A 121,896-nucleotide genomic window follows, 5' to 3' on the forward strand; every position below is an offset into this window, starting at 1 on the left:
ATGAAGTCTGATTTGTCTGTTTTTTTCGTTAGTTGCTTATGCTTTTGGTGTCATACCTAAGAAGGCTTTGCCTCACAAAGGCTGATGAAGGTTTACTCCTATGTGTTCTTCTAAGAGTTTATTGTTTCAGCTGTTACATTTAGATCTGTGATCCTTTAGAGTTACTTTTTCTGTATGTATGAGGACAGGAATCATCTTTATTTATTTATTTTTTTTTTTTGAGAGTTTTGCTCTGGTTGCCCAGGCTGGAGTACAGTGGTGCACTCTCGGCTCACCACAACCTCCGCCCCCCGGGTTCAAGCCATTCTCCTGCCTCAGCCTCACGAGTAGCCGGAATTACAGGTATGTGTCACCATGCCCAGCTAATTTTGTATTTTTAGTAGAGACAGGGTTTCTCCATGTTGGTCAGGCAATCTTGAACTCCCGACCTCAGGTGATCCGCCTGCCTTAGCCTCCCAAAGTGCTGGGATTACAGGCATGAGCCACCGCACCCCGTGTCATCTTTATTCTTTTGTGTGTAGCTATCCAATTGTTTCAGCACTATTTGTTTAAAAGATTGTTCTTTCATAGCATTAGGAAAAATACCTAATGTAGATGATGGGTTGATGGGTGCAGCAAACCACCATGGCCCGTGTATGTCTATGTAACAAACCTGCACGTTCTGCACATGTATCCCAAAACTTAAAGTATAATTAAGAAAAAAAAAAGACATACAAAAAACAAAAACAAATGAATAAAAAATATTGTTCTTTCTACATTCCATTGTTTTGGCAAGCTTATGAATTTTTTTTTTTTTTTTTTTTTTTTGAGACAGAGTCTCACCCTGTCGCCTAGGCTGGAGTGCAGTGGCGCGATCTCAGCTCACTGCAAGCTCCGATTCCCGGGTTCACGCCATTGTCCTGCCTCAGCCTCCTGAGTGGCTGGGACTACAGGCGCCTGCCACCATGCCCGGCTAACTTTTTGTATTTTTTTTTTAGCAGAGACGGGGTTTCACCATGTGAGCCAGGATGGTCTTGATCTCCTGACCTCGTGATCTGCCCACTTCGGCCTCCCAAAGTGCTGGGATTACAGGCGTGAGCCACCCTACCTGGCCTGGTTTATGAAAATTAATTGGTCATAAATATAAGGGCTTATTTTTGGTCTCTTAATCATATTCCATTAATCTATGTGTCTATTCTTATGCCAGTACTACCTTGTCTTAATGGGGCATTAAGACAGTTTGAAAATCAAGTAATGTGAGTCCTGCAACTTTGTTTTGGCAGTTCTGAGTCCCTTGAATTTCCATATGTATTTTAGGATTAGCTTGTCAGTTTCTACAAGGAAGCCAGCTGGGAATTATGATATGGATTGTGCTAATACTATATATCAATTGGCAAGTATTGCCATTTTAGCAATATTAAGTTTTCTGATCCATAAAGATGGGATAGCTTTCTTTTTTGTGTGTGAGATGGATTCTTGCTCTGTTGCCCATGCTGGAGTGCAGTGGTGCAATCTTGGCTCAGTGTAACCTCTGCCTCCTGGGTTCAAGCAATTCTCCTGCCTCAGCCTCCTGAGTAGGTGGGATTACAGGCATGCACCACCACACTCAGCTAATTTCTTTTATTTTTAGACAGAGTCTCACTGTGTTGCCCAGACTGGAGTGTAGTGGCACAATCTCGGCTCACTGCAACCTCCACCTCTCAGCCTCTCAAGCAATACTCCTGCCTCAGCCTCCTGAGTAGCTGGGATTACAGGCATGCGCCACCACACCCAGCTAATTTTTGTATTTTTAGTACAGACGGGGTTTCACCATGTTGGTCAGGCGGGTCTTGAACTCCTAACCTCGTGATCCACCCACCTCAGTCAGCCTCCCAAAGTGCTGAGATTAAAGGCGTGAGCCACTGCGCCGGCCGGGTCTTCTTTTTTTTTTAGACCTAGTCTCATTCTGTCACCTGGCTGGAGTGCAGTGGGGGCAATCTCGGCTCACTGCAACATCCACCTCCTGGATTGAAGCAATTCTCCTGGATCAGCCTCCCAACTAGCTGGGATTACAGGCTCCCACCACCATACCCAGCTAATTTTTGTATTTTTAGTAGAGATGGGGTTTTGCCACGTTGGCCAGGCTGGTCTCAAACTCCTGACCTCAGGTGATCTGCTCACCTCAGCCTCCCAAAGTGCTGGGATTCCAGGCATGAGCCACTGCGCCCAGCCTTATTATTTATTTGTTTATTTTTTAACCTAACAGCAATTCATCCTTTTTTTTTTTTTTTTTTTTTTTGAGATGGAGTCTTGCTCTGTCGCCCAGGCTAGAGTGCAGTGGCACGATCTCAGCTCACTGCAAACTCCACCTCCCGAGTTCAAGCAATTCTCCTGCCTCAGCCTCCAGAGTAGCTGAGATTACAGGGGCCCGCCACCATACCTGGCTGATTTTTGTATTTTTAGTGGAGACGGGATTTCACCATGTTGGCCAGGCTGGTTTCGAACTCCTGACCTCAGGTTATCTGCCCGCCTTGGCCTCCCAAAGTGCTGGGATTACAGGCATGAGGCACCGCGCCGGGCCAACAGCAATTCATCCTTAATGAAACTTTTCTTTTTTTTTTTTTTTTTTTTTTGAGACGGAGTCTCGCTCTGTCGCCCAGGCTGGAGTGCAGTGGCCAGTTCTCAGCTCACTGCAAGCTCCGCCTCCGGGTTTACGCCATTCTCCTGCCTCAGCTCCCGAGTAGCTGGGACTACAGGCGCCCGCCACGTCGCCGGCTAGTTTTTGTATTTTTAGTAGAGACGGGGTTTCACCGTGTTAGCCAGGATGGTCTCGATCTCCTGACCTCGTGATCCGCCCGTCTGGGCCTCTCAAAGTGCTGGGATTACAGGCTTGAGCCACCGCGCCCGGCCGGAAACTTTTCAATACGTGTTGGAAATGATTCCCTCATCTTCTATTTGTTGGGAGAAATTTTAAAATAATTGGTATTGGCTCTTTTTTAAACATTTAATAAAATTCGCTAGTGGCTCTTTTTCCTGCTCCAGGCATGTAAGATGTGCTTGCTTCTCCTTGGCCTTCTACCACGATTATAAGTTCCCTCAGGCCTCCCCAGCCTTGCTTCCTATATAACCTGTGGAACCATGAGCCAATCAAACCTCTTTTCTTTATCAATTAAAAAAAAAGGCTCTCTGCTCCTCCTGTTCGAGAGTCAGCCGCATCTTCTTTTGCATCGCCAGCGCATCCCTGAGACACCATGGGGAAGGTGAAGGTCGGAGTCAACGGATTTGGTCGTATTGGGCGCCTGGTCACCAGGGCTGCTTTTAACTCTGGTAAAGTGGATATTGTTGCCATCAATGACCCCTTCATTGATCTCAACTACATGGTTTACATGTTCCAATATGATTCCACCCATGGCAAGTTCCATGACACCGTGAAGGCTGAGAACGGGAAGCTTGTCATCAATGGAAGCCCCATCACCATCTTCCAGGAGCGAGATCCCTCCAAAATCAAGTGGGGCGATGCTGGCGCTGAGTACGTCGTGGAGTCCACTGGCGTCTTCACCACCACGGAGAAGGCTGGGGCTCATTTGCAGGGGGGAGCCAAAAGAGTCATCATCTCTGCCCCCTCTGCTGACGCCCCCATGTTCGTCATGGGTGTGAACCATGAGAAGTACGACAACAGCCTCAAGATCGTCAGCAACGCCTCCTGCACCACCAACTGCTTAGCACCCCTGGCCAAGGTCATCCATGACAACTTTGGTATCGTGGAAGGACTCATGACCACAGTCCATGCCATCACTGCCACCCAGAAGACTGTGGATGGCCCCTCCGGGAAACTGTGGCATGATGGCCGCGGTGCTCTCCAGAACATCATACCTGCCTCTACTGGCGCTGCCAAGGCTGTGGGCAAGGTCATCCCTGAGCTGAACGGGAAGCTCACTGGCATGGCCTTCCGTGTCCCCACTGCCAACGTGTCAGTGGTGGACCTGACCTGCCGTCTAGAAAAACCTGCCAAATATGATGACATCAAGAAGGTGGTGAAGCAGGCGTCGGAGGGCCCCCTCAAGGGCATCCTGGGCTACACTGAGCACCAGGTGGTCTCCTCTGACTTCAACAGCGACACCCACTCCTCCACCTTCGACGCTGGGGCTGGCATTGCCCTCAACGACCACTTTGTCAAGCTCATTTCCTGGTATGACAACGAATTTGGCTACAGCAACAGGGTGGTGGACCTCATGGCCCACATGGCCTCCAAGGAGTAAGACCCCTGGACCACCAGCCCCAGCGAGAGCACAAGAGGAAGAGAGAGGCCCTCACTGCTGGGGAGTCCCTGCCACACTCAGTCCCCTGCCACACTGAATCTCCCCTCACAGTTTCCATGTAGACCCCTTGAAGAGGGGAGGGGCCTAGGGAGCCCCACCTTGTCATGTACTATCAATAAAATCCCCTGTGCTCAGCCAAAAAATAAATAAATAAATAAATTTAAAAAAAAAAATCGCCAGCTGTGGTGGCTCACACCTGTAATCCCAGCACTTTGGGAGGCCAAGACGGGCAGATCACCTGAGGTTGGGAGTTCAAGATCAGCCTGGCCAACATGGTAAAACCCCCATCTCTACTAAAAATACAAAAAATCAGCTGTGTGTGGTGGCGGGAGATTGTAATCCCAGCTACTCGGGAGTCTGAGGCAGGAGAATTGCTTGAACCCAGGAGGCAGAGGTTGCAGTGAGCCGAGATGGTGCCGTTGCACTCCAGCCTGGGCAAAAGAGTGAAACTCCATCTAAAATAATAATAATAATAATAAATTAATTAATTAATTTAAGAAAATCACTAGTGAAGCCATCTGTGCCTGGACTTTTCTGTGTAGGAAGTTTTAAAATTACGAATTTATCTTTTCTTATTATAGGTCTATTCATAATTTGTGTTTCTTCTTGAATCAGTTTCAGAAGTTTGTGAATTTCTAGGAATGTGTCCATTTAATATAAATTATCTAATTCGTTGGCATAGGGTTTATAGTTTTCCTTTATAATCCATTTGATTTCCGTAGTCAGTAGGCAAAGCCCCTCTCTTCTCTTTTTTGTTAATCTAGATTAAGGTTTGCCAATGTTGTTGATTTTTTAAAATCAAGTTGTTTTCTTATTATTTTGATAATTCTGTACATATTCTAGATACATACCTGGTATCAGATATTTATTTTGCATTTTCTCCAGTCTGTGGTTTGTGGTTTCATTTTCTTTCTCTTTTTGAAAATTTGTAGAGATTGAGTCTTGCTATGTTGCCCAGGCTGGCATGCAGTAGCTATTCGCAGGCACAGTCATACCTCACTATAACCTTCAACTCCTGGGCTCAAGTGATCCTCCTACCTCAGCCTCCCTAGTAGCTGGGAGTAGTTGGGACTAGGGTGAGCACCACTGCCCTGGATCTTTGTGCTTTCATTTTCTTTTTTTTGAGACGGAGTCTCGCTCTGTCGCCTGGGCTGGAGTGCAGTGGCTGGATCTCAGCTCACTGCAAGCTCTGCCTCCCAGGTTCACGCCATTCTCCTGCCTCAGCCTCCCGAGTAGCTGGAACTACAGGCGCCCACCACCACGCCCGGCTGTTTTTTTTTTTTGTATTTTTTAGTAGAGACGGTGTTTCACCATGTTAGCCGGGTTGATCTCGATCTCCTGACCTCGTGATCCGCCCGTCTCGGCCTCCCAAAGTGCTAGGATTACAGGCTTGAGCCACCGCGCCCGACCATGCTTTCATTTTCTTAACGTTGTCTTTTGAAGAGAGGAAGAGTTATGAATTTTGCTGAAGTCCTATGTATCAATCCCTTTATGATTTGTGCTTTTTATGTCCTATCAGAAAAATCTTTGCCTAATCCAAGGCACTAAAATTTTTCACTTGTTTAAAGATTATTATTTCCCCCATTGATTTGCCTTTGGACTTCCATCAAAAATTGCCACAGGGCTCAGTGGCTGTCACCAGTAACCCTAACACTTTGGGAAGCTGAAGCAGGAGGATTGATTGAGCCCAGGAGTTCCCGACCAGGCTGGACAATGTGGTGAAACCTCGTCTCTACACAAAATTCAAAAATTAGCCAGGTGTACTGGTGAGTGCCTGTAGTTCTAGCTACTTGGAGGTTGAGGTGGGAGGATCACCTGAGCCTGGAGAGATTGAGGCTGCAGTGAGCAAACAGCATGCCATGGCATTCCAGCATGGGTGACAGAGCAAGACCCTGTCTCAAAATAAAAAAAAAAAGGCCCATCAACTACTCTCAGGTTTGTGGAGGAAAAAAAAAAAAAAACTTTAAAAAGAAGACATTAGAAAAAAAATATGCCCATATATGTGGATTTCTTTGTTTCTTTTTTCTTTCTTTTTTTTTAGACAGGATCTGTCTCTGTTGCCCAGGCTGGAGTGCAGTGGTGCAATCTCAGCTCACTGCAGCCTTGAGTTCCTGGGTGTAAGCGCTTCTCCCGCTTCAGTCTCATGAGTAGCTGGGATTACAGGCATATGTCACCACACTCAGCTAATTTTTGTTGGGTTTTCTTTTTTTTTTTTTCTTTGAGATGGAGTCTCTCTCTGTTGCCCACATTGTAGTGCAGTGGCATGAATCACTGGCCTAATTTTTGTATCTTTTGTACAGACAAGGTTTCACTAACTACTTGGGAGGCTGAGGTCGGAGGATCCCTTGAGCCCAGGAGGTCAAGGCTGCAGTGAGCTATGATGGCGCCACTGCACTCCAGCCTGGGTGACATAGCAAGAGCCTGTCTCAAAAAAAAAAAAAAAAAAAAAAAAGAATCTACTAAATGGTAAGTTTGCGTACAATTTGTCTTTGAGAATTTGCTCAATCAACAGATAAACTTGCTCATATGCGTGACTGCATATGCATTAGGGAACACAACTTAGTAGGTGAAAGCCAGCCTAAGATAGAACCCTGAAGCTAATACTTTTTAGCTATTATCTTGGATAAGCCACTTAACTCATCTGTGCCTTGGTTCCTGTAATGGAAATAATAATGCCTACCTCAGAGAGTGGTCACGTGGATAAAGAATTCACTTTCAAAATGTGTTTAGAAGTTTGTGGCATAGTAATATATTTACTCTTTATTATTCTTGCATCATTGTAATAGTAAAAACCTGGAAACAACCTAAATGTCCATCAGGAGAGGACTGATGAAATCAAACTTGGCATGTCTTTTTTTTTGAGACAAGTTCTCACTCTGTTCACCCAGGATGGAGTGCAGTGGTTCAATCACGGCTCACTGCAGCCTCAACCTCCTCAGGCTCAGGTGATCCTCCTGCCTCAGCCTCCTGAGTAGCTGGGACAACAGGCGCATGCCACCACGCCTGGCTATTATTTTATTTTTATTTATTTATTTATTTGGAGACAGTGTCTCACTTTGTTGCCTGGGCTGAAGTACAGTGGCATGATCTGAGCTCACTGCAACCTCCGCTGCCTGGGTTCAAGCAATTCTCCTGCCTCAGCTTCCTGAGTAGCTGGGATTACAGGTATGCTCCACCATGCCTGGCTAGTTTTTGTATTTTTAGTAGAGATGGGATTTCACCATGTTGGTCAGGCTGGTCTCGAACTCCTAACCTCAAGTGATCCACTTGCCTTAGCCTCCCAAAGTGCAGGGATTACAGGCATGAGCAACTGTGCCCAGCCTCTTTTTTTTTTTTTAAATAGAGACAAGGTCTCACTGTTGCCCAGGCTGGTCTCAAACTTCTGAGCTCAAGTGATCCTCCCACCTCAGCCTCCCAAAGTGCTGAGATTACAGGAGTGAGCCACCGCGCCTGGCCTATGTTTTTTTTTTTTTTTTTTTTTTTTTTTGCGACGGAATGTCACCAGGCTGAAGTGCAGAGGCACGATCTCGGCTCATTGCAAGCTCCGCCTCCTGGGTTGACGCCATTCTCCTGACTTAGTCTCCCGAGTAGCTGGGACAACAGGTGCCCGCCACCACGCCTGGCTAATTTTTTGTATTTTTAGTAGAGATGGGGTTTCACTGTGTTAGCCAGGATGTTCTTGATCTCCTGAGTTCATGATTCGCCCACCTCGGCCTCCCAAAGTGTTGGGATTACAGGCATGAGCCACCGTGCCCGGCCTGGCCTATCTATTATTATTATTATTTTTAGGAACAGAGTTTCACCATGTTGGCCAGGTTGGTCTCAAACTCCTGGGCTCAAGCCATCCGCCTGCCTTGGCCTCCCAAAGTGCTAGGATTCCAAGTGTGAGCCACAGTGCCTGGGTACTTGGCATATCGTTAATGGCATGGCATTGTTTTTTTGTTTTGTTTTGTTTTGAGATGGGAGTTTCACTTATTGCTCAGGCTGGAGTGCAATGGTGCAATCTCAGCTTATTACAACCTCCACCTCCTCGGTTCAAGCGATTCTCCTGCCTCAGCCTCCCAAGTAGCTGAGATTACAGGCACCTGCCACCACTCCCGGCTAATTTTTGTATTTTAGTAGAGACCAGGTTTCACCATGTTAGTTAGGCTGGTCTCAAACTCCTGACCTCAGGTAATCCACCCGCCTTGGCCTCCCAAAGTGTTGAGATTACAGGTGTGAACCACTGGGCCCAGCCTCATTAATGGCATTTTATGCAAACATTAAAAAGATGAGGGATCCAAAGAAGATAAACCAATAGGCACATGAAAAGATGCTCATCATAAATCAATAGAGAAATGTAAATCAAAACCAAAATGTGATATACTACTCACCCACTAGTATGGTTATAATAAAAAAGATGGGAGTTGCTGGGCGAGGTGGCTCACGCCTGTAATCCCAGCACTTTGGGAGGCCGAGGCGGGCAGATTACCTGATGTTGCAAGTCAAGACCAGTCTGACCAACACAGAGAAACCCTATCTTTACTAAAAATACAAAATTAGCCAGGTATGGTGGCGCACGCCTGTAACCCCAGCTACTTGGGAGGTTGAGGCAGGAGAATTGCTTGAACCTGGGAGGTGGAGGTTGAACCCTTGAACTTGCAGTGAGCTGACATCGCACCATTGCACTCCAGCCTGGGCAACAAGAGCAAGACTCTGTCTCCAAAAAAAAAAAAAAAAAGGCCAGGCATGGTGGCTCACACATGTAATCCCAGCACTTTGGGAGGCTGAGGCAGGCGGATCACGAGGTCAGGAGATCAAGACCATCCTGCCTAACATGGTGAAACCCTGTCTCTACTAAAAATACAAAAACTAGCCAGGCATGGTGGTGGGCACCTGTAGTCCCAGCTACTTGGGAGGTTGAGGCAGGAGAATGGCGTGAGCCTGGGAGCTTGCAGTCAGCCGAGATTGTGCCACTGCACTCCAGACTGGGCAACAGAGCAAGACTCCGTCTCAAAAAAAAAAAATATGGGAGCAGGCAGTCATGGTGTTCTCGATGCTGGAGGGCCTACTTGACCCATCACCAGAAGGTGTTGCTGCTTTGTAACCAGGTGCTGCACCACCTCAAGCCATGGTCATCCAGAGATAAATAATGGTATATTTTGCCTGTTTGGTGAGAGCCTGGTTTGAAGAGCATAGGAAAAAAAAGGATATGATGGAGGCTACCCTGCTGCTGAGGGAGGCAGAGGAATTCCGGTATTGTCAGCATTCACAGCCATTCTCTTCCCTGACTGTCTGGGGGTACTTCCTATGAGAGATACCAGTGATATGCTACAAGTCTCTGGAGTGGTGCTTAGATGACTGGAATCCTTCTGAGAAGGCAACGTACCCTGATTACTTAGCCAAGAGAGAGCAGTGGAAGAAACTGCAGAGGGAAAGCCGGGAGTGAGAGGTTAAGCAGCTGCAGGAGGAAATCCCACCTGGTGGTCTACGACTGAAGCTTGCCCCCTGTGGTGGTATATTGTGACCAGACCCCAGGAGTGGCCCCTGTAGAGAGAGAGACCTCACCCCGTCATGCCTGCAAGTGAAGTAAGTGACAGAACATACACACACTTACCCTAATAAAAATCGTTAAAATGGTAAAAAACAACAAAGATAGACCATAACAAGTGTTGGCAAGAATGTGAAGAAACTGAGTCCCTAATACATTGATGGTGGCAATATAAAATGCTGCAACCACTTTGGAAACCAGCTTGGCATTTCCTCAAAAAGTTAAACATGGTTGCCCTATGACCCAGCAATTCCCCTCCCAGGTATATGCCTAAGAAAACTGAAAACATACATCCACACGGATTCTTGTACATGAATGCTTACAGTATGCTACTGTTATGTATTCAACTTCACAATACCCAAAGTGGATACAACCCAATTGTGCAAGTGATGGAAAACATAAGCAAAATGTGGTATATGCAAATAATGGAATATTATTCAACCATAAAAAGGAATGAGATATTGGTACATGCTACAACTTAAATGAACCCTGAAAACATTATGCTAAGCGAAAGAAATTGGACACAAAAGGCCACATATTGTATAATCCCATTTATATGAAACATCCAGAATACGCAAATCCATAGAGACAAAGTAGACTAGTGACTGCAAGGGGATGAGGAGGAAAGAATAGCAAGTGACTGCTAAAGGGTATAGGATTTCCCTTTATCATCACTGCTTCCCCCACAGTGGTGACAGTTACATAACCTTGTTAATAAGCTAAAAACCAATGGATTATAAATTTCATTTATGTTTATTTTTAGAGTCTAAGGTCTCACTATGTTGCCCAGGTTAGTCTTGAATTCCTGCCTCAAGCGATTCTCCACCTCAGCCTCCCCAGTTGCTTGGAGTACAGGCATAAGCCACCATACTCGGTTCTGATTATATACTTCAAAATAGTCAATTTTATTGTATGATAGGTATATCTCAACTAAAAAAAAGAACAAGGAGAGCTGTACTGAGATGATATAATCTCCAAATATATTAAGTGAAAAAAGAAAGGTACAGAATAGTGTGCACAATATACTATTATATTCTTTAAAAAATGTACACACATATATATACACTGTGCAGGCATAAAACCTCTAAAAAGACATGGGAAACCATTAACATTATTTCCTAAAAGGAAGGAACCTGGGGTGCCTGGGGATAGGGTGGTCTGGAAGGGAGACCTAACTTTTCAGCATGCTTTTTTGTACCTTTTGAACTTTGTATCGAGTACAACACTTAACTTTTTTTCTAATTTAAAGAAAGAGAAAAGGAATACTCTGTTGCTTTTTCTTTAGTTTTATTTGAAGAGATCATCTGCATTTTTTTCTGTAATAAACTTAAAAGATATCCACCCATTGTTAGATTTATTTATTCTTTAGCAATTTAAGTATTAAAATCACAGTTTTTGTCTCAATCCTTAATAATACTATATTCATTATATTTCAGATGTTTAGCTTTCTCATGGAGAAAAAGAAATACAGGCATAAACCTATATACTATCCACCTGCTGGTCCTGCAACATGATTTTAATCAAGTGTTACTGATACTTGAACAATTTCTATGATGTCAGCAAAGATATCAACAAGAGTGATTATAAAGTAGCTAGCCTTATAAGTCAAGAGTTATGATCTTTGATCCACTGCTCAATCCATTTCAAGATCTGATCTACATTATTTTCTAGCTCTTCTGGTTTATTACTGGGCAGCTGATGCACGATGTCTTCCTTGTAGGATGCTGTGGCTTCTTCATAAAGAACTTGAAAAATCTCACACTGAATATTGTCTGTTAGTTTCTTCTCATTATAACCCCTAGAAGGCAGGGAGGTTAAGCAAACAAAAAGCAAAATAAATGGCATTAACTGGAGTTTTAGAAACATACCAGAAACTGGACACTTTTCAATACGTGAAAAATTACAAAAATGGTCTCTTCACCTAGAGAGGAATGACTGGTACCTGTTTATATGACAGAGTTTCTTGACACTAGGGTTAAACTAAAGATCACGAGACCAGCATTTAGGTTTGTTTGAATTTTTCCGCCCACAATTTGTCAGCTACTCAGTAAATTCCCAATGAATTAGTAAATTAGCAAAACTCTCATAACTGAATATTCAATTCATATCAGCCAAAAAGTAGAAACAACCCAAATGTTCACAACCTGATAAATGTATTTAAAAATGATATATCCATACAACGGAATATTATTTGGCAATAAAAAGAAATGAAGTACTGGTATATGCTACAATACGAATGAACCTTGAAAACAAACTAATTGACAGGTGATAGGCATAAAAGTCCACATCCTGTATGATTTCATTTATATGAAATGCCTAGTATAAACAAATCCATAAAGATAGAAAGTAGACTATTGGTTGCCTAGGGCTGGGGAACTGAGGGTAAATGGGGAGTGACTACTACTGGGTATGGGGTTTCTTTTTGGGGTGACAAAAATTTTCTTTTTTTTTTGAGACGGAGTCTCGCTCTGTCACCCACGCTGGAGTGCACTGGAGTGATCTTGGCTCACTGCAACCTCTGCCTCCCGGGTTCAAGCAATTCTCCTGCTTCAGCCTCCTGAGTAGCTGGGATTACGGGCACACGCCACCATGCCCAGCTAATTTTTGTATTCTTAGTAGAGACGGGGTTTCACCATGTTGGTCAGTCTGGTCTCGAGCTCCTGACCTCATAATCCGCCCAACTCAGCCTCCCAAAGTGCTGGAATTACAGGCGTGAGCCACCGTGCCTGCCCCCAAGATTCTCTAAAATTGGTTGTGGTAATGATTGTACAACTTTTTGATATGCAAAAAAAAAAAAAACAAATGAGCAACTGATATATACACTTCCTATGTACCCACAAAACTGGAAAAAAAACCCTGAATTATGTACTTTAAATGGGTGAATGTAAATTACATTTCAATAAAGAGGGTATTTTTGTTTTTTGGTTGCTTTTGAGACAGGGTCTTGCTTCGGCACCAGGCTGGAGTGCAGTGGTGCAATCACAGCTCACAGCAGCCTCAACCTCCCAGGCTCAAGCATTCGTCCCACCTCAGCCTCCAAAGTAGCTGGGACCACAGGTGCATGGCACCACACTTGGCTAAATTTTTAATTTTTTTTGTAGAGACCAGGATCTTGCTATGTTGCCCAGGCTGGTCTCAAACTCCTAGGCTCAAGCAATCACCTTGCCTCAGCCTCCCAAACTGCTGGGATTACAGGTGTGAGGTGTGAGCCGTCCTGCCTCCCCCTCACCACCCAACCATGCCCAGCCTAAAGCTGTTACTTTTTTATAACCGTTTCAATAGTTGAAAATACTAACTAGCTCTCTCATAGTTTTTTTATACCTTAGTCATACCCTTGGCTATATATGTAAAACAGTAATTTTTAAATCAAAATTTTAAATTGTCTTGATTGAAAAAAAGCATATGTACCATATAGTCCCTATTACTTTTCTGCCCCAAAACTTTTAATGGCTTTTCACTGCCTAAAAAAAAGTTTTAGGTCTAGCCCCAATTTTACTTTTTCTATGTGTATATTTGCTGCCATACTAGTCTGTGCAAGGATTTACAAGTACCCCAAACAAGAGTGGTCAGAGTTGACTATAATCAGTGAAAACCACAAATTCTGACCGTGACCTTAAGCAAAATTCTGGAGCTTTCCTTTCTGAGATTGCCCTCTAATTTCTCTAGGATCCCCATATTCCCACAGCTTTGATAAAAAGACACTGGGGAAAAACTTCCCTCAAAGTTTCTCTTTACTGGTTTTTCCGCATTAAATCTGATGCTCTATTTGTGGGTTTAACTCAGGTATCTGTTAAAGACTGTGAGATACCTGGTTTATTTTGTTAGTTTTTCATAAGCTTTCCTATTCCTGATGCAGGGATAATTTGAGTGGGTAGTGTTCAGTCAGTAAGCAAAGAATATGTTAGGGGCTTGGCTGTTTTCCTAGCAAAGGTTTACATCAAAAAAAAAAAAAAAAGGCATGGCTAAACAGGGTCTCGCTCTGTCGCCCAGGCTGGAGTGCTGTGGCATGATCTCAGCTCACTGCAAGCTCTGCACACCCTCCCGCCACCCGCTGACTTAACACCATTCTCCTGCCTCAGCCTCCCGAGTAGCGCCCACCACCACGCCCAGCTAATTTTGTTTTGTATTTCTAGTAGAGATGGGATTTCACCATGTTAGCCAGGATGGTCTTGAACTCCTGACCTCGTGATCCACCCACCTTGGCCTCCCAAAGTGCTGGGATTACAGGCCTAAGCCACTGCGCCTGGCCGGCTAAATTGGATTTCTACACAGTACATTTTACTCAATCAGACTGTCAGTTGAGATATCAATTTACTCAAAAAGTACTGTCCATATTTTAAAGCAGTCATATTTTCAAACAAAACCCTTTATTAGCTGAGTGCTATGACTCACACCTGTAACCCCAGCACTTTGGGAGGCCAAGGTGGGCAGACTGCTTGAGCCCAGGAGTTCGAGACCAACGTGGGCAACATGGCGAGACTCCATCTCTACAAAAATTATAAAAATTAGCCAGGCATGGTGGCATGTGCCTGTGGTCTCAGGTAGGAGGCTGAGGCACGAGAATTGCTTGAACCAGGGAAGTGGAGGTTGCAGTGAGCCGAAATCACACCACTGCCCTCCAGCCTGGGTGACAGAGCAACACTCTGTCTCAAAACAACAAAAAAACCCAAAAAACAAAAATCCTTTATCATGGTACTACTGGCCAATTTCAGGAATCTGAATAAAAGTTAATATTATGCTTTAAGAATCTGATGTTTTTCCTTTCTTACCTTGTTTCAAGTCTTTCGTACAATACATTGGTATCTGTTCTCAGCACAAAAACTATATGAAACCAGCGTTCAGGGAAGAAATCACAACCATGGTAATCAACAATAACTCCACCTTCTCTCATTTGGTTATCTAACTCATCAACTACCTGCAAGAAAAGTTAAAAAAATAAAATGCTTCTTAAGAAAACTGAAGTCAACTTTCCTATGAAATTCAACAAATGCATACTTTATGAAAAAGTCATACTTACTCTGTCTTCATCTAAGATGGGACAATCATACTCTTCATCATAGCCATCATACAACTGCTCTAAAAGAGATTGAGAATTCTTGTTGAAATAATATTTTCTAAGTAACTTTAAGTAATTTTCAATTAATTCTAGACTTTAGAAAAGGAAATGTATCATCAATTATTCTTTCAGATACAAGAGTGTGTACTAACAAAATAAATGTCATATAGACACCAAATATAAAGGAGTCATACTAACTGATAAATTGGAATTTTGTCTAGAGGGAAACTTGGATAGCAATATCTCTGAAACTGCTTTAAATATCAAAACTGAAACCAACTAGAAAGAGTGAATAGCCAACTTCAGAATTTGTGGGGTTATTAGAAGAGGACTACACTATTTTTGTTGAACTACAGATTGGTGGAAAGAGGAAACATCTGAACAGATACAAACACACTCACATACATTTAAAAGCAGATTAATGTATCAAAAGCAGTAACAGGCCAGGTGTGGGGCTTCGTGCTTGTAATCCCAGCATTTTGGCAGTATGAGGTAGGAGGATCTCTTGAGTCCAGGAGTTCAAGACAGCCTGGACAACATGTTAAGACCCTGTCTCTACAGGAAAAAAAAAAAATTAGCCAGGCATGGTGGTGCACACCTGTAGTCCCAGTTACTTGAGAGGCTGAAGTGGGAGGATTGCTTGAGGCGGAGGTTACAATGAGCTGAGATCACACCACTGTACTCCAGGCTGGCTGACAGAGCGAGACCCCGTCTCGAAAAAAAAAAAAAAAAAAGCAAGAAAAAAGCAATAACAGATTCTTGATTTCAGAAATGAACCCTCTGTCACTGAGCTCACATCCTCAATGGGGACTGAGAAGGGTCAGGACTCAGATGCTTCTGAACAGTATCTTTACTTCTAGATTTCCAGCATCCCAAACTGTCATTCCTCATAAGAGTTAAATAGTCTTATTTCAGAAGGCAAAACAAAAATAACGTTCAAAGTTACAAGGGAGGCAAATTTAAATGTAACATAAGAACTTTCTGGCCGGGCGCGGTGGCTCAAGCCTGTAATCCCAGCACTTTGGGAGGCCGAGACGGGCGGATCACGAGGTCAGGAGATCAAGACCATCCTGGCTAACATGGTGAAACCCCGTCTCTACTAAAAAATACAAAAAACTAGCCAGGTGAGGTGGCGGGTGCCTGTAGTCCCAGCTACTCGGGAGGCTGAGGCAGGAGAATGGCGTCAACCTGGGAGGCGGAGCTTGCAGTGAGCTGAGATCCCGCCACTGCACTCCAGCCCAGGCGACAGAGCGAGACTCCATCTCAAAAAAAAAAAAAAAAAAAAAAAAAAAGAACTTTCCAATAAATCACAGCTGGCTTTCAAAGGAAGTTTTCTTTCAGGAGGTAAGACACACCATCTTACCCTTAGCCCCTGCCCCTAGGAGGTATTAATCTAAGGCAGGCTTAGATCATCCACTAACCATCTCTGAGAGCATGTTATATAGCAGTCTTCCCACCTCTTTCCCCTTAATATTTTGGTACAGGTTGAAATGAGGTTAAAGTGAACATAAATTCTGAAGGGACACACAAGTAGTCTGATGGTCACTGGGGGGCACAGAAGCAGCTGTAACTCCTTGTCTTGCCTGGAGGGTCTGTGGACTGATTCTGGGCACATAAACCACCTTTCTAGCACCCTAGTGTGGCCTCTGCCTCCTTGGGCTATTGCTCACCTACCAGAAACTCTATCAACCTAAACAATTAAACTGTCTTGGTGTGAAGAAAACTGGTTAACATTTAGAAAACAATCTAAATCCTTACTTTATACTACAAACTCCAGATGGAGCTACAAAGGAATGATTCATTTGAGTTTGTTGAGTGGCAGAAGAAATAAAGATTGATCCAGTCATTTAAAATGTTGACTCTCTGTTCCTTGAGAAATAATAAAATTCTAAGAAAAGTAACAGAATGGGAGAAATAACAAAGGACTGAAATGTAGATAATATGACGACCTTAAAACCAAAATAACAATAAATTGCTCAATAAACAAGAAAATAATTCACACAAGATGGAAAAGTGGAAAAAAATCAGTAAACACACATGAAAAGATATTGAACTTTCCTAGCTATTAAAGAGATGCAAATTAATATGAGTCTATATTTATGCCTGTTATATGTTCAATTCATTCAGAAATTTACACTACCATTTAATTTCTAATTGGACAAAATTAGAAAATAATAAAAAATGCCAAATAAGAAAATAGTTAAATCTTGATTTATCAACTTTATAAATTATGCAATTAATTTTGTAATAATTATGTAATTAAAATTAGGTAAATACATATTATAGTATTATAGTTAATATAGTTTAAAAATACTATGTAGTATAGACTAGACAGCAACATGAATGCTTACATACACAAGTGTAAAATATAAAAAGCAGAATTCAAAGTTGTCTTTACTAGGGACAAAGATTAGAAGAAAAAAGATTTGGAGTAGTTTTCCATATACTATTTTTACAATATTGTATATTTTTTTAACAGTACCACAAAATCTAAGAATACCTATAGCTGATTCTGTACTATGTGGTAATCTTGAATAGATAAACATGGAGGTTCCTTTATACTTTAAATCTTTGACTTTTAAAAGATGACTCTGGCCGGGCGCGGTGACTTATGCCTGTAATTCACTTTTGTGAGGCTGAGGCGGGTGGATCACCCGAGGTCAAGAGTTGAGACCAGCCCGGCCAACATGGTGAAACCCCATCTCTACTAAAAATACAAAAGTTAGCCAGGCGTGTTGGCGGGCGCCTGTAATCCCAGCTATTTGGGAGGCTGAGGCAGAATTGCTTGAACCCGGGAGGCGGAGGTTGCAGTGAGCCGAAATCATGCCACTGCACTCCAGCCTGGGTGTCAAAGCAAGATTCTGTCTCAGAAAAAAAAAAAAAAAAAGATGACTTGAACCAATATATGCTGTCTAAAATAGATGTGTTAACTTTCAGGATTAGTCATTATTTATTTATTTATTTATTTATTTATTTTTTTTGAGGCGGAGTCTCGCTCTGTCGCCCAGACTGGAGTGCAGTGGCCCAATCTCGGCTCACTGCAAGCTCCGCCTCCCGGGTTCATGCCATTCTCCTGCCTCAGCCTCCCAAGTAGCTGGGACTACAGGCGCCCGCCACCTCGCCCGGCTAGTTTTTTGTATTTTTAGTAGAGACGGGGTTTCACCATGTTAGCCAGGATGGTCTCGATCTCCTGACCTCGTGATCCGCTCGTCTCGGCCTCCCAAAGTGCTGGGATTACAGGCTTGAGCCACCGCGCCCGGCCTATTTATTTATTTTTTTAGACGGAGTCTCGCTCTGCGGCCCAGGCTAGAGTGCAGTGGCGCGATCTCCGCTCCCTGCAAGCTCCGCCTCCCGGGTTCACGCCCTTCTGCCTCAGCCTCCCGAGTAGCTGGGACTACAGGTGCCCGCCAGCGCACCCGGCTATTTTTTTATATTTTTAGTAGAGACGGGGTTCCACAGTGTTAGTCAGGATGGTCTCAATCTCCTGACCTTGTGATCTGCCTTCCTCGGCCTCCCAAAGTAAAGTCTTTATTTTTATACGGGCAGGGTCTCAGTCTGTGGCCCAGGCTGGAGTGCAGTGGCACAATCACAGCTCACTGCAGCCTCAACCTCCTGGGCTCAAGTGATCCTCCCATCTCAGCCTCCCGTGTAGCTGGGACTACAGGTGTGTGCCGCCACACCTGGCTAATTGTTCCGTTCTTTGTAGAGGTGAATTTTTATATTTTTTATAGAGATGAGGTCTCCTTATGTTGCCCAAGCTGGTCTCGAACTCCTGGGATCAAGTAATCCTTCTGCCTCGGCCTCCCAAAGTGCTGAGATTACAGGTGTGAGCCATCATGCCCAGCCAGGATTAAAGTCTTTATACTAACGCTGAAGTGCAGAATTTCTTAAATCATGTTAATATATCATTTATTTATTTATTTGAGACGGAGTCTTGCTCTGTCGCCTGGGCTAGAGTGCAGTGGCCGGATCTCAGCTCACTGCAAGCTCCGCCTCCCGGGTTGACGCCATTCTCCTGCCTCAGCCTCCGGAGTAGCTGGGACTACAGGCGCCCGCCACCTCGCCCGGCTAGTTTTTTTTTTGTATTTTTAGTAGAGACGGGGTTTCACCGTGTTAGCCAGAGATGGTCTCGATCTCCTGACCTCGTGATCCGCCCGTCTCGGCCTCCCAAAGTGCTGGGATTACAGGCTTGAGCCACCGCGCCCGGCCTCATTCATTTATTTTTGAGACAGTCTCGCTCTGTCGCCCAGGCTGGAGTATAGTGGTGCAATCTTGGCTCACTGCAACCTCCGCCTCCTGGTCTCAAGTGATTCTCCTGCCTCAGCCTCAGCCTCCCAAGTAGCTGGAATTATAGGTGCATGCCATTATGCTTGGCTAACTTTTTTTTTTGTTTTTTTGAGACCGAGTCTTGCTCTTTCACCCAGGCTGGAGTGCAGTGGTGCCATCTGGGCTCATTACAAACTCCGCCTCCCGGGTTCACGCTGTTCTCCTGCCTCAGTCTCCCTAGTAGTTGGGACCACAGGCGCCCGCCACCATGCCTGGCTAATTATTTGTATTTTTAGTAGAGACGGGGTTTCACCGTGTTAGCCAGGATGGTCTCTATCTCCTGACCTTGTGATCCGCCTGCCTCAGCCTCCCAAAGTGCTGGGATTACAGGCGAGAGCCACTACACCCAGCCAATTTTTAAAATAGAGACGGGGTTTCACCACTGTGACCAGGCTAGGTTCAAACTCCTGACCTCAAATGATCCACCCGCCTCAGCCTCCCAAAGTGTTGGGATTACAGGCGTGAGCTACTGCGCCCAGCCTTGTTAATGTATTTTAATAAAATAGTGTAATCTAAACTTTTACTTTTTATTTTTGAGACAAGGTTTCACTTTGTCACCCAGGCTGGAGTGCAGTGGCACGATTACAGCTCACTGCAGCCTCAGTCTCCTGGGTTCAAGTGATCCTCCTGCCTCAGTTCCCCCCAGTATTTGGGACTACAGGTGTGTCCCACCATGTCTGGCTAATTTTTGTACTTTTTGTAGAGACACGGTCTCACCATGTTGCTCAGGCTGAATCAAACTCCTGAGTTCAAGCAATCTGCCCGCCTTGGCCTTCTAAAGTGCTGGGACTGCAGGCATGAACCACCGCGCCCGGCTGTAATCCAAACTTGTAAACACTCATTCCAAAAAACATTTATCAAACACCATATACCAGTGACCTAAGGGATAATGAGCACATAATTTATAAAGTGAGCAAGTAGACAAACAATCCTTCCCTCAAAGAGTTTAAAATAAAATGGGAGAGGACAGACAAGGCACCTGGAAATATAATATTTTAATGTTACGGTTCATGGTGATATGGGAGCAATAAGGATGGGCACCTAACATAAACTTGGGATATTAAGGGAGGCTTCCTGGAGGAAGTGACCTCTAAGCATAGACTTGCAGTAGATACATAAAAAAAAACACTAGGGAAAACTCTTCTAAATAAAGAAAACAAGATATTCAAAGGTAGAGACTAGGAAAGAACAGGCCCTTTCAAGTGAGGGAAAGTCAGAACAATGAGAAAATAAGTGGTAAGGGGTCAGGTAAGCTGAGGCCAGATCAAAAAGGGCCTTGAAGGCTGCATGAAGGAGTTTAGACTTTATCCCAAGGCCAAGGAAAATCATTAAGGGATTTTCAGCATTAAATGACATGATGAATTCCAAATCCAAAAAAATCATTTTTTTTTTTAATGCAGAATGAGTTGGAAGGAACCAAATCCAGAAGCAGGGACTTCTTATCAAGTCTACCACAGATTTTTAGGTAAGTGATGATTGTAGTCTGTACCAGAGAAATGAACGGATCCTAAACTTCATTTCAAATTTCAAAAAAAGAATAAATTTTATGCTACTTTAGAAAGTTTCAATTGGAAGCCAAATTTATACTTGCGTATACATAGGATCTTAAGCAAAGATCAAAAAGGTTGATTTGTTTAAATGACTGAGAAATCAGAAAATTAAATCAATTTTCTAAACAAAGTTTTGTGGTTAAAATTCCAGGTACAGATATATTACTTTCTAAAAAAAATCAAGTGTGGGGCCAGAGTTAAAAGGCTTAGCATGGCGGTTTGCGCTTTCCCAGCACTTTCAGAGGTCAAGGTGGGAGGATCGCTTGAGCTTAGGAATTCGAGATCACCCTGGATAACACAGCAACACCTGACCTCTACCAAAAGAAAAAAAAATTAGCCCAGCATGGTGGTGCCAGCCTATAGTCCCAGCTACTCTGGAGGTTGAGGTGGGAGGACTGCTTGAGGTTGGAGTGAGCCGGGATTGCACCACTGTATTCCAGTTAGGGTGACATTGATTCCCTGTCTCAAAAAAAAAACCTTTTTTTTTTTTTTTTTTTTTTTAAATTTTGAGACAGAGTTTCACTCGTTGCCCAGGCTGGAGTGCAACGGCATGATCCTGGTTCACTGCAACCTCCATCTCCTGGGTTCAAGCGATTCTCCCGCCTCAGCCTCCCAAGTAGCTGAGATTACAGGCGCTCGCCACCAAGCCTGGCTAATTTTTGTATGTTTAGTGATGGGGTTTCACCATGTTGGCCAGGCTGGTCTTGAACTCCTGACCTCAGGTGATTCGCCTGCCTCAGCCTCCCAAAGTGCTGGGTTTACAGGCGTGAGCCACTGCACCAGGCCCCACAAAAAATTTTTTTAAAGTTCATTCTTACCTTAAAAAACCTTCCCAGCTGCTGCTGTTTGTGAAACTGTAAAATCATGACATGTTTAACTGCCATCCTAAAACTTATATCCACTCAAGTGAAAGCTGTTCTTTAATCATATTGGGATGCTAGTTATTTTGATACTGCTGCCAATACTTAAAATTTTTATTTTCGTATTTACTCTTTTGGAAACATATTCACCACATTTACCTCAACTCAACAAGAAGCTAGTAACTCTAAAGCAATTAGAACAAGACATTAACTGGTTTAAAGTGACTGGGCGCCTTTAAAATACCTGGTTTTTTATGCAAAAAGAAAAGGACAATTAATTCTGCATAGTGAAGTTAGAAAGCTAAAGATATGACATTGGAGTTGGGCTGCTAAGAAGTTGTAAGAAAGATAAGGGAACCTATAGATAAAGAGAACAGCATGCATAAATACTCGAGGTGGAAAATTCCTAGTGTTTGAGAACAACAGGGTATGATGGCTACACTGAAGGGGACACAGGGGAATGGCTGCAGGTGAACTGTGGCCATTTTATAAAGAATCTCCTGGGCTGGGCGCGGTGGCTCAAGCCTGTAATCCCAGCACTTTGGGAGGCCGAGACAGGTGGATCACGAGGTCAGGAGATCGAGACCATCCTGGCTAACATGGTGAAACCCCATCTCTACTAAAAAAATACAAAAAAAAAAACCTAGCCGGGTAAAGTGGCGGGCGCCTGTAGTCCCAGCTACTCGGGAGGCTGAGGCAGGAGAATGGTGTAAACCCAGGAGGCGGAGCTTGCAGTGAGCTGAGATCTGACCAGTGCACTCCAGCCTGGGCGACAGAGCGAGACCCCATCTCAAAAAAAAAAAAAAAAAGAGAATCTCCTATATTTCCTTAAGGAGGATGGACTATGTGAGTAAAAAATTCAAATCATGTCATTCTCCTTCCCTGCTTTTAAGAAAATGATAGTGTAGAAGAGGGAGGAAAGAGTTACTGAAGAGGTCAAGTAAGAGATTCTAGGTAGGATTCTAGGCATAGCACCAGTGGTCTTGATGAAATAGGGGTACTGTAGGGATGTGCTGGAGAAACCATCAAGATTTAAAGGCCAAGTGGATCTTTGTGAGAGAGTGAATGTGTATTTATATGCTTGGGAGGTAGAAATCAGAGGAGTGGGCAAGTACAGTCAAGGATGCCGTCAAAGCATGTGCTTTAAACATACTACTTTAGAGGTGTAAACATCTGGGAACTATCCACATGGTTATGTCTAACAGGTGTCTAGAAACTGGGCTGTTTTAATTGTAAATTTAAGTCATCAGCACAAGGGAGTGAATAGTCCTGAATGAGTGAGATTACTAGTGGCAGGGGCAGAATCACAATATGGCTGCAATGAAATCACGGGGGAAATGAGTGGAAGGGGAAGGATCAGAGGCAAAGATGGGGAGAGAGCAGTGTCAGAGAGGCCAATGGAGGAGTTAGTTTCCAAGGCTTCCAGCAGGAGTTGATAAGGGGAGAGAAAAATGGGATTCAGAAAAGGATAGAACAGGGATCAACATTTTTTTTTTCTGTAAAGGGCCAGATCATAAATACCTTACGCTTTGCAAGCTAGTCTTTAGCTCCGAAGTCATACAAAAACAACAGTAGCTTGCCAACCCCTAGGTTAGAGAGATATCAAGATTCTAAGTGTTCAAAGCCAAGCTATGCTTTACAGTTTCTACTGGAAATGGATCCAATGTCAATATACTTTGTCTAGACCTATGGGTATCCTGCAGTTAGGAAGAGGCTGAAGACTGAAAAACTGCTGCCAGGAAAATTAAGGATGCTAGTAAGAGTATAAAAACGATTGTATATAGAAAAGGATGTCAAATAAGGAGGAGTCTTGAGACTGGGAGAATAGGGATAAGAGAAGCATTCTTATAGTCATACCACAGTAAGACTCATGGTTTTGGTTTTTGTTTTTGAGATGGAGTCTCGCTCTATCATCCAGGCTGGAGTGCAGTGGTGTGATCTTAGCTCACTGCAAGCTCTGTCTCCCAAGTAGCTGGGACTACAGGCACCCGCCACAATGCCCAGCTAATTTTTTCTATTTTTAGTAGAGACCGGGTTTCACTGTTAGCCAGGATAGTCTCAATCTCCTGACCTCGTGATCTGCCTGCCTCGGCCTCTCAAAGTGCTGGGATTACAGGCTTGAGCCACCACCATGCCCTGCCCACAGTAAGACTCCTAATAGTTTTCTCTTTTTTTTTTTTTTTTTTGAGACGGAATCTGTCACCCAGGCTGGAGTACAGTGGCATGATCTCGGCTCACTGCAACCTCTGCCTCCCAGGTTCAAGTGATTCTCCTGCCTCAGCCTCCCGAATAGCTGGGATTACAGGCACCCTCAGCAACGCTGGATTTTTTTTTTTTTTTTTTTTTGAGACGGAGTCTCACTCTGTCTTGCTTAGGCTGGAGTGCAGTCGTGTGATCTCAGGTCACTGCAGCCTCTGCCTCACAGGTTCAAGTGATTCTCCTGTCTCAGCCTCCCGAGTAGCTGGGATTACAGGGGCCCACCACCGTACCTGGCTAATTTTTTGTATTTTTAGTTGAGATGGGGTTTTACCATGTTGGACAGGCTGGTCTTGAACTCCTGACCTTTAGGTGATCCACCCGCCTTGGCCTCCCAAAGTGCTGGGATTACAGGCATGAGCCACTGTGCTAGGCCAAAGTGCTGGAATTTACAGGCATGAGCCACCATGCCCGGCCAGTTTTCTTAAACTTACTTCCCCATCTAATTTTTTTTTTTGCCTTGGTTTTGGGAGTAAAGATGACCTCTCTCAATTACTACTGCAATTCCACATGATCACTGGGATGATACTAAACTTTCAGAAATGTTTAAAACTAGGGTTTTCTTAAAGCCTTGTTTCTTTTTTTCTGACTTTAGTGAGCATCAGAATAAGCTTCATTTCTTTACAGCAAGGTTTCTCAACCTTGTTACTAATGACATTTTGAGTCTGGTAATTGTTATTAGGGGAGACAGGGAACTGTCCTGTGAACTATAGGATCTGTAGTAGAATCCTTGGTCACTAATCACTAGATGCTAGTAGTAAACCTGGCCATCACCTCCCCCTCTATGTGACAACTCAAAACGTCTTCACACATTGCTATACCCCCAAAGGGCAAAAATTACCTAGTTGAGAATCACTGCATTATAGATGATTGCCTGGTTTCCCTTAAAATATATCACCACTTAAAACAAAAATGAGGTTAGCTGCCTCAGAATATTTCCAGATATATTCAAACAAGATTTGGGTTAAAAAATCTGGTATGTCAAACTTTACAAAGTACCTCATCAGGCCAGGCGCGACGGCTAACACGGGTAATCCCAGCACTTTTGGGAGGCCAAGGTGGGAGGATCACTTGAGCCTGGGAATTAGAGACCAGTCTGGGCAACACAGTGAGGCCTTGTGTCTGTAGTCTCAGCTACTGGGGAAGCTGAAATGGGAGGATCACTTGAGCCCCAGAGGCTGAGGTTGCAGTGAAGGGAAATTGTGCCATTGCACTCCAGCCTGGGCCACAGAGCAAGAGACCCTGTCTCAAACAAACAAACAAAAAAACCCCACAAAGTACCTCCAGCAAACTCCATGTCAAGTCAGACCAGAAATCTTTTATCTGGCATTATAGGCGGGAAAAAAAAAACACACATTTCCTTTTAAGACTTAGATCCCATTTCATGAAATAATCTCACTTATAACAAAGAGAATGGTTGGGACTATATGCAACTGACTAAAATGGTGTTTAGTACTCGAGGTACACAGAGGCTCTTGTCTGTAATCCCAGCACTTTGGGAGGCTAAGGCAGATGGATCACTTGAGCCAAGGAGTAAACCAGCCTGGGGAACAACGCCAGACCCTGTCTCTGTAAAAAAAATTTTAAATTAGCCAGGCAGGATGGTGTGTGCCTGTAGTACCAGCTACAAGGGAGGCTGAGGCAGGATGATCACTTGAGTCCAGGAGTTCAAGGATGCAATGAGCTATGATCAGGCCACCACACTCCAGCCTGGGCAACAGAGCAAGACTCTGTCTTAACCAAATGAAATGGTGTGAGTACTGGTAGGAGAGGACCTAAAGAAGAGGAAGACAAGTGCCTTATACTGGATTGTCCTTGGTCTGGTGTCACCATTGCTCTCAATGCTATTAATGCTCTAATTAGTTTAGAAATGTTAAGTGAAAGTAACATGAGAATGCATGAATGAAATTGACTATTATGTGACTCAGAAATCACTTGCCAAAAATGGTGGCGTTCAACAATGAGGAACAAAACCAGATTTCATAGATATAAAACGTAAAGGCTGGGCTGGGCACAGTGGCTCATACCTGTAATCCCAGCACTTTGGGAGGCCGAGGCGGGTGGATCACGAGTTCAGGAGATTGAGACCATCATGGCTAACATGGTGAAACCTCATCTCTATTAAAAATACAAAAAATTAGCTGGGTATGGTAGTAGGCACCTGTAGTCCCAGCTACTAGGGAGGCTGAGGCGGGAGAATGGCATGAACCCAGGAGGCGGAGCTTGCAGTGAGCTGAGATTGCGCCACTGCACTCCAGCCTGGGCAACAGGCGAGACTCTGTCTCAAAAAAAAAAAGAAAGAAAGGCCAGGTGCGGTAGCTCACACCTGTAATACCAGCACTTTGGGAGGCCGAGGTGGGCAGATCACTTGAGGCCAGGAGTTGAAGACCAGCCTGGACAACATGGCAAAAGCCCATCTCTACTAAAAACATAAAAATGAGCCAGATGTGGTGGTACACACCTGTAATTCCAGCTACCTGGGAGGCTGAGGTGTGAAGATCGCTGGAACCTCGGACATGGAGGTTGCAGTGAGCTGAGATTGTGCCACTGCACTCCAGCCTGGGCAACAGAATGAGATTCTGTCTCAGGAAATAAAATAAAATGAAATGGAAAATGAGTATTTGTATGATAGCAAATAAAGATCTAGGTTTCAGAAACTATAACCTTGATAAATTGATGTTCTTTTGGATAAAAAAATTTTTTTAATTAAAAAATATAGATAAACTATAACCTAATTATCAGCCCTGGATCAAAAATGAACATGATACTGGCTTATAGTATCAGGAATATGAAAAACAAAGATGCTCAAAATTAACCTGCAAAAAGAGACACTGATAATTTTTTTTTTTTACAGTGGAGACATACTGGGAGATACTAAGGGTCCTTAATATAACCAAAGGGACAGAAAAATGGGACCTAGGAAGTTGGACAATTGAGGAAGATAATCAAAGCAGGTGAAGAATTCACTACGAATAAAAATCCTGACCAACTGGTCTCTCCGAAGAGGAGTCATGGTTATACTTCAGCAACTGAGAGAACAGATCACAAGAGTGACGTACACCAGAGATCATACTATGATCTATATATCTGAAGACACTTGAGATGACATTCTAGTGGTCAATAGACTATAGTACTGCAAGTTGCTGCAACTGTCAACTGTTACTCCTCTTGGTGACAACAGGGAGAAAATTGCTTTTAAAAACAACTGCCAAAGCACCAACAATCAAAGTAATGAATGACAACTTTATTTTTCTTACACTTTTAAGGCTGATGAAAAACCTTCAATTGAAAAGTATAGTAACTGTATTTACTCATTAAATATTACTAAAGTTTTCTAAAACACAACTTGAAAACATCCAGCATGCATGTTTAATATCAGTACAATGAATTCAAGACCAAGTATACATGTTACAAGCAGCAAGGCTAGATTACAAATTATCATAGTCATCGTCATCATCATCGTCATCATCATCATCTTCACGTTTTCTTTTCAATGCATTTGATGATTCATTGGCAGTATTTTGTGATGACACCATATTAGTGGTAATAAGAATGTTTTTGGACCCAATTAATGATGGATTAATCAGAACATTCTGAACTGCTGAGGTTGCAGGAATTGAAGCTTTTACAGCTGGAGACTGCGAAGTAGGCATCTGTACTGTAAACCTTTGACCTGTGAGGGACATGGGAGTCCCTACTTTAGTTGAAACAGACATGGTCTGTGGGGTTGGTGTGCCTAGTGTGGGAGTACTTGGTCTGCTAGTAACTGAACCAACACTTAACCGCGGGACTGTTATTCTTCCCGCAGAAGTTGATGCCTTTTTCTGTAAAGATTTCAGCCTATAGTTTGGAGCTGTTAAGCAATATCTATCAGGTGGCAACCTAGGACCTGAATATGGCTTGATCAGTGGCAAAGGGGTTTGATTTCTTTGCCTTGCGATATCTAATAAAAAATCTCTTGGGGGAGGAGAGGTAAAAGACTGGTCAGCGCGGCACTGGATTGCCAATCGCACATCATCTGCATCAACGGTAGCTTTCTTAGCATGGCTTGAATAAATTTTTGCATCATCTAGAATTGTGGTCACATATCGGAAGGCAAACTCCAACATCTGATTTATAACTCTTGGCTCATATTCTGTAATCCCCATATCCTTCAGGATTTGTGCCATCATCTGTGCATCTTTCGGCATGCTCTTGGGAGAAGCCATCTTGCCAGACTCCATGATATCCGATGATCAGACTTTAGATCATTTGAAAAAAATATGTACATTAGATCAATCTGAAATAGTTACTTTAGTAGCAACTGTGAGGAACTTAAAAAAATTTTTAATCTATGTTAAACTGTAAAAAATTTTTAAAAATTTAAACCATATGTTTTCTTAATTTTAATGAGGCATACTTAAAGTCCCTTTAATTTATTGAGTTCCTACCATGTACAAATCATTGTCAACTATAAAAAGATGAAGACACAAATAAGGGAGTGATAAAAGATTAGGGGAAAACAGGGTAAAATAAATAAAAACATCTATCATCTTAGAATATATGCAGTTGCATGCAAACCTCACAGTAATCTAAGATACCATAGCATAGTCATGTCCTACACCTGAGCTCAAAACAATCTCTTTCCAGTGAGACCAATACACTCACTGTGCTCATATATATGTTCAGCAGTACCAAACCTTTGTTTGCTCAACTTGAAAACATTCTCCTTATTCACATTCTACCTCTCCGAAATCCAGTCTCTTCATAGGAGCCTTCCTAACTATTCACAAGAATTGCTAGCCATTTTTAAGGCAGAAGGGAAAATGCTCAAAATAACCAGGACATAGCATTAGACACTTAATATTTCTGTGGATTCCCTAAAAGAGTATATATTCTTTAATGGCAATCTCTGTTTTTTTTCGTACCTTCTGACAATACCCGGCACTAACACTCCACACTATCAGACTTAAAAAAAAAAACAAAACAAATCTAACACCAAAGTGTCCCTTACCTTCTCGAGCTAAATCACCAACATTAATGTATTTCAGTCCCGATTTTGACGCAAGTTCTTTGCCTAGTGTAGTTTTTCCAACCCCTGGTGTACCTGTAAGACAAGCCACAGAAAAACACTGTGAAATACTACTTATCACACTGCAGCCCACCTTGTGCCCTTCCTTTATTTTTGAGGCAGAGTCTCACCTGGCCTCTGCCCTTAAAGATCTTGACGACTGAAATGAAAAATTTCCTAATTAGCAATAATATGTTAAATTTTTTTTTTTTTGAGACAGAATTTCGCTCTTGTCGCTCAGGCTGGAGTGCAGTGGTGCGATCTTGGCTCACTGCAATCTCCACCTCTCAGGATCAAGCGAGTCTCCTGCCTCAGTCTCCTGAGTAGCTGAAATTACAGGTGCCCGCCACCAGGCCCAGCTAATTTTTGTTTTGTTTTTTTTTTTTTGAGACAGAGTCTCGCTCTGTCGCCCAGGCTGGAGTGCAGTGGCCAGATCTCAGCTCAATGCAAACTCCGCCTCCCAGGTTTATGCCATTCTCCTGCCTCAGCCTCCCGAGTAGCTGGGACTACGGGTGCCTGCCACCTTGCCCGGCTAGTTTTTTGTATTTTTTAGTAGAGACGGGGTTTCACCGTGTTAGCCAGGATGGTCTCAATCTCCTGACCTCATGATCCGCCCGTCTCGGCCTCCCAAAGTGCTGGGATTACATGCTTGAGCCACCGCGCCCGGCCAATTTTTGTATTTTTAATAGAGACAGGGTTTCACCATATTGGCCAGGCTGGTCTCAAACTCCTAACCTCACGTCATCTGCCCGCCTAGGCCTCCTAAAGTGCTGGGATTACAGGCGTGAGCCACCATGCCTGGCCATATGTAAATTAGCATGTACTACGATCTAATAAAAATTTCCAAAGCTAACTGAATGTCAGAATATTACCCAGTGTATTGATTCTCCAGGGGTGGGGCTCAGCAAATTCTGATGCCAATTCAAACTACCCGCTGCTACCATGGAACTGCTCAGAATAAAATTAACCACCTCGTGCTGGGCGCAGTGGCTCACGCCTGTAATCACTGCACTTTGGGAGGCCGAGGCAGGAAGATCATGAGGTCGGGAGATCAAGACCCATCCTGGCCGACATAGTGAAACTCCATCTCTATGAAAATACAAAAAGTAGCCGGGCGTGGTGGCGCATGCCTGTAATCCCAGCTACTCAGGAGGCTGAGGCAGGAGAATCCCTTGAACCAGGTGGTTGGAGGATGCAGTGAGCCGAGGTCACGCCACAGCACTCCAGCGTGGCGACAGAGACTCCGTCTCCAAAAAAAAAAAAATTAGCCACCTCGAAATCAATTACAATAATTTATTTACCTTTTTCTTTTTTTAAAGTCAAGATAACTCTTTGTTACCCAGGCTGGAGTGCAGTGGAACTTGGCTCACTGGAGCCTCCACCTCCTGAGCTCAAGCAATCCAATCTCAGCCTGTTCAGTAGCTAGGACCATAGGTATGCACCAGCATGCCCTGGTTAATTTTTGTAGAGACAGGGTTTGGCTATGTTGCCTAAGCTAAGCTCAAATTCCTGAGCTCAAGCCATCCCCCCACCTCTACCTCCCAAAGTGCTGGGATTTACAGGCATGAGCCTGTAAATGCTTTAATTTACAGGCTCATTTGCTTGGCCTATTTGCTTTAATTTAAAAAGATTTAAAAACCGTTCATGGCCAGGTGTGGTGGCTAACGCGTGTAATCCCAACAATTTAGGAGGACAAGGCGGGAGGATCACTTAAGCTCAGGAGTTCGACACCAGCCTGGCCAACATAATGAGACTCTGTCTCAAACAAAAACAAAAACTATTCATGTTAAAATTTAAGCAGTCTGAAAGACACCATATTACCTCTGACCCCCTGCACCCTTCCCTAGAGATAACCACTGTAAACCAGTTTCCTATACAGGTATATATTCCCAAAAAAACCCTATTTATGTTTGCATATAAATGTACATGTACGTACATACTCTTTGTAATAAATACAACATATATTCTCTTGTTCATAAATGACAATACTATATACATTGTTCTTTACCTTCCCCTTCTGATATCTATTATAATTACATCTCAAGATCATCAAATTCATAATTTTCAGCTATTCAGCTTTAACATCCCTGAAATTAAACTTGAGCATAAACATAACAGGGATAATATAGTTCCCATATCTAGGAGAATAACAGTCACCCCAAGTCCACTATAATACACCAAGTCTGAAGTCTGGACTCAACATGTTTTTAATAAAATGCTCACATTTCATTGTCAAAACATTTTCAATAAAATGTTTTGACAATGACTTAATAACCAGGGCACTATGTTTGATCCACGCAAAAAGATGTAAAATCTTCCGCTTAAGGAATCTAAAATGCTAAACATTATTTGTGGGGTGGTTAATCTGCATCTCTCAGAAACAGACATGTCTTGTGTGCTGCCAACAATCTTACGTTTGGGTGAATGATGTAACTGTACTGTTTCCACAGAGCCTTAATTTTTCTGTACGTTGCAATAAAATCTACATGCATTAGATTTTTCCACGAATGGCCTACAATTTAATAAACACTTTCAGGACTAAACGGCTAGCAAAAATATTCGTTAAAGTCGTTATGCAGCATTTTAGTTCCCTTTACTGATAACACGCACCCTGAGTATGGCTTCAAAGACCCACTCCTACGCGAGAAACGACCCGAAATGCTCACCAGATGCCCTCCTTTTAAGGGGCGGGGGGAGCCTCTGATGTAACTCAACAAAAGCATACAGTAATTTCGTCACGCCACAAACATCTGAACTCATTTACCGAAATCTAATCTGAGGCGTTTATCAGAAGCAAAGGAAAAAATAAAATACGGCCCACGGAGGCCTACGGAGTGAGGCACCCACCATTAATGGCACTACCGGGAAGCAAATATGGCCTTACGTTATTTCCCTGAAAATCTCAAAGTCTACCCTGCCAAAGAATTTACAACCCATTTTACAAACGAAATACCAGATTCAGAAAGACTAAGCAGGCTGCCAAGCAGGAGAGCTGGATCTGCCGACCTCTCTTCACCTCCCCCGGGAGCCTCGGGCCAACGGAATTAACGTTCCGCGTCCCCTCCCCCGCCTGCCGCAACGCCCGTGAGGGTCGGCTCCCGGGACGCTGACAACCGCCTCGTGGCCCTCTGCCGGCCTCCGAAGACGGCACTGAGAAGCTCCTACCTGGGCGCACGATGCCCAGAACACTCCGCGCCCCTCGCCTGCCCCCGCCCAGCCCCTCCCGGCCGCGCGCTCTGACCGGTGAGCAGGATGTTCGGAAGCAACATAGTCCTCGCGGCGACGGCTCCGGGCGCCTAACTCACGTGCCCTTTGCTCTACGGGGAGGAGCCGGAAGGGGCGGGCGGCAGCAAAAGCCCACGGCCCCAAGGGCCTCGAGGCCCACCGCGGCGCCCCTAGCCTGTCCCGGCGACCCAGCCGCGGCCCACTGGTTACCTGACTTTCGATGACACATTTCCATCGCAAAGTTGGAGGGTGGGCATAACTCGGGTCGGTACTTCGGGTCAGGCAGTGCGCTGGATGTCTAAGTAACACACTCCTTCGGAGGTCCCCGCCCTTCGCTTGCGTCGCTGATGCGCCGACCAGTCTGGAAGGTCCCCGGGAGGCCGTACCTCCGAGAGGCTCTGCGTAGAGCCCGGGTAGGGCCAGGTGGCTGCCTTTTCACCTAGGGTAGACCCTGGTCGCCTCATCTCTTTGCCCAAAAGGGGATGCAGCTCCGGAAAGTAAGGCCGCCGCGGCTGCGGCTATATTATGTGTATGTCTTAGAGACGCGAGTCTATCTGCCTTCGGGCTTTGCTGGGCTCTGGTCGCTCCTCCTCCCGACCCGCCCATCCCATCCGGGGATGAGAAGATTGAGGGTGCAAAGCCCTGTCCCGCAGCGGGGATTTGCGAGCTCAACCCGGCACCCCACTGATTATAGGATTACGTTGAACGAATATTTGAGTTTAGTATTCCCTGTTCACTGTGTGGGGTGGTGGTGGGTCGGCTAGGAATAGTCTTGAAGGTCTGCCTCTGACATCTCATTTCAGGAACCTGGCATCTTCAGGGACAGTTATTTGCTTTTTAGAGGAGGTAATTGTCAATCTTGTTTTCAAGGGTGAATAGAGCCCTGACCGTGACAATAGTCTTCTTTTCTTTTGGGGGGGACGGAGTCTCACTCTTGTCGCCCAGGCTGGAGTGCAACCTCCGCCTCCCGGGTTCAAGTGATTCTCCTGCCTTAGCCTCCCGAGTGGCAGGGATTACAGGCGCCCACCACCACGCCCGGCTAATTTTTGCATTTTTAGTAGAGTTGGGGTTTCACCATGTTTTGGCCAGGCTGGTCTCGAACTTCTGACCTCAGGTGATCTTCCCGCCTTGGCCTCCCACAATGCGGGTATTACAGGCGTGAGCCACCGCGCGCAGCCCCTGCTCTGCATCTTTTATTTTGAGCTACAAACTATATTTACTCAAATAGATGTTTTTTTTCCACTTGTGTACCTTTTGAAACGTCACAGTCTCTAATCGTGAACGATTTGGGGCGGAGGGCTGAACAGTGTGTTTTCTAGTGTGTTGGGGTGTTTATAGGCTATGTGTGCCTCCAAACTGTAAAATAGTCCAGTATACTTTCCGGTGTATAAGTTTGTAGGCCTTAAAATTTTCTTCTGGCTAACTTAAAATTGTTGAATTCACTAGTTTTGCATAAACGTTTAAGCATTTGAAAACACGGTTGAAAACCACAGTGTTACCAAGAAATGTTCTAATAACGTATTCAAAAGAAAACAAAAATTTTACAGTAAGACTTAAATTCTTCGTCCACAGCAAGTGAATTCATGGTATTTTACTTTTTTGGGAAATATTGGAAATGAAGAACTGCAACTGTAATTTGAAATAAGGAAAACTTTGATTTTCAGTATAAAAATTGCTCAAATAAAATTGCCAATTTTAATGACAAAAGGTAAGTACATAGTATGCGTGGTTTTTTCTGTTTTTCCTCTGATACATCATTGAGTTCGTGTGAAAAACTCCGATAGTAACACCACAAGTAGATTATTTGATACAGTTATAGTCATTAAAAGTAAAATTATTTTAGAATTTTGATTTCTTGTATCACTTAAATTTACTGTTCCTTTTCACTAGTTCTTGAGCCTTTATTGTGTTGTTGATTATATCAGTATACATTTATTACTATCATTCTGCAATTAGAGTTTTTCTTCATTTGAGGGCTTCTTTTTTTCCCCCCAGGTGAATTATAGTTTAATGTACTACAGGTCCTGAACTACGGATGGGAACTATTACAGTTTATAATGTCAAAAACTTTTCTTAGACCAAAAGTATCTTCCACAAAGGTATGATACACTAGAATGGCCATGTAATAATTGCCTTAAAATAAATTTTTATACATATTCTTAATAACTTATTACTGCTATCAAAGTAATAGAGCCCTTGTATTAATGTGAAAAAAGTAGTAGAGCTATTGTAATTAATGATTTAAGCAAGTCTGGTAATAAGTTGTGGAACAAGTGTTCTCTAAAAGTACAACCTTAATTTTGAAAAAGCGTTTTACAGTCCCAGTCACAAAGGCTGAAAACATTTGAATGAAAGAACATAGAAGAGAGAAATATGAGTGGTAGTTGGTGTTATAGCTTAACCAAAAGCCCTACTTCTTAGAAGTAATGTGATTCAGTGTGTCAGTTCTCAGCAAGATAGGGGTTAAAGTGGAATGGGGGTCAGACAGTTTCATGCATGCAGGGTAGCTATTTCCCTAAGTGGTGGCTCTAAATTTTCTTGGATGTTAAGTAAATTACTTAACTTTGCTGTTTATCTTTCTCTTTTTTCTAGTATATGGGAGTCCACATTTATGTAAGAAATGAAATTATAAAATGTATAAATAATTTGCAAATCAGAATTGCTGTCAGAAGGTTTATAATGAAAGATACTTTCATACACTCAAAAATATAGAGGAAAGGGGCCAAAATTATAGTACCAGTCACAGTCTTTTGATGAGGACGAAATGAATCAGGTAGCTATGACTGAAATTTTTTTTCCAGTGGTCTTCCTTTTTTAATCCACTGCCAATAATATTCCTAACTCTCTGTCTTAAAAGAAGAGTGAAGTGTGACTTAGCATTTGTGAAGTATTTGTAAGCCCTAAATTGCCTCCTCTAAGCCTACTTTCAGCTCCAACTTCTGGTTCGTTTTCTTCAAGAGAGGAACATTGTCTAATTAGTAGCTCACAACTATGGCTGAGTATTCTTGAAGGAAAACATAACTTGGTTTCTTTTTGTTAGCCAACCAGATCTGAAGCTATGTTTTTCTAGATTAATGCTATTAGAGTGTTAAAAAATCTAGTAAACCTTTCTAATTTCTAATTATTTGTAATAATTAACTAATAATTTCTAATTTTTAGCAAAAAAAAAAAAAATGGGTCTCACTCTGTTGCCCAGGCTGGAGTGCAGTGGGGTGACCATGGTTCACTGCAACCTTGACCTCCCAGGCTCAAGTGATTCTCCCACCTTAGCCCCCAGGTAGCTGGGAATACAGGTGTGTGCCACCATGCCTGGCTAATTTTTTATTTTTTGTAGGGTTGGGGTCTCCCTGTGTTATGCTAGCTGTTCTGAAACTCCTGGGCTCAGCAGTCCTACTGCCTATCTCTGAATATGCTGGAATTATAGGTGTGAGCCACTACACCCAACCATTACTAGGTGTTTCTGAGTGACAGTTCCCCCGTGAAAAGCCTGCCTCAATTATAAAAATATTAGTTGCTTCTTGCACTGAAGAAAAATAAAATCCAGTCATAATTACAGATTGCAACGTTATGATCCTTGGTCTATATCTTCACTAAGTCTTAAAGCTGATATGGATTATTTGGATATATGAAATGGTTCTTAGTTTGTGAATGTATTAACCTGGCCAAGGCAGATGTGTTACTCTTACTGCTATTTCTGTTAAATTATTATCATTTGTTTATTTTGTTTTGCTTTTTTTAATAGGTAATTTTAATATTTATGTTTCAATCCTACAGAGTTAAAAAAATCGTTCTAGTCTTTATGCTGGGAAGATTACAATTAATAAAAATAAGTTTATGTTCTTTACTCCTTTAAGGTCAAGTAGACAAGTATGCACTTGCACTTACTGTAAAGTAGAAAGACAACTATTACAGAGAGAGTTTTATTTAAAAAGAGTTAATTTGTAAGATTTTTAGGCCGTGTATGGTGGCTCATACCTGTAATCCCAGCTCTTTGGGAGGCTGAGGTGAGAGGATTGCTTGAGCCCAAGAACTGTTTGAGACCAGCCTGGGTAACATGGCAAAAACCCATCTCTACAAAAAGTACAAAAAAATAGTTGGGCATGGTGGTGCATGCCTGTAGTCCCAGTTACTCAAGAGGCTGAGGCTAGAGGATTGCTTGAGCTGAGATTATACCACTGCACTCCAGCCTCAGTGACAAAGCCAGACCCTGTCTCAAAAAAAAATTTTTTTTTTTTTTTAGTTTTAAAGGTTATAAATTTATGAGTATGCTGTTTCCAGAGTAGTTCAGTTATTTAGGGGAATAGATGGGAGAAAATGTGATTATATTTACATGATTTCTTTTTTTTTTCAGGTAACAGACTGGGTCGACCCATCATTTGATGATTTTCTAGAGTGTAGAGGCATCTCTACTATTACTGCCACGTCATTAGGCGTGAATAACTCAAGTCATAAAAGAAAAAATGGACCTTCTACATTAGAAAGTAGCAAATTTCCAGCGAGAAAAAGAGGAAATCTGTCTTCCTTAGAACAGATTTATGGTTTAGAAAATTCAAAAGAATCTCTGTCTGAAAATGAACCATGGGTGGATAAATATAAACCAGAAACTCAGGTACTGAAAAGCATGCAGACATCTACATAATTTAATTTCAGGGTGCATAAGGGGGGATGGGAAGTAGATGTACATTTTCAGATTTTTTACTCATAAGACTCTAAGTGTTAGAAAAAATTCTGGATTTTTTTATTTTCCAAGGCTCAGATTTTTCTCAATAGTTACTCTGAAGTTGTATTATTAGTTGTCTTAATTTAATCCCGACACAGAATTGATCTTTTTTAAAATTTTTGTACTAAATGTAATACTCCGTTCTACTGTCTTCTCAAAATGTATTTCTGAATTTTAAAAAATGTTATAACAACAAACTTGCTAAAATTATCATAGAGTTATCAACTTAAGAATGTAATTTTTCCATAATAGTATAAAAATTCAAGTATAATCAAAAGGACCATTTTATTATATAGATTGTTACTGATTTGCTACTTCTTTTCATTAATAATGCTTAGGTTCATATGTGCTGATATACCAAAAAATCTTCAGTTAAGAAGTTTTGTTTTAAATTTGAAATTTTTGTTGTAGCATGAACTTGCTGTGCATAAAAAGAAAATTGAAGAAGTTGAAACCTGGTTAAAAGCTCAAGTCTTAGAAAGGCAACCAAAACAGGTAAGAAATGTGTTTTTAAATATTTAACGTCAAGTATTTTTCTTACAGTGTGTTGTTAGAAGTTAAAGTTTTATGATGACTTTGCTCAAAACAAGTCTAGATCTCCTCCAGTAGAAAGCTCCCTATTGGGGCGTGGTGATTTATGCCTGTAATCCCGGCACTTTGGGAGGCCAAGGCGGGAGGATCACTTGAGCCCAGGAGTTTGAGAGCAGCCTGGGCAACATAGGGAGACTCTGTCTCTACAGCTAATTAGCTGGGCATTGTGCATGCCACTGGTCTCAGCTACCTGGGAGGCTGAGGTGGGAGGATCGCCTGAGCCCAGGAGGTGGAAGCTGCAATGAGCTGTGATCACACTAGTACACTCTAGCCTGGGCAACAGAGCAATACCAAAAACCATAAAAAACAAAACAAAACAAAACAAAAAACGATAAAAAAGCTTCCTGACTTTACTACTTCCAACTTGACTAAAAGACTCAGAGATTTTGAGTTTTCCCCTTTATTTGTAACTCTTTTTCTTTATGTCTTATTGTTAGCATAAAGAATCAGTAAACCAATTAGGGTACTAGTGTATTTAGCACATCGGATTATCTCAGGCTGAGGAAAGCAGGCAAATTACATATTAGTTTCTCTACTAAATATAGCCCAAAACAGTCATTATTTATTTTAGACTGATATTTTTTGTTTCACTTCCTTACTGCACAATTACCCTGAACCTCCAAGGTGAAATATTCTCTCCTTCCATCAGTCTCTCTTTTTAAATGTTTTTATTTTGAGATTTTTCAAGCACAAAAGAAAAGAAAATAATAAAAATACTCATATATACAGAATATACTCATTGTTTCCCACTTAAGTATTTTAAAGTAAATTGTAAACATTGTGACATTTCAGTTAGACTTTTAGAGACTTCAGTATGTCTCTGTGTTTTAAAAAAAAAAATTATTTTCCTAATTAATTATGCATACCATTATTCTCTCTAACAAAATTAACCAGGATGCCCTAAAGCTATCTAATGATCAATTCATATTCACGTTTCTGCATTTGTCTCCAAAATGTCTTTTGTAGCTGGTTTGTTTCAAACAGGATGTAATCAAGGATCGAACGTTGCATTTGGTTGTTATATCTCTTAGGCATTTTTGTTTCCCCTGAATCCAGTAATAGTTTACTAACCCTTTCTTTTTCTCCATGGCACTGACTTATGAAGGAGACCAGGCCGATTGACTTGTGGAAGTCTCACACTGCATTTGTTAGGTCGTTTCCTCCTAATGATGATTAACTTGTTCTTCTATCCTGCATGTCCTATAACCTAAAATTTTGAATCAAGGGCTAGATTAGACTCAAGTTGAACATTTTTGGAAGAATAAAGGTCATGGTGTATGTTGTATAGTGTGTCAAGTTGGAAAGTATTTGTGGTTCTCCTGCTAGCTTAAGTTTGGTCACTAAAGAGGTGACCGTCAAAAATCTTCATTGTAGAGTAACTTTCCCTCACAACTGGCACATAATCCATGGGGAGATACTGTGGCAGCATGTGAATGCCCAGTTCTCCATCCGTCGTCCACCTAAGTGCTGTAGCTTCAATTTTCAACCCTTGCCTGAATCACTTATTTTATTAGGGTTGTAAAATAGTGATTTTCTTGTAGTTCTGTTATTTCTACAGTTATTACTGACATTTTTCTACAAAGAAAAGTTTGCCATCACTAGCTAGGGTTGTTTAGTTACCTTGAAATACATTTCCAACTAGAAAGGCAGGATGAGTTTTGTATCTTTTCCTTTTTTAAAAAATAGGCTTTTATTTTTGGAGCAGTTTTAGGTTCACAACCAAATTGAGTAGAAGGTACAGAGATATCCCACATATGCCCTGCCCCGACACATGCATAGCCTTTTCCCTTTACTAACCTTCCCCTACCAGAGTAGTACATTTGTTAAAATTGATGAACCTACATTGACACATCACTAATACCTAGAGTTCGTTGTTTACATTAGGTCTTTCCTTTAGTTTTCAATTTTGAGATGAAGGAGTTGGTGTTTTAGTTGCTTTGATGGTAACAGATCCTTCTCTTTTTTTTTTTTTTTGAGATAGAGTCTCGCTTTGTCGCACAGGCTGGAGTGCAGTGGCGTGATCTTGACTCACTGCAGCCTCTGCCTCCTGGATTCAAGCATTTCTCCTACCTCAGCCTTTGGAGTAGCTGGAATTACAGGTGTGCACCACCACACCCAGCTAATTTTTGCATTTTTAATAGAGACAGGGTTTCACCATGTTGGCCAGGCTGGTCTCGAACTTCTGACTTCAGGTGATCTGCCTGCCTTAGCTTCCCTAAGTGTTGGGATTGCAGGTGTGAGTCATCACACCCAGCCGATCCTTCTCTCTTGAACTAAGCTCCTTTCTCTCTGAACCTTTTGGTTTAGAGCTGAGATCATTAATTCAAGATGGATTTTAAGTGTCATCATTGGTATTCCTCTGATTCATAGAAATCTTATCTCTCTTCTCCAAATACAGATTTTTGGGCAGTCTATCTGACACACCTCTTACATCCAAGCTTTTCCTCATTGATTTGTTTTTGGTCAGCTCAGCTAATAGTTTTTATTTTTCAGTGTCCATTGTGTTTTCTCACTTAGCAATACTCTGTCAGTATAAACATTATCATGTCATAAACCTACGGTGGTGTTACTATTATTATTCTACCAGTTGGATAAACTTAGGTGTGTATGTACCTATACATATATATATATAGGTATTGGGAAAATTATTTTCTTTATGGTTTCAAAAGTTTTCTTCCTAAGGAGTTGGACTTTAATCATATACTCTATTTATTTGTTTATTAACTTTTTAGAGACAAGATCTTGCTAAAGACAGTTGCCTACACTGGATTGCAGAGGTGCTATCATAGCTCACTGCAGCCTTGAACTCCTGGGCTCAAGCAGTCCTCCCACCTCAGCTTCCCTAGTAGCTGGGAACTACAAGCGTGTGCCATCACATCTGGCTAATTTTTAAAAACAATTTTGTAGAGATGGGGGTCTTACGGTGTTGCCCATGCTGGTCTTGAATTCCTGGCCTCAAGTACACCTCCCACCTTGGCATCCCACAGTGCCAGAATTAATAGGCATGAGCCACACCATGCCTGGCCCAAATCACTTACCCTTTATTTTACAGAAGTTTCAGTGATGTCAGTAATTAGAAAACATTTTTATTCAAAAACATTGGTAAGATCTAGATTTATCAATGGGCAAACTAAATTTACTTTTCAAAATTTATTTTAAGTACAATATACCAAATATTTGCAGAGTTTAATTTTTCAGGACAACTTCTTTCCTTCAGAATTCAGTAAAACTCTGTTACAGTGTAGACAAATGGGATTAACAAAAGTCTTCACGTTATAATGTGCTGATAAGAAACTACCTACTAGTTCTCTTACTGAAAGGGAAACTTGCTATGTGGCAATACCCACTCTGTCAGAAAACAGACACGTAAGTATATTATTACATGAGAAAAATGTATAGTACCTGTGCATAGGCTTCCTTTTCTTTGTAAAGAAGTGATCTGTCTGGTATTATAGTTACCATTATTCAAGGTAGTTATGTTCTGTAAAGTTGCTGAATTAGTAAATACTGAACCATTATTTCTAAGAAAAACACTAAATTAGGTTTCTGCAAACCTCTGGTTACAACATTTTTGTCAACCCATCAATATATAGCCTTGTTGTATATGTGTTTTTGTTTAAAGTTATTTAATGTTCAGTCATGCTTCAGTTAATGATGGGGATACATTCTGAGAAATACATCATTAGGTGATTTCATCGTTGTGAGAATATCGTAGAGTGTACTTACACAAACCTGTGGTATAGCCTATAGCCTGCTCTCCACATAGGCTATATTTTGCTCCTTTGCTACAAACTTGTATAGCATGTTACTGTATTAAATACTGTAGGCAGTTATAACACAGTGGGAACTATGTGTGTAAATAAATATACCTAAACCATACCATTACAAAGTACGGTAAAGAGGCCAGGCTCGGTGGCTCACGCCTATAATCCAGCACTTTGGGAGGTCAAGGCGGGTGGATTACCTGAGGTAAGGAATTCAAGACCAGCCTGACCAACATGGTGAAACCCCATCTCTACTAAACATACAAAAATTAGCCAGGCATGGTGGTGTGTGCCTGTAGTCCCAGCTACATGGGAGGCACAAGAATCACTTGAAACCGGGTGGCGGAAGTTGTAGTGAGCTGAAGATAGTGCCACTGCACCCCAGCCTGGGCAACAGAACGAGACTGTGTCTCAAAAAAATAAAAAGAAAAATGTTTGGTAAAAACATGGTTATAAAAGATAAAAAATGTTATTATAGATTTATATAGGGAACTTACCATGAATGGAGCTTGGACTGGAAGATGGTTAAGTCAGTGAGTGTGAGTGGTTAGTGACAGTCTAAGGACATTACTGCACACTACTGTAGACTTTTATAAACATTGTACACTTAGGCTACACTAAACTTAAAAAGTTTTTTATTTAATAAACCTTCACTAAAAAAGTTCCACTCATGGAACTTTTTGTAAATGCCATGTTAAGGACATTATGTAACTTTTTTACTTAAGAAACTTTTAGATTCCTTCATAATAACACTTAGCTTAAAATACAAATAAATGGTACGGCTGTACAAAAATATTTTCTGTCTTTATATCTTTATTCTATAAACTTTTTTTGTATTAAAAAAATTTTAAGCTTCTTTTAAAATTAAAAATGAAGACACAAACACACATATTAGCCTAGGCCTACACAGGGTTAGGATCATTAATAGCACTGTCTTCCACCTCTACATCTTGTCCACTGGAAGGTCTTCAGAGGCAGCAACACGTAAGGAGCTGTCGTCTCTTATGACAACAGTGCCTTCTTCTGCAGTACCTCCTAAAGGACTTGCCTGAGGCTGTTTTATAGTTAACTTTTTTTTTTTTTTTTTTTTTTTTTGAGACGGAGTCTCGCTCTGTCGCCCAGGCTGGAGTGCAGTGGCCGGATCTCAGCTCACTGCAAGCTCCGCCTCCCAGGTTCACGCCGTTCTCCTGCCTCAGCCTCCCAAGTGGCTGGGACTACAGGTGCCAGCCACCTCGCCCGGCTAGTTTTTTTTGTATTTTTTAGTAGAGACGGGGTTTCACCGTGTTCGCCAGGATGGTCTCGATCTCCTGACCTCGTGATCCGCCCATCTCGGCCTCCCAAAGTGCTGGGATTACGGGCTTGAGCCACTGCGCCCGGCCAACTTTTTTTTTTTTTTTTTTTGAGACAGAGTTTCACTCTTGTTGCCCAGGCTGGAGTGCAGTAGCTGGCGCAATTTCGGCTCACTGCAGCCTCTGCCTCCCTGGTTCAAGCAATTCTCTTGCCTCAGCCTCCTGAGTAGCTGGGATTACAGGAGTGCACCACCATGCCCGGGTAGTTCTTGTATTTTTAGTAGAGACGGGGTTTTACCATATTGGCCATGCTGGTCAACTCCTGACCTCAGATGATCCACCTGCTTCGGCCTCCCAAAGTGCTGGGATTATAGGCATGAGCCACCATGCCCAGCCAACTTTTTTTTTTTTTTTTTATAAGAACAAGTAGATTCTAATAATAAAGATATGGCACTGTAAATACATAAACCAGTAACATAGTTGTTTACTATAACTGTCAAGCATTATATATTACACATAATGAGATATACTTGTTACACTTTTATACAGCACAGTGGGTGTGTGTACACCAGCATTACCACAAACGTGAGTGATGTTTTGCATTATTATTACTAGGAATTTTTCAACTCCACTATAATTTTATGAGACTACTGTTTATATGTGGTCCATCATTGACTGAAAGTTGATTATCTGGCACCTGACTGTATATTGTTGATCCATATAATTTGAACTCATGGTGAACAGCACTATAACTCACGCACTGCCATTTTCAAAAGTGGAACAGGCTGTCTTTGTCCAAGGTACATAGGTTCTTATTAAAGGAAAACAAATAAGCAAGAATTATAGCCTACCATAGTATGTAGGAAATCTTTTGATATTTCTGTAGCTTTAACTTTTTTTTTTTAAATCAAATTTACAGTATCAGGGAATGTTACTGGGATTAACAATCTCTAGTCTCTCATTAGAGTCCTACCTCTGGTAAATACGTTTCTTTTCTTTTCTTTTTTTTTGAGACAGGATCTCACTCTAATGCCCAGGATGGAGTGCAGTGGCACAATCTTGGCTTATTGCAGCCTCCACCTCCCAGGCTGAAGCGATTCTTCCACCTCAGCCTCCTGACCAAGTGGGACTATAGGCGTACACCATGCCCGGCTAATTTTTGTATTCTTTTTGTAGAGACAGGGTTTTGCCATATTGAACAGACTGGTCTCAAACTCCTGGGCTCAAAGAATCCGCCTGCCTCAGCCTCCCAAAATGCTGGGATTACAGGTGTGAGCCACCGTGCTCTTCCCGAATATGTGTCTTAATATGCATTTCTTAAAGAATTTAGTAACCAAACTGAAGTCTTTCCATAAGAATATTGTATTTGTATAACAGTAAATTATATCATCCAATGAGATGTCTGTATTAAGAATAAAGTTTGCTGGACACAGTGGCTCACTCCTGTAATCCCAGCACTTTGGGAGGCTGACGCGGGCAAATAACGAGGTCAGGAGATCGAGACCATCCTGGCCAACACGGTGAAACCCCATCTCTACTGAAAATACAAAAAATTAGCCGGGCGTGGTGGCAGGCGCCTGTAGTCCCAGCTACTCGGGTGGCTGAGGCAGGAGAATGGCGTGAACCAAGGAGGTGGAGCTTGCAGTGAGCCAAGATTGTGCCGCTGCACTCCAACCTGGGTGACAGAGCAAGACTCCGTCTCAAAAAATATATATGTATGAGTTCAAGTAACCTCTAAAAATCTTTGTTTTAGACATCACCTCCCTAATTTAGCCAAAGTGTGGTTGTTTTAATTTGGCTACTAAGTAGTCCTTGGGAGGGACATAATGCAAAAATTGAGAAATTATCAGAAGCAGAATTTAGAGTTGAAGAATTATGATTCTCTTATTTCCATATTTGCAGATGTTTTTGTATGGAAAATGGGGGAAAAAATTAAAAAAGAAAAAATAAAGTTGGTTTATTCCAGCAAGCATTATTATGAAATTTTATCTGCTTATATGAGACATTCAGCAAATATTTATAGAAGTAAATGATATTTAGAATGAAAAGTCAGAAATAATATTCTAGCATTCCAGTGATTTGGGTTTTTAATTAATAATTTGTATTTGATTTTAGGGTGGATCTATTTTATTAATAACAGGTCCTCCTGGATGTGGAAAGACAACGACCATAAAAGTACTATCGAAGGAGCATGGTATTCAAGTACAAGAGTGGATTAATCCAGTTTTACCAGATTTCCAAAAAGATGATTTCAGGGAGATATTTAATACTGGTAAGATTGGCTGTGAAGGTAGTGGAAGTAGTGGGAAAAACCTGTGCTTAAGGGAGCTTTCAGATAAACTTCTATGAGTGCATTTTTTCCCGTACTTCCCACTTTCAGAGGGATGGAATTTCACAGGCCAGATGCGATGGCTTTCACATGGGAGGCTGAGGCAGGAGGATTGCTTCAGGCCAGGAGTTAAAGACCAGGCTGGGCAACATACAAAGGCCCTGTCTGCAAAAATAAAAAAATTAGCTAGGTATAGTGTTGTGCACCTGTAGTTCTAACTACTCAAGGGCTGAGGTGGGAGGTGGGAGGATCAGTTGAGCCTATGAGTTCAGGGTTGCAGTGTGCTATAATTGTGCCATCATGCTCTAGCCTGGGCAACAGAGTGAGACACTGTCTCAAAAAATAAATAAATAAAAGTTATTTCAGGAGAAGGAAAGAAAGCATGTCTCCAGTGGAAGAGAATGGAATTTTTTGAAGATTAAGTCTTAACTGTTTTGTTAACATGTTCCGTTTGCATTATTTATCTACTTTTTACTAAGATCTGGCTAGGAGGTTAGACAGTATTAACTAAGATATTTTATTTGTTAAATCAAGCCTTAAGATGTGTTAAAAAGAACTTGCCCCCCAAGAAGATAGCTTAGATCAGTAAATACCTGTTAGAACAATATCAAATGAAAGCAAAAGAACAGAGATGTCTTTGGAATTTGGAAGGAGGCCTTAAGATAACGGTTTAAAAATTGATAATAGTAACAATCTTATTTATTTATTTATTTATTGAGTCAGAGTCTCACTCTGTCACCCAGTCTGGAGTGCAACCTCTACCTCCCAGACTCAAGCTATTCTCATGCCTCAGCCTCCTGAGTAGCTGGGATTACAGGCCACCGCAACCAGATAATTTTTGTATTTTTAGTAGAGATGGGGTTTTTGCCATGTTAGCCAGGCTGGTCTCGAACTCCTGACCTCAAGCAATCCACCCTCCTCTGCCTCCCAAAGTGCTGGGATTATAGGCGTGAGCCACCATGCCCAGCAGTAGTACCAGTTTAAAGATGTAATACGTTATACGTTCATGCATATGCTTATGTACTTTAGCACTATCATTTTATCTTTCATAGTTGTTCATATTGCAACTCTAGGTGGTGAAACTCGGGACAGCCAGATCTCCTAGGCCATTTTGAAGGGAAAGGTTTCTGTAGAAGGATAATTTTTTTTTTTTTTGGGATGGAGTCTCGCTCTGTTGCCAGGCTGGAGTGCAGTGGCATGATCTTGGCTCACTGCAACCTATGCCTCCCGGATTCAAACAAGTCTCCTGCCTCAGCCTCCCAAGTAGCTGGGACTACAGACGAGTGCCACCACTCCCAGCTAATTTTTTTTTTGTACTTTTAGCAGAGATGGGGTTTCACCATGTTGGCCAGGATGGTCTCGATCTCCTGACCTCGTGATCCGCCCGCCTCGGCCTCCCAAAGTGTTGGGATTACAGGCATGAGCCACCACGCCCGGCCAACTTGTAGAAGGATAGTTTTATTTTAATGTGGAGTGTTCCTCAAAATCCCTTGTCTGGACTCTTCTTTAATACACTCCCTTGTGCTACTAGTATTCCTTCCTGCTGGTGCTTTTGCTGTTTTCTTTTCCTTATTATTATTATTATTATTAATTTTGTGACAAAGTCTTGCTCTGTCACCCAGGCTGGAGTGCAGTGATTTGGCTCACTGCAAGCTCCGCCTCCTGGGTTCAAATGATTCTCCTGCCTCAGCCTCCCAAGTAGCTGGGATTACAGGCACCCACCACTATGCCTGGCTTATTTTTGTATTTTTTAGTAGAGATGGGGTTTCACCATGTTGGTCAGGCTGTTTTCGAACCCCTGATTTCAGGTAATCCAACTGCCTTGGCCTCCCAAAATGCTGGGATTACAGGCGTGAGCCACCACACCCGGCCCATTATTATTATTTTTTTTTTTAAGAGGCAAAGTCTCACTATGTTGTCCAGAATGAACTTGAACTTCTTAAGCGCTTACGGGATTCTCATGATCCAGCCTCTGGAATAGCTGGGACAACAGACATGTGTTCCTGCACCTGGCTTTTACTGCTTTCTAAATAGTAGCATTACTTTTGACAGTTTGATAAGCCTTAATTTAAACAGTCTTCAATATGAAACATGCCTTCAGAGAGCTTCCCTCATTCTCAAGTTCACTAATCAGTCATTCTGTTTTTGTTGTTAAACCTTTATCACTCCAGTCTTACCAACATGGTGAAACCCCGCCTCTACTAAAAATTCAACAATTAGCCAGGCATGGCGATGGGTTCCTGTAAATCCCAGCTACTCAGGAGGCTGAGGCGGGAGAATCGCTTGAACCTGGGAGGCAGAGGTTGCAGTGACCCAAGATTGTGCCACTGCACTTCAGTCTGGGCGACAGAGTGAGATTCTGTCTCAAACAAACAAACAAACCAAACCCTTATCACTGAAGGTAATTCATTTAATAGGCTTGAACTCCTTTAGAGATTCTTTATTGGGTAGGCCAAAGTCATAGATATTTTTACCGATTGTATGAATGTTATGCTGACGGCTGTGTTTAGGTCAGTTAACTCCATATTACACAGGGTCTCACTCTGTCACCCAGGCTGGGCACAATCTCGGCTCACTGCAACCTCTACCTCCTGGGCTCAAGCTATCCCCCACCCGCCTCAGCCCCGCAAGTAGCTGGGACTACAGGCACAAGCCTCCACGCCTGGCTAATTTTTGTATTTTTTTATAGAGACCGGGTTTCACCATGTTGCCCAGGCTGCTCTTGCATTCCTGAGGTCAAGTGATCCACCCACCTCAGCCTCCGAAAGTGCTGGGATTATAGACGTGAGCCACTACACCTGGCTACGTGTTGACTCTTGTCTTTTGAAAAGAATATCTTATTTTAAATTTAAATGATTTTTCCTAATTAGGAAACAGTCTACAGTATTGTGAGATGCATCAAATGTGTGTGTCTGTGCATACAGTTGTTTAATATTAATGTATATAATTTGTTGAAAATAAAAGTGGTTATGTGTTTCCTTTCAGAATCAAGCTTCCATATGTTTCCCTATCAGTCTCAGATAGCAGTTTTTAAAGAGTTTCTACTAAGAGCGACAAAGTATAACAAGTTACAAATGCTTGGAGATGATCTGAGAACTGATAAGAAGATAATTCTGGTTGAAGTAAGGACAACTTTTAAAATCTCTTTTTTTTTTTTTTTTTTAATTTCAGATGGAGTCTTGCTCTGTCAGTGTCACCCAGGCTGGAGTGCAGTGGCGCGATCTTGGCTCACTGCAAGCTCCACCTCCCAGGTTTACATCATTCTCCTGCCTCAGCCTCCCCAGTAGCTGGGACTACAGGCACCCGCCACCATGCCTGGCTAATTTTTTGTATTTTTTAGTAGAGACGGAGTTTCACCATGTTAGCTAGGATGGTGTGGATCTCCTGATACCTCGTGATCCGCCCACCATGGCCTCCCAAAGTGCTGGGATTATAGGCGTGAGCCATTGTGCTCGGCCTAAAATCTTTTTTTTTTTTTTTTTTTTGAGACAAGAGTCTTGCTTTAACCCCTAGGTTGGAGTGCAGTGGTGCAGTCTTGGCTCACTACAACCTCCGCCTCCTGGGTTGAAACAATTCTCATGCCTCAGCCTCCGCCGAGTAGCAGGGATTACAGGAACCTGCCACCATGCTGGCCTAATTTTTATATATTTAGTAGAGATGGAGTTTTGCCACGTTGGCCAGGCTGGTCTCGAACTCCTGACCTCAAGGTAATCTGCCTGCCTTGGCCTCCTGAGTGCTGGGATTACACATGTGAGCCACTGCACCCAGCCAACTTTTAAAATCTTGCTGTAGGTATTGAGTAAACAATTGTGAGATATATCTTACATGATAATGTTAATTGTCTCTATAGTAGTGATATTGGTAAAATACAACACAAAGGCTTTGTAATAGAAACCTAAAGTCTTTTTTAGTAAACTTGAATGGAATAGCTGTAGGATAAGGAACGTTAAAATTTTAATGGTTTAAGTATAGAAAAACAAAAGAAAAGTTTGGAAAATTACTTCCTAGTGAAAATACTGTAACTGGAAAGCAACTGTAAGAAATTTGGTCTAAAAATTGGGATCCCCTTTGATGTATATTACTGTTTGGGGTATCATCTATTTCATGTTTCACTTCTATGAAAATTCTGTTTAAAATACATTGAATAAATATATTTTTGCCTATCAATAAATATAAATCTGAAAAATAAATTTGCAATGGAATAAAACTATACTATTAATTATTTTTTATTTTCAATAGGATTTACCTAACCAGTTTTATCGGGATTCTCATACTTTACATGAAGTTCTAAGGTAGGTTTCAGTGAAGTATTCTAAAACTCCAAATTAAACGAGAAGTGGCTTAAATTTCAACATTGCTGTATTTTGTTATTTTAGGAAGTATGTGAGGATTGGTCGATGTCCTCTTATATTTGTAATCTCGGACAGTCTCAGTGGAGATAATAATCAAAGGTTATTGTTTCCCAAAGAAATTCAGGAAGAGTGTTCTATCTCAAATATTAGGTAAGAAAGAAATTTCTGCTTATGAAGGTCAGATACATATTATATTTTTAAATTAATCATTTAACTGCTGTCTTTCTTTATAAAACTTTTAGTTTCAACCCTGTGGCACCAACAATTATGATGAAATTTCTTAATCGAATAGTGACTATAGAAGCTAACAAGGTAAGTCTCTGATTAATTAAACCTTACTTGATAACTATAGAAAGCCCAGCTTAAATAGTATTATGTAAACTGAAGGAGTTGGAGACGTGTATTATTTTAATTTTTTAGAATTAAAGCATTTTATTATACTCATAAGGCATGGATGTCGTTTTAGAAAATGTAGGAAATACTGATTTTAAAAATCTTTAATATTTTTCTATTAAACTTCCACTTTCACATTGAGGTAAATTTTTCTTTTGCTTGGTTTACTGTTCTAAATTGTGTCTATCATCAAGAACATGTTTTCTGGCATGTAGGTGTAGTAGTTATCAACAATTCAACTCTTCCTATTATCCTGCTGTCACTTTTTTATTTTGACATTTTTTAAAATTGTAGTGAAAAACATGTATCATAAAATTTATCATCTTAACCATTTTCAAAGATATGATTCAGTATTGTAAAGTATATTTACATTCATATACAGCTGTTGTCACTTTTTTTTTTTTTGAGACAGGGTCTCACTCTGTTGCTCAGGCTGGGCTATAGTGGCATAATCATTGCTTACTGCAGCCTCGACCTCTTGGGCTCAAGTGTTCCTCCCACCTCAACCTCCCAAGCAACAGGGACTACAGGCTGGTACCACCATGCCTGGCTAATTTATTTATTTATTATTTTAGAGACAGGGTCTCCCTGTATTGCCCAGGCTGGTCTTAAATTCCTGGCTCAAATGATCCTCCCTCCTCAGCCTCTGAAAGTGCTGAGATTTCAGCCATGCGCCTATGTGCCTGGCCTCCTTTCACTTCTAGTACGTCATTTTTTTCTATATCTCAGATTTAAAGATGATGTTAAAAAAAGCTGATGCACCTTCTGCTCTCGGCATCATGGTTCTAGGGAATCCTACTGGTATAAATCAACCAAATCTTGCATGAAACATAATTTTTGTTGCACTGCTAGGACCACAGGAACTGAGGGAAGTCTGCAAGGGAGAGGTGGTTTTGAGGATTAAACACGTTAATGTAGAGCACCTAACTGAATAAATAATAGATATTAATAGTGAAAAATGTCCTGTAATATAGGAAGCAATTACTGTGATGAATTATTATGCCATTAGTGTTTTGAAAATATTTAATGGGTCAGGTGCGGTGACTCTCGCCTGTAATCCTAGCACTTTGGGAGGCCGAGGTGGGTGTATCACCTGAGGTCAGGCGTTCATGACCAGCCTGGCCAACAGGTGAAACCTCATCTGTAATAAAAATACAAAAATTAGCTGGGTGTGGTGGCGGGTGCCGCCTATAATCTTGGCTACTGAGGAGGCTGAGGCAGGAGAATCTCTTGAACCCAGGGGGTGGAGGTTGCAGTGAGCCGAGATTGCACTACTTCGCTCCTTCCTGGGCAACAAGAGCGAAACTCTGTATCCCCCGCCAAAATAAGAAAAAACAATTACCTGGTCATGGTGGTATGCTCCTGTAGTCCCAGCTACTCAGAAGCCTGAGGCAGGATGATCATTGGAGCCTAGGAATTTGAGACTGCAGTGATCTAGATGACATTACTGTAGTCTGTCGTGGTCAGAGCTAGACCCTGTCTCTAAAAGAAAATCTACATTCTCTACTATAAGCGTGAGAACTGCAAATTGAGCCATGGTGCATGCCTGTAGTCCCAGCTACAAAGGCTGACAGCGGTGGGAGGATTGGTTGAGCCAGGGAGCTCAAGACCAGCCTAGGTGTGATACAGTAACACCTTGTGTCAAAACAAAATTTTTTTTTTTTTTTAGTGAATTGATTAGTTCAAGTGGCTCCGGTTTAAAAAAGAAGAAGAAATAATTGGTGTAATTGTGGCTTTTTCATCCTCACCAGACTGTATAATGTGTTGAAAACCTTAGTAAAGGAATTTTCATGTAAATTTCATAAATTTGTCAGATTATTTTGTGTATATTTAGTTCTATCACATTGTATTGCATTTTGAGGGTTTTTGTATGTGTGTGTGTATATATATATGTTACGTATTTGTATGTTAGTGAGAGAGTAAAAACTTCAAAATACAACCTGGTCAAAGTGAAAAAGTAAAACAATACATTATTTAATATTTCCTGAAAGTATACCTTAAACTGTAATAAGTCATTGAAGCTTGTACCAATCATAGACCAGTGTTTAACATGGAGGCTTTTTAGTTTTTTGTTATTATTTTAAGATAATTTTTTTTTCTGGCTCTATAGCCCAGGTTAGAGTGCAGTGGCAAGATCATAGCTCACTGCAGCCTTCATCTCCAGGGCTCAAGTGATCTCCCACTTCAGCCTCCTGAGTAGCAGGGAATACAGGCGCATGCCACCATGCCTAGCTAATTGTTTTGATTTTTTGTAGAGATGAGGTTTTACTACTTTGCCTAGGCTGGTCTCAAACTCCTGAGCTGAAGTGATCCTCCTACCTCGGCCTCCTAAATTGCTGAGATTATGGGAATGTGCCACCGTTCCCAGCCCTTTTTAGTATTTAAGTTTAAAAGAACCTAATTTACTTTAGTTAAGTTTAGAAAATAGGTTGGTGCCGGGCGCGGTGGCTCAAGCCTGTAATCCCAGCACTTTGGGAGGCCAAGACGGGCGGATCACGAGGTCAGGAGATCGAGACCATCCTGGCTAACACGGTGAAACCCCGTCTCTACTAAAAATACAAAAACTAGCCGGGTGAGGTGGCGGGCGCCTGTAGTCCCAGCTACTAGGGAGGCTGAGGCAGGAGAATGGCGTAAACCCAGGAGGCGGAGCTTGCAGTGAGCTGAGATTCGGCCACTGCACTCCAGTCCGGGAGACAGAGCGAGACTCCGCCTCAAAAAAAAAGAAAATAGGTTGGGATTTTTTGTTGTTATTATTTTTAAGAAAATACTTTTTTATCCCAGCACTTTGGGAGGCCGAGATGGGCGGATCACGAGGTCAGGAGATCGAGACCATCCTGGCTAACACGGTGAAACCCCGTTTCTACTAAAAAATACAAAAAACTAGCCGGGCGAGGTGACGGGCGCCTGTAGTCCCAGCTACTCAGGAGGCTGAGGGAGGAGAATGGCGGGAACCCGGGAGGCGGAGCTTGCAGTGAGCTGAGATCCGGTCACTGCACCCAGCCTGGAGACCGAGCGAGACTCAAAAAAAAAAAAAAAAAAAAAAAGAAAATACTTTTTTAAAAATTTAATTTTCTTATTTTAGAATGGAGGAAAAATTACTGTCCCTGACAAAACTTCTCTAGAGTTGCTCTGCCAAGGATGTTCTGGTGATATCAGAAGTGCAATAAACAGCCTCCAGTTTTCTTCTTCAAAAGGTAACTATGGAAGATACAGTCATGTGGCATTATATAGGTGACTGACTTTCTCTTAATTCATTCAATGAAATCAAACATTTTAACTTATGTTTGGTCTATACCTATTTATCCTTCTTTATTATTGAGACAGTGGCTTAAAATTAAATATATACTCATGCATATATACCCTTCTATGAATATGTTGTAGTATATATCCTTGTTTCTGTTTGAGATAGTTTACCTTTCAAAGTTAATTTAGAACGAGATTTCCTGGATAAAAATTCTGCCTATGCCACTTACCAGTTATATAGTCCTATGCAGATGACTCTATGTTTCTGTGCCTCTGTTTTCTCACCTTTCATGTGAACACTTACTTCTTAGGGTTCTATGAAGAATATGTGAGGTGATACCTACAGAGTGCTTCTTACAGTGCTTGATTAATATTAAGTGCTCAATAAATGGCCAGCCATTAATCAGTTTAATAATACTTTTGAAATTATTATTATTTATTTTGAGACGGAGTCTCACTCTGCCGCCCAGGCTGGAGTACATGGCGTGATCTCGGCTCACTGCAAGCTCTTCCTCCCGGTTTCATGCCATTCTGCCTCAGCCTCCTGAGTAGCTGGGACTACAGGCGCCTGCCACTGAGCCCGGCTAATTTTTTTGTATTTTAAATAGAGATGGGGTTTCACTGTCTTAGCCAGGATGGTTACGATCTCATAACCTCAAGATCCGCCCTCCTCGGCCTCCCAAAGTGCTGGGTTACAGGCATGAGCCACCGTGCCCAGCCTGAAATTATTTTTATAATAATTTATGAGACATGTTTAATAAATTTATTTCCTGTTAATATTGAAACATGTAAATTTATGAGATGTTTAATAAATTTCCTGTTAATATGTAAAAGGATGTAGTAAAAAGATAGTTTCACTAATGGCAGTGAGTTACATTTTTACTGTAATGATCATGGTTTAATGTATAGTCCTCCTTCAGAAGGCAATTAGCAGACTACTTAATGCTTAACATTGACAAATTGACATTAAAGAGTGGGCCAATAACTATGTTAGCAATTATGTTTTTTTCATTTAATTCTCATATCAACCTAATGAGATAGACAGTACTTTGATTCAAATCCAGATCCTGTGCTCTTTCTGCTGTTCGAGGTAGCTTTTAAGTCATGCACTCTTGAGTTCTAAATAGGAGACTTAAAAATGAAACTTGGGGCAAGCATGGTGACTCATGCCTGAAGCCAAGGTGGGTGGATCACTTGAGCCTAGGAGTTTGAAACCAGCCTGGGCAACATAACGAGACCTTGTCTCTACAAAAAAATTAAGAAAAAAAATTATAAACCCGAGAAATTTGATCACATGCGTATTCATAAATTGGATACTCTCAACATCAGTAGAGAGGTTGTTAAACATACATTGCAGAACCAGACTGCCTGGATTCCAGTCATTCATCACTGATGACCTTGAGCCAATTACTTCACCTTTTTGTATCTCATTTCATTAACTGACTAATAATAATTGGTCAGGTGCAGTGGCTCTCACCTGTTATCCCAACACTATAGGAGACTGAGGTAGAAGGAAGCTTCAACCTCAAGAGTCTGATACCAGCCCAACATAGCGAGACCACATCTCTAATGAAAAAAATATATATACAGCCAGCATAGTTATGCATACCTGTAATCCCGACTGCTTGAGAGGCTGAGGTGGGAGGATCACTTGAGCCTGAAGGTTGAGGCTTCAGTGAGCTATGATTGCGCCACTGTACTCCAGACTGGGTGATAGAGCCAGACCCTGTGTCAAAAAAAAAAAGGCCAGGCATGGTGGCTCACGCCTGTAATCCCAGCACTTGGGGAGGCTAAGTCGGGTGGTTGGGAGGTCGTGACCAGCCTGGCCAACATGCTGAAACGCCATCTCTGCTGAAAATACAAAAATTTAGCCAGGCATATGCCTGTAATCCCAGCTGCTTGGGAGGCTGATGCAGGAGAATTGCTTGAACCCAGGAGGCAGAGGGTGTGGTGAGCCGAGATCGCACCACTGCACTCCAGCCTGGGCAACAGAGTGAGACTCCATCTCAAAAAAAAAAAAAATTCTCCCTTCACCGGGTTGTTATGAAGATTAAATTCAAATGTATCACATGCCAGGAACAGTACCTTGCACATAACATGATGAGAAACCAAGGCGATGTGACAGTACAGGTTGAATATCCTTTATTTGAAATTTTTGGGAATAGAAGGATTGCAGATTTTTTTTTAGATTTTGGAATATTTGCATTATACCAATTGAAAATCCCTCATCTGAAAATCCGAAATACAAAGTGCTCCAATGACCATTGCCTTTGAGCATCTTGTTGGCACTGCAAGTTTCATATTTTGGAGCATTTTGGAGTTTGAATTTTTGGATCAGGAATGTCAACCTATATTAGAGATTGTGCTGTTGTGCATGTGAAAGTTTGAAATCTGCATTATGAAATAACTTGCAGATAACATTTTATTCCATTTTAATGTTAGTAACCCAAAGAAGATTCCGACTCGGTTAATGTCGTTTGTAATTTTTGTTTATTAGGAAAACATATTTTAATTAGAATATTTAGTGTATATCTGAAGTGTTCTTAGTTTTAATTTTCATATTTTAATTTAAATATTGTCACTTGGGTGTATATTATTCAGGAGAAAACAACTTATGGCCAAGGAAAAAAGGAATGTCTTTAAAATCGGATGCTGTGCTGTCAAAATCAAAACGAAGAAAAAAACCTGATAGGGTTTTTGAAAATCAAGAGGTCCAAGCTATTGGTGGCAAAGATGTTTCTCTGTTTCTCTTCAGAGCTTTGGGGAAAATTCTGTATTGTAAAAGTAAGAAATTTTTACATTTTTTAAATCTGTTGGATATCACATAGTCTTAAAATGGAAATAAAATGTCACTTTTTAAAAAATGTCATGTATTTTGGTTCTGCTCTAAGAGTTAGAGCTAGGTCAGATACTGTTTGCCTAGGCCTAAGACATAGTAGGAAAATAGAATATTTTCTGACCATGAGCAGGATTAACAGTAAAAACATGCTATTGCAGGCCATATCCATGTGTGTAAATCCTTATAGTTTGCAGAAGGTAAGAGAGCAGATCATCTAGACTTTTGTCGCAAGTGTTGGTAGCCTAAAGCCCTCTTAACACTGGGGTCCAGCCAACAGAGCCTTAGACAAATTACCAGGTAGTTTAAAGTTTCTTTCAATCCTCTTGTATTTCTCTACTTTACAAGCTTTCTGACTTTGCAACCAGAGATGTTTATTTCCTTTTCTGTCTTTTTTGATGACTGCTCCCTCTCGGTTCTTTCACTCCCTATTGCCCATTTTAGTGTCCCAAATAGTCCCTCCTTTTGATAGCAAATGCCTGTATTCAGTCTGATGATCCTGAAGGAAAGAAATTGGGATTTCTGAATGGAAACCTCCATACCATCTGAGAAAAATGGGCATCACTTAGATGGCAGTGAAGACACTCCTCTGTCACTGGATCCTCTTATTTTGAACCTGAGTGACTATTCCCACCTGATTCTTTTCTTTCTCTCCTTTCTTTTCCTCCCCAACATATGTTCATCGTCTCTTGCATTAGCAAATGGAATTCGTATTCTTTCATGTAGAGAGCAACATCTTCGTACATAGTAGATAAGAGTAAAGAACACTGTATTGAGATGAGAGATCAAGGGAAGAAAGTAATCCAAAGCTGGAAAAGGTGAAATGGGAGTGCATTAGGAAGTGGAATATTTTAAGTCTAGAAAAGCCATAATCTAAGCATCAGAATTCTTAATTTAGTTCTTGCTAATATGGATAAAATAGGTGCTTGCTTCCAGTTGTTTTTATTTATTATTTTTGAACAGTTTGCTTACTATGTTGGTATTGTATGTCTAAAATTTTCAGACTCTTCAAATGACTGGTGCTATATAATTATAAAGAAGGTATTATCTTTAATAATTTCAGCAATTTTTTATAGGAGCGTCTTTAACAGAATTAGACTCACCTCGGTTGCCCTCTCATTTATCAGAATATGAACGGGATACATTGCTTGTTGAACCTGAGGTAAGTTCTTTAATGACACTTAGTACAGGTTACAAAGGATATATTATTTGTGTGCATATATATTTGACCATTGCATTTTTGCCACATTTAAGTATATATGCTTGTTTTTATAGGAGATAGTAGAAATGTCACACATGCCTGGAGACTTATTTAATTTATATCTTCACCAAAACTACATAGATTTCTTCATGGATATTGATGATATTGTGAGAGCCAGTGAATTTCTAAGTTTTGCAGATATCCTCAGTGGTGACTGGAATGTAAGACCATTTGACTCAAAATGTTTATAAGTATTTCCTTAGAATTAAGAAAAGAAAGTTTACTTTTATCCCTAATTGCCTGACATTATTTTATGTGACTCTTCTTCATAACTATGCTAAAGTTAATGTATCCAACTCAGTGTTTATAATGAAGCTTCAGTAGCAAATCTGATTTTTCTGCTGATAATATAGTACCAATTGTTTCTAAAGTTATTTTCTTTGTGTGTGTGTGTGTGTGTGTGTGTGTGTGTGTAGACAGGGTCTCACTAGACCAGCTCAGGCTGGTCTCAAATTCCTGGGCTCAGACAGTCCTTTCGCCTGAGCCTCCCAAAGTGCTGGGTGCTGGGATTACAACAAGCGTGAACCACCACTCCTGTCTAAATTTTCTGGTTTTGTGATTATGGTTTTTTTTTTTTTTTTTTTTTTTTGGAGAAGAGGCTGTAGCTACAGCTATATTACCCAGGCTGGTCTTGAACTACTGGGCTTAGGGGATCCTCTCCTCTCTGCCTTCCAAGTATCTAGAAATACAAATACACACTACCATGCCCAGCTTATTTTCTTTTTTTTTCCCTAGACAGTATCTTACTTTTTTGCCCATGCTGGAGTCCAGTGGTACAAAGTGGTTGCTCACTGCAACCTTGACCTTCTGGGCTCAAGCTTTCCTCCAACCTCAGGCACTCCCCCATCCAGTAGCTGGGACTACGGGCAAGCACCACTATCCCTGGCTGGTTTTTTTTTTTTTTGGGTAGAGACAGGGTTTCACCATGTTATCCATACTGGTCTTGAACTCCTGAGCTCAAGTGATCTGCCTGCCCTGGCCTCTCAAAGTGCTGGGATTACAGGCGTGAGCCACCATGCGTGGCCCCAGCTTATTTTCTGATTTTAAAATGAATACATACTCAAAATATGACAACCGTTAAAAAGTAGATACAAGAGAAAGAACTGTACATGTTGCTACACTTTCTGCTAGTTTTAAAAATTTATTTCTTGCACATATTTTAAACTATTTACTATAAAATTTGTGTTTTGTTCTTAACGTCTTAACACTGCCCTTACCAGTACAACAGCCACCAACTATGCCCTTACCAGTACAACAGCCACCATGTAGCTATTTAAATTTACTTAAAAATTCAGTTCCTCAGTCATACTAGCCACATCTCCAGTATTGCATGTGGCTGATGGCTACTTTATTGAACAGCCCAGATACAAAACATTTCCATCATTGCAGGAAGTTTTGTTGGACAACACTGTTTTGATATGCTAATGTTTCTGTGTGTTATAAATACTAAAATAAGGCCGGGCTCAGTGGGTCACACCTGTAAACCCAGCACTTAACGAGGCCGAGGCAGGTGGATCACTTGAGCTCATGAGTTCGAGACCAGCTGAGGCAACATGACGAAACCCTATCTCTTCAAAAAATGCCAAGAAGATTGCTTGAGTGTGGTGGTCCCAGCTACTCAGGAGGCTGAGGTGGGAGGATGGCTTGAGCCCGTGAGGCAGAGGTTGCAGTGAGTTGAGATCACACCACTGCACTCAGCCTGGGCAATAGAGCTGGACCTTGTCTCAAAAAATTAAAACACTGAAATAGCAGTAATAAGTAAAATTAGAAAAGACACAGAAAAACCATTTATGATATAGAGCTTCATTACTCAGCAGTTGCATTTGCTTAACGTTTAAAATAATTGTTTCTTTTTTTTTTTTTTTGAGACGGAGTCTCGCTCTGTCGCCCAGGCTGGAGTGCAGTGGCGCGATCTCGGCTCACTGCAAGCTCCGCCTCCCGGGTTCCCGCCATTCTCCCGCCTCAGCCTCCGAGTAGCTGGGACTACAGGCGCCCGCCACCGCGCCCGGCTAGTTTTTTGTATTTTTAGTAGAGACGGGGTTTCACCGTGTTAGCCAGGATGGTCTCGATCTCCTGACCTCGTGATCCGCCCGTCTCGGCCTCCCAAAGTGCTGGGATTACAGGCTTGAGCCACCGCGCCTGGCCTGTTTCTTTTTTATTTTGAAATTTTCCAACCTATAAATAAATTAAAAGGATAGTACAGTGAACCAGGAGTGGTGATTCCTGCCACTAATTCCGCACTTTGGGAGTCCAAGGCAGGAAGATCACTTGAGGCCAGAAGTTTGAGAACAGCCTGGGAAACACAGCCAGACCCCATCTCTAGAAGAGATTTTAAAAATTAGCTGGGTGTGGTGGCATGCACCTGTAGTCCTAGCTACTTGGGAGGCTGAGGTGGGAGAATCACTTGAGCCCAGGAGTTTGAGGTTACAGTGAGCTGTGATCGTGCCACCGCACTCCAGACTGGGCAACAGACCGAGACCCTGTTTTAAATAATAGTACAAAATAACGAAAAGAGTATAATTGATTTGTTTGTGACACCAAGGATCAATGCTTGAGGTAGTGGATACCCCATTTACCTTGAGGTAATTATTACGCATTATATCAAAATAACTCCTGTAACTCATAAATATATACAGCTACTAGGTACCCACACAAATTAAAAATTGAAAAAAATAATGATAGTTCAATGAATAGCTGCATATCCTTAACTTTTGTTTGGCAGTTTGCATATTTTGCCACTTTTTCTTAATCTCTCTATATGTTTACATATTTGTTTCTGGCTGGATAATTGGCAAGTATTAATAATTGTGAACATCATGGCACTTAATACTTAAGCAACATAAGGACATTGTTCTATTACAACTACCATAGCATTATCATACCCAACTGAAACTAAACTATAACTAGTTAATATAACTGGCCTCCCAAAGTGCTGGGATTACAGGCATGAACCACTGTGCCCAGCTGCGTAGTCATATTTTAGTTTCAATTATATTTTAATTATATTAACTAATTACATTAACTAAGTTATATAATTAACTTTCCAAAGAAAGTTAACACTAATCTAGCAATATATTCTCCCTATTCAGATTTCCTCATTTGCCTCAAAAATGTATTCAAAGTTGTTTCCCCTGCCCCTGTCCAAGATCCACTCAGGGTTTACACATTTAATTTGATTGATATGTCCCAGTGGAATTTGCATTAGATAAATTTATAGTGCTGTTATTTATAAGGCTGTAGTGATGTTGAAGAAAGTGAACACATAGAAACTAAATACGGTTAGTATTTTGTATGTATCAGGAATACGAGTAATGCTCTTTTATAAATCTATTTTCTTTCACATCTTGTCTCATTTGTTAGACACGCTCTTTACTCAGGGAATATAGCACATCTATAGCTACGAGAGGTGTGATACATTCCAACAAAGCCCGAGGATATGCTCATTGCCAAGGAGGAGGATCAAGTTTTCGACCCTTGCACAAACCTCAGTGGTTTCTAATATATAAAAAGGTAAAAAAAAAAAGAATTGTATACTTTGAATATGTGAACTTTATAGTATGTGAATTATAACTCAAAGCAGTTATTTTCTTTAAAACATAACAAAGGAAAAAATGTTTCATTTTTAATGAAATAGTTGCTAAGGTCCACAATTAGATTCTGAGTTTTTATTAAACATAAAAAGGTTACTCTTAAATGCTTGTACAATTTTTTAAGGGAAAAAAGACCATCAAAATTTGAAAACATATACATATTTTATTAGTTCAGTTTTATTGGAATCAAAGCATAGTTACATTTTATTTTTTATTTTTTTATTTTTTGAAACGGAGTTTCACTCTTTTTGCCCAGGCTGGAGTGCAATGGCACGATCTCGGCTCACTGCAACCTCCGCCTCCCGGGTTCAAGCAGTTCTCCTGCCTCAACCTCCCAAGTAGCTGGGATTACAGGTGCCAGCCACCACGCCCGGCTAATTTTTTGTATTTTTAGTAGAGACAGGGTTTCACCATGTTGGCCAGGATGGTCTCAATCTCTTGACCTCATGATCCTCCCACCTCGGCCTCTCAAAGTGCTGGGATTACAAACGTGAGCCACCGTGCCGGGCCATATTTTATTATTTATTTATTTTTTTAATTGAGGCAGAGTCGTGCTGTCGCCATCCTGGAGTGCAGTGGTGCCATCTCGGCTCATTGTAACCTCCGCCTCCTAGGTTCAAGCAATTCTCTCACCTAAGCCTCCCGAGTAGCTAGGACTACAGGCATGTGTAGGACTACAGGCATGTGCCTCCATGCCCAGCTAATTTTTGTATTTTTAGTAGAGACGGGGTTTCGCCATGTTGGCCAGGCTCTTCTTGAACTCCTGACCTCAAGTGGTCCACCTGCCTTGGCCTCTCAAAGTGCTAGGATTACAGACATGAGCCACTGCGCCTAGCTGCATAGTTATATTTTAGTTTCAATTAAAAACAAACTTTAGGGCCAGGCATGGTGGCTCACACCTGTAATCCCAGCACTGTGGAAGGCCAAAACAAGAGGGTCACTTGAGCCCAGGAGTTTGAGACCAGCTTGGGCAACATAGTGAGATCCCATATCTACAAGAAAAAGAAAAAATTTATAAATAAATAAATCCTAGTTCAACCTGAGAATGCTGACTGGAAAATAGAAATCCCTAGTATATAAAATTTTGGTTAGGCAGGTGGAATAAGTTTTTTTTTGTTTTTTGTTTTTGAGACTGAGCCTCGCTCTGCGCTAAGCTGGAGTGCAGTGGCGCAATCTTGGCTCACTGCAGCCTCTGCCTCCCAGGTTAAAGCAATTCTTCTGCCTCAGCCTCCCTAGTAACTGGGACTAGAGGTGTACGCCACCTTACCCAGCTAATTTTTGTATTTTTAGTAGAGACGAGGTTTCAGCATGTTAGCCAGGATGGTCTAGATCTCTTGATGTCATGATCCACATGCCTCGGCCCCCCAGAGTGCTGGGATTACAGGTGTGAGCCACCATGTCAGTGCCCCGCCAGGAGAAATAAGTTTTAAGTTCAAGATACATTGTATAACATTGTGACTATTAATAACAATGTATCGGCTGGGCACGGTGGCTCAAGCCTGTAATCCCAGCACTTTGGGAGGCCGAGATGGGCGGATCACGAGGTCAGGAGATCGAGACCATCCTGGCTAACACGGTGAAAACCCGTCTCTACTAAAAAAATATAAAAAACTAGCCGGGCGACGTGGCGGGCGCCTTTAGTCCCAGCTACTCGGGAGGCTGAGGCAGGAGAATGGCGTGAACCCGGGAGGCGGGGCTTGCAGTGAGCTGAGATCCGGCCATTGCACTCCAGCCTGGGCAGCAGAGCGAGACTCCGTCTCAAAAAATAAATAAATAAATAAAATAACAATGTATCATGTATTTGAAAATCACCGCCGGGTGTGGTGGCTCATGCCTGTAATACCAGCACTTTGAGAGGCCAAAGTGGGCATATCGTAAGGTCAGAAGATCAAGACCATCCTGGCTAACACAGTGAAACCCTGTCTCTACTAAAAATAAAAAAATTTAGTCGGACGTGGCAGTGGGCGCCTGTAATCCCAGCTACTCTGGAGGCTGAGGCAGGAGAATGGCGTGAACCCAGGAGGTGGAGCTTGCAGTGAGCTGACATCGCGCCACTGCACTCTAGCCTGGGAGACAGAGCAAGACTCCGTCTCAAAAAGAAAAAAAGAAAATCACTAAAACGGTAGATTTTAAGTGTTCTCACCACACAAAAATATGTGTATGTAAGGTAATGCATATGTTAATTGGCTTGATTTAGCCATTCTACCATATATACATATTTCAGAACATCATATTGTATACTATAAATAGAGAGCTTGTCAATTTAAATTAATCAAAGAAAGGAGAGGAAATCTTGGCCTTGCCTCTATGCGGACAAGGTATTCACCTAATGTGTTCTTACTCTCCACAGCAAAAAATGTAGATGATTGAATTATTTAGAGGTAAAAAATGGGTGGCACACAAGTTGAAGACAAAATACACAACAAAGTTTTCAAAATGAATTGCCAATCTTTAAAAATCAGACTAATGATTACAAGATATGAATTTCGACTGGGCGCGGTGGCTCACGCCTGTAATCCCAGCACTTTTTGGAGGCCAAGGCGGGCAGAACACGAGGTCAGGAGTTCAAGACCAGCCTGACCAACATGGTGAAACCCCATCTCTACTAAAAGTACAAAAGTTAGCCGGGTGTGGTGATGCGCTCCTGTAATCCCAGCTACTCAGGAGGCTAAAGCAGGAGAATCGTGTGAACCCAGGAGGCGGAGGTTGCAGTGAGCCAAGATCATGCCACTGCACTGCACTCCATCCTGGGTGACATAACGAGACTCCGTTTCAGGAAAAAAAAAAAGTTAGATATGAATTTCTAGCTTCAGAATTTCTGGAATCTCCTAGTAGGAAAAAAAAAAAAAGGCCAGGTGCAGTGGCTCACACCTGTATTCCAAGCACTTTGGAAAGCTGATGTGGAAGGATCACTGGAGCCCAGGAGTTTGAGACCTGCCTGGGCAATATGGTAAAACCCCATCTCTATAAAAAAAAATAAAACAATTAGCTGGGTGTGGTGGCACACACCAGGAGTTTAAGACCAGCCTGGGCAACATAGTGAGATCCCAAATCTACAGTAAAAAGAAAAACAAAATTTTTTTTTGTTTTTCCTACCTAGTGCCAGCTACTTGGGAGGCTGAATTAGAAGGATTGATTAAGCCTGGGAGGCAGAGTTTGCAGTGAACAATGATTGTGCCACTGCACTCCAGCCTGGGCAACAGAGGGAGACCCCCATCTCTCAGAAAAACAAAAGGAAAGTGAAGTATAACACTGGTTCGTATTTCTGCATGGCAGCAATCACCTCGCCATGTAGCATCTGCCCCTTTGAGATGAGAGTAGTAGGTACCACTGTCCCCAGCTGGTTCATTCACTTATATTGCCTGCTTGAATTCTGTAATATCTGAATTCATGACCCCTGGACTGGGTTGTCTCTGAGATGTCTTCCGGTTCTAAAATCATACAGCTGAAAATTACCCTATAATTTATTAACTAGGACATTTTTTCCAACAGATTTCTTGGAGAATTTAATCATTTTTAAGCAATTTATATCTCATTGACTTGCTTTGTCTTTTTTTTTGAGACAGAGTCACGCCCTGTCGCCCAGGCTGGAGTGCAGTGGCGTGATCTCGGCTCACTGCAAGCTCCACCTCCCAGGTTCAAGCAATTCTCCTGCCTCAGCCTCCCGAGTAACTGGGACTACAGGCGCATGCCACCACGCCCGGCTAATTTTTTATATTGTTGGTAGAGACAGAGTTTCACCAGGATGGTCTCAATTTCTTGACCTCGTGATCTGTCTGCCTCAGCCTCCCAAAGTGCTGGGATTACAGGTGTGAGCCACCGCGCCCGGCCTGCTTTGTCTTTTATGGCATATATATTAATTTTGCCTTGTAGCTACATATAAATTATCTAAGACTGTTAGCTTCTGGAAGGCAGGGATTATGCTTTTCTCTTGCTCAGCGTAACATTATGTTGACTACAGAAAACAAATTATTTCATTGAAAAATAATATTTTCATGTAATTTGTGATGTGTATGTGCTCATAAATAATTCCTTTGAGTTTTAAATTTGGTTTTCTTATACATTCAACGTCTTTTAAAAATTCTTGTTCATCGAATGTGAAATAGTTGTGTAGGTAAAATACTTTATTAGACAATGTTAGAAAAACTATAAAGGACTACTTAAATAAGCTATTAAAAGTATATTTGTAGTATATAAACCCACAAGTTAATATAAACTTATTGTGTACATTTATATAGTAAACTTAGTTTGTCTAGGAATACATATTTTTAATTTCATTTTTCCTTTCATCTTTTTTTTTCTTTTCTATACAGTATCGGGAAAATTGCCTGGCAGCAAAAGCACTTTTTCCTGATTTCTGCCTGCCAGCTTTATGCCTCCAAACTCAGCTATTGCCATACCTTGCTCTACTAACCATTCCAATGAGAAATCAAGGTAATAACATAAGTTTTTCTTTTCTTTTAAGAAGTAGGGTTTTTCATTAATTTATTTTATTTTTTTAGATGGAGTCTCGCTCTATCGCCCAGGCTGGAGTGCAGTGGTGTGATCTCGGCTCACTACAACCTCTACCTCCTGGGTTCAAGCGATTCTCCTGCCTCAGCCTCCGGAAGTAGCTGGGACCACAGGTGCGTGCCCCCATACCTGGCTAATTTTTGTATTTTTAGTAGATACTGGTTTCACCATATTAGCCAGGATGGTCTCGATCTCCTGACTTTGTGATCCACCTGCCTCGGCCCCCTAGAGTGCTGGGATTACAGGCATGAGCCACTGCACATGGCCAGAACTAGGGTTTTATATCAGTATCTTTTTGTGGGCTAACTTATTGCTATATGCAGTGAGATACTTTTTTCCTTTTATTTTTTGATCCAGATAATTCTACATCCTTTATGTTTTTTTAAAAAAAGCATCAAACAGGCCAGCTGCGATGGCTCATGCCTGTAATCCCAGCACTTTGGAAGGTCAAGACAGGCAGATCCCTGGAGGTTAGGAGTTCGAGACTAGCCTGGCCAACATGGCGAAACTCTGTCTCTACTAAAAGTACAAAAATTAGCCAGGTGCAGTGGCACGCACTTGTAATCCCAGCTACTCAGGAGACTGAGGCAGGAGAATCACCTCCAGGAGGTGGAGGCTGCAGTGAGCTGAGATCGCACACCTGCACTCCAGGCTGGGTGACAAAGTGAGGTCTGTCTCAAAAAAACAAAAAGCATCAAACGATATAGAAATACATAAAGGGCTGGACACAGTGGCTTACGCCTGTAATCCTAGCACTTTGGGAGGCCAAGACTGGGAAACTCCATTTCTGCTAAAAAAAAAACAAAAAATTAGCCGGGCGTGGTGGCACGCGTCTGTAATCCCAGCTACTCGGGAGGCTGAGGCAGGAGAATCTTGAACCTGGGAGGCAGAGGTTGCAGTGAGTCGAGATCGGGCCGTTGCACTCCGGCCTGGCGACAGAGCGAGACTCTGTCTCAAAAAAAAAAAAAGAACTTTCTAAAGTAAAAATTGAAAGTACTTCCCCTACAACCACAGGTTGCTTTGACATTGCTTTGACAGATTTTAATGTAAACTCTTCCAGATACTCTTCTGTGAATGTAGAGACATGCAGAATGAGGCAAGCTTTGATTTGCTTATATCACTTATCGTGGATAGCCTTTCATGTCTTATAAGTTAATGTCAGAGCAGTAATGCTAAAGTGTATTGAAATCTAACTCATTTTTTCCAAATTTATAAACATTTTATTTAACCTTATGATGTATATTTTGGTTGATTTCAGTATTACAAAAATGCCTATTAATAGTATATTTTCATTATGTTTCTATGTTATGAAATTATAATGCTACAAACATTACTATGCCTGTGGCAGTATACACCTGCACACGTTTTGAAAATGTTGGACTTTCATAGGCAAAAATGGGATAACTTTTGGGCAGTGGTCGTGATTAATCTGTTGATCAGAATCCAGAGATTTCCCTTCTCCTTGCCAGTTGCTTTAAGAGTACACTAGTTTTTGGCCTGGTGTGGTGGCTTACGCCTGTGATCCCAGCACTTTGGGAGGCCGAGAGGGCAGATCACAAAGTCAGGAGATTGAGACCATCCTGGCTAACATGGTAAAACCCCATCTCTAGTAAAAATACAAAATAAATAAATAAATAAAATTAGCCGGGCCTGGTGGCGGGCGCCTGTAGTCCTAGTCCCAGCTACTTGGGAGGCTGAGGTAGGAGAATGGCGTGAACCTGGGAGGCAGAGCTTGCAGTGAGCAAAGATCGCGCAACAGAGCAAGTCTCCAGCTCGAAAAAAAAAAAACAAAAGATTACACTAGTTTTTATTTTATTTTATTTATTTATTTTTTTGAGACGGAGTCTTGCTCTGTCGCCCTGGCTGGAGTGCAGTGGCCGGATCTCAGCTTACTGCAAGCTCCGCCTCCCGGGTTTACGCCATTCTCCTGCCTCAGCCTCGGGAGTAGCTGGGACTACAGGCGCCCGCCACCTCGCCCCGCTAGTTTTTTGTATTTTTAGTAGAGACGGGGTTTCACCATGTTAGCCAGGATGGTCGAGATCTCCTGACCTCGTGATCCGCCCGTCTCGGCCTCCCAAAGTGCTGGGATTACAGGCTTGAGCCACCGCGCCCAGCCTAGTTTTTAAACTTTTTATTTTTTTTTATTTGAGACGGAGTTTCACTCTTGTTGCCGAGGCTAGAGTGCAATGGCATGATCTCTACTTACGGCAACCTCCGCCTCCCAGGTTCAAGTGATTCTTCTGCCTCAGCCTCCAAAGTAGCTGGGATTACAGGCATGTGCCACAACACCTGGCTAATTTTTTTTGTATTTTTAGTAGAGGTGGGGTGTCACCATGTTGGCCAGGCTGGTCTCGAACTCCTGGCCTTAAGTGATCTGCCCACCTCGGACTCCCAAAGTGCAGAATTACAGGCATGAGCCACCACACCCGACCACTAGTTTTTAAACTTTATTTTGAAATTTTAGGCCAGGCGCGGTGGCTCACGCCTGTAATCCCACTTTGGGAGGCCGAGGCGGGTGGATCCCCAGGTCAGGAGATCAGGACCATCCTGGTTGACACGGTGAAACCCTGTCTCTACTAAAAATATAAAAAATTAGCTGGGTGTGGTGGCGGGTGCCTGTAGTCCCAGCTACTCGAGAGGCTGAGGCAGGAGAATGGCAAGAACCCAGAAGGTGGAGCTTGCAGTGAGCCGAGATGGCGCCAGTGCACTCCAGCCTGGGCAACAGGGTGAGACTCCATCTCAAAAAAAAAAAGAAATTATTTTAGACGTAAAGATGCAAGAATAGCACAAAAAAATTCTTGTATGTCCTTCACTAAGTTTCCTCATTGTTACATTTTTTTTTTTTTTTTTTTTTTTTTTTTTTGAGACGGAGTCTCGCTCTGCCGCCCAGGCTGGAGTGCTGTGGCCAGATCTCAGCTCACTGCAAGCTCCGCCTCCGGGTTCACGCCATTCTCCTGCCTCAGCCTCCCGAGTAGCTGGGACTACAGGCGCCCGCCACCTCGCCCGGCTAATTTTTTTTGTATTTTTAGTAGAGGTGGGGTGTCACCATGTTGGCCAGGCTGGTCTCGAACTCCTGGCCTTAAGTGATCTGCCCACCTCGGACTCCCAAGTGCAGAATTACAGGCATGAGCCACCACACCCGACCACTAGTTTTTAAACTTTATTTTGAAATTTTAGGCCAGGCGCGGTGGCTCACGCCTGTAATCCCACTTTGGGAGGCCGAGGTGGGTGGATCCCCAGGTCAGGAGATCAGGACCATCCTGGTTGACACGGTGAAACCCTGTCTCTACTAAAAATATAAAAAATTAGCTGGGTGTGGTGGCGGGTGCCTGTAGTCCCAGCTACTCGAGAGGCTGAGGCAGGAGAATGGCAAGAACCCAGAAGGTGGAGCTTGCAGTGAGCCGAGATGGCGCCAGTGCACTCCAGCCTGGGCAACAGGGTGAGACTCCATCTCAAAAAAAAAAAGAAATTATTTTAGACGTAAAGATGCAAGAATAGCACAAAAAAATTCTTGTATGTCCTTCACTAAGTTTCCTCATTGTTACATTTTTTACCATATTTGCCTAATTATATTCTCTCTCTTTATAAGCATGCACATATATGTATTATTTTGCTAAACTAGTTTTGAGTAAATTGCAGGCATGATATCCCATTATTCTTAAAAACTTAAGTCGGCCGGGCGCGGTGGCTCAAGCCTGTAATCCCAGCACTTTGGGAGGCCGAGACGGGCGGATCACGAGGTCAGGAGATCGAGTCCAACCTGGCTAACACGGTGAAACCCCGTCTCTACTAAAAAATACAAAAAACTAGCTGGGCAATGTGGCGGGCGCCTGTAGTCCCAGCTACGTGGGAGGCTGAGGCAGGAGAATGGCGTGAACCCAGGAGGCGGAGCTTGCAGTAAGCTGAGATCCGGCCACTGCACTCCAGCCTGGGCGGCAGAGCGAGACTCTGTCTCAAAAAAAAAAAAAAAAAAAAAAAACTTAAGTCTACCCTTGCTAAAAACAAGGACATTTTCCTGCATAACCACAGTATACACATCAAATCAGGAAATTAGCATTAATACCATTTATTTTATAGTCCCCATTCAAATTTTGCCAGTTGTCCTAATAATATCCTTTTTTTAATTATTATTTTTAATTAATAGAGACAGGATCTTGCTATGTTGACCAGGTTGGTCTTGAACTCCTGACCTCAAGCAGTCCTCTGGCCTCATCCTCCCAAAGTGCTAGGATTATAGGCACAGGCCACCGCACCCAGCCCTAATAATATCCTTTGTAAAATGATAACTCCCCATTTCTTGTCCAGAATCCAATGAAAGATAACCTCGTGCATTTAGTGATTCAATTTCCATGTGTTTTTAGTCTCCCTTCATCTGGAACAGTTTTTTAGTCTTTCTTTGTCCATGACATTTTAGAGGCATATAGGACAATTACGGTGTATATTATCCCTCAGTTTGGGTTTGTCTGGTGATTCCTCATGACTGGATTCAGGATATGTATTTTTTTGGCAGAAATACTACAGAAGTGATCTTAAAAAAAATGGCAAGGAGAGGAAAGATATCTGGATTCTGACCAACAGATTCATCATGTCCACTGCATAAACGTTATTTTTGCCTATGAATACACATTTTAAACACTTTAAGTATCAGTACTCACAAAAGCTATAAGAAAACACTTCATTGTATCAAAGTAGATATTTACTCTTTAATCCTTTCTTCTGATCACTGATAAGGTCAACTCTGTTTAAAATTTCTGTGCCAGGCATGGCGGCTCATGCCTATAATCCCAGCACTTTGGGTGGCCAAGGTGGGAAGATCGCTTGAGCCCAGGAGTTTGAGACCAGCCTAGGCAACACAGTGATACCTTGTCTCTACAAAAAAATTTAAAAATTAGCTGGGTGTGGTGGCTTGCACCTGTAGTCCCAGCTACTCGGGAGGCTGGAATAGGGGAATCACTTGAGCCCGGGCAGTGAAGGGTGTAGTGAGCTGGGATCACCCCACTGCACTCTAGCCTGTCTAGCTTGGGTGACAGGGCGAGACCCTCTCCAAAAAAATAAAATTTCAGAGATGTTTTGCTAAGTTATATGGTAGATTACTAATATTTTTTCTATGACACAAATTCTGTTTTCTCTTTTGAAGATTAGCACCACAGACAGGTGATCATTAATGAAATATGGCCCTTAAAATACACATTACAAAAGAGAAACTGATGGTAAAATTGCTGGTGAAGTTAACTTTTATCATTTATCCACTAATTAAAAATTCAGATTCGGAGATCACATCTCTAAGCTGTTCATATCACAGAGCTATTTTTTAAAGATCCTGATTATAGGCAACAAAAGCAAAAATAAACAAATAGGATTACCTCAAAACTGGAAAGCCTCTGCACAGCGAAGGAAACAACAGAATGAAGAGCCAACCTACATAGTGGGAGAAAATATTTGTAAATTATACATCTGATCGGGGTTAATGATCAAAATATATAAGGAACTCAAAGAATGCAATAGTAAGAAAACAACCCAGTTAAAAAACAGACAATTCCAACCTGGGCAACATGGTGAAACCCTGTCTCTACAAAAAAATAGATAAAATTGGCCAGGCGCGGTGGCTCACGCCTGTAACCCCAGCACTTTGGTCGGCCAAGGTGGGTGGATCGCCTGAGGTCAGGAAATCGAGACCAGCCTGGCAAACATGGCAAAACCCCACCTGTACTGAAAATACACAAAATTAGCTGGGCGCAGTGGCAGGTGTCTGTAATCCCAACTACTCAGGAGGCTAAGGCAGGAGAATTGCTTGAACCTGGGAAGCGGAGGTTTCTGTGAGCCGAGATTGCACCATTGTACTCCAGTCTGGGCAACAAGAGCAAAATTCTGTTTAAAAAAAAAAAAAAATAGATAAAATTGGCCAGGCGCGGTGGCTCACGCCTGTAACCCCAGCACTTTGGTCGGCCAAGGTGGGTGGATCGCCTGAGGTCAGGAAATCGAGACCAGCCTGGCAAACATGGCAAAACCCCACCTGTACTGAAAATACACAAAATTAGCTGGGCGCAGTGGCAGGTGTCTGTAATCCCAACTACTCAGGAGGCTAAGGCAGGAGAATTGCTTGAACCTGGGAAGCGGAGGTTTCTGTGAGCCGAGATTGCACCATTGTACTCCAGTCTGGGCAACAAGAGCAAAATTCTGTTTAAAAAAAAAAAAAAATAGATAAAATTAGCCGGGTGTAGTGGCACACACCTGTAGTCCCAGCTACTTGGAGGCTGAGGTGGGCGGATGGTTTGAGCCTGGGAAGGGAAGGTTGCAGTGAACCGAGATCATGCCACTACATTCCAGCCTGGGGCACAGAGTGAGATGCTGTCTTAGAAGGCAAAGGACCAGATAGACATTTCTTAAAAGAAGACATACAGATGACCAATAGGTATATGAAAAACTGCTTAACATTAAGACTTAACACTAATGATCAGGGAAACACTTTAAAACCACAATGAGATTTCATATTACACCAATTAGAATGGCCGTTACCAAAAAGACAAATGATAACAAGTGTTGGCCAGGGTGTGGCAAAAAGGGAATCCGTACAGTTAGTAAGAATGTAAATTAGCACCGCTGTTTTGAGGAACAGTATGGAGGTTCCTTAAAAAACTGAAAATAGGCCGGGCACAGTGGCTCACGCCTATAATCCCAGCACTTTGGGAGGCCAAGGCAGGCAGATCACGAGGTCAGGAGTTTGAGAGCGGCCTGGCAACATAGTGAAACCCCATCTCTACTGAAAATACAAAACAAAACAAAAAACAACTAAAAATAGGCTGGGCATGGTGACTCACACCTGTAATCCCAGCACTTTGGGAGGCCGAGGTGGGCGGATCACCTGAGGTTAGGAGTTCGAGACTAGCCTGACCAACATGGTGAAGCCCTGCCTCTACTAAAAATACAAAAATTAACCGGGCATGGTGGTGCATGCCTGTAATCCCAGCTACTTGGAAGGCTGAGGCAGGAGAATTGCTTGAACCTGGGAGGCAGAGGTTGTGGTGAGCCAAGATCATGCCATTGCACTCCAGCCTGGCAACAAGAGCAAAACTCTTGTCTCAAAAAACAAACCCTAAAAATAGAACTACCATATGATCCAGCAGTCCCACTACTGGACATATATCCAAAGAATATGAAGTTGAGGCCAGGCGCAGTGGCTCATGCCTATAATCCCAGCACTTTGGGAGGCGAGGCAGGTGGATCACTTGAGGCCAGGAGTTTGAGACCAGCCTGGCAAACATGGTGAAACCCTGTCTCTTCCAGAAATAATAAAAAATTAGCCAAGTGTGGTGGTACATTCCTGTAGTCCCAGCTACTCTGGAGGCTGAGGCAGAAGAATTGCTTGAATCCAGGTGTTGGAGGTTATAACAGTGAGCTGAGATCATGTCACTGCACTCCAGGTGACACAGCCAGACTCTGTCTCAAAAAAAAAAAAAAAAAATGGAGTCAATATGTTGAAGAGATATCTGCCCTCCCTCCCATGTTTTATTGCAGCATTATTCACAATAACCAAGGTATGGTGTCAGTCTAATTGTCCATTGGATGAAGAAAATGTGGTATATATATGCAATGGAATATTATCCGGCCATAAAAAAGAACAAAATTTTGTCATTTGCAATAACATGGATGAACCTGGAAGACCTTATTTGAAATGAAATAAGCCAGGCACAGAAAGACAACTATCGCATATTCTTACTTATATAGGAGCTAAAAAAGTTGATCTCATAGTAGTAGAGCACACAATGGGATTACCATGGGCTTGGGTGATAGGGGAGATGTTGATCAAAGAATACAAAATTTTGTTACGTAGGAGGAATAAATTCAAGAGTTCTATTTTACGACATGGTGACTATAATTAGTAGTATTGTGTGTGTGTGTGTGTGTGTGGTTTTGTTTCTTTTTTTGAGTCAGAGTATCACTCTTGTCACCCAGGCTGGATTGTGGTGGTATGATCATGGCTCACTGCAGCCTAAACCTCCTTGGCCCAAGTGATCCTCCCACCTTAGCCTCCTGAGTAGCTGGTAACCATAGGTGCGCACCACCACACTTGGCTAATTTTTTTTTTTTTTTTTTTTTTGTGAAGACGGAGTTTTGCCATGTTGCACAGGCTGGTCTTGAACTCCTGGGTTCAAGCAATCCTCCCACCTCAGCCTCCCAAAGTGCTGGGACTACAGGTGTGAGCCACCACACCCAACCAATATATTGTATTCTTGAAAAATGCTGAGAGTGAATGTAAAGTGTCTTTGCCACAAAAATAATAACTGTGAGGTAATATATATGTTAATTAGCTATAGTTCGTCATTCTACAATGTATGTATGAAAACATTTTGTTGCCCACAGTAATATATACAATTTTGTTTAATTAAAATACTCTGATTGTAGTAGCTTTTTTTTTTTTTTTTTTTTGAGATGGAGTCTTGCTGTATCTCCTAGGCTGGAGTGCAGTGGCACCATGTTGGCTCACTGCAACCTCTGCTTCCCGGGTTCAAGTGATTCTCCTACCTCAGCCTCCTGAGTAGGTTGGATTACAGGCACACACCACCACACACCACACCCAGCTAATTTTTGTATTTTTAGTAAAGATGGGGTTTTACTATGTTGGCCAGGCTGGTCTCAAACTCCTGACCTCAGGTTATCCGCCTGCTTCGGCCTGTGTAGTAGAATTTTTAACAGGTAAGTATCCAAAGGTCCTCGTAGTGTTAGATGTGCAAACTTTAAAAGGTTTATAAAAATTAGTAAAAGTAAGATGTTTTGGTTTTTCTTACAAATTTTTATACTGTTTCTTCCGCTTTTATTTACTATGTCATTTTCAGCCATTATTTCTTTAAATATTTTTCTGCCTCTTTCTGTCCTTCTAGTCCTTCATTAGGTTATGTTCACTTGAAAGTGTTCCACATTTTTATGAGATTTTGTTCATATTTCTTCTGTTTTCTCTATGTCAATCTATGTCCAAATCGTTGTTTTTTGTTTTTTTTTTTGAGACAGTCTCCCTCTGTTGCTCAGGCTGGAGTGCAGTAGCACCATCTCAGCTCACTGCAGTCTCTACCTCCTGGGTTCAAGCAGTTCTCCTGCCTCAACCCCCTGAGTAGCTGGGATTACAGGCACGTGCCACTATGTCCGGCTAATTTTCGTATTTTTAGTAGAGACAGGGTTTCACCATGTTGACCAGGCTGGCCTTGAACTCCTGACCTCAGATGATCTGCCTGCCTCAGCCGCCCAAAGTGCTGGGATTACAAGCATGAGCCACCACACCTGGCCTATGTCCAAGTTTGATGATACTTCTGGTTCAAATCTACTGTTGAGTCCCTTTAGTGAATTTTTCATTTTAGTTATTGTACTTTTTGACTCCAGAATTTTCATTTGGTTCTTTTTATAATTTTTGTCTTTTTGTTGATAACTCTTTTTCATGAGACATGGTCATTACAGCTTTCTTTACTACTTTAAGTGTGATTTCCTTTTCTACTTTGAAAATATTTATAATGGCTTACTGAAGTATTTTTCTGTTGAATTTAATGTCTGAGCCCTCGCAAAGGCAGTTTCTTTTGCCCATATTTTTCTTGTGTGTAGGTCACACTTTCCCTTTTTGCATGTCATAATTTTTTGTTGAAAACTATATGTTTTAGGGAATATATTGCAGCAATTTTGGAGAATATTGATTCTCCTCCTCTGGGGCTTGTTTTTATTGTTGTGTGTTTGTTTATTTGTTTAGTGACTTGGCTAAACTCATGTAATGAAGTCTGTCTTTTGCAATATGAAGCCTTCCTCCCTCTTTCTTCAGAGAGCTCATCCTTGGCTGTGCCCACAGTTTACTTGGGATGATGGTGGTTTTAGCAGAGCTCACTTTGTGTCTTGCCCTGATATCTCTGTATAGCTCTCTGCTTCCTTTGGTATCACGCTGTTGGCTCCCCTAATTACTTTTTTTTTTTGGAAGGTGGGGGGAAGGGTCTCACTCTGTCACCCAGACTGGAGTGCAGTGGCACGATGGCTCACTGCAACCTCCACTTCCCGGGGTCGAGCAATTCTTATGCGTCAGCCTCCTGAGTAGCTGGGACTACAGGCGCATGCTACCATTCCCAGCTAATTTTTCTATTTTTAGTAGAGATGGCATTTCACCATGTTAGCCAAGCTGGTCTTGAACTCCTGACCTCAAGTGATCCACCCACCTTGGCCTCCCACAGTGCTGGGATTACAGACGTGAGCCTGACTACTCCCTAATTACTATCTAATTGTTGTGTTTTCAGCAGTGCTCTAGGACAAAAATTTCTCCACAGTCTGATCCAATTTAATTTGGGCAGTTGTAGGCTTTCAAGCCAGTTTCTGACAGTTGTTCTGAAACCAGGAGGGCTCTTCTTCGTTGTCTCTTTCCCTGGTTGTTTCTTATGAACTAGTTGGCTTATGTTTAGCTTGTTCTTACTTAAGAGGAGTTGGTTTCAGGGGTGCCCTTTAGGCTTGAATTCCCCCACACTATGTTTCAAATAAAGTCAGTTCCTTTGGGGAAAGCTTCGGAGCTTTTTCCTATGGACTGCCTCTCCTCTGGGCAAAATCTCTAAGCCAGTTATTCTGGGTGGGTGCCCAGCTGCAGAGGTAGCCTCTGATTATTTTGGCTTGCCTCTCCCAGTGTGTACCATCTGCTGTATAACAAACTGGGGGTAAGGGAGACTGCAGTTGGGACAGGGGACAGTGCCTTTGGGTTAGAACCTCTTATCCTGTGAGTAGGGCTGGGTGGAGAAAGGAAGCCCCAATCACCCTGCTGCACTCCAGTAGGAAGGAGTCGTTAGTTCTTGGCTGCACCCACCTGGAATGAAATGTTCATCAAGCTGAGCCCTCTCAGCTGAGGATTGGGACTAGGAGGGAGAGAATGGGAGTGGCTCAGATGCCTCAGATTCTTCCTGTTTGATTTTCTTGAATAGATCTTTTCTCATTTGCTGTATGCTATTAGAACAATTTCCAGAGACTTTAAATGATTGATTTTTAAGAGTTTCCACCAATTTTGCTTATCTCTGGGAGTGGGTACACAAGAGCTTATGCTGTCATCCTAAAAGTTGACTATGTCATTCTTTTTCTTTATGAATTTTTAATTGTGATTAAGTATACAAAACATAAAGTTTATCATCTTAACCATTTTGAATTTTACAGTGCAGTAGTGTTAAGTATATCCACCTTGTTCTGCAACCAGTTTGCGAAACTTTTGGTTCTTGCAAAACTGAAATTCTATAACTATTAGCATTAATTCCCCTTTTCCCTTCCCCCTGGCAGCCACCATTCTACTTTCTGTCTCTATGAATTTATGACTCTAAATACTTCATATAAGTAGAATCAGACAATATTTGTTCTTTTGTGACTGGTTTCACTTAGAATGATGTTATCACAGTTCATTTGTGTTACAGCATGTGTCCTTTTTAAAGCTGAGTAATACTCAATTAGATGTATATACCACATTTGGTTATCCATTCATCTGTTGACGGACACTTGGGTTGTTCCACCCATTGATGATTATTAATGCCGATATGAACATGGGCGTACAAATATCTTTTGGAGACTCTGCTTTTAATTCTTTTGGGTATATACCCAGAAGTGGAATTGTTAGATCATACAGTAATTCTATTTTTAATTTTTTGAGGACCCACTATACTGATTTCCACAGCAGCTACACCATTTTACATTCCCACAAGCAATGCACAAGGCTTCCATTTTCTCCACATCCTTACCCATACTTCTTGTTTTCTGGTTTTTTATAACAGTCATCCTTAATAGATGTGAATTGGTATCTCACTATGGCTTGGATTTGCATTTCTCTAAAGATTACAATAAGCACATCTTTTCATGTGCTTATTGGCCATTTGTATATTTTCTTTGAAAAATTGTTTACAACTTTTAAAAAATCTGTTTCAGCTCAGATTTCTTTTATCCAAGATATTGGAAGGCTCCCTCTGAAGCGACACTTTGGAAGGTAAGCTGATCATCTCAATTTCCAAAAAGCTGATAATGAAATGTCTATTGAATATGTTCAGTACTGAACTGTTATCTGTATCTGAATATGTTCAGTACTGAACTGTTATCTGTAACATCCAAGAAAGACATACTGTACCTAGTAATTTATAAACATAATTATAGACCCTTTTCTTAAATATAAAGCATATTTTCACCCACTTCCAATGGACTATACCAGATTAAATGGAATCAGGGAATCACAAAGGCAGAGGAATCTTTAAAATCCTCCAATTCAACAAATCTAGAAACCCCTTTCCAGCTTCCTGTCGAGAGATGTTCTTAGCCTATGCTTGAAGACCTGCAATGACTAGGAACTGCCTCAGAAAGGAGCAGTGTCCTTGATATATTCTTATTTTAGAAAATTTAGACAAGCAAAAAATAGATGTGTGTGTGTATGTGTGTGTGTGTGTGTGTGTATATATATATATATGATTCATTTTATTGGAAAGTAGCTTCTGTGCCATTATCAGTGATTAACACAAAACGTATACTTCAGTTTGACTTAGCTTATTTGTAAGATCGAATTAAGCACTCAGGAATTGTTTAAAGATTTTAAAAATGGCCGGGTGTGGTGGCTCATGCCTGTAATCCCAGCACTTTGAGAGCCCGAGGCAGGTGGATCACCTGAGATCAGGAGTTCAAGACCAGCCTGAACAACATGGTGAAACCCCATCTCTACTAAAAATACAAAATTTAGCCAGGTGTGGTGGCACATTCCTGTAATCCCAGCTACTCAGGAGGCTGAGGCAGGAGAATCGCTTCACCCTGGGAGGTCGAGGTTGCATTGAGCCAAGATTACACCATTGCACCCCAGCCTGGGCAACAAAAGCAAAAACCCATCTCAAAAAAAAAAAAAAAGATTTAAAAAACCTTGCTTACTGGATGCATGGACAAAAGTAAGTGATAGAAATGGCACCTCTGGCTCCTCCTACCTTTTCTCCTATTTCTGGTCCCAAATGGAAAACTCTTGTGATGTGAGCTTTTTCCCCCTCTCTACCCTCAAAGATTTATTAAGGCCTTTGTAGTGTTAATGTTTTTTTCTGTATACTGGCTTAGCTATGCGGAGCCCATCTTTCCTATCACAGAAAGACCATGATGGATGGATCTTGAAGCATCGTCCCACTGGGATGGGATCAGGGCTTACACATTTCATAAACACTGCTTTTCTTCTCACATCCTTCTGAATGAAAGCAGGACCAGATCTCCTTGATGGCTCCTTTCCCCGACCCCCTAAGTTTATGGCATCAAAATAAAGACAAATAAAGACAAGTATCTTCTATTGTATTTTTGCTCCTGAGATGTATTGGGTTGCTGCAAAAGTAATTACTTTTACACAAGCCTAAACTGAATGAGAATCTTCACTATTTTATTATTGGTTCAACTACCTACTTGATGTGACTTGAGAGGCAGTATTTTCTTTTTTTTTTTTTTTCTAGATGGAGTCTTGCTCTATCTCCCATGCTGGAGTGCAGTGGCGTGATCTTGGCTCACTGCAAGCTCCGCCTCCCAGGTTCTCACCATTCTCCTGCCTCAGCCTCCCCAGTAGCTGGGACTACAGGCACCTGCTACCACCCCCGGCTAATTTTTTTTTTTTTTTTTTTTTTTGTATTTTTAGTAGAGACGGGGTTTCACTGTGTAGGCCAGGATGATCTTGATCTCCTGACCTCATGATCCACCCACCTCGGCGTCCCAAAGTGCTGGGATTACAGGCGTGAGCCACTGCGTCTGGCCACGAGAGGCAGTATTTTCAATGGTATATATTACAGTGACTGGTACTATCTTTTATTTATGTAGACCATATTTAAAACCATCATGAATATATTTAGTATTTAGTATTTATTAAATATTAGTACTTAATATTCAATAGATGTTTAATTTCCTGTAATTCAACCTATACATTATTTTTGCCCATTTAGCTTCTTTTCAACTTTTACTATCCTAGCCTTGTAGATAAGTCATCATGCACTTCAAATACTATTTACTTAGGATGAATTCCTACAAATGAAATTGCTGGATCAATAGGTATATACCTTTTGGGGCTTTTCTTCTTTATTGCCAAATTGTTGGCAAGAAAATTTTTCCAATTTTATATCCACTTACAGTGTATCAATATGTTCTTTTCTCCTAACCCTTGCCACCACTGGGTTTTAAAAGTATCTTTGCCAGTTTAGAAGATGACAGTAGTAGGCCGGGCTCTCCCAGCACTTTGGGAGGCTGAGGTGTGTGAATCATCTAAGGTCAGGAGATCGAGACCAGCCTGGCCCAACATGGTGAAACCCCATCTCTACTAAAAATACAAAAACTAGCTGGGCATGGTGGTGCCTGCCTGTAATCCCAGGTACTCCAGAGGCTGAGACAGGAGAATCGCTTGAACCTGGGAGGCAGAGGTTGCAGTAAACTGAGATTGCACCACTGCACTCCAGCTGGGGCGATAGAGCAAGACAGTCTCAATAAAAAAAAGAAAAAATCTGTACTGAAGACATTATTTCTTTTTATTTTTAGGTGTTTTCTTGTGGTTTGGATTGGTTTCTTTTCTTTTCTTTTTTTTTTTTCCTGAAGCAGAGTCTTGCTCTGTCGCCACCCAGGCTGGAGTTCAGTGTGGCACTAACTTGGCTCACTGCAACCTCCGCCTCCTGGGTTCAGACAATTCTCCTGCCTCAGCCTCCTGAGTAGCTGGGATTACAGACGCGTGCCACCACAGCTGGCTAGTTTTTCTATTTTCAGTAGAGATGGGGTTTTGCCATGTTGTCCAGGCTGGTCTTGAACTCCTGGCCTCAAGTGATCTGCTTCCGTCAGCCTCCCACAGTGCTGATAGTACAGGCATGATCCACCGTGTTCAGCTCCTTTTTGTATTTTAAGCTGTAGGAACTTATTCACAGTTTGTCATTTACCTTGTAGTTTTGTTTTTGTAGTTAAAGGGACTAGCTGAACAGCATAATGTAGGTAAATGAAAGAAAGATGGCTTCATAATCATCACACTCATGGTGTAATTTAAAAATCTCCTCCTTTGGTTCTTGTTAATGCCTGCAATGAATGTGACAGATTGAAAATGGAAGCCCTGACTGACAGGGAACATGGAATGATAGACCCTGACAGCGGAGATGAAGCCCCGCTTAATGGAGGACTTTCTGCAGAGGAATCTCTGGGTGAACCCACTCAAGCCACTGCGCCGGAAACCTGGTCTCTTCCTTTGAGTCAAAATAGTGCCAGTGAACTGCCTGCTAGCCAGCCCCAGCCCTTTTCAGCCCAAGGAGACATGGAAGAAAACATCATAATAGAAGACTATGAGAGTGATGGGACATAGAAGCCAGCCTGCTAATCTGATTCCTACTTCACAGATTCATTTTTCATTCAGTGGTACTTCAGCAGAGTTAATATGCTTTTCTGATGAATTACACAACAGTTTGTTAATTCTCCATTCTTGTAGTATTTCATCACAAGAAACCTACTCTTCTGTCATCTTGAAGTAAATAGAAGATCAAGCCTTCAAATCTCTGAATTTTTTCTGTAGTATTTATTAAATCTGTGAGTGGTTTAAGGAGCGGTCAGTGTGTACAAAGTGTGTTTCAACATTATGCCAAATGTCAAAATGTGAAGGACGAATTCAGGATGCAAAAACGTTATGGGGGTTGTAAATATGAACTGTACAACAGTTTAGGATGCAATTAAGAGTGTAAACTGTGTGCCTTATTTACACTTCATTGTCTTCAGCTTTCAGATATAGTTTTGATGTGTTGTACAGTGGAATATCTTAGATACTTTTTGGAAAGTATTTACATAATTTATATCACAATTAAAATGTTGAATTTCATTTTGTTTCTCCTGTCTTTTAACATTACCTAGCATGCACTGTCTGCCTTGGATCCTTAGGCACAGTGCACGAATCTCCCTCACCCCGTGTCAAACTTTTCAAAAGATAGGGAAGAGGATGGCAAAGTTGCGATGAGAACCTGTAACTATCTTTCCAAAAGAGCCCCGTGTGTAGTCATTGCCGGGAGGTGCCGGCCGGTGGCACCGAGCAGTCTGGGTCCAGAGTGGGGGTCGGGCCGATAGAGCCGGGCGGGGCAGAGCTGGGCCGGCAAGGCTGGGCCCGTCCCGCCCGGCCCCGCCCCCGGAGTCCGATACCGGTTTCAGAGCCCCAGGCGGCGTGCGCGCTCTTTCTGGCGACTGCGCAGGTAAGTGGGGCCGGGGTGGGGCTACGTGACCGGGAGAGGAGGGCCCGGCGGCCCCCAGCCCAGGTGTGCGGGGACCGAGGGGTGCCCGCGCTCGGCAGCGCTCAGCCTGCCATAGCCCGCGGGGGAGGCCGGAGCCAGGGATCCGGGGAGGCCCGCCTCCTGCCGGGTTTCGCTCTGCAGACGCAGGTGCGGCCGAGCCGCCGTCCTTCCGGGCGCGGGGCGGGACGCGCACCTTGGGGCGATCCCGGTGCTCCTGACCTGGGAGGTCTCCCGGCTTAGTTTCGGCCTCTTTGGGGCGGAATCTCCAAAGACAGTGGGTTTCAGCCAGAAACGCGAAGACGAACGCCCAGTCGGCGCGGGCAGAGCCGAGAACACAATGAGATTTGTGGGACCGGGCGCCCAGAGGCTGGCGCGGGGGATACCCCACAGCGAAAATGCTCGCTACCCCCGGGCAGTCGTGGGTTAGTTAGAACCACAGAGCTTTTCCTGATCCCTTGGAAGCGCAGAAGTATCCGAAATCTACCCCTTTCTTGGGTCCAGCAAAACTTTTAAGCCAGGTAAACCGGTGGTTCTGTTTGTGGAAAGGTGACCAGGCATGATTCCTGTGACACTTAGCTGGGGGAGCCATTTCTCCTGCCGTTGCCGCAGCTTTCCAAGATGAGTGTACGAGAGTGGAGTAAGAGTCCGGGGCCTGAGCGGGACAAAGACACACGCTGCCGCGGCCTGCGGGACCAGAACGGACTCTCAGTGACATCCTGAAAGACATTAGGGGTATCCAGATATTTAAGATGTAATGAAATACAGCTAACCATTCCCTTCTAAAAATCACATTAACTTGCTTTTCCACAACTCTGTAATAATTGCATATTTTTTATTTAAAAATGGATAAGGTGATTTGATTCAAATAAGCCACTTCACAGGTGAAGAGTTAAATCCATTACAGTGAATCTTATTTTTACCAGTGAGTTGAATTAAGCATAGTGTATCCTGTAAATGCTGTGTAAAACTTGCTAAAATCATTTGTTGTGCTTTTGCTTCTACATTTCTTAGGAATGTGTTTCAAACACTAGAGTCGTAATAGCATTTCTAGAACTTACATTTTTAGAGAAAAATAGAAAGGTACAAAAATAAATGATTGTTATAATATACAGAACCGCTTTGCACTGGGCACCCTGCTGGGGCCGTCAGAGTTAATCCTCTAAGGTCAGAGTGCCCTATTAGAAGACCCTGGGGTTCCACCCCATTCTCTTGTCTCCAGTCTGTACATACTCCCTGTGCCTTGCTTGCCCCCTTACATCTCTTCCTGGATTTTTAACGCATCTGAAACACTCTTCAGTCTGCTGCTCCCCAAGGCTAAGCGGGAGGGGTGGAGAATGAAGCATAGACAGATAAAATGATCAGATGTCTGGGGTTTACTTCAGAGGACTCTTATCAGCAGAGGAAATAGTATAGGGAGTATAAATGAAACAAGTTTGGCCATAAATTGATAAATGTAGAAGCTGGATGTGGGTACACAAGGGTCTATAATGCTATTCTTTCTACTTTTTATTATATTTGAAAATTTCTATAATAAAAATTTTAAAAACCTATCTAGCATTTGACCTCTTCTCACTATCTCAGTGATCCACTGGATTATTTCAATGGCCTAGCCAGTCTTCCTGTTTTACTTCTTGCCTTCTGGAGTGTACTCTCAACACAGCATCTATAGTGATACTGTTAAAATAAGTCAAATCATGTCACTCCTCTATTCAGAATCCTCCAGTGGCTTCTCATCTCACTCCCAGCAAAAGACAAAGGCCTTTCTTTCCAGTGGTTTTCAAGGCCCTACATGATTCCGATGGCCTCAGTTCTACTATTCACCTTCTTACCCACTTTGCTGCTGCCACAGTAGCCTCCATGCCTGAATATTTCTTGAACATACCAGTCACTCCTGCCTCAGGGCATTTGCGCTAGCTGTTCCATCTGCCCGAACACTTGTCCCTGATAATGGCCTGGCTTCCTCCTTCACCTTCAGTTCTACACTCAGATGTCCCTTTCTCTATGAAGATTTCCCTGGTCACTCAGTTTAAGATTGTAACATCCTGTCCCCATTGCAGTCTTTACCCCGTTTCTCAACTTTGTTCTTTAGCATACTGTATATTTCATTTATCATCTGTCAATCCGCCCGGCACTCCCCCAGTTAAAGCATCATGAAGGCAAGGATTTCAGTCTGGTTTGTCCACCAGTGTACCTTCAGCATGCCTGGTGCAAGGCAGGTTAAATGAAGGGTCTTTGTTTTCCAAAGTAAAATAAAATAAAGCCTTAGGAATTTCCAAATTGTTCAACAGTATAAAGATGGGGTTATCAGACCAGGTGCAGTGGCTAACGCTTGTAATCCCAGCACTTTGGGTGGCCAAGGCAGGAGGATCGCTTGAGCCCAGGAGTTCAAGACCAGCCTAGGCAACACAGTGATATTTAATGTCTATTAAAAATTTTAAAGAATTAGCAGCCGAGCGTGGTGGCTAATGCCTGTAATCCCAGCACTTTGGGAGGCTGAGGCGGGCGGATCACGAGGGCAGGAGATCAAGACCATCTTGGCTAACATGGTGAAACCCCATCTCTACTAAAAATACAAAAAATTAGCCAGGCATGGTGGTGGGCACCTGTAGTCCCAGATACTCGCGAGGCTGAGGCAAGAGAATGGCGTGAACCCAGGAGGCGGAGCTTGCAGTGAGCCGAGATCACGCCACTGCACTCCAGCCTGGGCGACAGAGCGAGTCTCAAAAAAAAAAAAAAAAAAAAAGAGCTGGGTATGGTGGCATGCGCCTGTAGTCCCAGCTACTCAGGAGGCTGAGGCAGCAGTGAGCTATGATTGTGCCCCTACTCTCCGGCCTGGGAAACAGAGTGAGACCCTGTCTTTAAAATATTAAATAAATAAATAAGTAATAAATAAGTAAAACAATAACAAAAAAGATGGGGTTATCCATTTTAATTTTGAGACCGTAGTATCAAGTACAATACCATGTGCCCAGTTTAAGTCTTCAATAATGAGACTTGGCAGGGTGTGAATGAAAAAAATTGTTTAATTCTTCAAGCAAAATACTTATAAACAATTTGAGAGAGCAATTCGGCATACCTTAACCCTAGTAGTTAATTTGCAAATGGTTTTCTTTTTCCTGTGTATGGGTGCAGAGCGCTGATTTCATGAATCAATAGGCTTAGTAAAAGTGCATTTTCTGCTTTATTTTTGAAGTGGATTAAATACCTTCTGAGATACTTGAGTCTCTCCTTGGGAACAGTAAATCACCTGAATTGCTCTGGAAAGAGTAATATTAATGGTCATTGCTGCCATTCTCTGTTGTGCCTTGGGGGAGCCTTAGCCTTTGGTGATTGTTGTCTCTGAGATTCAGTTTTTTTACATCTAGTTTACATTGTTGATATTTGAGACTGGAAGAAGCAAGTCCTCTAAAATGACTTTGTTGATTTAGGAAGGGGAAGGGCTGTGCACTCCCTTTGTTTTAACAGACTGCCTCTCCTAGGCTATTCCAAGTGAAAATGAAGAATATTTGCTGACCCATCAAATTTCACTACACTCAAACTCTCAGTATTTTGATTTAGATGTTTGAGGAAATGACTCTACTTGGGAGTGTGTTCGTGTTCTGTTTTGTTAAAGTTTTGTCACTTTTGTTCTTTATTTTATTGTTTAAGAGGTCTCACAGATAAATTACATTTATAAATATTTGTTTTCATTTCTTTTTTTTCCCCCCCTTTTTAGAGACAGAGACTCGCTGTGTCACCCAGGCTAGAGTGCACTGGTGCAGTCAGAGCTCACTGTAACCTCAAACTCCTGGGGTCAGGTGATTCTTTCCTCTACCTTAGCCTCCCAAGTAGCTGAGACTGGGCACAGCACCACGCACGGCTAAGTTTTTAAAATTTTTTGGGTAGATACAGGTCTCACTATGTTGCCAGGCTGGTCTTCCACTCCTGGCCTTAAGTGATCCTCCTTCCTTGGCCTCTCAAAAGTGCTAAGATTACAGGCATGAGCCATCATGCCCAGCCTAACATTTTGAATCTTCATTGCATTTAAAATGGCATAGAATGATGACTGTATCCCTAAGTAATATAATTGTTTAAACTATAGAAAATCTATAGTGTTAAAATATACATATTTGTCTCTTTTTTTTTTTTGAGACAGGGTCTAGCCCTGTCACCCAGGCTGGAGTGCAGTGGCGCAATCTTGGCTCACGGCAACCTCTGCCTCCTGGGTTCAAGCGATCTATATCTCAGCCTCCCGAGTAGCTGGGATTACAGGTGCATGCTACCATGCCTGGCTAGTTTTTGTATTTTCAGTAGAGATAGTGTTTCACCATGTTGGTCAGGCTGGTGTCAAACTCCTGACCTGAAATGATCCGCCTGTCTTGGCCTCCCGAAGTGCTGGGATTACAGGCATGAGCCACCATGCCCAGTCTCATATTTATCATTTTTGTATATCATAATAATTAGACATGATCCTGTTGGTCTCCTAAATAGTTTTTGCTACTATGTGAATAAAATCAGCATCATTGAGGGGATAAGTGACTAATCATAAGTGATAACTTTAAATTTGGCCACAGGTGTGAAAATCACAAATGTCATCAAATGATGGAAGATCCAGGAATCGGGACAGGCACTATGATGCGGTCCCAAGCGACCTGCCCTATCAAGATAGCACCATAAGAACCCATCCAACTCTTCACGACAGTGAGCGGGCAGTGAGCGCTGATCCCTTGCCACCACCCCCTCTCCCATTACAGCCAGCATTTGGGCCAGACTTCTACTCAAGTGACACAGAGGAACCAGCTGTAGTGCCAGATCTCAAACCGGTAAGGCGCTTTGTCCCTGACTCCTGGAAGAACTTCTTCAGAGGGAAGAAAAAGGACCCCGAATGGGATAAGCCGGTGTCTGATATCAGATATATCTCCGATGGAGTAGAGTGTTCACCACCAGCCTCTCCAGCAAGACCAAACCACCATTCACCCCCCAACTCCTGCAAAGATCCCTACGGAGGGTCAGGAGGAACCTTTAGTTCCCGGAAAGAGGCTGACGCAGTGTTTCCCCAGGATCCCTATGGATCTCTAGACCGACACACACAAACAGTTCGAACATACAGCGAGAAGGTGGAGGAGTATAACCTGAGGTATTCCTACATGAAGTCGTGGGCAGGTCTGTTGAGAATACTGGGGGTGGTGGAGCTGCTTTTGGGAGCCGGCGTCTTTGCTTGTGTCACAGCTTACATTCACAAGGACAGTGAGTGGTACAACTTGTTTGGATATTCACAACCGTATGGCATGGGAGCCGTTGGTGGACTGGGCAGTATGTATGGGGGCTATTACTACAGTGGCCCTAAGACCCCTTTTATACTTGTGGTTGCTGGATTAGCTTGGATCACCACCATTATTATTCTGGTTCTTGGAATGTCCATGTATTACCGGACCATTCTTCTGGACTCTAATTGGTGGCCCCTAACTGAATTTGGAATTAACGTTGCCTTGTTTATTTTGTATATGGCCGCAGCCATAGTCTATGTGAATGATACCAACCGAGGTGGCCTCTGCTACTATCCGTTATTTAATACACCAGTGAACGCAGTGTTCTGCCGGGTAGAAGGAGGACAGATAGCTGCAATGATCTTCCTGTTTGTTACCATGATAGTTTATCTCATTAGTGCTTTGGTTTGCCTGAAGTTGTGGAGGCATGAGGCAGCTCGGAGACATAGAGAATATATGGAACAACAAGAGGTGAGTGATTTCATAATCCCTCATTTGTGTGTGTATGTTTGTTTTTTCTGTTATTTATTTGCTCCCTTGTTAAAAAAAAAAGTATAGTGCTCAAAACAGAAAGCTTTCATAGAAATCTTTTCTTTTCTTTCTTTCTTTCTTTTTTTTAATGGTCTGAGATTCAAAAGTCCTAGTGCAGTATCTGACATGCTTTGACTGGGATAACCCACTCTGGCGTTTGGCTGTTATATAACATTGCAAGTAGACACCAGATGTGTAATATATAGTTTTTGTTGGCTGCATTATTATGTCTGTCTGAAGCTTAAGGGAAAGACACAGCTACTGAATTTTTATAAAGAAGAAGAATATACTCAGTAAAATAAGTGTCTCATCATTAAACTAAGTTTGAGAACAATCTTAATTCTTTAATATGGTAAAACTTAATAAAGACTCCTAAATTTCATTTAAATGTTATGATTTACTTTCTCCCAGTGAGTTGAATAAAGCCAAATAAGAATATGGTAAACCATGTTTAAATTTTTTAAGTATTGAGAGATTGAATTGTAATGAATATACTCTGTGAAAACTTGTCCAGTGGTTTTGATAATTTGTCTTTATTTGGGGAAGACGTATGGTCCAAAATGAGAATGGAAGTCCTACGTTGTTTTTATATTTCTATAACTTAATAGGATAATAATGAGAATAAATAATAATGAGAACAATAAGAATAAAATAATAATCACTGAAGGATGAGATTATATAAAAGCCCTACCTAAAATTATTTTGGTTGAACAGTAGCAAATGTTAGAGTATGTTCCACTGGCTACATTATTCTCTGAAGTAAGTTGATACTTTGCTTTCTTCCAAGGAGATGTGTGTAGTAGACTCTCCTATGCCACTGAAATTTTCAGTATTTACCTTAAATTTCTTTTGTAATTTTAAGTTAACTATATTATGAATTTTTACTTTTCCACTTTTCCTAAGACTTCTTAGATACTATACAGTTGCACATGGTATATATTTGGCAAAACTATAAATAAAAATTAAATCCTGTCCTTATAACAGCACACACTGACATATGTATTTTGTTTTTAATATTTCGCTTGAATCTGATGCATAACAACAAATAGCCCTTTGGTTTTAAATTTTTTTTAATTTTCTTTTTTTCTTTAAAGATGAGTATTTGCCGTGTTGTCCAGGCTGGTCTCAAACTCCTGAACTCAAGTAATCCACCTGCCTTGGCATCCCAAAGTGCTGGGATTACAGGTGTGAGCCACCATGCCTGGCCCGTCTTTTGGTGTTTTTAATTTTCTTTTTTTTTTTTTTTTTGAGACGGAGTCTCACTGTGTTGCCCAGGCTGGAGTGCAGTGGCACAATCTCGGCTTACTGTAACCTCCGCTTCCCAGGTTCAAGCAATCCTCCTGCCTCAGCCCCCCAGTAGCTGGGATTACAGGCACACGCCACCATGCCCAGCTAATTTTTGTATTTTAGTAGAGACGGGGTTTCGCCATATTGGCCAGGCTGGTCTTGAACTCCTGACCTCTGGTGGTCCATCCTCCTTGGCCTCCCAAAGTGCTGGGATTATAGGCGTGAGCCACCGCACCCAGCCTTAAATTTTCTGTTTACACCTAGTGGAATGGGAAACAAATCGTTTTGTTGTTGTTGATGATGGTTTATTTTGAGGGAGGGTCTCACTCTGTCACCCAGACTGCAATACGGTGGCACAATCATGGCTCACTGCAGCTTTGACCTCCCAGGCTCAAGCAGTCTTCCTGCCTCAGCCTCCCAGGCAGCTGGGGCTACAGGCATACACCACCACATCTAGCTATTTTTAATATTTTTTGTAGAGACAGGGTATCACTATGTTACCCAGGCTGGTCTCGAACTTCTGGGCTCAAGCAACCCTCCTGCCTCAGCCTCCCAACGTGTTGAGATTATAAGTATGAGCCACTGTGCTTGGTGGAAAAAAATAGTTTTATAGCAAGTACCTACATGTTATACAAAGAACTTTGACATGTGTCCATGTGATCTCTCTGTGTATTTTACTTTTTTTGTAGAGACAGGGTCTCGCTGTGTTGCTCAGGCTGATCTCAAACTCCTGGCGTCAAGCACTCCTCTCCCCTCAGCCTCCCAAAGTGCTGGCATTACAGGCATAAGCCACCTTGCCTAGCTTGATTGTCACAAAATAATTTATCTTGCTAGAACTCTACATAGATTCAAGTTATTTCTAAAAAGTTGTCTTAGCACGTTAAGCATATTTCTTACTTTTTTTAATGTAGCAAAGCTTCACATGTATTAAATTTTTGTTCTTAAAGTTACAATTTATTTCTCAAATGTACATCTCTGTGTACAAAGTAAAAAATTTTAATTCTAATCAATATGAAATCCAGATAGTGAAACTCACATACTTCCTCATAATTTTATGCTAGTTGCATGTTATTAAATGTTAATATTTGAAAATTCTGTGTGAATAGAATGATCAACATAATACTTTTATTTCTTCTTCCTTTCTCAACAAAAACTTATGTCTATGAGACTTTTCTTTTTTTTTCTTTTTTCTTTTTTTTTTTTTTTTTTGAGACGGAGTCTCGCTCTGTCACCCAGGCTGGAGTACAGTGGCCGGATCTCAGCTCACTGCAAGCTCCGCCTCCCGGGTTTACGCCATTCTCCTGCCTCAGCCTCCGGAGTAGCTGGGACTACAGGCGCCCGCCACCTCACCCGGCTAGTTTTTTGTATTTTTAGTAGAGACGGGGTTTCACTGTGTTAGCCAGGATGGTCTCGATCTCCTGACCTCGTGATCTGCCCGTCTCGGCCTCCCAAAGTGCTGGGATTACAGGCTTGAGCCACTGCGCCCGGCAGAGACTTTTCTTTTTTTTTTTTTTTTTTTTTTTTTTGAGACGGAGTCTCGCTCTGTCGCCCAGGCTGGAGTGCTGTGGCCGGATCTCAGCTCACTGCAAGCTCCGCCTCCCGGGTTCACGCCATTCTCCTGCCTCAGCCTCCCGAGCAGCTGGGACTACAGGCGCCCGCCACCTCACCCGCTAGTTTTTTGTATTTTTAGTAGAGACGGGGTTTCACTGTGTTAGCCAGGATGGTCTCGATCTCCTGACCTCGTGATCTGCCCGTCTCGGCCTCCCAAAGTGCTGGGATTACAGGCTTGAGCCACCGCGCCCGGCAGAGACTTTTCATAATGCCTAATTAGACTTCAGTCACCTGATGTTGAACGTTGTGCCTGTCTGTATGTTGCTATAACTTCCTAAAGTTTAGAAGATGTAATAGCCTAGGGCTTTTTTCTATTAATTTTATAGAGCAATTGTCCTAACTCTTTAATCATGCAAAGTTATGGGAGGCAAGAATAAATAAAATTTGAGGGTAATTCAGAGTGTTTTATCTAACAGTTTCCACCATCCCCATATTCCCTACTCCTCTGTATGCCCCTGATTGGCAGGGAATTACAGTTATCCCTCTTCTCAGTTCTCCACTGGCCCTTCAAAACCTAGGCAAAAAGAGGATGAGAAACACCCGTCAAGTAGGCTATCGACCTCTTAAAATTGAGATTGAGCTATAAATGCAAATGGATGAAAATATTTGCAAAGTAGCCTCACATGCCTTTGAAAAACTATTTGAACTCTTTTTGTTCCAGATAAATGAGCCATCATTGTCATCAAAAAGGAAAATGGTAAGAATAAAGTTTACTTCACATTATACTTTAGATTTATTAATACTTTTCTCTTAGGTCTATTTATCTACATAGTAGTATCATACATCTGTGAAATGTAGCTATTGGCCAGCCGTGGTGGCTCCCACCTGTAATCCCAGCACTTTGGGAGGCTGAGGAGGGTGGAGCACTTGAGACCAGGATTTCAAGACCAGCCTGGCCAAAATGGTAAAACCATGTCTCCACCAAAAATACAAAAATTACCCGGGCATGGTGGCACGCACCTGTAATCCCAGCTACTCGGGAGGCTGAGGCATGAGAACCACTTGAATCTGGGAAATGAAGGTTTCAGTAAGCCGAGATCACATCCTGGTACTCCATGCCTGGGTGACAGAGTGAGACTTTAAAAAAAAAGAAAAGGGGCCGGGCGCGGTGGCTCAAGCCTGTAATCCCAGCACTTTGGGAGGCCGAGACGGGTGGATCACGAGGTCAGGAGATCGAGACCATCCTGGCTAATACGGTGAAACCCCGTCTCTACTAAAAAATACAAAAAACTAGCCGGGCGAGGTGGCGGGCGCCTGTAGTCCCAGCTACTTGGGAGGCTGAGGCAGGAGAATGGCGTAAACCCGGGAGGCGGAGCTTGCAGTGAGCTGAGATCCGGCCACTGCACTCCAGCCTGGGCGACAGAGCGAGACTCCGTCTCAAAAAAAAAAAAAAAAAAAAAAAAAAAAAGAAAAGGAAGTGTAGCAATTACATTGAGTTCATATTAGGACTTTGAGCTTTTTGCCAGATACTAAAAGGACCAAATTAAACAATCATTATCTATAGCTTCTTTTAATTTTGTTAGATGAAAATTTATGCAAGTTAACAAAGATGATTCAGGAGAACCAACATAAACCAACATATGTTTGAAATTTAATTTTTTTTTTTTTGAGACAGAGTCTCGCTCTGTCGCCCAGGCTGGAGTGCAGTGGTGGGATCTCAGCTCACTGCAAGCTCCGCTTCCCGGGTTCACACCATTCTCCTGCCTCAGCCTCCAGAGTAGCTGGGACTACAGGCGCCGCCACCACGCCCGGCTAATTTTTTCTATTTTTAGTAGAGACGGGGTTTCACCATGTTAGCCAGGATGGTCTCGATCTCCTGACCTCGTGATCCGCCCACTTCAGCCTCCCAAAGTGCTGGGATTACAGGCGTGAGCCACTGTGCCCGGCCGAAATTTAATTGTTTTTTAAATGAAAGTGATTCTCCCAAACTTTCTTCACTTGTGTTTAAAGTTCTGTGCTGTTCTTTGTATCCTTCTCCCCTTGCTTTCAAATGCCAATTTTTTTTACTATAGTCACAGGACAGTTACAAAATAAATTAATAATACTAGTAATAATATATATATAATATATATATATTTTTTTTTTTTTTTGAGACGGAGTCTCATTCTGTCATCCAGGCTGGAGTGCAGTGGCGTGATCTCAGCTAACTGCAAGCTCTGCCTCCTGGATTCACACCATTCTCCTGCCTCAGCCTCCGGAGTAGCTGGGACTACAGGAGCCCGCCACCACGCCCTGCTAATTTTCTGTGTTTTTAGTAGAGACGAGGGTTCACCATGTTAGCCAGGATAGTCTCGATCTCCTGACCTCATGATCTGCTTGCCTCAGCCTCCCAAAGTGCTGGGATTACAGGCGTGAGCCACCGTACCCGGCCAATAATACTTTTTTTTAGAGATGCCAAATTTTGTAGTGTCGGGGAATTTCTATTCTACAGTTTACCAACTGTGTGGCAGTAGAGAAATTATTTAACCTTTCTATGCCTTCATTTCTTCATCTGTGAGATTGCAATAGTAATAATTCCTACCTCGCAAGTTTGCTGAGAGGACTCAGTGAGATGCTGTTATCATTATTTACATATATGTAATTATTTTAATAATCATAATTTTACCGTCATTGAAAATTTTACCCTCATTTTTTGTGATACTAGACATTATTTCTTAGCAAGGAGTTGAGAATTCAATCTTTGGATTTGTTTCTCTGAAAAGAGAGCATATTTACTTGGTTGAAAATTCAAAAGGGTCTATAATACAAAATCATCTCATTTCTATACCCCAGCTTCCCTGTTCCCCTGCCTGTGTCGCTTGCTCTCCCTTCCCTTTTACACAAATGGTAGCATGCTACACACATTCTAGCCCTTGTTTGTTTCACTTAACAGTACATTTCTAAGATGTTTCCTTAATAATATGTAAAGAGTTTCTGTATTTTTTTTATAACTGTATAGTATTGCATTATGTGGTGTATCATAACTTATTTAACCATGATAAGCATTTAGGTTGTTTCCAGTCTTTCACTTTTTTTTTTTTTTTGAGACGGAGTCTCGCTCTATCACCCAGGCTGGAGTACAGTGGCTCAATCTCGGCTCTCTGCAATCCACCTCCCAGGTTCAAGCGATTCTCCTACCTCAGCCTCCCAAGTAGTTGGGATTATAGACACCCGCCACCACACCCAGCTAATTTTTGTATTTTTAATAAAGATGAGGTTTCACCATATTGGCCAGGTTGGTCTTCGAACTCCTAATCTCAGATGATCCACCTACCTTGGCCTCTCAGAGTGCTGAGATTACAGGCATGAGCCACCACACCTGGCCCAGTCTTTCACTATTAAAAACAACACTACAGTGAATAACCTTATACATGCAAATACATACTGGTACGTACTTCATTCCATATATGTACAAGTACACTTGACAGATAAATCCTGAGAAGTGAATTCCTGCATCAAAAGGATGTATCTTTATTTTGATTACCAAATGATCCAATAGAGGTTTTACCAATTTCCACTTCCAGCAGTGCTACAGGTTTCTTCACACCCTGACTAATACAGTTTGTTAGAAAATGTGTTGACAAGTAGCTGGGACTACAGGCATGCACCACCATGCCTGGCTAATTTTGTATTTTCAGTAGAGATGGGGTTCCACCATGTTGGCCAGTCTGGTCTCAAACTCCTGATCTCAAGTGTTCTGCCTGTCTTGGCCTCCCAAAGTGCTGGGATTATGGGCATGAGCTACCATGCCCAGCCCAGAATACTAACATTAAAAAGTGTGTTTCAAACATCCTTGGGTTGGAAGAGAAGAATCTGTTTGCTTTAGGAGGTTAAAAGTCTACACTTTGTAGATGTTGACTGCTCGGCACTAGGCTGGACAGGGCTGTCTTACTGGGCTGCATTGTGGCAATGATGTGGAAATGGAGGTCATTTTTGGCCAGGGTGGAATTTATGGTCTACCTGGGCATTCCCTCTAGGTAGGATTAGTACATAGTCAACCTGAATGGCCTGGATCAGTTGGAGGAAGTTGCCCCAAATGATAGGATGGTCAGGGTCATTATTTGGTAAGCATGTACCTGATGCAGGCTCCATAGGTGGGGCAGGATTAGGAACATCTGCCAGACAGTTCTAGGGTACCTCTTTCCGGGTACCTCTTCCAGCTGCCCTGGAAGGTTGGTGCTCAGAATGTCCAGGGTGTATTGTAGGCTCCCAGATACTGAGAGGTCCCAGAATAATCGGGAATAACCTTAGCAGATACGAGAACTCCCATTCCTAGGACTCCACTGGATATCATATCAATCCAGTTAACTTCTAGTCTTTCAAGATATGGGAGCTGAAGCCAAAGAGCATCCTTTTAGAGGTATCTTTTCCTGGAGATGGATCACTGTGGATACTCTAAAAGAAGACCTCTGTAAGAGGGAACTTCATGACTTAATCAACAAATTTCTATTGGACTTACCAATGAGAAACTTTGTCAAAAATATCAGGACCAGGTGTGGTGGCACACACCTGTAGTCCCACTTACTCAGGAGGCTGGGGTGGGAGGATGGCTTGAGCCTGGCAGGCAGAGATTGCAGTGAGCTGATATCACACCAACGCACCCCAGGCTGGGTGACAGAGTGAGACCCTGACTCAGAAAAAAAAAAAAAGAAAGAAAGAAAGAAAGAAAGAAAATATCAGGGCCTCCAGCTTTTCACTGGGTATAATTCTCACCTGTGTCCTTCCTAGTTCATAGCAGGAAAGAATTGGCAGACTAGCATGACAAAGAGGAAATGAACTTTATTTTATTTATATAATTTTTTTGGAGGGGGAGACAGGTTCTTCCTTGTCACCCAGGCTGAGGGCAGCCTCAAACTCCTGGGCTCAAACAATCCTCTCACCGTAACCTCCCAAGCAGCTGGGACTACAGGCATGCACCACCATGCCAGTTAATTTCTAAATAATTTTTAGTAAAGAAGAGGTCTCACTATGTTGCCTGGGCTGGTCTTAAGTGATCCTCCTGCCTCGGCCTCCCAAAGCACCGTGATTACAGGTGTGAGCCACCTCGCCCAGCCAGCAAGTGAACTTTAGAATCAGACAATCTAAATTTGAGTACTAGGTCAGCTACAGCTACTTACTAGCTCTGTGATCCTCGGGAAATTGCTTGCTTTCTCTGAACTTCAGTTTCCCGGCTGTTGTTTGGTCTAATACTAGGGGGTGCCTTCTTTTTTTGTTTTAATTAATGTAATTTTTTAAAAGCAAGTAAGATCACTTTTAAAAGAAATAATAGAAAGAAGATAAGATCACATAGAGACAGCAACAAATTCTGAAAGCTGTGCTTTAAGTGCTGTGCAGGTTTATATTATAAGCTAGAAAAGCCAGAATCTAATGTGGGCATGGAACGTGATGGTATGGGTTTGAGGTCAGGGGCCTGTGCATTATTGTATTACACACTCAAAGGGAGAGAGAATCAAGAATTGGAGAAATAAATGCATACTGAAACACATAGCTAGTTCTCCCTATTTCTTTTCCCTTTTTTGTTTGTTTGTTTGTTTGAGATGGAGTCTCGCTGTCACCAGGCTGGAGTGCTGTGGCGTGATTTCAGCTCACTGCAACCTCCAACTCGCTGGTTCAAGCGGTTGTCCTGCCTCAGCCTCCCTTCGTTCTATTTCTAACCTGACAAATATTCATTCAGCCCATTTTTAAGTTGAAAAGTTAATAATTATATTCCTAACATTACTTAGACTAGTTTTTGCTAGAAGCAAAGAATGGTCATGTTACTCTGGGGCACTGGGCTGGGCCATTTTCCCCTTTCCTTTGACATGTCTGTCATCAAGAGTACTGTCTAAGAGTGGCCTTTCCCATTCTGGAGCCTAATGCAGCCTTCCCGTAAAAGCCTAATGAGGATTTAATTCTTTGTCTCATATGTGGTTTTAGATTTCTTCCCAACAGAGAACAGGTGCTGTGGCTCACGCCTATACTCCCAGCACTTTGGGAAGCCAAAGGAGGTGGATCTCTTGAGGCCAGGAGTTTGGGACCAGCCTGGCCAACATGGTGAAACCCCATCTCTACTAAAAATACAAAAATTAGCCAGGCATGGTGGTGCATACCTGTAATCCCAGCTACTCAGGAGGCTGAGGCAGGAGAATGGCTTGAACCTGGGAGGCAGAGGTGGCAGTGAGCCGAGATCATTCCACTGCACTTCAGCCTGGGCAACAGAGCGAGATTCTGTCTCAAAAAAAAAAGTTTTTTCCCAGTAAGAGTTTTCCAAACTGATGATCAGGAAGGTTCATCCAAAAAGAGCAGAAGAAAAAGTTAAGACCATAAAAATAAAAAAAATTTAGGCCAGCCATGGTGGCTCACGCCTGTAATCCCAGCATTTTTGGAAGCCAAGGTGGGTGGATCACCAGGGGTCAGGAGTTTGAGACCAGCCTGGGCAACATGGCAAAATCCCGTATCTACTAAAAATGCAAAAAAATAGCCGGGTATGGTCGCGCAAGCCTGTAATCCCAGCTGTTTGGGAGACTAGGGCAGGAGAATGACTTGAACCCAGGAGGTGGAGGTTGCAGTGAGCCGAGGTCGAGATCATTACCACTGCACTCCAGCCTGGGCAATAGCACGAGACTCTGTCTCAAAAATTAATTAATTAATTAAAATAAATTTAAAGCAGATGAAATGTCTATATGGAAATATTCTGATTTCTTCAGGGTCTCTTTCTATATTAAAAGGTAAGTCTTAGAATGAGGGATGGGCAAGTAAGAAAAATGATTAGTTCTTCCTTGAAAAAATGTTACGTAGAAAACAAATTAATAATGGACCCTCTGCCCAAAGCAACTTTGACCAGGAGATCTGAGATTGATGCTGGGGCTGCTGCTGAGATCCAGAGGATCAACAAGCTCATAGCAGCTTCCTCAGTGCCATGAGATCTGGATTGTTAAACATTTAGGAGTTAAACCATGTGTCTATATGGGGGTCAAAAAAAAGAAAACAGAAGTTAAAGAGAACTAGAAATTCATTTATTCAAGCCAAAAAAGTTCCCCCTAATGTTTAATACCATTATTCATTTTTAAGACTAAATATATAGGAATTCATTAGGATGAAGAAATGGCGTCCTAATCAGCAAGAAATACAGCAGAATAAATACTAACTTCGAAATGTGTTCCCTAAAAATATCCTGGCTTAATTTCATTTCCTCAGGGTACTCTGCTTGCCACTCATGTTTTTGCAGATTTGGGGACCGAGTGGTGAGGCACGCTTTCTGCGTCTAGGTGATCTGGCTTCTCTCCCACCTAGAGCCATGGTTGAACAGCTTTTCCTTTTCATAACCTTCCCCTAGGGCTGGTAAGCAGCCTCCACACCTAATCCAATCTAAAGGGTGTGCTATTTAAATAGTGAGTTAAGTGCTAGTGGTTTTTAGAATGAGCTAATGTTAAACCAAAGCCAGTTTCAGGGTAAGGAAATCAGGAAACAAAGGATTTTTAAAGCTTCCTGGCAAGATGAAGATTAAGGTTTTAAAATCCTGTTTTGTTTTTTATTTCCAGTGAAGTAGGGGCCCTCCCAAGCCTCTCTCAGTTTAGTTCAGCAAGCATTTCTTGAAGGCTTAAGGGGTCAGTAGAGGGGCGGGAGGTTACTGCTCCAAAGAGGAATCGTGTTCCCAAGCACGATCTTACTTTCCAGTAGCAGTATGCCATTGCTTGCCCTGTCCATCACAAGCTTGTTTCTAGTGTGCTACTAGAACTTCAGGCAACTTTAGGGTATGAACAATATACATTTAAGTAAACAGGTTTCTTTATGTTATTCATTTAAAGTGTCAATGAACCAGGCCAGGCACCGTGGCTCACACCTGTAACCTTAGCACTTTGGGAGGCCAAGGAGGGAGGATAGGTTGAGCCCAGGAGTTCGAGGCTGCAGTGAGCTATGATCTGACCACTTCACTCCTACCTGGGTGGCAGAGCGAGACTGTCTCAAAAAAAAAAAAAAAAGTATCAATGAACTAAATAGTTCTGGGTTTTTTGTTTTTCGTATGTTTGTTTTTTTGAGACAGGGTCTCACTCTGTCACCCAGGCTGAGTGGAGTGGCATGATCACAATTCACTGCAGCCTTGACCTCCTGGGTTTAAGTGATCCTCCCACCTCAGACTCCCAGGTAGCCTGCACCACAGGTGCATGCCACCACGCCCAGTTAATTTTTTATTTTTTGGCCAGGCATGGTGGCTCATGCCTGTAATCCCATACTTTGGGAGGCTGAGGTGGGTGGATTACCTGAGTTCAGAAGTTCGAGACTAGACTGGGAAACATGGTGAAACCCCATCTCTACTAAAATACAAAAAAACTAGCCAGGGATGGTGGTGTACACCTGTAGTCCCAGTTATTTGGGAGGCTGAGGCAGGAGAATTGCTTAAACCTGGAGGCGGAGGTTGCAGTGAGCTGAGGTCGTGCCACTGTACTCCAACCTGTGCAACAGAATGAGACTCTGTCTCAAGAAAAAATTATATATATATATTATATATATAATATATATATATATTTTTTGTAGAGACAGGATCTCCCTATGTTTGTTTTTTTTGTTTGTTTGTTTGTTGTTTGTTTGTTTTGAGACGGAGTCTCGCTCTGTCACCCAGGCTGGAGTGCAGTGGCCAGATCTCAGCTCACTGCAAGCTCCGCCCCCCGGGTTTACGCCATTCTCCTGCCTCAGCCTCCCGAGTAGCTGGGACTACAGGCGCCCACCACCTTGCCCGGCTAGGATCTCCCTATGTTGCCCAGGCTGGTCTCAAACATCTGGGTTCAAGCAATCCTCCTGCCTTGGCCTCCCAAAGTGCTAGGATTACAGGAATGAGCCACTGCACCTGGCCTAGTTCTGGGTATTTATTTATTTATTTATTTATTTTTGAGACGGAGTCTCGCTCTGTCACCCAGGCTGGGGTACAGTGGTGCGATCTCAGCTCCTTGCCACCTCTGCCTCCCAGGTTCAAGCGATTCTCCTGCCTCAGCCTCCTGAGTAGCTGGAATTACAGGCGCCCACCACCACACCCGGCTAATGTTTGTATTTTTAGTACAAACAGAGTTTCACCATGTTGGCCAGGCAGATCTTGAATGCCTGACATTAAATGATCCACCCCCCTCGGCCTCCCAAACTGCTGGGATTACAGGCATGAGCCACCTCACCCAGCCCAGTTCTGAGTTTTAATTGTGGCTTTTCTACTTAATAGTTACGTTACCTTGGAGAATTGACTTGACCTCTCTGAACCTCACTTCTGTTTTTGATTTTTTTTTAAGAGACAGGGTCTTGCTCTGATGCCCAGGCTGGAGTGCAGTGGACCATTCACAGCGCCCTGCAGCCTCGAACTCCTGACCTCAAGTGATCCTCCCACCTCAGCCTCCCAAAACATTAGGCTTACACATGTAAGCCACTGCACCTGGCCTCAACCTCACTTATTTTCTTTCTTTTTTTTTTTTTTTTAAGACAGAGTCTTGCTTTGTTGCCCAGGCTGGAGTGCAATGGCACGATCTCGGCTCACTGCAAGCTCCGCCTACCGGGTTCACGCCGTTCTCCTGCCTCAGCCTCTCGAATAGCTGGGACTACAGGCACCCACCACCACACCCGGCTAATTTTTTCTATTTTTAGTAGAGACAGGGTTTCACTGTGTTAGCCAGGATGGTGTTGATCTCCTGACCTTGTGATCCCCCCGCCTCGGCCTCCCAAAGTGCTGGGATTACAGGTGTGAGCCACTGGGCCCGGCACTCCTTTATGTATAAAATGGAAACACCTCTTCTGGCATCCACCAATTTCATCAACTTTGTTGGTGTTCTAGGCACCGTCCAATGGAGTCCCTGAAAGTTTTTTCTCAACCCCAAAGCTGAGCATCCATTTTTGCCCTTTCTAGGGTAGAATCCACTGGATCTTCCAATCCTATCTCCTTTCTGTCTGAGACTTCCTCTCTAGGCCATTTCACCTTGTGTTCTCTTTCTCTCTTTTGAACACATAATTTTTACTAAAAGGGCCTCTAAGAGCTCTGCTGTTTAGAAACCAGCGTGACTTGGCGCAGTGGCTCACGCTTGTAATCCCGGCACTTTGGGTGGCCGAGGTGGGCGGATCGCCTGAGGTCAGGAGTTCGAGACCAGCCTGACCAATGTGGTAAAACCCCATCTCTACTAAAAATACAAAAAACTAGCCAGGCGTAGTGGCTTGCGCTTATAGTCCCAGAATTCCTTGGGAGGTGGAGGTTGCAGTGAGCCGAGATTGTGCCACTGCATTCCAACCTGGGCAACAGAGCGAAACTCTTCTTTCAAAAAAAAAGGCCAGGCATGGTGGCTCATGCCTGTAATCCCAGCACTTTGGGAGGCCGAGGCGGGCGGATCATGAGGTCAGGAGTTCAAGACCAGCCTGGCCAATATGGTGAAACCCTGTCTCTACTAAAAATACAAAAATTAGCTGGGCGTCGTGGCGTGCACCGGTACTCCCAGCTACTCAGGAGGCTGAGGCAGAAAAATTGCTTGAACCCAGGAGGCAGGGCTGCAGTGAGCCAAGATCATGCCACTGCACTCCAGCCTGGGTGACAGAGTGAGACTCCATCTCAGAAAAAAAAAGAAACCAGCATGGCGCAAACCACCATCTCTTGCATCTAGGATTCTTATAGCCCTTTTCAGGCAATCACAGGTTAGGACCACTTGGGCAAATTGAAGACATCTTCTGCCTTTCCTCTGCGGTCCCAGCAACATCCTCCTTACATTTAAAAATCTAGCCTAGGCATGGTGGCTCATGCCTGTCATCCCAACACTTTGGGAGCCTGAGGCGGCAGGAGTTGAAGACCAGCCTTGGCAACATAGCAAGACCCCTGTCTCTAAAAAAAAAAAAAAATTTTAAGCCTACTCACAGTGGCTTATACCTGTAATCCTAGCACTCTGGGAGGCCAAGGCAGGCAGATCATTTGAGCCCACGAGTTTGAGACCAGCCTGGGCAACATGGCAAGACCTAATCACTACAAAAAATTTTAAAATTAGCCAGATTATCCAGCATGATGCTGCACGCCTGTGGTCCCAGCTACTTGGAAGGCTGAGGTGGGAGGATCGCTTGAGCCCAGGGGTTTGAGGCTGCAATGAGTCATGATCAAGTCAGTGCACTGCAGCCTGGATGACAGAGCAAGACCTTGTCTCAAAAAAAAAAAAAATTTTTTTTTTAAATAAAATAAAGATACTATCCTGGGTGTGGTGGCTCCACTTGTAATACCAGCACTTTGGGAGGCCAAGGTGGGCAGATCACCTGAGGCCAGGAGTTTGAGACCAGCCTGGCCAACATGACAAAACCCTGTTTCTACTAAAAGTACAAAAATTGCTGGGCGCGGTGGCTCACGCCTGTAATCCCAGCACTTTGGGAGGCTGAGACGGGCAGATCCCGAGGTCAGGAGATCGAGACCATCCTGGCTAACGCGGTGATACCCCATCTCTACTAAAAATACAAAAAATTAGCCAGGCATGGTAGCGGGCACCTGTAGTCCCAGCTACTCGGGAGGCTGAGGCAGGAGAATGGCGTGAACCCAGGAGGCGGAGCTTGCAGTGAGCCGAGATTGCGCCACTGCACTCCAGTCTGGGCGACAGAGCGAGACTCCATCTCAAAGAAAAAACTATATATACAAAAATTAGCTGGGCGTGATGGCACACACCTGTATGTAACCCCAGCTACTTGGGAGACTGAGGCACAAGAATTGCTTGAACCGGGAGGCGGTGGCTGCGGTGAGCTGAGATCATGCCACTGTACTCCGGCGTGAGCAACAGAGCGAGACTCCATCTCAAAAAAAAAAAAAAGAAAAGAAAGATACTAAAAAATGAAAATACTATAAAAATACTGAAGATCAGGAAGCGTTTCTTTCTGATAGTGAATTTGTTTGCTTCCGTCTTCATATAACAAAAACAGTGTAACTCATTTCCTTTTCTGTTTTTTTGATTTTTGATTTTTTTTTTTTTTTTGAGAGGGAGTCTCGCTCTGTCGCCCAGACTAGAGTGCAGTGGCACAATCTCAGCTTACTGCAACCTCCGCCTCCCAGATTCAGGCAATTCTCCTGCCTCAGCCTCCCGAGTAGCTGGGATTACAGGCAGGCACTACCATGCCTGGCTAATTTTTGTATTTTTAGTAGAGACGGGATTTCACCATACTGGCCAGTCTGGTCTCGAACATCTGACCTCGTGATCTGCCGGCCTCAGCCTCCCAAAGTGCTGGGATTCCGGGCGTGAGCCACCTCGCCCGGCCAATTCATTTCCTTTTCTAATCCACTCAGTGGTTACTTACAATTAAATCATCCCAAATTGCCAGTATCATTACTTTTTCTTTCTATTTAAGTAGCCTTGTTCCATTTTTATCCTTGAATTTTTTTGAATTATGTTTTTTATTTTTTTATGGTTAGTTGGGGTGTAAATTCCAAATAGGTAAGTTCTTAAGCCTGCGTGTCTGGCATTGCATCATCTACCTTTGACATGTACACAATTGGGGCTGGAGTGTGTTTTACCTACTGTGTATTACCATATCCTAAATGTGATTCCCTTAGCTATTATAGAAACTTTCAGAACAACTTTGTGACTTTAAAACATGTAATTGTGATGTGAAATGTTAACTCTTATTTCCACTTTCTTCCTCCTGTCTTGCTTCCCATTTTCTTCTTTTTTTTTGAGCCAGTCTCACTCTATCGCCCGGGCTGGAGTGCAGTACTGCAATCACAGCTCGCTGTAACCTCTACCTCCTGGACTCAAGCAATCCTCCCACCTCAGCCTCCAACCCTCCCAAGTAGCTACTAGTGGACTACAGGCACACACCACTGCACCTGCCAGATTTTTTTTTTTTGGACAGAGTCTCAGTCTGTCGCCCAAGCTAGAGTGCAGTGGTACAATCTTGGCTCACTGCAACCTCCGCCTCCTGGGCCCAAGCAATTCTCCTGCATTAGCCTCCCAAGGAGCTGGGATTACAGGTACCCGCCACCACGCCCAGCTGATTTTTGTATTTTTAGTAGAGATAGGGTTTCACCGTGTTGGCCAGGCTGGTTTCGAACTCCAGACCTCAAGTGTTCCACCCACCTCGGTTTCCCAAAGTGCTGGGATTACAAGCGTGAGCCACTGTGCCTGGCCTTAAACTTTTTATAGAGACAGGGTCTTGCCATGTTGGCCAGGCTGGTCTTGAACTCCTGACCTCATGTGATCCTCCCGCTTTGGCCTCCAGAAGTGCTGGGATTATAGGTTTGAGACACCCCACCTGATCTTCCTCCCCATTCAGAGGGTTTTTTTTCTACCTATATTTATTAATAAATCCTCTTTTTCTCCCTAACTGCAGTGTGAAATGCCCACCAGTGGTGACAAACAAAGAGACTCAGAAGTTAATTTCAAGGAATTGAGAACAGCAAAAATGAAACCTGAACTACTGAGTGGACACATCCCCCCAGGCCACATTCCTAAACCTATCGTGATGCCCGACTATGTGGCGTGAGTATCAGTCTGAATTCTTCCGCAAGGTAGAAGTGGAGGGGCCCCATTTGGTCCTTTCATTTTCCAGTTTGTCTCCAAGTTAATACTCTGTGCTTGAAATCATGTATGTAAATAGTTATTACCTGAGAGGTAATGTATTGAATTGAAGGTACGATATGATCACTAAGGAATAAGCTAAGCTGATTTCCCATTCAGCTTCTTTTAGTGAAACAATTATATCTTTGGTTTATGTTTTTCCCCCAGAAAATACCCTGTGATTCAGACAGATGATGAGCGAGAACGCTATAAAGCTGTGTTCCAAGACCAGTTTTCAGAGTACAAAGAGCTGTCTGCAGAAGTTCAGGCCATCCTGAGGAAGTTCGATGAGCTGGATGCAGTGATGAGCAGATTGCCCCATCATTCGGAAAGCCGACAGGTTAGTGTGTGCAGCTGCCTAGGAGGAGCACTGAAATCTAGAGGATGAATACAATCTGGCTTTTTTTTTTTTTTTTTCTGTGAGACAGAGTATTGTTCTGTTGCCAGGCTGGAGTGCAGTGGCACAATCTTGGCTTGCTGCAACCTCCACCTCCCGGGTTCAAGTGATTCTCCTGCCTCAGCCTCCCGAGTAGTTGGGATTACAGGCATGTGCCACCACACCCAGCTAATTTTTTTGTATTTTTAGTGGAGATGTGGTTTCGCCATGTTGGCCAGGATGGTCTCAACTCCTGGCCTCAAATAATCCACCCACCTTGGCCTCCCAGAGTGCTGGGATTACAGGCATTAGCCACTGCATTCAGCATAAAATCTGGCTTTTTTTTTTTTTGAGATGAGTCTCGCTCTGTCACCCAAACTGGAGCGCAGTGGCGTGATCTCAGCTCACTGCAAGCTCCACCTCCTGGGTTCATGCCATTCTCTTGCCTCAGCCTCCCAAGTAGCTGGGACTACAGGCCCCCGCCACCACGCCCAGCTAATTTTTTTGTATTTTTGGTAGAGACGGGGTTTCACCATGTTAGCTAGGATGGTCTCGATCTCCTGATCTTGGGATCCATCTGCCTCGGCCTCCCAAAGTGCTGGGATTACAGGCATGAGCCACCACGCCCAAAATCTGGCTTTTAAAAAAGTGTATAACCATTTACATCTGCTTTCTGTGTCTAGGAAAGCATTTGAGATCCTCAAGGTGTCTAGTGAAGATGACAATTCAAATTATGTAACTTAATATCTTTTGTCTTCAATTATTAAACAGTATTTTTTCTTTTTGTTTTTTCACTCTGTGCTTACCCATATTTTATTTTCTTAAGTAAAATATAAATTTGCCTAAGATACATACCAAGTCAGGCAGGGTCCCAAAGGAGACAGATGGCACATTCAAACTAGGATAATTCACAAAGGTTTATTCAGAAAGTGAGTGTAGGGAAGCCACCAGGGGCATTGCATTCCCCTGCTAAGCCAGAGCCCAGCAGTTAGCACTCCAGGCGCAAAGGCAGAGCAGCCATTGAGTAAGAGTAGAGAGCAGAAATGGCCAGGCACAGTGGCTTATGCCTGTAATCCCAACACTTGAGAGGCCAAGGCGGGCAGATTGCTTGAACCCAGGCATGCAAGACCCTAGACAACATGGTGAAACCCCATGTCTACAAAAAATATAAAAATTAGCCAGGCGTGATGGCATGCACCTGTAGACCCAGCTACTCAGGAGGCTGAGGTGCGAAGATTGCCTGAACCCAGGAGGTTGAGATTGCAGTGAGCTGTGATTTTGCCACTACACTGCAGCCTGGGGGACAGAGTGAGACCATGTCTCAAAAACAAAAAACAAAACAAAACAAAAGAGGAGATATGAGATACGCTACAAATGTGAGCTGCTGGGCACACACATCAGACTGGTAGCTGTGATTATGACATAGAGGAAAACCAGGAGTAGAAATGGTGGTTACAGGGGACTTAAGCTTTTTTGTAGTGCTCTTCCTCACCCCCCACATTTTTCACATTTTGAAATAGGAGTATTGAAATAGGAATGCCTTATAATCTGTGCCATTTTTAATTATTTATTTATTTATTTATTTTTTGAGATGGAATTTTGCTCTTGTTGCCCAGGCTGGAATGCCATGGCATGATCTCAGTTCACTGCAACCTCCGCCTCCCAGGTTCAAGCTATTCTCCCACCTCAGCCTCCTAAGTAGCTGGGATTACAGGCATGTGCCACCATGCCCAGCTAATTTTGTATTTTTAGTAGAGATGGGGTTTCACCATGTTGGTCAGGCTGGTCTCGAACTCCTGACCTTATGATCTGCCCGCCTCAGCCTCCCAAAGTGCTGGGATTACAGGCGTGAGCCACCGCACCTGGCCACCTGTGCCATTTTTAAATCAGATGTACTCTTTTTTTTTTTTTTTTTTGAGACGGAGTCTTGCTCTGTTGCTCTGTCATCCAGACTGGAGTGCAGTGGCGCAATCTCGGCTCACTGTCACATTTCCCTCCCAGATTACATGATTCTCCTACCTCAGCTTCCCAAGTAAATGGGACTATAGGTGCATGCCCAGCTAATGTTTGTATTTTTAGTAGAGGCAGGGTTTCCCCATTTTGGGCAGGCTGGTCTTGAACTCCTGACCTCAGGTGATCCGCCCACCTCGGCCTCCCAAAGTATTGGTATTACAGGCGTGAGCCCCTGCATCTGGCCCAGATGTACTCTTTTTAATTGAGATCTCATTCACATATAAGAAATCTACCCTTTTAAAGTGTACAATTCAGTGAATTTTAGTATAGTTACAGAGTTGTGCAATCAGCACCACTCAAATTCCAGAACAGTTTAATCACCCCAAAAAGAAATCCTATATTGGCAGGGGGCAGTGGCTCATGCCTGTAATCCCAGCACTTTGGGATGCTGAGGCAGGCAGATCACTTGAGGTCAGGAATTTGAGACCAGCCTGGCCAACATGGTGAAACGCTGTCTCTACTAAAAATACAGAAATTAGTTGGGCACATTGGCGGGCTGAGTAATCTCAGCTACTTGCAAGACTGAGGCAGGAGAATCACTTGAACCCAGGAGGTAGAGGTTGTCCAGCCAGGGCAACAGAGCGAGACCCTGTCTCAAAAAAAAAAAGAAAAAAAAAGAAAAAAAAAAGAAACTGTTACCCATTAGCAGTTATTTCCCATTCTCAGCTCTGTCCAACCATTGACAACCACTAATCTACTTTCTGTCTGAATGGATTTGCCTAGTTTGAACATTTCATATAAATCCTTTGTGTCTGGCTTCTTCATTTTGCATAATGTTTTCAAGGTTCATCCATATTTTAGCATAAGTCAATACTTATTCCTTTTTGTGGTGGAATAATATTCTGCTATATGGATATACCACATTTTGTTTATCCATTTATCAAGAGATAGACATTTGGTCATTTCCAAATGTCTATATAGACATTTCCACTCATTGGCTGTTATGAATAATGCTGGTTGGAATATTTGTGTAATATTCTCTTTTTAAAAGAGGCTGTATTAATCTATTACATGTATAATTAGATTTTAAAAACACAGCTTTGTAAAAACTAAATGTTGGTCTGGCTGTGGTAGCACATGGCTGTAGTCCCAGCTACTCAGGAGGCTGAGGCAGAAGTCACGTGAACCCAGGAGGCGGAGGTTGCAGTGAGCTGAGATCGTGCCACTGTACTCCAGCCTGGGCGACAAAACCAAAACAAAACCAAAAAAACTAAATGTCAAATTTATGTATGGGAACACACACACACACACACACACATATATATATATAATTTTTTTACCTGAGAAGTTGGGTATCTTTGCTTCGACCACAGACTGTTAAGTGTACATTTAAATCACTTATCATTATGAGTTAACTAAGCCAAATGTGTATTGCAGTGACATTTTCCTAACCCTGGAGCAATGGAATGGTGTTGGCTAAGAGACACCAGTACAGGAAGCAAGAGAAATTCAGCAAATATTGAGGTTCAATGTCAGTACCATTTGGAAAATAAGCAAGGCCCACGGGTCTAAGAAGGGTGACCTAGTTTAGAGGCCGTCAAAGGAGTGCAGGAAGGCATGAGGCCCCAGGAATCTGGATCAGCGCAGGTTGGGAGGAGCAGGCTTGTTTGGAGAAATAATGCAGAAAGTTCTGACCTGCAAGTCCAGGTGTGATGGCTCACACTTGTAATCCTAGCACTTTGGGAGGCTGAGGAGGGTGGATCACCTGAGCTTGGGAGTTCGAGACCAGCCTGACCAACATCGTGAAACCCCGTCCCTACTAAAAATACAAAAATTAGCCAGGCATGGTGGCACGTGCCTGTAATTCCAGCTACTGGGGAGGCAGAGACAAGAGAATTGCTTGAACCCGGGAGTCGTAGGTTGCAGTGATCCGAGATCACGCCACTGCACTCCAGCCTGGGCGACAGAGCAAGACTTCGTCTCAAAAAAAAAAAAAAGAAATCCTGTCTCAACTAAAAATACAAAACTAGCCAGGTGTGGTGGCACATTCCTGTAATCCCAGCTACTCGGGAGGCTGAGGCGGGAGAATCACTTGAACCTGGAGGCAGAGGTTGCAGTACACCAAGATCGCACCATTGCACTCTAGCCTGGGCAATAAGAGCGAAACTCCATTTAAAAAAAAAAAAAAGTCGGGGTGCGGTGGCTCACGCCTGTAATCCCAGCACTTTGGGAGGCTGAGTCGGGCAGATCATTAGGTCAGGAGATCAAGACCAGCCTGGCCAACATAGTGAAACCCTGTCCCTACTAAAAACACAAAAAATTAGCCAGGTGTGGTGGCGGGCACCTGTAATCCCAGCTGCTCGGGAGGCTGAGGCCGGAGAATGGCTTGAACCTGGGAGGCAGAGGTTGCAGTGAGACGAGATTGTGCCATTGCACTCCAGCCTGGGTGACAGAGCGAAACTCCGTCTCACCAAAAAAAAAAAAAATAAGAAAATCTTAACCTGTAATCTTTGAGCCAACACCCAGTGGTATCTGGTTTGTGTGCTTTAAAATGGACAAGGGCTGCAGCACGTGGTCTGCAGTTGGGAAATCAAGAGGGTTCTGATGAAATACAGGCTAAGACCAAGTCTCCCCATGATGTTTCCACCCAGTATCACCAACAGCCATTACCTGTGATTTTTAACAAGACAGGGCTTGTAAGTAACCCAGTGGCAGGCCCGCGGTTGTTATTATCAGTGTATCCTCCAGTCCTTATCTAAAGCAGAAATATTAACTGTATTACGAAAGTTAGCTTCTCCTTGGCCACAGGCTGAGCTTTGTCCTGGGCAGGAGTCCACAGGCTCATTCATTTTCCCACCATGTCCCCATGGAAGCACGTGAGGCATTTCAAAGTCCAGTGGGCCTGTTTGGAGGCAGGTTCTCTTACAGACATGGTTGTGCACCCCTGAAAAATAGTCACATGACTTTTCTGAGCCCATAAAATAGAAATATTGCCCCAAACAATCCCTCTGGTCCTTACCACTCCTTAAATTCAGTGACAGACTCTAGATGGATGTTACAGCTCATCTCTGCCTGCGTCTCCAGCACAGCAGTGCTAACCCCAGCAGTAAGTTTATTCCTCGGCCGGGCGCGGTGGCTCAAGCCTGTAATCCCAGCACTTTGGGAGGCCGAGACGGGTGGATCACAAGGTCAGGAGATCGAGACCATCCTGGCTAACACGGTGAAACCCCGTCTCTACTAAAAAATACAAAAAAAAAAAAAACTAGCCGGGCGAGGTGGTGGGCGCCTGTAGTCCCAGCTGCTCGGGAGGCTGAGGCAGGAGAATGGCGTGAACCCGGGAGGCGGAGCTTGCCGTGAGCTGAGATCTGGCCACTGCACTCCAGCCTGGGCGACAGAGCGAGACTCTGTCTCAAAAAAAAAAAAAAAAAAAAAAAAGTTTATTCCTTGTCCAGGATCTGTTATTACAGATTGCAATTAAATCACCAGGTTTATCTTCACTGCTGGCAAGCATTCAAAACACAAACATACTCATGATCTCAGTCTGTAAAAGAGATTGAAGAATTAAAATTATTCGGGCAAGGGGGCTCGTGGCTGTAATGCCCACACTTTGGGAGTCAAGGCAGGAAGATTGCTTGAAGCCAGGAGTTCAAGATGAGCTTGGGCAATATAGCAAGACCACGTCTACTCACAAAAAAATAAAAATTAGCAGCCGGGCATGGTGGCTCACACCTGTAATCCCAGCACTTCGGGAGGCTGAGGTGGGTGAATCACAAGGTCAGGAGTTCAAGACGAGCCTGGCCAACGTGGTGAAACCCCATCTCTACTAAAAATACGAAAAATTAGCTGGGCGTAGTGGTGGGCACCTGTAATCCCAGCTACTTAGGAGGCTGAGGCAGGAAAATCGCTTGAACCCAGGAGGGGAAGGTTGCAGTGAGCCAAGATTGCACCACTACACTTCAGCCTGGGCGACAGAATGAGACTCTATCTCAAAAATAAATAATAAATAAATAAATAAAAATAAAAATTAGCCAGGCCTGGTGATGTGCCGTATAATCCCAGCTACTTGGGAGGCTGAGACAGGAGGATCACTTGAACCCAAGAAGTTTTGGTTACAGTAAGCTATTGCACCACTGCACTCCAGCTTGGGCAACAGAGCAAGACCCTGTCTCAAAAAAAAAAAAGAAAGAAAGAAAATATACTGGGAAAAGGATATGGATCAGTGATGGAAAAGGTTCTCAGGGCAAGCTTTTATTTTATTATTATTTTATTTATTTATTTATTTTTGAGATGGAGTCTCACTCTGTTGCCCAGGCTGGAGTGCAGTGGCGTGATCCTGGCTCACTGCAACCTCCGCCTCCTGGGTTCAAGTGATTCTACTGTCTTGGCCTCCTGAGTGGCTGAGATTACAGGTGTGAGCCACCATGCCTGGCTAATTTTTGTATTTTTAGTAGAGAGGGGGTTTTGCCATGTTGGCCAGGCTGGTCTCGAACTCCTGATCTCAGGTGATCCACCCACCTCAGCCTCCCAAAGTGCTGGGATTACAGGTGTAGGACAAGCTTTTAGAACTATAAATTATTGGCTGGGCACAGTGGCTCACACCTGTAATCCCAGTACTTTGGGAGGCCGAGGTGGGCAGATCACTTGAGGCCAGGAGTTCGAGACCACCCTAGGAAACATGGCAAAACCCCATCTCTACTAAAAATACAAAAATTAGCTGGGCATGGTGACGCACACCTGTAGTTCCAGCTACTTGGGAGGCTGAGGCTCAATAATAGCTTGAGCCAGAGACATGGGAGGTTGCAGTGAGCTGAGATCGTGCCACTGCACTCCAGCCTGGGTGACAGAGGAAGACTGTCTTGAAAAAAAAAAAAAAACCTATAAATTATTATATTTATTTATTTATTAGGTTTGCTTTGTTGGACAATCTCTATGCATAGGTGTGCATGGATGAATGAGGGCATTGCTGTAGTAATCTGTTCCCTTTGGATAGACCATTCAATTCCTTAACAAAGTTCATATTTATTATAAAACTTTAGAAAAAAGTTACAAGAAGCCTTATATTAGCTATTTTCAAAAGTTACATACTGTCAAACTGCTTAACCCCAACACCTAATAACTCGAAAAAGAACTTTCCAAAGGGGATGAACTTTCCAAAAAGGATGTACATAATCATAACTAATGTGGTTATTATGTGGCAAGCACTTTAGAAGGATCATTTCAAATAAGTGAACCTTCTTACAACCTTTTGAGGTCATTATGGTTTTATTTCCATTTTACCAATAAGGAAACAGAGCTTGCCAGCCGTGTGACCCTGGGCAAGCTATGTATCCTCCCTAAGGTCCTGGGGCTTGGGACTGGTTGCATGTGGTCAGGGCCCTTTCTCTCTTTTATTGCCTGGGCCTAGCAGATAGTAAGCCCTCAAATATTTGCCTGTGAAATGAATTTTTGTGTGTCACTGTTTTCATTATTTTCTTAGTTAAAATTGTTTTTTGTTCTAATTCTCAGTGTGCTTTGAGATATGATTTGAGTAAATGCAAATGTTTTAACTTAAGTATACAATATATTATTTTTAGGAACATGAGAGAATTTCAAGAATCCATGAAGAGTTTAAGAAAAAAAAGAATGTGAGTAAAACAGTTTTCTTCTTCAAACTGTATTCTTATCCAGGTACATACATGATAATTGACAGACTCTAGATTCTGTTAGCTAAAATAGTTCCTTTTTGTTATTTCGTGAGATGCTCCTTTTAAGGGAAAATGGCTGCTGGATGCCATTTCTTGTCATGTCTGTTCTGAATACATTTTGCTGTGTCCTGATTTAGCAACCTAGGGAAATGAGCATTGATCGGGAATTCTCCACCTGTTCCTTCAAGATGAACTGATTTTACATCTTTCCAGCTCTAACTTAATCTCAAAATCAGTAGAGGTGGCTGGACACTGGCTCAGGACTGTAATCTCAGCACTTTGGGAGGCCAAGGCGAGTGGAACGCCTGAGCCCAGGTGTTTGAGACCAGCCTAGGCAACATGGAGAATCCTTGTCTCTACAAAAAAAATACAAATATTAGCCGGTAATGGTGGCACACACCTGCAGCCCCAGCTACTTGGGAGGCTGAAGTGGGAGGATCACTTGAGCCTGGGAGGCAGAGGTTGCACTGGGAGACAGAGTACGCCACTCCACTCTAGCCTCGGCAACAGAGTGAAACCCTGTCTCAAAAAGAAAAAAAAAATCAGTCAAGGCGGTAGAGACCATTTATTAATATTTTCTATACTTATTACTTTTTTTTAAAGAGATGGGATCTTGGCATGTTGCCTAAGCTGGCCTCAGACACCTGGGCTCAAGCAATCCTTCTACCTCAGCCTCCTGAGTTGCTGGGACTATAGGCACATGCCACTGTACCTGGCTTCATTTACTTTTTTATGTACATCAGATAGTAAAATGAAAGGTGCCTCAGCTCTTTGTACTTCTGTTTGATTTTGCTGTGAATCTAAAACTACTCTAAAAAAAAAAAGTACATTTAAAAAGTGTGTAAAGAGCTTAACTGTTACTCTGAGTTCGGAATCTGCTGTAGAGACTTTTGTTGTGTATGATCATTTCCTGTGACAATGTATGTTTCTGTGTTTTTCACTGAGGAAGCCAAGAGCCAAAATAATACTTATATTTATTTTACAGGATCCTACATTTCTGGAAAAAAAAGAACGCTGTGATTACCTAAAGAATAAACTTTCTCACATAAAGCAAAGAATTCAAGAATATGATAAAGTAATGAATTGGGATGTACAAGGTTATTCTTAACCCTTATTTGAAACCAGTTTTTATTTTATTTTATTTTAAGATGAACTCTTGCTCTGTCACCCAGGCTGGAGTGCAGTGGCATGATCTCGGCTCACTGCAACCTCCACCTCCTGGGTTCAGGCAATTCTCCTGCCTTAGCCTCCCCAGTAGCTGGGATTACAGGCATGCGCCACCACGCCCAGCTAATTTTTGTATTTTTAGTAGAGACAGGGTTTCACCATGTTGGTCAGGCTGGGGAACTACTTTTTTTTTTTTTAAATAACAAGTTTACTATTTATTTACTGCCTTTTTGATGCTAGCGTCTGTGGTAGATAAGCAAGTGCTTCCCGAATCAGCTTCCAGTTGGTTTAACCAGTATGGAACATTAACGATTTTACTCAAACATTTTTAAACAAATTCAGATGCACTAAGGGCATTTTCTAAGAATGGAAAAAATCCTTTGTTCATCTGTGACCAATTTCATATTCGTCTATCGCATTTAAATGTGTCGTCATTTTAGAGATTGTATCCCGGCGGTGCGATGGGCAAGTGGACTATCAATTCTGGTGCTGCTTTTTCCTTTTTCACTCAGGCAGGTTCCTAGGATTTTTCTAGGACAAATTTCTCTTCCTAGAGAAATTCCTAGGGGATTTCTAAAGGATTTTTCTAAGGGATAATGGGTGACATCTTTCAGAGGTGTCATTTATTCCCTTGAAAGGTATTTGAATCCCAGATCAACATTTTCAGACATCCTGATCTTGGGCAAATTGCGTAATCTTTCTGTGCCTGTTTCCTCTTCTGTAAAATGTGGCTAATAATAGTCCCTTCCTCACAGAGTTGTTAGAATTAAAGGAGTTACTAATATGGTAATAACTATATTAGTGTTTGTGAAATCTACAGAAGTGTTTGTGAAATGAATAAATTATAAAGAATGAGTCTCAAGAAAAGGTTCTTAATGAGCAAGCCCAACTTACTTAACCAAAAGCCTAAGTGTCTGGTGCCTTTCTCTTTTGTGGTGTTAACTCATGGCCTTAGCCTGATGCTTCCCTGTGTCTCTGTGGCCCCTGGGGTTCCACATGGCCTCCCTGTCCTTCTTCAGTGTGACTGTGCATCTCTCCATCTCCCCATAGTCCAGCCTGCCCTGGACACATTGAATTGTATGAATTGTATGAATATTGCTTTTCTTTTCTTTTTTTTGAGACGGAATCTCACTCTGTCGCCCAGGCTGGAGTGCAGTGGCGTGATCTCAGCTCACTGCAAGCTCTGCCTCCTGGGTTCCTGCCATTCTCCTGCCTCAGCTTCCTGAGTAGCTGGGACTACAGGCGCCCACCACCACGCCCAGCTAATTTTTAGTAGAGATGGGGTTTCACCGTGTTAGCCAGGATGGTCTCGATCTCCTGACCTCATGATCTGCCCGCCTCAGCCTCCCAAAGTGCTGGGAATACAGGCGTGAGCCACTGCGCCCAACTGTTATTCCTTTTCTATCCCCTTGGGACATACGTGCTACAGTCCCACGATGTAGCATTTCCTTGGAAATTTCCTTTGAATTTTTGAATTTTTGGGATGCTTCCTCTTCTCTTCCCTTCCCTTCTCTTTTCTCTTCTCTTTCTCTTTCTCTTTCTCTTTTCTTTTCGACGGAGTTTCGCTCTTGTTGCCCAGGCTGAAGTAAGTGGTATGATCTCGGCTCACTGCAACCTCTGCCTCCTGGGTTCAAGCAATTCTTCTGCCTCTGCCTCCCAAGTAGCTGGGATTACAGGCACCCACCACCATGCCCAGCTAATTTTTTGTATTTTTAGTAGAGACAGGGTTTCACCATGTTGGCCAGGCTGGTCTCGAGCTCCTGACCTCAGATGGTCCACCCACCTTGGCCTCCCGAAGTGCTGGGATTCAGGTGTGAGCCACCGTGCCCAGCAGGGATGCTTCATCTTTCTAAGAATTATCTTGGCTTTGGACTTTATTCATGAGAAATGTTTTATTTCTGTTAATATGAACAATAGACCGCCTTAACAAAGCTTTTTTTTTAAAAACAAAATCGTTCTTGTTGGATTTTATTCATCAGCATCTATCATGTAGATAAATTCCCAGGTGTAGCATTACAGCTTCTGACTAATATAGCTGCCATTCAAACAATTAATGTTCAAAGAGTTTTCTGAAGTGAGGAAACCAAAGAAAAGCATGTGGAAAAGCAGAAGCTTAGAAAGTTGTGGTCACTAAATACACTTCCTAGTTTTTATTTGTCAGTGAAATCTTTACGCATTCATTGTTAATATTTTAATTCTGTGGCTTCCCAACCTGTGCTGTGTCTGAGGGGGTAACACCTAGGGAAGCATGAGGCCCCTTACGGGACCCCCCAAATGGATGAACATCACTTTCCCTTTTATGTATTGAGCCCTGTGTTAACATTTCACTTAAGAAGAGCACTAGTGCTTTAAAAAAAAAAAAAAAAGAGGTAAAATATTACTATTTTGATAGACTGTAGAGTTAGATTCCTGTCAAAGTGTTAAGGAAATTGAATGTTGTGAAACTTGTAAAATAAAGTTTATAAATGTAAATGCTAATCTTTGAAAAACCAATGTAGTAACACTGATTTGTAAATGCTGTGGTCAATCCCTTAGGTGCGTTCAAGTTTCAGTCACCTGTCGTGTGTGTGTGCCCTTTTATGTTTGCCTTTCTAGCATTCCTGTGTTCACTGTGCATGTTCCTGAAAATATTTTCACTTGTCAGATAATAAACTGGAAAGTCATTGAAAACCTGTAGGTCACAGTGCTTAGGTGACTCACTGTTTCCCTTCCCCCATTATTTGCAACAATTCCAAGTCCAGGCCACTGTATTAGTTTCCTAGGGCTGCCATGACAATGTACTACAAACTGAGTCACTCAAAACAACTGAAATGTGTTGTCTCACAGACCTGCAGTCTTAGAAGTCTGGAAGCAAGGTGTCAGCTGGGACATGCTCCCTCGAAAACCTGTAGGGGAGTCCTCTTCTAGTTTCTGGTGGTTTGCTGGCCATGTTTGACATTCCTTGGCTTGTAGATGCATCTCTCCAATCCTCCATTCTTGCATGGCCTTCTCCCTGTCTTGGCCATACCAGTCATATTGAATGAGAGGCCCACCTTCTCCAGCACGACCTCCTGTCAACTCATTACATTTGCTAGGATGCTCTTTCCAAATAAGGTCACATTCTGAGATACTGGAGGTTAGGAACTTCAGCGTTGTCTTTTTGAGAGGCCACAGTTAAGCCTGTAATAGCTACCTTTGGCAAGTTACAAGATTCAGAAAGAAAAGTACTTCCCTGTACATTTTCTTTCTTCCATATGATTTTTTATTTGATTTTTTGAGACGGAGTCTCACTCTGTCGCCCTGGCTGGAGTGCAGTAGTATGATCAGCTCACTGCAACCTCTGCCTCCTTGGTTCAAGCAATTCTCCTGCCTCAGCCTCCCAAGTAGCTGGGATTACAGGCACCCACTGCCACACCCAGCTAAATTCTATATTTTTAGTAGAGACGGGGTTTCATCTTATGTTGACCAGGCTGTTCTTGAACTCCTGACCTCAAGTGATCTGCCCGTCTCGGCCTCCCAAAGCAGTCCCCCTGCCTCAGCCTTTCAAAGTGCTGGGATTACAGGTGTGAACCACTGCACCCAGCCCTTCCATATTATTTTAACATGTATTCTAATTTGAAAATTAACATGAGGATATGTCAGTAAATCTAAAACTTGAAAAAAGTATTTGCCAGTTATGTGTCAAATGCTTTTATTGTGCCAGATGTGTTAGCATTAAAGATACAGAAATCAGTGAAATAGGTGGAGACTTTGGGGGTGGTAATGAAGTACATATCAGAAATTGTTTCTGATATTGAGATGCATCGAAGTTTGAAAGATACAACACAGGGAAAGTCTGTAATTTTTTCTGACCATTTTTTTTTAACTACTATAATTTTTAAAAATAATGAGTATATTCGGCCGGGCGCGGTGGCTCAAGCCTGTAATCCCAGCACTTTGGGAGGCCGAGACGGGCGGATCACGAGGTCAGGAGATCGAGACCATCCTGGCTAACACGGTGAAACCCCGTCTCTACTAAAAAAATACCAAAAACTAGCCGGGCGAGGTGGCGGGCGCCTGTAGTCCCAGCTACTCGGGAGGCTGAGGCAGGAGAATGGCGTGAACCCGGGAGGTGGAGCTTGCAGTGAGCTGAGATCCGGCCACTGCACTCCAGCCTGGGTGACAGAGCGAGACTCCGTCTCAAAAAATAAAAATAAAAATAAATAAATAAATAAAAATAATGAGTATAAAAGCTTAGAAAATAGAAAACAAAAGTCCCACCAGTATCAATTCTACTCCCTGGCAGTATGTACTTTTTGGAGTATACCCTCCCAGACCTTTGTGATGTGTATAATTATTTTTTTACAAAAATGGCTTTAGACATTTTATTTTATTTTTGAGATGAAGTATTGCTCTGTCACCCAGGCTGGAGTGCAATGGCATGATCTTGGCTCACTGCAACCTCCACCTTCTGAATTCAAGTGACCCTCCCACCTCAGCCTCCTGACTAGTGGGGACTACAGACGCGCACCACCCTGCCCAGCTAATTTTCGTATTTTTAATAGAGATGCGGTTTTGCCATGTTGGCCAGGCTGATCTTGAACTCCTGACCTCAAGTGATCCACTCACCTTGGCCTCCCAAAGTGCTGGGATTACAGACATGAGCCACCACACCTGGCTGTAAAATCACTTTAAAATTGTCTACTTTAATTCTTTCAATGGGTTTTTTGGGGATTTTTGTTGTTGTTGTTTTGATATGGAGTCTTGCTCTGTTGCCCAGGCTGGAGTGTAGTGGTGCTATCTCCACTCACTACAACCTCCACCTCCTGGGTTCAAGTGATTCTCCTGCCTCAGCCTCCTGAGTAGCTGGGATTACAGGCACATGCCACCATGCCCATCTGATTTTGTATTTTTAGTAGAGATAGGGTTTCGCCATGCTGGCCAGGCTGGCCAGGCTGATCTTGAACTCCTGACCTCAAGTGATCTACCTGCCTTGGCCTCCCAAAGTGCTAGGATTACAGGCGTGAACCACCGTGCCCGACTGCTTTCAATGGGTTTTCAAAGGAGGTTATGACAGATCTGCTCCAGCATGTAATAGACCACCTGTCCTATAATAGACCAACAAACTGGGGGTAGGCAGAAGGTAGGAGGGATGGTTTAGCCCCACAGAAGGAGAAGGTGAACTTCTGAGCTCATCACAACCAAGACTCCATTTCTTACTATGTGACCTTGACAAATGAACATCTCCAGCCATCAGCCTCCTTAACTGTGACGTGGCGATAATAATACCTGATGAAATTGTTGTGAAAATTAAATAATGTAAAACACCACAAAGGTCCTTGCTCAATAAATGGTGGCTAGATACTCAAAATATACTTTCCATTGTGTAAAATAATAAGGTGGCTATAGACTCTCAAAGTGACTATTGTTTTGAATAATAATTTATAAAAAGCTTTTTTTAAAAGTCTATGGGTAATATATTTATTATAGAAAATTGATCAGGTCAGGGGCGGTGGGTCATGCCTGTAACCCCAGCCCTTTAGGAGGCTGAGGTGGGTGGATCACTTGAAGCCGGGAGTTTGAGACCATCCTGGCCAACATGGTGAAACCCCGTCTCTATTGAAAATACAAAAATTAGGCCGGGCGCGGTGGCTCAAGCCTGTAATCCCTGCACTTTGGGAGGCCGAGACGGGCGGATCATGAGGTCAGGAGATCGAGACCATCCTGGCTAACACGGTGAAACCCCGTCTCTACTAAAAAAATACAAAAATCTAGCCGGGTGAGGTGGCAGGCACCTGTAGTCCCAGCTACTCCGGAGGCTGAGGCAGGAGAATGGCGTGAACCCGGGAGGCGGAGCTTGCAGTGAGCTGAGATCCGGCCACTGCACTCCAGCCTGGGCGACAGAGCGAGACTCTGTCTCAAAAAAAAAAAAAAAAAACAAACTTAATTCTGTTTACCCTGTAATTTGTTTAATAGATAACCCCACCACTTAAAGGTTATGGAGGAACTTAAGTTATTGCAAGATATTACACCCATAATAGGCATTTACCAAGACAGTTTGAATTGTAAGTGGTATACAAGGTGTTGATCTTTTTGCACAAAGCACCCTTTTATGCTATCAATAAACAATAAATATCTGTAATAATCAGTTATGGGGAACTTTGGGTAGGAGGATTTATCAGTTGAGGTTCTTAGTTATAAACCACAGGAACCAAAGTTGGTTGATTTAAGAAGAGGAATGTAAAGCTGGGCGCGGTGACTCATGCCTGTAATCCCAGCACTTTGGGACCCCGAGGCAGGCGGATCACGAGGTCAGATCGAGACCATCCTGGCTAACATGGTGAAACCCCGTCTCTACTAAAAAATACAAAAAATTAGCCGAGCATGGTGGTGGCGGGCGCTTGCAGTCCCAGCTACTGGGGAGGCTGAGGCAGGAGAATGGTGTGAACCCGGGAGGCGGAGCTTGCAGTGAGCCGAGATCGTGCCACTGTACTCCAGCCTGGGCGACAGAGCAAGACTCCGTCTCAAAAAAAAGAAAAAGGAATGTATTTATTTATTTATTTAATCTTTTGAGATAGAGTCTCACTCTGTCACCCAGGCTGGAGTGCAGTGGTGTGATCTTGGCTCACTGCAGCCTTTGCCTCCCAGGTTCAAGCGATTCTCCTCCCTCAGCCTCCCAAGTAGCTGGGACTACAGGCATGCGCCACCATGTCCGGTTAATTTTTGTATTTTTAATAGAGACAGGGTTTCACCATGTTGGCCAGGCTGCTCTTGAACTCCTGGCCTCAAGTGATCCGCCAGCCTCAGACTCCCAAAGTGCTGGGATTACAGGCCTGAGCCACTGCATCCAGGCAAGAGGAATTTATTAACACACATCATAGAGCTTACAGAATTGCTGGGAGAGCTGGAGTTCTGAGTTGGGGACTATGCAGCAGGCGCAATGTCCAAAATCATACCTAAAAGGCCCTCTGATGAAAACAGCTCCCCTGCTCCTGCTACCCAGTATGCCAAGTGTGTCACCAAGCCTCTTGTCTCCCTCGGATGCTGGAAGCCCCCAGGACTCAGCTTCCGAGTGATCCAATGTGAGACATGGCTTGGTGGGACGGAGGTCAGGTGCTATGCTCCGGTTGCAAGGGAGGCTCAGGGAGCAAGGGCCTTTATAGCTTCAGTTTCTGGGTGGGGCTTCCCATCGGCTTCATCAGTAGGGAACTCCCCAAAAGTATGACGGGATTTCTATGCTGACAGCCGGAAAGAATAACCAATATCTCCTACAGAATACTAGTTGTCCTAACTGTGAGTGTTGGGGATTATCTTACTCATTTATGAATGGGTCAGATATATAAATGACAGCCACTGCCAGAACATCCCCAAATTGAAAGCTTCCAGGGCTGAGAGGAAAGGCACAAAGGGTCCCCCCTGATGTCATAGATACAGAAGATGTGTTTCTGGCCTCCAGCTTTGAGATTCAGAAAACGTTATCACCTCAAAAGCATTGCAATACAGTAATTTCTCAGCCTCTCCAGTTTAGGAGAGGCTGTAATCCCAGCACTTTGGAAGGCTGAGGCAGGCAGATCACTTGAGCTCAGGAGCTCAAGAACAGCCTGCACAACATAGTGAAACTCCCTGTCAACAACAACAACAACAAATTAGCCAGAGGTGATGGACACACATGTAGTCCCAGCTACCTGGGGATCTGAGGTGGAGGATCGCTTGAGCCCGGGAAATTGAGGCTGTGATGAGCCATTCATGCCACTGCACTCCATCCTGGGTGACAAAGCAAGATGCTGTCTCAAAAATTTAAAAAATCTTCCTATTATACGCTCTTATACACCTGTACTTCTCATTAAAATGAGTACAATTGTTTGCCAAAATACATGCACAAGAATGTTCATAGTAGCTGTACTCATGATAACCCCAAATGGGCAATAAGCCAGATGTCCATCAATAGCAGAGTGGTAGAAAGGATAAATAAATTCTGGTAAAGCCACATTGTGGAATACTACAGAGCAATAAAAAAGAATGAACTGCAGTTAAATGTAAACTATGACATCATGTTTTGTCTTAAACATAATCTGGTTAGAACAAAAGTTAGACAAATGCATTTTGGCTGGGCTCAGTGGCTCACACCTGTAATCCCAATGCTTTGGGAGGCAAGGGAGGAGGATTGCTTGAGACCAAGAGTTTGAAACCAGCCTGAGCAACATAGCCAGACCTGTCTCTACAAAAATAAAATAAAACAATTAGCTGGGTGTGGTGGCGCCTTGTCTGCTACTGCGGAGGCTGAGCTACTGGGGAGCTACTGGGGAGTCCTAGCTACTGGGGAGGCTGAGGCAAGAGGATCACTTGAGCCCAGTAGTTTAAGGTTGCAGTTAGCCAAGATTGTGCCACTGCACTCCAGCCTGGGTGACACAGCCAGACCGTCTCAGAAAAACATAAACAAAAACAACGAAAAAAGAGAAAGTGTTCCATTTATATAAAACCCCATATAGGTAAAATTAAGTGATAGTGATTTGCGTCAGAATAGAGGTTGCTTTGGAAGAGCAAGCATGAACTGGGAAGCGGCATGAGGGAGTCTCTAGGGCGCTACACTGCTTTGGATGGAAGTTACATGGATGCATACTTTTTTATTTTTATTTTTTGAGAGGGTGTCTCACTCTTTTGTGCAGGCTGGGAGTGCAGTGGTGCCATTATGGTTCACTGCAGCCTCAACCTCCTGGGCTCAAGTGATCCTCCTGCCTCAGCCTCCCAAGTAGCTGGGACCACAGGTGCATGCCACCATGCCCAGCTACAGGATGCATACATATGAAACATGGTAGAACTCTATCCTTGAGATGCATGCACCTTGTGCACTTAACATGTGCCTGTTATATATCAATTACAAAGTATTTTATTAGTGTTTTAAACAATATGAGTTACTAAGCAAATAATTATTGAATATGTATTTTAAAACATTCTCTTTATATAAGAAACCTATTAAATGATTAAAGATATGTTTTAATACCTCATATTAAGGAAAAATATATTTAAGCATTAGAAATTTATGTGTTAATCAAGTAACTTGTGCTTCAAATGCTATTTGGAAGTATTTTTCTATTACTTCAGGATCCTATTTTTCTGGCATATATATGCCATCTTTAAAAATAATTAAATTTTAGGTGGGCCACCGTGACTCATGCCTGTATTCCCAGCCCTTAGGGAGGCTGAGACAGGCAGATCACTTGATCTCAGGAGTTTGAGACCAGCCTGGGCAACACGGTAAAACTCTGTCTCTACAAAAAATACAAAAATTAGCCAGGCATGGTGGCATGTGCTTATAGTCCCAGCTACTTGGGAGGCTGAGGTAGGAAG

General features: G+C 42.7%; 5 protein-coding genes across 23 annotated transcripts; 3 read left to right on the top strand and 2 right to left on the bottom strand.

Annotated features, from left to right (window-relative positions):
• Positions 1–3,121: 3,121 nt before the first annotated feature.
• On the top strand, positions 3,122–4,420 carry LOC117065216 (glyceraldehyde-3-phosphate dehydrogenase-like). The gene has a single exon (XM_033179773.1). It carries the CDS (start codon positions 3,210–3,212, stop codon positions 4,215–4,217), a length of 1,008 nt encoding a protein of 335 aa, XP_033035664.1. The 5' UTR covers positions 3,122–3,209; the 3' UTR covers positions 4,218–4,420.
• Positions 4,421–11,077: 6,657 nt separating this feature from the next.
• On the bottom strand, positions 11,078–32,519 carry AK6 (adenylate kinase 6). 2 transcript variants are annotated; one of them, XM_033179794.1, is made up of 5 exons: positions 32,341–32,519; positions 28,849–28,941; positions 14,825–14,883; positions 14,577–14,722; positions 11,078–11,605 (listed from the first exon to the last, which is right to left on the bottom strand). In XM_033179794.1, exons 1-5 carry the CDS (start codon positions 32,363–32,365, stop codon positions 11,413–11,415), a joined length of 516 nt encoding a protein of 171 aa, XP_033035685.1. In that variant the 5' UTR covers positions 32,366–32,519; the 3' UTR covers positions 11,078–11,412. The 2 variants fall into 2 exon arrangements, with proteins under 2 accessions (XP_033035685.1, XP_033035684.1); XM_033179793.1 differs by lacking the exon at positions 32,341–32,519 and adding an exon at positions 32,147–32,265.
• TAF9 (TATA-box binding protein associated factor 9) lies at positions 27,086–32,471 on the bottom strand. 5 transcript variants are annotated; one of them, XM_033179791.1, is made up of 4 exons: positions 32,147–32,162; positions 29,037–29,065; positions 28,849–28,941; positions 27,206–28,095 (listed from the first exon to the last, which is right to left on the bottom strand). In XM_033179791.1, the coding sequence occupies exon 4, from the start codon at positions 28,076–28,078 to the stop codon at positions 27,284–27,286; it is 795 nt and encodes a 264-aa protein (XP_033035682.1). In that variant the 5' UTR covers positions 28,079–28,095; positions 28,849–28,941; positions 29,037–29,065; positions 32,147–32,162; the 3' UTR covers positions 27,206–27,283. The 5 variants fall into 5 exon arrangements, with proteins under 5 accessions (XP_033035678.1, XP_033035682.1, XP_033035683.1 ...); XM_033179787.1 differs by lacking the exon at positions 29,037–29,065 and having other exon boundaries at positions 27,086–28,095; positions 32,147–32,265; XM_033179792.1 differs by lacking the exons at positions 29,037–29,065; positions 32,147–32,162 and adding an exon at positions 32,341–32,471.
• RAD17 (RAD17 checkpoint clamp loader component) lies at positions 32,453–80,831 on the top strand. Of its 12 annotated transcripts, none has more exons than XM_033179777.1 (19): positions 32,494–32,627; positions 32,934–32,976; positions 33,703–33,838; positions 34,126–34,229; positions 36,482–36,739; positions 37,262–37,345; positions 44,610–44,766; positions 47,809–47,945; positions 49,063–49,115; positions 49,200–49,325; positions 49,418–49,487; positions 52,651–52,762; positions 55,413–55,595; positions 56,724–56,809; positions 56,923–57,069; positions 60,269–60,418; positions 64,812–64,932; positions 76,924–76,981; positions 80,065–80,831. In XM_033179777.1, the coding sequence occupies exons 4-19, from the start codon at positions 34,188–34,190 to the stop codon at positions 80,324–80,326; spliced, it is 2,046 nt and encodes a 681-aa protein (XP_033035668.1). In that variant the 5' UTR covers positions 32,494–32,627; positions 32,934–32,976; positions 33,703–33,838; positions 34,126–34,187; the 3' UTR covers positions 80,327–80,831. The 12 variants fall into 12 exon arrangements, with proteins under 12 accessions (XP_033035671.1, XP_033035674.1, XP_033035668.1 ...); XM_033179785.1 differs by lacking the exon at positions 32,934–32,976 and adding an exon at positions 34,723–34,903 and having other exon boundaries at positions 32,504–32,627; XM_033179780.1 differs by lacking the exon at positions 32,934–32,976 and having other exon boundaries at positions 32,453–32,543.
• Positions 80,832–81,116: 285 nt separating this feature from the next.
• MARVELD2 (MARVEL domain containing 2) lies at positions 81,117–113,446 on the top strand. Of its 3 annotated transcripts, none has more exons than XM_033179796.1 (7): positions 81,117–81,197; positions 85,790–86,953; positions 90,573–90,608; positions 103,184–103,332; positions 103,579–103,750; positions 111,313–111,363; positions 112,409–113,446. In XM_033179796.1, exons 2-7 carry the CDS (start codon positions 85,805–85,807, stop codon positions 112,529–112,531), a joined length of 1,680 nt encoding a protein of 559 aa, XP_033035687.1. In that variant the 5' UTR covers positions 81,117–81,197; positions 85,790–85,804; the 3' UTR covers positions 112,532–113,446. The 3 variants fall into 3 exon arrangements, with proteins under 3 accessions (XP_033035687.1, XP_033035689.1, XP_033035688.1); XM_033179797.1 differs by lacking the exon at positions 81,117–81,197 and adding an exon at positions 81,229–81,754; XM_033179798.1 differs by lacking the exon at positions 90,573–90,608 and having other exon boundaries at positions 112,409–112,927.
• The last annotated feature ends 8,450 nt before the right edge of the window (positions 113,447–121,896 follow it).

The sequence above is a fragment of the Trachypithecus francoisi genome, unplaced genomic scaffold (genome assembly GCF_009764315.1).
Source record: "Trachypithecus francoisi isolate TF-2019V2 unplaced genomic scaffold, Tfra_2.0 Lachesis_group2, whole genome shotgun sequence".
In the NCBI taxonomy this organism is placed as follows: domain Eukaryota; kingdom Metazoa; phylum Chordata; class Mammalia; order Primates; family Cercopithecidae; genus Trachypithecus; species Trachypithecus francoisi.

Bases quoted from the DNA above. Each gene is read 5' to 3' on its own strand.
- AK6 (XM_033179793.1), bottom strand. From the start codon at position 32,174: ATGTTGCTTCCGAACATCCTGCTCACCG. The intron at 14,884-28,848 runs GTAAGGGACACT...AATCTCTTTTAG, and splicing joins TGGTGATTTAGCTCGAGAAG to AGCAGTTGTATGATGGCTAT. The intron at 11,606-14,576 runs GTAAGAAAGGAA...CCTGCCTTCTAG, and splicing joins TACGAAAGACTTGAAACAAG to GGGTTATAATGAGAAGAAAC.
- LOC117065216 (XM_033179773.1), top strand. From the start codon at position 3,210: ATGGGGAAGGTGAAGGTCGGAGTCAACGGATTTGGTCGTATTGGGCGC.
- RAD17 (XM_033179780.1), top strand. From the start codon at position 34,188: ATGTCAAAAACTTTTCTTAGACCAAAAGTATCTTCCACAAAG. The intron at 49,326-49,417 runs GTAAGAAAGAAA...TAAAACTTTTAG, and splicing joins TGTTCTATCTCAAATATTAG to TTTCAACCCTGTGGCACCAA. The intron at 64,933-76,923 runs GTAATAACATAA...AATCTGTTTCAG, and splicing joins CATTCCAATGAGAAATCAAG to CTCAGATTTCTTTTATCCAA.
- TAF9 (XM_033179787.1), bottom strand. From the start codon at position 28,078: ATGGAGTCTGGCAAGATGGCTTCTCCCAAGAGCATGCCGAAAGATGCA.
- MARVELD2 (XM_033179796.1), top strand. From the start codon at position 85,805: ATGTCATCAAATGATGGAAGATCCAGGAATCGGGACAGGCACTATGAT. The intron at 86,954-90,572 runs GTGAGTGATTTC...TTTTTGTTCCAG, and splicing joins AATATATGGAACAACAAGAG to ATAAATGAGCCATCATTGTC. The intron at 103,751-111,312 runs GTTAGTGTGTGC...TATTATTTTTAG, and splicing joins ATCATTCGGAAAGCCGACAG to GAACATGAGAGAATTTCAAG.